The 144,179-nt window shown below is 42.6% G+C and overlaps 5 protein-coding genes and 1 long non-coding RNA gene across 9 annotated transcripts in view; 4 read left to right on the top strand and 2 right to left on the bottom strand.

Moving 5' to 3' along the window:
• Positions 1-14,391, top strand: part of LOC115150816 (cadherin-4) — a 236,020-nt gene extending 221,629 nt beyond the window's left edge. For all 3 annotated transcript variants that reach the window (XM_029694508.1, XM_029694507.1, XM_029694510.1), the window contains 4 exons: positions 13,145-13,378; positions 13,502-13,641; positions 13,841-14,005; positions 14,185-14,391. In XM_029694508.1, coding sequence (XP_029550368.1) covers positions 13,145-13,378; positions 13,502-13,641; positions 13,841-14,005; positions 14,185-14,391 — 746 coding nt within the window. The remainder of the gene's footprint in view (positions 1-13,144; positions 13,379-13,501; positions 13,642-13,840; positions 14,006-14,184) is intronic.
• Positions 14,392-42,082: 27,691 nt separating this feature from the next.
• Positions 42,083-44,547, top strand: LOC115149820 (protein LSM14 homolog B). The gene is made up of 9 exons (XM_029692643.1): positions 42,083-42,218; positions 42,377-42,540; positions 42,668-42,803; positions 43,032-43,220; positions 43,352-43,423; positions 43,611-43,688; positions 43,776-43,937; positions 44,167-44,305; positions 44,391-44,547. Exons 1-9 carry the CDS (start codon positions 42,098-42,100, stop codon positions 44,545-44,547), a joined length of 1,218 nt encoding a protein of 405 aa, XP_029548503.1. The 5' UTR covers positions 42,083-42,097.
• Positions 44,548-49,617: 5,070 nt separating this feature from the next.
• On the bottom strand, positions 49,618-83,494 carry LOC115150813 (dysbindin). 2 transcript variants are annotated; one of them, XM_029694506.1, is made up of 4 exons: positions 83,172-83,494; positions 52,177-52,329; positions 51,056-51,199; positions 49,618-50,882 (listed from the first exon to the last, which is right to left on the bottom strand). In XM_029694506.1, the coding sequence occupies exons 1-4, from the start codon at positions 83,212-83,214 to the stop codon at positions 50,635-50,637; spliced, it is 588 nt and encodes a 195-aa protein (XP_029550366.1). In that variant the 5' UTR covers positions 83,215-83,494; the 3' UTR covers positions 49,618-50,634. The 2 variants fall into 2 exon arrangements, with proteins under 2 accessions (XP_029550366.1, XP_029550365.1); XM_029694505.1 differs by having other exon boundaries at positions 51,050-51,199; positions 83,172-83,490.
• Positions 62,265-65,178, top strand: LOC115150815 (uncharacterized). Its single transcript, XR_003867163.1, has 3 exons — positions 62,265-62,526; positions 63,195-63,288; positions 64,137-65,178. It is a non-coding gene; the product is annotated as an uncharacterized LOC115150815 (long non-coding RNA).
• A 12,295-nt stretch (positions 83,495-95,789) lies between the features above and the next one.
• LOC115149819 (ataxin-1-like) lies at positions 95,790-97,479 on the top strand. The gene is made up of 2 exons (XM_029692642.1): positions 95,790-96,808; positions 97,144-97,479. Exons 1-2 carry the CDS (start codon positions 96,140-96,142, stop codon positions 97,477-97,479), a joined length of 1,005 nt encoding a protein of 334 aa, XP_029548502.1. The 5' UTR covers positions 95,790-96,139.
• A 1,466-nt stretch (positions 97,480-98,945) lies between these two features.
• On the bottom strand, positions 98,946-117,812 carry LOC115150812 (bone morphogenetic protein 7). The gene is made up of 7 exons (XM_029694504.1): positions 117,228-117,812; positions 102,479-102,668; positions 101,388-101,539; positions 100,666-100,872; positions 100,337-100,413; positions 100,046-100,156; positions 98,946-99,765 (listed from the first exon to the last, which is right to left on the bottom strand). The coding sequence occupies exons 1-7, from the start codon at positions 117,637-117,639 to the stop codon at positions 99,616-99,618; spliced, it is 1,299 nt and encodes a 432-aa protein (XP_029550364.1). The 5' UTR covers positions 117,640-117,812; the 3' UTR covers positions 98,946-99,615.
• Between the last annotated feature and the right edge of the window lie 26,367 nt (positions 117,813-144,179).

The raw sequence follows: 144,179 nt of genomic DNA, 5'->3' as shown, positions 1-144,179 counted from the left end.
ATCGAACAGGCAGCCCGAGAGAGGACACGAGCAGCAATCCAAGGGGCATCATCACAAAGTTCCTTAACTATAGGGTCAAAGATAAAGTTGTACGGCTGACCATCCAAGCCAAAAAGTGGAGTAGTCGGACCTTTATCAACGCCGACATGAGCAGAGACCTCTACATGAAACGCTGAGAATTTCACCCTCTAAAGAAAAGCTATGGGGAAAACGATTACCCCGCACAACTACGGGTAAAACAGAAGGAAAGAGACATCACACTGAAATCAGCAAAATAAGCTACCTGATTCCTGGATAACCTGGACAAGGAGAACAGTGGAAATGGCAATGAATGAAATGTATAGACTACAGGACAGCCTCTACAACAGATGATGTATGACAGACGGGGCACTGGACTATTGAACTTTTTAGGCTACTGAAAGGAGGTGAACGATGGACTTTTACACCCCACCACATCAAAGACACAAAAGAGAACAGTGTGTGTTAAGGCCTTCACTCACATGCCTATTGGAAAGAAAAGCACAGCACCATCTGTCTAAATGAATAACACTTTTATGACTATTGACTGCGCAGCATGAATGGCAAACCATTAATTGGTAGGCTGTAGCCATGATCTATTTGTTTAAATAAGACAACATGATGATTGCTATGATCTGGACACTTATTTTTGAATGGTCCCCAGCCGATAGGCTATAAAAGCCTGAGTGGGTGGGAAGAAATGAAATGTCCCGTATGTGGAAAAAAGACTGTGAGAGATGAAATAACATACAGCCGAAGACACTGAAATTGTAAGCACACAATTATTTTATTTCCATTGCTCTCTCCCTTCCTTCTTTTTAACACGTTTAATTTACTTTCGCCCAAATGTAGGCATCATAACGGGGAAGTTGATATGTGAAATGGAAAATGTCTTATCAATGTGGGCAACATGATATCATCACATGTCGATTATCCTTTTCTTTTCCCATAGAAAGTGCAATGAATAATGTTAATGAATTGGTTGAATGAATGTTGAAGAAACATGGACAATTGCTGAGTTTATAAAAGAGAAGTGACAAACAAGCAGGCTATGTGCACCAAGCCCACAATTATGCACCTTTCAATCATTTTTTCCAGCTCTTTGTTGGACAATTATATCAAAATGAATTCATTAACTGAATCCCAAGGTGGAATGTACAAGAAATGTAGCTAGGCCAACTGAACATGTAGCTGATAAACTCTGAAAAAACAAGTGAATAAATGGCACTCGCTTTGCCTCTACCAGTGCCCAGAGCGCTGTCCCCCGGTGGGTCAAGACAAGCGAGCCCCACATGTGGTTGTGTGCAGTACAACGGAACTGTAGGCTACTCCAGTGGTTATAGGCCTGCATTTGTTTGCATTTATTTAATTGGAGTTTAACACATTTTTCTATTAAATATACTATAATGATGCAAGTGCTTTTTATGTTGTTTTTCTCTTGTTATTGACCCTGCGGGGATAACTTACTCCTTAGCTTTGGAAAACAAGAGCTAAGCCTATCACTCTGGCCAGAAAAAATGATGTATACTTTGGATGGGTCTGATCTATCTCAGAAGGTAGAACCCGACAGGACTCCTTAATAGTAAACACTATATTTGTTTCACAAACACTAATTACAGTGCATTCGGAAAGTATTCAGACCCCTTGACTTTTTCCACATTTTGTTACTTTACAGCATTATTCTAAAATTGATAAATTGTCACACAATACCCCATAATAACAGAGCAAAAACAGGTTATTAGAACTTTTTGCAAATATATTGAAAATAAAAACTGAAATGTTAAATTTACATAAGTATTCAGACCCTTTAGTCAGTACTTTGTTGAAGCACCTTTGACAGCGATTACAGCCTTGAGTCTTCTTGGTTATGACGCTACAAGCTTGGTACACCTGTATTTGGGGAGTTTCTCCCATTCTTCTCTGCAGATCCTCTCAAGCTCTGTCAGGTTGGATGGGGAGCGTTTATATTTTTGACTACTTTTACTTTTACTTCACTACATTCCTAAAGAAAAGAATGTACTTTTTACTCCATGCATTTTACCTGACACCCAAAATGACTTGTTACGTTTTGAATGCTTAGCAGGCCCGGAAAATGGTCCAGTTCACTCAGTTATCAAGACAACACATGGTCATCCCTTTTGCTTCTGATCTGGCGAACTCACTAAACACAAATGCATCTTTTGCAAAGTATGTCTTAGTGTGGGAGTGTGCCCCTGGCTATCCATCCATTTTAAAACAAGAAAATTATGCCGCCTGCTTTGCTTAATAAAAGGAATTTGAAATTATCTATACTTTTACTTTTACTGTTGATACTTAAGTATATTTTAGCAATTACATTTACTTTTGATACTTAAGTATATGTAGAACTGATGGATTCTGGGTACTAACTCCTAAACTTGGGATAGGGTTAATTATCACGTATCCTATTGAAATATTGAGTGCTTTGGTTTAGAGGGTCTACACCAGAAGTTAATGGTTATCTGTAGGAGGAAGGTATATGGTTGGTGCAATTAACTTGGAATGTACTGAGTGCAGGGAAAGCGATCACATATGGCAGGCACTGATAAGGGGAGAGATCCATGGATTAGTGATGAAAGGGGTCGAGGTCAGGTCACTTAAAGGGAGAAAGAAAAGTTTATGGCCGTATCACTTAGTTTCCTGCCTAGCGGTAAAGATACAATGTTTGTTCAGATGTGTAGGAGGAGACTCAGCCTAGGAGAAAGGGTTAAATATCAGTGCTTGTGTGAACAATGTCTTTGTCTAATGCAGCTGTATTGATCCTCTGGGAAGAATAAACGTGGTTTAAGCTTTCATAGTGTCCGTCGAGTTTTTACTCTGAGAAATTAGAACCTAACACAACCAAATACTTTTAGACTTTACTCAAGTAGTATTTTACTGGGTAACTTTTACTTTTACTTGAGTAACTTTCCATTAAGGTATCTATACTTTAACTCAATTATGACAATTGAGTACTTTTTCCACCACTGCTTAGGGTTATTGTCCTGTTGGAAGGTGGACCTTCGCTCCAGTCTGAGCTCCTGAGCGCTCTGGAGCAGGTTTTCATCAATAATCTCTCTGTACTTTGCGCCATTCATCTTTCCCGTGATCCTGATGAGACTCCTAGTCCCTGCAGCTGAAAAACATTCCCACAGGAGCTCTGTCAGAGTGACAATGGGGTTCTTAGTTCACCTCCCTGACCAAGGTACTTCTCCGCCGATTGCTCAGTTTGGCCAGGCGGCCAGCTCTAGGAAGAGTCTTGGTGGTTCCAAACTATGTCCATTTAAGAATGATGGGGGCCACTGTATTCTTGGAGACCTTTAATGCTACAGGTTTTGGTACCCTTCCCCAGATCTGTGCCTCGACGCAATCCTGTCTCTGAGCTCTACGGACAATTTCTTCGACCTCATAGCTTGTTTTTTGCTCTGACACACACTGTCAACTGTAGGACCTTATATAGACAGGCGTGTGCCTTTCCAAATCATGTCAAATCAATTGAATTTTCCAAAGGTGGACTCCAATCAAGTTGTAGAAACATCTCAAGAATGATCAGTGGAAACAGAATGCACCTGAGCTCAATTTCAAGTCTCATAGTAAAGGGTCTGAATACTTAGTTGAAGTCATAAGTTTACATACACTAAGTTGACTGTGCCTTTAAACAGCTTGGAAAATTCCAGAAAATGATGTCATGGCTTTAGAAGCTTCTGATAGGCTAATTGACATCATTTGAGTCAATTGGAGGTGGACCTGTGGATGTATTTCAAGGCCTACCTTCAAACTCAATGCCTCTTTGCTTGACATCATGGGAAAATCAAAAGAAATCAGCTAAGACCTCAGAAAACAAATTGTAGACCTCCACAAGTCTAGTTTATCCTTGGGAGCAATTTCCAAACGCATGAAGGTACCACGTTAATCTGTACAAACAATAGTACGCAAGTATAGACACCATGGGACTACGCAGCCGTCATACCGCACAGGAAGGAGACTCGTTCTATGTCCTAGAAATGAACGTACTTTGGTGCAAAAAAAAAAACCGCAAAGGACCTTGTGAAGATGCTGGAGGAAACGGGTACAAAAGTATCTATATTCACAGTAAAACGAGTCCTATATCGACATAGCCTGAAAGGCCGCTCAGCAAGGAAGAAGCCACTGCTCCAAAACTGCCATAAAAAATCCAGACTACGGCTTGCAACTGCACAAGGGGACAAAGATCGTACTTTTTGGAGAAATGTCCTCTGGTCTGATGAAAAAAAAATAGAACTGTTTGGCTATAATGACCATTGTTATTTTGGGAGGAAAAAGGGGGAGGCTTGCAAGCCGAAAAACACCAGGGACTGGTGCACTTCACAAAATAGATGGCATCATGAGGATGGAAAATTATGTGGATATATTGAAGCAACATTTTAAGACATCAGTCAGGAAGTTAAAGCTTGGTCGCAAATGGGCCTTCCTGGTCGAATTGCTGCGATGGAACCACTTCTAAAGGACAACAATAATAAGTAGAAACTTGCTTGGGCCAAGAAACATGATCAATGGACATTAGACCGGTGGAAATTTGTCCTTTGGTCTGGAGTCCAAATTGGAGATTTTTGGTCCCAACCACTGTGTCTTTGTGAGACGCGGTGTGGGTGAACGGATGATTTCCGCATGTGTATTTCCCACTGTAAAGCATAGAGGAGGAGGTGTTATGGTGTGGGGGTGTGGGGATGCTTTGCTGGTGACACTGTCTGTGATTTATGTAGAATTCAAGGCACAATTAACCAGCATGGCTACCACAGCATTCTGCAGCGATATGCCATCCCATCTGGTTTGGGCTTAGTGGGACTATCATTTGTTTTTAAACAGGACAATGACCCAACACACCTCCAGGCTATTTAAGGTCTATTTTACCAAGAAGGAGAGTGATGTAGTGCTGCATCAGATGACCTGGCCTCCACAGTCCCCCGACCTCAACCAAATTGAGATGGTTTGGGATGAGTCGGACCGCAGAGTGAAGGAAAAGCAGCCAACAAGTGCTCAGCATATGTGGGAACTCCTTCAAGACTGTTGGAAAAGCATTCCAGGTGAAGCTGGTTGAGAGAATGCCAAGAGTGTGCAAAGCTGTCATCAAGACAAAGGGTGGCTATTTGAAGAATCTCAAATCTCAAATACATTTTGATTTGTTTAACACTGTTTTGGTTACTACATGATTCCATGTTTTATTTCATAGTTTTGATGTCTTCACTATTATTCTTCAATGTAGAAAATAGTTCAATTAAAGAAAAACCCTGAATGAGCAGGTGTAATAAAACCTTTGACCGTTTTTAAGAAATGTTATTTAAATGTTATATATAAAAAATAAAAATAAATTAATTTAGTACTAGTTGGGCAGTGGACATTTTTAAACACTGAGAAAAAATATAAACATAATATGCAACAATCTCACTGAGTTAGAGTTCATATAAGGAAATCAGTCAGTTGAAATAAATTCATTAGGCCCTAATCTATGGATTTCACATGACTGGGAATACAGATGGTCTGTATCTGTTGGTCACAGATACCTTTTAAAAAAGGTAGGGGCGTGGTCTGCGGTTGTGAGGCCGATTGGACGTACTGCCAAATTCTCTAAAATAATGTTGGAGGCTGCTTATGGTGGAGAAATGAACATTACATTCTCTGGCAGGAGCTCTGGTGGACATTCCTGCAGTCAGCATGCCAACTGCACACTCCCTCAACTTGAGACACCTGTGACGTTGTGTTGTGTGACAAACTGCACATTTTAGAGCAACCTTTTATTGTTCCCAGCACAAGGTGCACCTGTGTAATGATCATGCTGTTTAATCAGCTTCTTGATATGCCACACCTGTCAGTTGGATGGATTATCTTGGCAAAGGAGAAATGCTCACTAACAGGAATGTAAATACATTTCTGAGCAAAATTTGAGAGATAGAACATCTGTGTATAGAACATTTCTGGGATCTTTTATTTCAGCTCATGAAACATGGGACCAACACATATATTGCGTTTATATTTTTGTTCAGTAGATAAATATTGTCCTTCGTAACGCACCTTACTTACTTAAAATAGGGCATTTGTGGTTGACTAGAGCGCTCCCGAGTGGTGCAGTGGTCTAAGGCACTACATCTCAGTGCAAGAAGCATTACTACAGTCACTGTTTTGAATCCAGGCTGTATCACATCTGGCCGTGATTGGGAGTCCCATAGAGCGGTGCACAATTGGACCGGGTTTGGCCGGTGTAGGCCGGCATTGTAAATAATAATTTGTTCCTAACTGACTTGCCTAGTTAAATAATGGTAAAAAAATGTATCTGGCCAAGACTATATAAATACAGTAGCATGTGTTGGGAAATCAAGCCAGAAAAAAAAGTGCATTGTTTAACCTATAACCTGTTAGTTCATTTGCCTTGCCACCTTGATTTAGGCCTAAGGCTGAGACAATAAAAAGACACAGTGGCAGAATAAATTCAACCACACCTTTGTTTCATCACAAAACCGAAGAGCAACATCTGTCCAGTGGAGTCCACAAAGCATATTGCAAATAATAAACAGTTGCTGGTCAATCAAGTTTATGTTTCTGACATTTTCGGACTACTAAACAACTATTGATTTAGAACACCGGCGAGTTACAGCAAGTCGCAAAGAAAACAGGAGCTGGCTCCACTATTCCAGCACCATTTCAACTTCAACATTTCAACATTATTAAATCACCTATGCTTAGTCTAGTACAGTGTGCACTAAAAGATACAAAAAAAACCGATTTAGTCCAATCAATGTAAGCTAAATATGATTAGGTTGTAACTGGTACTGATATCTGTGCGTAAGTAGAAAAAACATGTTGACTCACCCTACTTGTAGAGAAACGCCAATGCCATCCTCCTCTCTTTCATGTTGCCAAAACAGTCTATGACTGTCATACAGTACACACTTTTAGTTTTTGTTGTCCTAGGCTACCTGGCTAAAATACTTGCTCACTAGCCTAACTTCCTTTCATGTGCAACGATGAGCCAGTTAGTTAATATTAGCCTACTACATCTAGCTACATATTGAACTTCAGGCCAGGGACACAATGAATTACTTCATGATTGGATCATAATCACCGTCATAATCATTGGCCAGTACGGAGAATGAAGTCCAAATCCCTATCTCCATCCATGGCTAATTTTGGAAAGGAACAATTTTAGCTAGCTAGCTAACCACCGGAGGACAACAACACAACGAGATGCAACAATTCAAGTATTTTTCTGTCAATAACGTTTAGCTTTTGATGTGATGTGATTGGTATGAAGCCAAATCCAAACTGACTTTCCTTGACACTTTTTTTTTTGGACCACGAGGACCATTCACAGTTGAGCGCACTCGGTGTAGCTCAACGTGGATTGGCAATTATTTGATACTTCTCTTATCAAGGGAGGCCAAATGCTCACTTCCTTCCTACTACGGGTGGCAAAAATGTAATTCTCTTTTGGACCAGACAGCATCAGATAGATGGGCTACACATACAAAGAAAGAGGGGCGCTATTTTGCTCGCTCAGATGCTTTCTCTGATGAGATACATTCAGCCCCTTGCGTATTGAAGGAAAATTATGAAACACAGAGATAAGAAAGATACATTATTTATTTATTTCTTGATCAATATTTTTGGGTAAACGTGGCTTACCTTGGCATCCATGAATACATGCCACTGTATTATCAATTGTCAAAGACTCCAGCCACCCAAGTCATAGACTTCTCACACGGCAAGCGGTACCAGAGCGCCAAGTCTAGGTCCAAAAGGCTCCTTAACAAGTTCTACCCCCAAGCCGTAAGACTGCTGAAAAATTAATCAAATGACTACCCAAACTATTTGCATTGACCCCCCCCCCTCTTGTTTTTTTTTACACTGCCGCTACTCGCTGTTTATTATCAATGCATTGTCACTTTACCTCTATCTACCTGTACATATTACCTCAAGTACCTCAACTAACTTGTACCCCCACACATTGACTCTGTACCGGTTCCCCCTGTATATAGTCTCGTTAATGTTATTTTATTGTGTTACTTTTTTTTACTTCAGTTTAACTCTTATTTTCTTAAAACTGCAGTGTTGGTTAAGGGCTTGTAAGAAAGTATTTCATGGTAAGGTTGTTATATGTTGTACCTGTTGTATTTGACGTGTGTGACAAATAGAATTTGATTTGACGTGATTTTATATATTTCCTTTGTAATGTGTAGAGACATAGTCACTGACCAATAACCTGCATTAAAGGAAATGGCCACTACGGCAGCACCAATAAGGTCGCTCTCTCACCTGAGCAACAGTACAGGACAGATTCATGTGGGAAGCATCAACGGGGTAAGGGGAGGAGGGGGAAAAGGATCATGTGGAATTTATTGTAAAAAATAACAAAAAAATGATGTCTTGTGAATACATGCCCATTAAGAAGCTTGAGGATTGATCAACAATATTATCATTGTAGCTGTTTATGTAGTGTATCAACACCTTACATAATGTATGGAGTCACTATGAGACCAAAAATATGTAAAGACCCATCTCAATATCACGTGTTGTGGATAATACTTAACATGTGTGACATGGAATGTCAATGGAATTGTGCAGCCAGCCAAAATAATGAAGTTATTTTCATATTTGAAAAAGAATAATGCCAACATATGTTTTTTTACAAGAAACTCGCCTATCAGCAAAAGGAAGTGAAAGGTTTGTGCGAGCTTGGGATGGGTTGGCATTCTCCTCCACCTACTTCGCAAGATCCAGAGGAGTATCAATTCTCATTGCTAAAAAAAGTCCCATTTAAGTCTACAGAAATTATTTCAGACCAGATGGATGTTTTATAATGGTAAAAGGAAATTCACTTTACTGAATTGTTATTGCCCACATGAAGACGACCCAAAGTTCATTAATGAACTTATACTAAAACTATTTCAATGTCATCAACTAAACTATTGTCACGTCCTGACCAGTTAAGGGTTATTTGTTGTTGGAGTTTGGTCAGGATGTGGCAGAGGGTATTTGTTTTATATGGTTTGGGGTGGTGGTGTCGGTAGTAGGTTGTTTTATTTATGTATTCCGGCGGTTTTGGGCACTGCTCTGTGTTTATGTATTTCTAGGGTTAGTTAGTTGTGGGTATAGGTTCTAGGTTTGTTTTCTATGTAGAGTTAATTGGGATTGGACTCCCAATTGAAGGCAGGTGTGTTGAGTTGCCTTTGATTGGGAGTCCTATATTAGTAGGGTGTGTTTGTCTGTGTGTTTGTGGGTAATTGTTTGTGAGCACTGCTTGTTTAGCCTGCCACACTGGTTGGTCGTGAGTATCGTTTATTGTTTGGTTTTTCCTGTGAATGCTTTGTGTTTTTTCATTAAAAGAATGAGTATCCACATACCCGCTGCAGTTTGGACAATTCAACACGGCACTTTTTGTGACAACTATATCCTCTTCCTAACATGTGTAAGGTAATTGTTTGTGAGCCACAATATCAAAGAGCTGGGTCTATGTGAACTGTGGAGATGTAAACATCCAACTGAAAGAGAATACTCCTATTACTCTCACATCCACAACTCATATTCAAGAATTGACTTTTTTATAGTTTACTTTAATTGCATGTGTTTCTGGACGTAAATACCTTCCTAGAATAATTACGGACCACAGCTCATTGTCCTTCACGTTAAAGCTCAAACCTCCTATGCCAATAGCAAAGACATGGCAATTCAACACAATGTTACTTGGAGATAAGAAGTTTACCTCATAGCTCAACACACAGATATACATGTTTTTGGAAATATATTTAAATAATGAAGTATCCCCAACTGTTGTCTGGGAAGATCTTAAAGCATATACGAGAGGTTGTATCATGTATTACTCTTCACATAAGAAAAATAATGCCCATAAAGAATTAGAAATACGAGAACAGAAACATTTTAACACAAAATTTGAACACCCTTCAACAGTTGAACACTGAAGCTCGAATGTAACACAATAAACACCCGATCTGCAGAGATTGCTGCCATGAAATCCAGGCAACAATATGTTGAGCAAGGTGAAAGTGCAAGGAAAATACTTGATTGGTAAATTAAGAAAGAGGAAGAGAAACATGCAGTATCAAATCAAAGTTTATTTGTCACGTACACCGAATACAACAGGTGTAGACCTTACAGTGAAATGCTTACTTACAGGCTTTAACCAATAGCGCAAAAAAGTTATTAGGTGAACAATAGGTAAGTAAAGAAATAAAACAACAGTAAAAAGACAGGCTATATACAGTAGCGAGGCTACATACATACACCGGTTAGTCAGGCTGATTGAGGTAGTATGTACATGCAGATATGGTTAAAGTGACTTTGCATATATGATGAACAGAGAGTAGCAGCAGTGTAAAAGAGGGGTTGGCGGGTGGTGGGTGGCGGGACACAATGCAGATAGCCCGCTTAGCCAATGTGCGGGAGCACTGTTGGTCGGATCAATTGAGGTAGTATGTACATGAATGTATAGTTAAAGTGACTATGCATATATGATAAACTGAGAGTAGCAGCAGCGTAAAAAGAGGGGTTGGGGGGGGCACACAATGCAAATAGTCCGGGTAGCCATTTGATTACCTGTACAGGAGTCTTATGGCTTGGAGGTAAAAACTGTTGAGAAGCCTTTTTGTCCTAGACTTGACACTCCGGTACCGCTTGCCATGCGTTAGTAGAGAGAACAGTCTATGACTGGGGTGGCTGGGGTCTTTGACAATTTGTAGGGCCTTCCTCTGACACCGCCTGGTGTAGAGGTCCTGGATGGCAGACAGCTTAGCCCCAGTGATGTACTGGGCCGTACGCACTACCCTCTGTAGTGCCTTGCAGTCAGAGGCCGAGCAATTGCCGTATCAGGCAGTGATGCAACCAGTCAGGATGCTCTCGATGTTGCAACTTTAGAACCTTTTGAGGATCTCAGGATCCATGCCAAATCTTTTTAGTTTCCTGAGGGGGAATAGGCTTCATCCATAACATTGAAACTCCAGGTAGCATAACAATGGATCCTTCTGAAATCCACTCAGTCTTTAAAACATTTGATCACAAACTGTATCAATCCTAAAACAAAAGTTAAGAGGATATAGACAATGTCCTTAATAAGGCCATTTTACCAATTATAAGTGAATCAGAGAAAATGAATATGGATAGAAACATTACCCCAGGGGAATTGTTGGAGTCCATCAATAATCTAAAAAATAGGAAATCTTCTGGTAATGATGGATTCCCGGTGAAATATATCGACACTTCCGTTCCAAATGACTAAATCCTATATTACTTATGCTCACAGCAGATCTAGAGAAAAACATACTTCCCCAGTCTTTGTTTGGCTACAATCATGCTATTTAAACAGAAAGATAAGGATCCATTGTCATGCGGATCTGTCTGCCTATTATCACTCATGAATGTGGATCACAAAATCATTGCTAAAGTATTGGCTTTTCGCATAGAAACAGTAACACACAAGTTGATTTACTCAGGGTTTATACAGAACAGGATTTCTTCAGACAATCTCCAATATTTTTTCAATATAATTCATCATACCAAGAACTTGAACGCTCCAAAAGTGGCAGTATCAATAGATGCTGAAAAAGCATTCGATAGGGTGGAATGGGCATATTTGGTGACTGTCTTTAAAAAAGTTTGATTTTGATCTGTTATTTATTTCCTGGATTGAGCTATTGTTCAAATCCCCCAAAGCATCTATATGAACAAATTGACAGATCTATGAATCATTTCTGTTATCAAGAGGGACAAGACAGGGATGCCCTTGGTCTAGTTATTTATTTTCTTTAGTCACAGAACCCCTAGCATCAGTAATTAGAACTCATGGCTCAATCTGGGGCATAGAGATTGGTGGAGATCAACATGTAATGTCATTGTATGTGGATTACATTTTACTTTATTAATCTGTCTTTTCTTTTACTACTGTTGGACACATGGTGCTGTATTTAAAGTGAATTGGGAGAAAACTGAAATAATGCCCATTTCTAATTATACTTCTCAAGCTTAGAAAGTACATTTAAGTGGAAATAGACAAAGACACATATGAAATACCTGGGTGTACTGATACCATGCAATCTGGAGGAGGCATATAAAATCAATTACTTTCCTTTAATAGATAAGATTGAATTCAATGTTCAGTATGGAGATTTCTCCCAATATCTATGTTACATGTAGGTAGAGTCAACACAATAAAAATGTATATATTACCAGGATTGATGTATTTATTCCAGGCCCTGCCAGTTTCAATTTCATCCAACCTTTTTAATAAATTAAATGGCCTGGGGGTTTTGGACTACCTCATATGAAAATGTATTACTGTGCTACACATCTGCATTCACTTTAACAATGGACAGCAGACTATCCTTGTGCATGGAGGAGTATTGAAACAAAAATGTAATACCTTATGATTATTTAAGATAATTCATATGACTGCACCCATGTAATGTCACATTTTGGTTGGAGATGCAAAAAGCACAAAGAAACCCTATTACATATGCTGTGGTTCTGTGATAAACTGACACCATTTTGAGATAATGTATGTGCTATCATTTCCATTGTGTCTAGGAATTTATATACATTTCTGTCTGTTGGGAAATGTATATATTGGTGATCAATATCAGAGAGAGTTTTGTAATCTAGGTCTAATTGCTGCAAAAAAAATGTATAGGCATGAATTAGTAAGCCTTATATTCACCCTCAATAAGAAACTGGAGGACTGAACTATCTGGCTATACTGTTGGATGTTGTATATTATAAAGCCAAATAAAAACCAGAAGTGTTTGACGAAATTTGGAAACCATATGTTGATCACCTCGTGGAATGTGTTGTATAGGGTGCGTTTTTGTTTTTGTGTTGTGACGTGCTGTAAAAAAAAAAATTATACTCTGGTTTTAGGTTGAATGGATATGCTGTGCTGTAGCTGCATGTCTATTTAGCTACAGTAACTGCCTGTGTATTATTCAGTATGCATTTGCATGTATTTTATCTCTGCAGTACTGCTCATATGGCCATAGATGACTACAGTAAAACTCCAGAATGGTCAACTGTTTATATTTTACACCACTGCTATCGGATACTGGGAGCTTCACGCAGTGACGGGACATTGTGTCTGTGTGATTATGTGCAGGTGACTATGCCCAGCTGAGACTGAGGATTCCCTACCTGGATGCAGGGGTGTATGATGTTCCCATCATAGTGTCGGACTCTGGGAACCCGCCCCTCTCTAACAGGTCTATGATAAAGGTCAAGGTGTGTCCGTGTGATGACAACGGAGACTGTACTACCACCGGAGCTGTAGCTGCCGCCGGACTGGGGACCGGAGCGATCATAGCCATACTCATCTGTATCATCATACTGCTTAGTGAGTATAATACACACTTATACACACACACACACACCTGTGCTGTAGGTGTCATTGTCTGTGTCAACATACTACTCCCAGCCCTCCTCTGTCTACCCTGCTGATGTGCTGTGTGTGTTGCAGCAATGGTACTGGTGTTTGTGATGTGGATGAAGCGGAGGGAGAAGGAGCGTCAGGCCAAGCCCCTGCTGATCGACCCAGAGGACGACGTCAGAGACAACATCCTGAAATACGATGAGGAGGGAGGAGGAGAGGAGGACCAGGTCAGTGATATACACATTACACATGCACTAGGACTTCGTTTAACAGCGCAGCCATACTTATAGCCTGTTGATGACCACACCGAGGATGATGAAGCCGATGATGATGATGTAATGTTTAAAAATACTGTGATTGGACTCAAACACTTTCTCCGCCATTCTTACACTTACACTGAGTCCCCTTCCTTGTCTGGTGTTGCAGGACTATGACCTAAGCCAGCTGCAGCAGCCCGAAGCTCTGGACCACATCATCTGTAAACCAACGGGAGTGCGCAGGGTGGACGAGAGGCCTGTCATCGCTGAGTCCCAGTACCCCGTCAGACCCAGCCTGCCTCATCCCGGAGATATCGGAGACTTCATCAACGACGTATGTTAACTATTAGACATTGTTCATCTCGAAAGATCATACAAGTGTGTTAATGTTCACGTCCCTGTACTTAACAGTGATAGCTTTTCAAAAGTTTTCAAACACAGTAGCAAGGCACAGTAGAAGTGTTTTGCCTTCCTCTCCTCAGTGTTAACTTACCCTCTGTCTTTCTCTCTCAGGGTCTGAGGGCAGCAGACAACGACCCCACAGCCCCGCCCTATGACTCCCTGCTGGTGTTTGACTACGAGGGCAGCGGCTCCACAGCCGGCTCTGTCAGCTCCCTCAACTCCTCAAGCTCAGGGGACCAAGACTACGACTACCTCAACGACTGGGGCCCCCGCTTCAAGAAGCTGGCTGACCTCTACGGCGGAGGAGACGACGACTGAGAAAGGGGTGGGGTACGGAGGGGGTCCGGGGGGAGGGTTTGGGGTTGGGGTCAGATGCTCCTCGAAACCACAGGCAGGGCCCAAGCAGTACCACATTAGATATTTCCATAGTAGACCAGTGAGGACAGAACGGACGTTAGAGACTGTTCTAGAACACGGCCTGTGACCTCACTAGGTTCTGCTGCTACTCTATTCTGGCTTTTTTAGTGGCAAGTTTTTAGTGTGTTTTGTTTCTCACTCTACTGAACCTCAAGCTATCTGGGGACACAAGGCACTTCTGAGAGACAGGAGTGATGACGCTCGTTTGGCTTGGATGATAAAAAGGAACAGGACAAACCCGTCTCTTTTTGGCTTAACGCTGAACAGAGTGTACAGAAAGACACTTTCTCTCTCAACTTGAATTTCCTTAGAACAGAAGCACTGTCGTTTTATAAAGTGCCTTTTGTGGTGTGTTTTGTATTGGACTCCTGCTATCTCAGGGTTGTTTGCCATTGGAGTGGTTTCGAGCGGCACACTCCCTTGTAACCCCCATGCCCCCAACCTTCATATGTCTCCCTCTCCTCTTCTCTCTGGTGTAGAAAGAACTACTGTACCCAGCAGCAACACAGAGAAGTGAACCTCACAACGAGGGCTGGCTGCAGGTTAAGATCGGTTGAACTCTGACCTTTTGGAGCATTTTGGGGAAGTACTACTAAAGCAACCCTCTGTCAGTGAGACCTGATACACACTAGGGTGATCGAAGACTTTCCCAAGCATCATCCGGTCAACACAACAACACACTGACATTGGGTGTGTGAGTGTATGTGGTTGTTTTTATAAATGTGGGGGTTTTCTAACAAACAGAGAATGCCTGCCTTTCCTCTGTGAACTCAGTCTAGGAGCATTTACGTTTGGACGCTTGCCTGCCCTGTACGGTTTTGTGTTGCTTTCCACACTGTAAAACTTATATAGGCATGATCTGAGTAGTGGGACAGTATGAGACAGTAAGACTTTAAATGGCTTGGAAAGAAGGCACTGAAAAAGAAGCGTTATAAGGATTTTTTTGCCTTGAACATTCCCATTTTTTAGGTCAACTATTAAAAGGTGCATGATTTTTTCCCCAAAATGTTTTACTCAACGCACTTGTTCTTATGTGGTGAGAATGTAAAAAATAGTAAGCTGAAAATATATGAATATACTCTGTAAAAAGACATTCAAAAAAGAAAATGCTGTAAGATACCTATTTTTTGAAGTATTAACAACAAAAAAGTTGATGCTCTAGCTCTTCAATGGGCTGAATGACATTTTGGCCCGGCCATTTTCAATGTGTGCGTGTGTTTCTTTTCTAATTTTGGTCAAGATGCTGTAGGTTTCTTTCAGTTTATCTTTTTCACACAAAAAATTGTTGGTTCTTTTTTAAGAATTAAGAAAGCTTTGTTATAGTTCAATTTTTTTAATATGTCAAATGCAGCCCTCCCTCTTCTCATGTGTCTTTGACGAAGGCATTTCTGTCGGCCTCTGAAGTTGGAACTGTTCAAGGGTTAAACAGCCATGCCTGCTGATAGTTGTTCTATTATTCAGTGTATCTGAATTATTTTCTTCATTGATCTGGATATGTGCTTTAGAAAATAAATGAGACATGTTTTAAAAATGTGGCACCTTACTTATTTCTACCCTGTTCAACCATCAGTGTTCTTCACTCCAACTTTCTGAGATTACACCCTCCTGGAATATATGCTCTTGATACTATTTTTATCTTAAACTTGGCCATTGGTTATTTTACACCCTCGCTGAATGACTGACTGTACTATTCTCTGTTTGTGTTTTTGCTGGATGTCAAGGCCTGACGGTTCTAACTCCCTGTACACTGCAGAGCTGGGTCACAACGTGTATTTGTGTCCATCCCTGTGATTTCAATTAGTCAGCTGAGGCCCCAAAAAGCGGCGGGGGAATGGAAGGATTTTAATCCTCCCCGGCTGTGTGTCTATCAATTAGCCACACCATTAATCCCCAGGACCTAATCTCATTAGATAGAGAGCCTTTAATGAGACACCCAGAGAGAGAAATTATATATTTTTTTTTAACCTGTTTTAGACCCAGGTCCACACAGACCCAACCCTGGAGAGAGAGAGGGAGAGCGAAAGAGATAGAGAGAAATTTAATAAGGAATCCTGCCATTCATACGGTGAAGCACAGCAACCATACTAACAAGAAGATTCCATCACGTGTGAATGGCATTGCTTTTGCACAAGTAACTATTAAAAAGTAATAACTGTCTTCAGATGATGATGCAAATGGAGAGTTACTTCGGTTTCTTCAAGGGTTAGGCTACTTTGATATATTGGCAAGCAGTTCCTGTGGCCCTGGCCTGCACACTTTGAGTCCCACAATCACACCGGCGTGATTTAGTGCTTCCAACCCCTTAAACAGTGTGTGTTTGAGCTACAGACTTTTTTTGCATTGGTTTTGTCTATTTGTGTTCTTCTGCTTCAGCTGATACCAACCATTAGTATGTGATTAGCAGGGGGTGAGCTAGAGCGGATTGTGAGATAAGGCCGGATCCCGAAAACGGTTCTTCTCACAAAAACGTCTGTAAAATCCATACGGTTTGAGCTACATACTATTATGAGCCCACTATGAATAGCGGAGACTCTCTCAAATGCGCATGTTTGCTCAATGACGTTCACAAGTCAAACAGGTCATTAGAAGGTAAGGTTTCTTCTATATAGAATATCATAGGAAATCCCAGGACATAGTGTCTACAATACTGACGTAGTTGCTGTCACAAACTCCACACAGTTGTCACTAACTAGTTGGATATTCATTTTCTACTGAGCAAACAATTTCTGTACTTACAGCATTGTTATAAATTCATTTTCTATTAGGTTTTTGCTTGACATTTGTGACTCGTTTCAAGAAACTACGTGTATGTCGCAGGTCACTACTTCACAGGAGAGCTGTTTTTTATAAAAATGCATGTGACCTTTCATGTGCCTTAATAACAAACTAGTATGCCATATGTAAATACTAATACAATTGTTAAATTACGAGCCTAGTTGGTTTAGCCACAGAAAAGTTAGCAACCTTCCCCCTAGCCATGATTGGCTGAGATAATGAGTGGGCTGGACATGCCGAGAGATGAGTTCGGATTGGTCTGCCATATAGCATGCTTCTGTCTATTTGAGCTGGTCAGTATGTGTAGGTAATCCTGTTTAACGTGGCTTTTTATAAAAATGTATCGCGTAGTAAAACTGCATAAGTGTTGCTCTCCACTTTCTGGAGGACCGAGTTTTGAAATCAGTGGAATTTGTGTATCATAGCTAAGGAGATGGAGAAAACACTGGTCTCTGGATTACATCTTCAAACTAAGGGCAACCATGGCGTCCGTGACAGGGAGATGCATCCATCCTTGATGTATATGTGTAAGATAGTCTAGCTAGCTACATTTTTAGATATTACACGTTTCTAATTTTGACAGAAAGTGGTTTCATTTCAAGTTAAAATGTACTGTTAGTTAGCTAACGTTAGCTGGCTGGCTCGCTAGTTAACGTTACGTGTATGATCTTATTATTTATATCTCAGAGCCATTTGCATTGCTAGTTATAGTCTAATGTTAGCTAGCTAACAATGAACCTGGTTGGTTAGCTACCTGCCGATTCATGCAGGGTAGTAACATCATGAGTTGGGATTATGGTTCATTGTTTACCTAGCTAGTTAGCTACATGTCGTAACAAAAGACTCCACTATGCAAGTAACCATTTCGGGTTTGTTTGTAAATTCAGTCTGGCCATCTACTCCGATTTTAGAGCTTTCTCATCTGAGTGTGCCAGAGTGCAGAATAACTGATGAATTTACGAATGCTCAACACCCGTTGAATATGGCCGGTGTCAGTAAACGCCGGCAAAAAAGCGTAATTAAATTGTTGCCAGCAGCACAGTTAGCCACCAACGCTAGGGCGAGTAAAATGGTCAGAGTTTGGGTGGGGGCTAAAGCTTAAGAGGGTGTGAACAATGCTGAATGGGTGTGGGCAAAGAGCTCTCCAGTAGGTACCAAAAATTCAAATGCCATTTTCTCGAAAGTGAGGTTACAAGTTTATCAACTTTCAAAGCAGAATTACTTTCCCATTGTTCCTCAAATGCAGTGTATGATATACCATTTTCTAGCTCTGTCTCTATCCAAAGTAAAAAACACAATTTCAAATTTTGCTACATAAGACCAAATCAAGGCAGTCAGTCACATTTGTCAATAAAACTCATGAATGCCACTGTTAATGTCAAATTGTTTTGTGTTCTACTTGTAGCCCTGGTTGTCCTGAAAAGAAAATGGTAAAACACTTAATTGTGAGGCTAAATATAAGGGCTAGACATGCAGATAAATTAATGTAGTGAAAAAAAACTGATTTTTTTGTTGGGAGTCCCTAGGACTGATAAGTTTTAAAGAGTTAGAGAGAGAAAAGCAAACTTGACGTGGCTTATTGATAAATGGTGTATAGGCTACTGAGCAATAGTTTAGTAGTTGGCCAGTGGCCAGCCCCTTATGTGTTGTAAATAAAGTTCTCCTTTTCAAATGCGCTCAGCCCAGCTCTTTAATTTCCTCCCCATAAATGCCTAGTCTCTTGGGCCGGCAGAGGGAACAATCCAATCTGAGAAAGACTTGGACCGCCGGGTGTTGGTGGTGCCTGGGTAACTGACTGTTTACAATTTAGTGCTAATGGGGCTGCTTCAGTGTTGTCAGCGCCCTGGGAGGGACTTGTATACCGGGTTTGTTGTGCTGACACTGTGGGGCACTCCTGCTATTTTAAGATCAGGTCGTGAATGAGATCAAGGCTGCGATTCAATCAGATTAAGCATTAACCGACAATAGCCGACACCCGCATAGCTGGTGTTTTGGTGGTGTCGGAGGTGTAACTGCATTAAGAGCTGTCAAATCGGTGAGCGGCTGCTCGTGTGTTTATCACGAAGCTACACCAAACCCACTCGTGTTAGAAGTTCGAGACAAGAAAGTGTAGGCTGTATAGCCTATTGAAATAATGACAGTCAAATTTAAAATCATTAAACGAAGAAATAAAGATTTTTTTTCAGTTATGGAGGTGTAGAGGCTGTATGGGATTATTACTAATGCGACTCGCTGCATCCAATGGCAGTGTCCGCAATAGCCTACTGCACAGGGCTGCTTGTGGACTTGACAACTCTAATGCAGTTCCACTTCTGACATCGCCAAAACAACCGCTATACAGATTTTGGCAAAAGCGGATCTGATTGAATTGGGCACCAAAGCAGGAGAATCAATTTGATGTGAATGCTCAGAGTAGAGAGTAAGTCCAGTCTAGTAAGTCCAGTCTAGTTCTGTCCGCATCCCAGTCTACCTCTGGCTGCTCATCTGAAAAGTTGAGTCATGCAGCAGTGGGGAGAGAGATGGAGCTGAGACCAGATGGGTCTCAACCTGTCAAACTCTGTATTTATGTAAATAACATCTTTCAGATATTAGTTTAACCATCACATACCAAACTACCATAGAATTTGCAAACTTTCCACCAGAATGTGGTTGTGTATCTGTTAGTAGGTCTATCTCTACAAAGGACCACTGCGTTTTACTAAAATACCTTGTTGAACAACTGACTTGCAGCATCTACCCTTTCCAATGTGGTGTTAGTGCCTTATCTGGTCCTGTCAGAGTGCAGTGATTGTGAGCAAGCTCACTTTGAAGGGTTTGGAAGCCTTCATCCATGGCTAATGCAGACTGGGGCGTAGAGTATGGTTAGTCTGAGAGACTCGTGCTCTGTTTTCTATTTCCATTCAATCCCATTTCCATTCGTCAGCATCAGTACAGGCATGCAGACCAGTGCTTTACATGAATAATAGATTGGAAGCAGAGTGATTAGTATAAATAAGTCATCAGCCACCATGTGTACTAGCATTAACTGTGTATGTGTAATGATATTACAGTAACATGATGAAGAGTAATGCCAACCTATCTGACTATGTACCTGCTGAACCAGTTTTCTCGATGTATTGTAGTGTCTGTCGACAAAATTCAAATTAAAGGTACATCGTTTTTAAAGGGATGGCTTAAGATAAATGTACTGAAACCCCTATTGAATGAAAACTCCATGAGAAAATCTGTTGGCCATCAAGTAGAAGGGATTTCAGCTGTTAATTTTATTCAGTGCGCGCAAGGTAGCCACACATTAATCAAATCAAATCAAATCAAATCAAATTTATTTATATAGCCCTTCGTACATCAGCTGAAATCTCAAAGTGCTGTACAGAAACCCAGCCTAAAACCCCAAACAGCAAGCAATGCATGTGAAAGAAGCACGGTGGCTGGGAAAAACTCCCTAGGAAAAACTCCTGGAAAGGCCAAAAACCTAGGAAGAAACCTAGAGAGGAACCAGGCTATGAGGGGTGGCCAGTCCTCTTCTGGCTGTGCCGGGTGGATATTATAACAGAACATGGTCAAGATGTTAAAATGTTCGTAAATGACCAGCATGGTCAAATAATAATAATCATAGTAATTGTCGAGGGTGCAACAAGCACGTCCGGTGAACAGGTCAGGGTTCCGTAGCCGCAGGCAGAACAGTTGAAACTGGAGCAGCAGCATGGCCAGGTGGACTGGGGACAGCAAGGAGTCATCATGCCAGGTAGTCCTAGGGCTCAGGTCCTCCGAGAGAAAGAAAGAAAGAAAGAAAGAGAGAATTAGAGAGAGCATATTTACATTCACACAGGACACTGGATAAGACAAGAGAATACTCCAGATGTAACAGACTGACCCTAGCCCCCCGACACATAAACTACTGCAGCATAAATACTGGAGGCTGAGACAGGAGGGATCAGAAGACACTGTGGCCCCATCCGATGATACCCCCGGACAGGGCCAAACAGGCAGGATTACGCGCTTGCATTAGGTTAGTCTGAAAACCAACTACTGAGAAGTGCGCAGGAAAGGTGTACTTTTCCTAAGTCTGAATCGGCCTCCAGGTGATGAACCTGAGAGACACTGCCTAAGGGACTAGTCAGCAGCATGACACTGTGATGTGTGTGTGTGTGTGTGTGTGTGTGTGTGTGTGTGTGTGTGTGTGTGTGTGTGTGTGTGTGTGTGTGTGTGTGTGTGTGTGGCCTGCAGCAGTCGGCTGGTCTGAATGAAGCCCATTAAAGAGGCCAACAGGCTATTAACCCCAGATTCAATACTTCACAGGTTCAGCCGCGGTTATGAACCCATTCCAGCGGCAGTCATAAACACTGGGCTCATTTCCAGGGCAGAGCAGACCGCTTCACTCGACCCCAATACTCATTAACCCACTCTGGAACAGTAAAAGACATGAACGGGAAAAGACCCCAATAAGTTAGTGTAAATAAAGGATAAGGGCTCTATTCAATATGTATCGAGGAAATTCAGCGCTAAAGCCCAATAGAAATTTAAAGGCAATGTTTAGCGTTGGCGGAGGCTGCACTCACGGTAAATGCTGTATATGTCGGCTCAATCAGAAATTACCTTTACATTTCGATCGCGAAATCTGTAACGGTTAGGCGATACAGATTGAATAGAGCCCTAGGTGTTTTTCCTCTTCATGGAGATCAAGGCCAGCTGCTAGATGATCTCTGACTTGTTACTTCAAACAGTAAAGACTCCTCTTAACCTCCCCCTGTCCTCTGGTCCTCTAGGACTGAGCCTCCCCTTGATTTGAGCCATGTTTAACCTTTAACCATCATGGTCCTTCAAGAGCATATCCATCTGAAAAGGTAAACAAGGGGAAGGCACTTTGGCTTGATCTCTTCCTTTCACCACCAGGTTTTGCAAAGGTACCGACTTCGGACTTCCTACTGAAGTACTATCAGAACTTCTCAATCCATATTTAGAATCCTTCATGTGCTGCCTCAACAATAGACACACCCGCACGCATACACACACACACAATGTTGTACTGTCGTTGTGGGGACCCAAAACCCTATTTTCCCTAACCCTTACCATAACCCTAAACCTAATCATAATTCCTTACCCTAAACCTAAACCCCAATTCTAACCCTAACCTGAACCACAAAGCCTAAAATATCTTTTGTCCTTTTGGGGACCTGGCAAATGTCCCCACGAGGGAGAATTTTCCAAGTCCCCACTATCCTTGTGGGGACTTGGGGATTTCCGGTATACACGAGTATAGTAATACAAACACACACACACACATCACCCACCTCTCCACCCACAGTGTCATGCTGCTGACTCCAGTCCCCACTTGGGGGCTGATTCAGACTTAGGAAATGTACACCTTTCCTACACACTTCTCAGTAGTTGGTATTCAGACTTACCTAATGTAGGCACGTAAATGCGCTCTACAGGTGTGGCTACAGTTGAAGTCGTAAGTTTACGTACACTTAGGTTGGAGTCATTAAAACTCATTTTTTCTTGTTAACAAACTATAGTTTTGACAAGTCTGTTAGGACATCTACTTTGTGCATGACACAAGTAATTTTTCCAACAATTGTTTACAGATTAGTTGACCTATAATTCACTGTATCACAATTCCAGTGGGTCAAAAGTTTACATACACTAAGTTGACTGTGCCTTTAAACAGCTTTGAAAATTCCAGAAAATGATGTCATGGCGTTGGAAGCTTCTGATAGGCTAATTGACATAATTTGAGTCAATTGGAGGTGTACCTGTGGATGTATTTCAAGGCCTACCTTCAAACTCAGTGCCTCTTTGCTTGACATCATGGGAAAATCAAAATAAATCAGCCAAAAAATTGTAGACCTCCACAGGTATGGTTCATCCTTGGGAGCAATTTCCAAACGCCTGAAGGTACCACGTTCATCTGTACAAACAATAGTACGCAAGTATAAACACCATGGGACGACGCAGCCGTCATTCCGCTCAGGAAGGAGATGCGTTCTGTCTCCTAGAGATGAACGTACTTTGGTGTGAAAAGTGCAAATCAATCCCAGAACAACAACAAAGGACCTTGTGAAGATGCTAGAGGAAACAGGTACAAAAGTATCTATATCCACAGTAAAACGAGTCCTATACTGACATAACCTGAAAGGCCGCTCAGCAAGGAAGAAGCCACAGCTCCAAAACCACCATAAAAAGCCAGACTACGGTTTGCAACTGCACATGGGGACAAAGATCGTACTTTTTGGAGAAATGTTCTCTGGTCTGATGAAACAAAAATAGAACTGTTTGGCCATAATGACTATCATTATGTTTGGAGGAAAAAGGGGGATGCTTGCAAGCCGAAGAACACCATCCCAACCGTGAAGCATTGGGGTGTCAGCATCATGTTGTGGGTGTGCTTTGCTGCAGGAGGGACTGGTGCACTTCAGAAAATAGATGGCATCAGGAGGCAGGAAAATTACATGGATATATTGAAGCAACATCTCAAGACATCAGTCAGGATGTTAAAGCTTGGTCGCAAATGGGTCTTCCAAATGGACAATGACCCCAAGCATACTTCCAAAGTTGGCAAAATGGCTTAAGGACAACAAAGTCAAGGTATTGGAGTGGCCATCACAAAGCCCACACCTCAATCCTATAGAAAATGTATGGGCAGAACTGAAAAAGTGTGTGAGAGCAAGGAGGCCTACAAACCTGACTCAGTTACACCAGATCTGTCAGGAGGAATGGGCCAAAATTCACCCAACTTATTGTGGGAAGCTTGTGGAAGGCTACCCGAAACGTTTGACCCAAGTTAAACAATTTAAAGGCAATGCTACCAAATACTAATTGAGTGTATGTACACTAAAAGTAAGTAAACCGCTGAAAACCCTCCCACTTGCTGGCCAACAGATTTTCTCATGGAGTTTTCATTCACTAGGGTTTTCAGTACATTTATCTTAAGCCATCCCTATAAATACGATGTACCTTTCATTCGAATTTTGTCGACATACTAGAATACATAGAGAAAACGGGTTCAGAATATAGGGCTCAATAAGAAACAGCCATCTAAGTATATGCATATTCATCTCGGTTTCAGCACCAACTGGTAGATTTTAGGGTTAGGAAAGTATGAATCATAAAAAACAGGTTTGAAGGGCCTTTACGCACTAAATAAATGGACTAATCAAAAATACAGTGGTATATATACAATATACAAGTTCAGTCCATGAAACATTGGAAGTTGAAGTATGTGTAAAATAGTCCTATAAATGTTGCCAAATTCTCACTAATCATGGAACTGTATGCCAACGGTCCAGTCGTCGTGAAACTGGCTACGTGTGGTTCCATAATGATTCAAATAGGCTACATGCCCCAAATTAACATTAGCCTTATATGATCCACTAATGCTAGCAACCCTCAGGAACAACTACATGTGCATGACAGAGGAAAGAAAGGTAAACAATTAAGGAAACTAACACTTCATTGACAGTTATGAATGTATGTGGGTATTACTGACCGTGGCTCCCGATGGTGGCTAATATTTAACATGATACAAATTGTCAAATAAAACTGAGAAAAGCCTGGGCATATAATTAAAACGTCCTACAGAAGATGCCTATAGCCTGGGTCTCCAAATTAAATCCCCGCAAATTATGAGGGCCTACAATAAAAATTCTAAATAAAGGCACAGCTATTTATAGCCTACTTCACTGTTGAAAAAGGGCCGCAATGCATGTTGATATGATTTTCACTTGACTTCCATATGACTGGTTTCACATTCGTCACTAGGGATCAGAAGGAAAAATAATTGTAAAAATTGCTATGTGTATTTACAACCGCTTTTCCAAACGGATTACTCATTTACCTAGCTCTTATCTATTTATAAATTACAGTGTGTGGAGAATGCTGTTATTTCTATCTGAAAAAAATAGGCTTTTCCACTTGGAACCGACAGGTTCCTCTCGCGTGGTGGTGGAAAAGGTGGTGGAATAGACACACCCTCCGCCACACCTTCATTTCTTTGATCTCCACCTCAAACGCATACCTTGCTGGCAATGGCAATTTCCCCATGCTTAAATTCAAGGTCAGAATACGGGTAGAGAGATAAGCGCATAAAAAGGGAATAAAGTTCCATTTAGGAACGCATAACTCAGGTCAGAATTTCCATGTAGGAGAACAGCAGTATGACATCAATTAAAATGTAACAAATAAGAGATGGAAACAAACATGTTATATGACACCTATCACAGGAAACAGAGTGATGTCACTTCTCCCCCTGGAAGGCTCAAAGTGTTTACCCACCACCTCTAGGTGCACTCACTGAGATGTCGCTAGGCAACCACAGTCATCGTTCTGCTTCTGACACTCAAGTGGGAGCTTATGTGGACTTAACTCTGAAAGAGCAGCCATGTCGTGAAGTAGAGGGGGAATTACCAAGGAAAATATTGGATTGGGCCAAAGCACAAAGGGCAGGTGAGCCTGACTCACCAGAGCTGTATTCAGATGCCCTGTGTGTCTGGCACGAAGGAAGCAACTAACGCTAGCCTGGTCTATATCTGGAGCTAACATGCGACCTTTGTCCTGATCTTGTCCACTTTCTGATTGTGCCCACATGGAAGTTATGGATACTGTAAACATCACTATTCAATGAAAATCTAGCAAAATGCACAGCAAGGGCATCCATGATATTATGCTTTTGAGTGACAGACAGTGACCACTAACCCCACCCTCAGGCTGTTTTAGATTGGAGATTGAACTGAGTAAACTGCACTATTTGAGTTGAGAGGACAAAGGATTAATCAAATCAGAGCGCCATGTAGGCCTACATTTCATAATGAAGTCCATATTGAGAAGATCTTGCTCTGCTGAGGTTAGCTGAAAACATGTACCTGTCAATAGCACAAGTTCTACTGCCATCTTGTGGAAATCAACAGCATGACCACTGAACAGAGTGGAAATGGAAAGAGAATAGATTAGTATTGAAAGCTGCAACTGTCCATTATATGAATTGTTCTGCATGCATGTTGACGCTGGTCACAATAAATGGAACATCAGGCCTATGTCCCAACAGGCATGCAGAATGGTGCTATTGCCCCACAGTTAGCATCTGATGTAGCATCTGTTTCCAATACGTCAGGCACACTGTGCAGCCCATTCCTGTCTTTTGATGATAATAGTGGATGACTGAACCGAGCCGGCCCGACATAGAACAGAGGACAGACGGTTAGCAGACGGACACAGTAGCCTAGCTGATGATGATGCACCCAATGTGTTTGGTGTGCTGCTGCTGTATGTTCATGTGGAGATGTCTGTCTGTCTGTTCTGTTGAGAAAAGAGCTCAGGGACAGATGTTGATGATGATGACAGATGTTGGGTATACATTTGCTAGTAGACAGCGCCACCGTGTGCATGTCCATTATGGTGGCAAGATTGCAAGATTGTTATAATACTGTTATTGCATCAAATGGTTGCTTTATTTAACAGATTAGAGTATTCTAAAACTATTGTGTGTGTGTTCTACTGAGGATGGGCCTCTGGTAGATAACACTGACAGGAGGTTTACGATGTCTTTAGGATGATAAAACCTAAAGAGCATTCCATGCAATGAGTTAATGTTTCTGTTCTATACTGTACCAGGGAGAGATGGTTCCAGTTTGGAGTCGGAGGGACAGACACTGGTCTATACAATGAAAACTGTTGACACAGCAGATACTGTCTGCTATGTATTATAGGTATCTTTCATACAAATCTTAACCTTGTGACACATTCTATGTATCTGTTGTTCGTCATGTAGGTTGAAAGGGGTGTATCTTGGCTATAAAAGACCTTTGTACTTTTGTCTTGCTGCTCTCTGGATCATCAGAAACGGTGATTCGTCGACCAGCCATTGCTATTGCAAAGCTCTCACTATTAAAGATTTAGTTTAAGTATAACTCTGACTTGTGTGATAAATTTGTCTCTCCTCATTTGATAGTAAAGAAATCAACCACCACACCATCAACAGGAAATGGATCAGGGGAACGAGATAATATCTCAATTCTATTGGTTCAACCAGACGATAGGACTACCTAAATGTCTGTTAGGACATTTTATAAAAATGTGCTACTATGTTAATTCAGTACAGCATATTGCCATTGACAGCTCTACTATAGCATTGGTCATGCAAGACCTGCAATAACCAAATCTATATTACAATACGCTAAGCAATCTAAGCTGCGGGAGGATCTCGGTTTTCTTCATTTTAGGCTCAAAAGACCCCAGGAAGAGTAGCGTATACCTTCGCAACATCTAATGGGGATCTTAATAAAATACTGAAATACTAAAAGAAGCGCGTTGTCCACTGGCCAATAACCTATTTTTGTTTATTTTTTTACCATTTTAATTGAAAACAGGCAATTAATTGTTACCCAGAAATGATTTGATATTGAGATTTTAAAAAAAACTGCTTCATTGGACATTTAAAGCTGCAATATCTAACTTTTTGGGTGACCAGACCAAATTCACAATGAAATGGAATTTATAGATCTGTCATTCGCATTGAAAGGAAGTCAAAGAAGTGGTAGATCTGTTCTATGTGTGTTATTTCCATGCTTCCTGTTCTTAAGTTTCGTTTTTGTAGACCAGCTTCAAAAAGCTGACAAAATATTTTTGTTTATTTAAAATACATTTCACGGTGGTTTAGATCATACAATGATTCTCTTCACTATGCTTGTTTTGTCACCTGAAATAATGCAAACTATTAGAATTTTAGAAAGCAGGAAATGACAGAGCGATTTCTGAATATTACAGCTTTATACAAGCACCATTTGCCCAAAGATTGTCTATTATATTGATAAGATAGTCAAGTGACCACTCTAACAATGGAAATACGTGTGGTCAAAGATAGAAGGCAGGCAGGCAGGGAGGTGGAGGCGAGATCAGGTAGGACCATTCTAGCCAATGAGGGGCAGATACAGACACGAAAAGGCCATAGCTATATAGCTATATAGAGGACTCATCTTTGTATCTGTGCCATCATATGCCATTATAGTGTCTACATTTTAAAGTAGTCAATTTTCTCCCAACTCATAGGTATCCCCACCCAGTTGAACACGTATGTTCCAGATCAGTAGATCTACTACAGTTGTCAGTCATTTCATACAATGCCATTCAGCACCATAACTCCTGGCTCCATTCAGTGTCTTATATAGGCACTATATAAGTCTTGTCTGTACATACAGTACATTCAGAGGTATTCAGACCCTTTGATTTTTTCCACATTTAGTTACGTTATACCCTTATTCTAAAATGGATTAAATCGTTTTTTCCCCCCTTATTCAATCTACACACAATACCCCATAACAACAAAGCAAAAACGGGATTATAGATTTCTTTGCAAAAAAATAAATAAATGAAATGCAACATTTACATAAGTATTCAGACCCTTTAATCAGTACTTTGTTGTAGCACCTTTGGCAGCGATTACATCTTCGAGTCTTCTTGGGTATGACGCTACAAGCTTGGCACACCTGTATTTGAGGAGATTCTCTCATTCTTCTCTGTAGATCCTTTTAAGCTCTGTCAGATTGTGTGGGGAGCGTCGCTGCAAAGCTATTTTCAGGTCGCTCCAGAGACTTTCGATCGGGTTCAAGTCTGGGCTCTGGCTGGGCCACTCAAGGACATTCAGAGACTTGTCCCAAAGCCACTCCTGCGTTGTCTTGGCTATGTGCTTAGGGTCGTTGTCCTGTTGGAAGGTAAACTTTTGCCCCAGTCTGAGGTCCTGAGCGCTTTAGAGCAGGTTTTCATCAAGGATCTCTCTGTACTTTGCTCCGTTAATCTTTCTCTGGATCCTGACTAGTCTCCCAGTACCTGATGCTGAAAAACATCCCCACAGCATGATGCTGCCACTATTTAATTTTTTTTACATTTATTTTTTTAATTTCACCTTTATTTAACCAGGTAGGATAGTTGAGAACAAGTTCTCATTTGCAACTGCGACCTGGCCAAGATAAAGCATAGCAATTCGACACATACAACAACACAGAGTTACACATGGAATAAACAAAACATACAGTAGAACAAAAGAAAACAAAAAGTCTATATACAGTGAGTGCAAATGAGGTAAGTTAAGGCAATAAATAGGCCATGGTGGCGAAGTAATTACAATATAGCAATTAAACACTGGAATGGTAGATGTGCAGAAGATGAATGTGCAAGTAGAGATACTGGGGTGCAAAGGAGCAAGATAAATAAATATATACAGTATGGGGATGAGGTAGGTAGATAGATGGGCTGTTTACAGATGAGCTATGTACAGGTGCAGTGATCTATGAGCTGCTCTGACAGCTGGTGCTTAAAGCTAGTGAGGGAGATATGAGTCTCCAGCTTCACCGTAGGGATGGTGCCAGCTTTCCTCCAGACGTTTCCTCCAGGTTTCCTCCAAAGAGTTCAATCTTGGTTTCATCAGACCAGAGAATATCTTTTCGAATGGTGTGAGTCCTTTAGGTGCCTTTTGGCAAATTCCAAGTGGCCTGTCATGTGCCTTTTACTGAGGAGTGGCTTCCGTCTGGCCACTCTACCATAAAGGCCTGATTGGTGGAGTGCTTCAGAGATGGTTGTCCTTCGGGAAGGTTCTCCCATTTCCAGAGGAACTCTGGAGCTCTGTCAGAGTGACAATGGGATTCTTGGAAACAGAGATGCTTGTTCTAGGTCCCAAGAAACAAAGAGATCTTCTGTTAAATCTGACAATTAATCTTGATGGTTGTACAGTCGTCTCAAATAAAACTGTGAAGGACCTCGGCGTTACTCTGGACCCTGATCTCTCGTTTTAAGAACATATCAAGACTGTTTCAAGGGCAGCTTTTTTCCATCTACGTAACATTGCAAAAATCAGAAACTTTCTGTCCACAAATGATGCAGAAAAATTAATCCATGCTTTTGTTACTTCTAGGTTGGACTACTGCAATGCTCTACTTTGCTAAATACGGCTGCTAGAATCCTGACTAGAACCAAAAAATGTGATCATATTACTCCAGTGTTAGCCTCCCTACACTGGCTTCCTGTTAAGGCAAGGGCTGATTTCAAGGTTTTACTGCTAACATACAAAGCATTTTACATGGGCTTGCTCCTACCTATCTTTCCGATTTGGTCCTGCCGTACACGTACGCTACGGTCACAAGACGCGGGCCTCCTAATTGTCCGTAGAATTTCTAAGCAAACAGCTGGAGGCAGGGCTTTCTCCTATAGAGCTCCATTTTTATGGAATAGTCTGCCTACCCATGTGAGAGATGCAGACTCGGTCTCAACCTTTAAGTCTTTACTGAAGACTCATCTCTTCAGTGGGTCCTATGATTGAGTGTAGTCTGGCCCAGGAGTGTGAAGGTGAACGGAAAGGCTCTGGAGCAACGAACCGCCCTTGCTGTCTCTGCCTGGCCGGTTCCCCTCTCTCCACTGGGATTCTCTGCCTCTAACCCTATTATAGGGGCTGAGTCACTGGCTTATTTGTGTTCTTCCATGCCGTCCCTAGGAGGGGTGCGTCACTTGAGTGGGTTGAGTCACTGACGTGGTCTTCCTGTCTGGGTTGGCGCCCCCCCTTGGGTTGTACCGTGGCGGAGATCTTTGTGGGCTATACTCGGCCTTGTCTCAGGATGGTAAGTTGGTGGTTGAAGGTATCCCTCTAGTGGTGTGGGGGCTGTGCTTTGGCAAAGTGGGTGGGGTTATATCCTTCCTGTTTGGCCCTGTCCGGGGGTATCGTCAGATGGGGCCACAGTGTCTCCTGACCCCTCCTGTCTCAGCCGCCAGTATTTATGCTGCAGTAGTTTATGTGTCGGGGGGCTAGGGTCAGTCTGTAATATCTGGAGTATTTCTCCTGTCTTACCCGGTGTCCTGTGTGAATTTAAGTATGCTCTCTCTAATTCTCTCTTTCTTTCTTTCTTTCTTTCTTTCTCTCTCTCGGAGGACCTGAGCCCTAGGACCATGCCTCAGGACTACCTGACATGATGACTCCTTGCTGTCCCCAGTCCATCTGGCCGTGCTGCTGCTCCAGTTTCAACTGTTCTGCCTGCGGCTATGGAACCTTGACCTGTTCACCGGACGTGCTACCTGTCCCAGACCTGCTGTTTTCAACTCTCTAGAGACAGCAGGAGCGGTAGAGATACTCTCAGTGATCGGCTATGAAAAGCCAACTGACATTTACTCTTGAGGTGCTGACTTGTTACACCCTCGACAACTGTGATTATTATTATTTGAACATGCTGGTCATTTATGAACATTTGAACATCTTGGCCATGTTCTGTTATAATCTCTACCCAGCACAGGCAAAAGAGGACTAGCCACCCCTCATAGCCTGGTTCCTGTCTTGGTTTCTTCCTAGGTTTTGGCCTTTCTATGGAGTTTTTCCTAGCCACCATGCTTCTACACCTGCATTGCTTGCTGTTTGGGGTTTTAGGCTGGGTTTCTGTACAGCACTTTGAGATATCAGCTGATGTAAGAAGGGCTATATAAATACATTTGATCTGATTTGATTTGGTCTCCTCCCTGACCAAGGCCCTTCTCCCCCGATTGCTCAGTTTGGCCAGGCGGACAGCCCTAGGAAGTGTCTTGGTGGTTCCAAACTTCCATGCTGCAGACATTTTTTGGTACCCTTCCCTAGATCTGTGCCTCGACACAATCCTGCTCAATTGTGGGACCTTATATACACAGGCGTGTGCCTTTCCAAATCATGTCCAATCAATTGAATTTACCACAGGTGGACTCCAATCAAGTTGTAGAAACATCTCAAGGATGATCAATGGAAACAGGATGCACCTGAGCTCAATTTTGAGTCTCATAGCAAAGGGTCTGAATACTAATGCAAATAAGGTATTTCCATATTTATTTATTTTTTTAATCTGTCTTTGCTTTGTCATTATGAGGTATTGGGTGTAGATTGATGAGGAAATGTTTTTATTTAATACATTTTAGAATAAGGCTTTAACGTAACAAAATTTGGAAAATGGGAAGGTGGGAAGGTTTCCAAATGCATTGTATATAGGTATTATATGTACATAGGTAGGGAGCTCCTGTACATTTAGTAAATATTTGTATAATTAATACATTTTTATGGCTTTTTTGTTTTAAGGATGAACAGTTAATGTCATGGAGTCCACCATTTAAAGACTAAAGCTGGCAAGTAATTTGTTTTTTTGGGGGGGGTTGCAAAAACAGTGTGTAGTTCCAGTAGTTAGCTGCACCGCTACATGGCAAAAAAGTTATTAAACTACTGAAAACACAAGCAATAATTTAATTTAGTTCAACTACCACCAAACTACTGCAAACTGTAGTTTAATTAATGGTTGAACTACATGTAATTCACTACTACCCAACACTGTTTATTATATAAATTGCATTTCTATGGTTGAATTTGCATTGAATCAGATCAATCATTTGCCGGGTTGCTGCTAGTAATTATATAATTTCCTAAACTGAACATGTAGACATCAGTGATGTAGCATTGCCCTCTAGTGCATGAATATGGATCTTAAGATATTTTTTATTTTATTTATTAATTTAACCTAGATTTAACTAGGCAAGTCTTAAGAACAAATTCTTATTTACATTGACGGCCTACCAAAAGGCCTCCTGTGGGGACTGGGGCCTGGGATAAAAAATATATAAAAATACTATATAAATATAGGACAAAACACACATCACAACAAGGGAGACAACACAACACAAAGCAAGACCTAAGACAACAACATAGCAAGGCAGCAACAAATGACAACACAGGATGGTAGCAACCCAACATGGTAGCAGCACAAAACATGGTACAAACATTATTGGGCACAGTCAACAGCACAAAGGTCAAGAAGGTAGAGACAACAATACATCACACAAAGCAGCCACAACTGTCAGTAAGAGTGTCCGTGATGGAGTCTTTGAATGAAGAGATTGAAATAAAACTGTCCAGTTTGAGTGTTTGTTGCAGCTCGTTCCAGTCGCTAGCTGCAGCGAACTGAAAAGAGGAGCGACCCAGGGATGTGTGTGCTTTGGGGACCTTTAACAGAATGTGACTGGCAGAACGGGTGTTGTATGTGGAGGATGAGGCTGCAGTAGATATCTCAGATAGGGGGGAGTGAGGCCTAAGAGGGTTTTATAAATAAGCATAAACCAGTGCATCTTGCGACGGGTATACAGAGACGACCAGTTTACAGAGGAGTATAGAGTGCAGTGATGTGTCCTATAAGGAGCATTGGTGGCAAATCTGATGGCCGAATAGTAAAGAACATCTAGCCGCTCGAGAGCACCCTTACATGCCGATCTATAAATTAGGTCTTTGTAATCTAGCATGGGTAGGATGGTCATCTGAATCAGAGTTAGTTTGGCAGCTGGGGTAAAAGAGGAGGGATTACGATAGAGGAAACCAAGTCTAGATTTAACTTTAGCCTGCAGCTTGGATATGTGCTGAGAGAAGGACAGTGCACTGTCTAGCCATACTCCCAAGTACTTGTATGAGGTGGCTACCTCAGATATGGCAAGGAATAAATATTTTTCCCACTTTTATTGAAGGGGTTTATTCTCTTTCAATCCTAAACAAAACCATTGCAGTTAAAAACTTTAGGTAAAATATTTACATATGAACAAGTGTCTGTGCAAAATGTACACAAACTAAGGGAGACATGCTATGCTTCCAATACCCCCCTTACTTTTATTTATTTTTAAAAGACAAATATGAAAAGGTATCGAAAAATCTGCATCTAAAATCAAAGTGATCTGGGAAAGAAATACTACAGAGCTCTAGCTAGGGCTGTCCAATGGGGCATTGGAACAGAAATACAGAGCTCTAGCTCTAGCTAGGGCTATCCAATGGGGCATTGGAACAGAAATACTACAGAGCTCTAGCTAGGGCTGTCCAATGGGGCATTGGAACAGAAATACTACAGAGCTCTAGCTCTAGCTAGGGCTGTCCAATGGAGCATTGGAACAGAAATACTACAGAGCTCTAGCTCTAGCTAGGGCTGTCCAATGGGGCATTGGAACAGAAATCCTACAGAGCTCTAGCTAGGGCTGTCCAATGGGGCATTGGAACAGAAATACTACAGAGCTCTAGCTAGGGCTGTCCAATGGGGTATTGGAACAGAAATAGTACAGAGCTCTAGCTAGGGCTGTCCAATGGGGCATTGGAACAGAAATACTACAGAGCTCTAGCTAGGGCTGTCCAATGGGGCATTGGCACAGAAGCACAGATTATTGAGCAGATAGGAAAGCTTTAAATAGCATAACAGCCTCGTTCATACTGATATTAAATATCATCAAAATCAGAATCTCACTAGAAAAAGGTACAACGTTTGCATGTTTTGAGGTTTAGAATTGAACATTATCCCTACTAATAAGTTAATTGAGGAAAGGGTAGAAGAATACATGCAATCCTTAAAGACGTCCTCTTGCGATTTTTGAACTTTTCCTGTTGAACAGCGATATCCCATTAGTGTAAATGCAGTAAAAGTACACACATTAAAGGGGAAAAAAATGTTAAGTAAAATAGTGTTGTTTAGACACGACTGCACACTTGAAGGAGCTGCTCTGATGGTGACTTTGTGATGTCATCGGCCTCTGTCCTTATTTGAGGAGCAATAGAAAACAAGAGAGGCCACCCCCCTCACTTGACCCATGTCATGAGGATACCTGGACCACCTATTGAGATGTGCCTTTTGTTAAGTAAATCAGGTGTTAAATGAATTCAAGATAAGCTCAAACAGATAAAACTGATGAGACAAAAATCTACTGCTTCAGATTCAGCAGGAATCACTAGATTAACTGTGGTGCTGTTCAAGATCAGATACAAATATATGGCTTATTTTGTCAGGAAGGAAACTCAGTAGACAAGTGGTTCCGAACAACCACCAACTGCCTTAAGTACCCCTGAAGTACCCCCTCATGTGCATTTTACCAGTAGGCCTATGGTCTCATGAGTCTTCTCAAGTACCCCCTGTGGATAGACCAAGTACACCCTGTGGATAGACCAAGTACCCCCAGGGGTCCCAGTACCCCTGGTTGGGAACCACTGCAGTAGACAAACAGAAATCAGAAAGTTCAAACTAATTCAGAGGCCAATAGAATAACTATCACAAAACAAAGATAATGTTCTTAACAACCATTAGAAACACAGCTGATTAATTCTTTAAAACATGTTTTCATATAAACAGACGTATAAAATTACTTGAAATGTGTACCAACTGTCATTTGGTCCCGTGTGGCTCAGTTGGTAGAGCATGGCGTTTGCAACGCCAGGATTGTGGGTTCGATTCCAACGGGGGACCAGTACGGAGAAAATGTTTTTATGAAATGTATGCATTCACTACTGTAAGTCGCTCTGGATAAGAGCGTCTGCTAAATGACTAAAATGTAAAATGTAAAAATGTGCACACTACAAAATGGCCTTCCAAGTAAAATGTATAATAATATAATGCAAATATTTACTTCTTTACAGTTTAATTAAAAGGGGTCTCTAAAAAACAAAGTCACTAAAACATTTATAAAAACCTAGAACATGTGAGAGAGTCCCAGGAATGCTCTGGGGGAAGATGGAGTGTAGAGGGAGCAGTCAGGCATAGAACTAGATGGAGAACGAAAGGACAACCAGAATATACAGTGGAGACAAACGTTCCATTCACTGTGACCTGGAGAAGCATGACATCCTTTTATCACTGTCCCATCCCTCTTATCCAATTCTAGGGTAGATACCTTTTTGTCTGGGCTCTCTATTTGAGGGAGTTGCTATAGTGGAGGCGAGAGTGACAGCTCTCCGGGCTGTCTCTATGGGGTGTCTATTTAAGGAAGCTTCTGTAGATGAGGTGGGAGTGACTGGTGTCTCTCTCAATCTCCAGACAGAAGAGCATGTCCCTGGGGTTGACATGAGTGATGCTCTGGTGGGTAAATTTTCTGGATGCTCCTGAACTAGCACTACCAGACGCAGAGGGACTTGACCCCGAGCCCTGAGAGAGATAGGGGAGGGAGAGCGACAGTCAGAGGACAATAGAGGTAGTTTGAGGGGGGAAAGAGACAAAGGGACAGAGAGGTGAGAGGGAGTTTGAGGGTGAAATTGAAATAAAAACAAAGCGAGACAAAGAAGAGATTGTGTAAGGTAGCATGTAAGTGAGCGAGCGAGAATGAAAGACAGCTAATAATGTGAACTAAATACAGAAAGAAACCTCATCACACTGTGGGAAGGAGGATACCATGTTACCTCAGCTCCAGCTGCAGTGGCTGCAGCCTCCATTTTCCTCATCTTCCTGGGGCCGACGGTTGCCAGTGCCATCAGGTTAGCTTCCTTCGATCTCAACTGAAACAGCTCCTGCATCTGGAGAAACACGGGTGAGATACACACACACCCCCCTACTATGGACACTCCAGTCACACACACAGTATTTTGTTATGCCAAGTTCTCATATCCATCGCTAACCTCTTTGGCTTTCTGTTTCAACCGCAGCTGCTCAGGGTCTTCCTGACGAGATCGAGACTGAAAGGACACACAACAGAAAAGAGGTCAGAGTGGATCAAGTGGGTCTCCAGAATAAACTCATTCATTTTCGCATCTCCCCACTAGTGGCCCTGAAAGTCAAATATAAAAGGGAGTGATAGTGGAATTGGTCTGTGCTTCTGATACAAGTCCAGTACCTTCGCTGCCTTTATCAGAATCTCTCGCTCCTGCTCCTATTTCTCCATCTGACCCATCTGCTCAAAGAACTTGAGCTGGGCAGACACGTCACTGGTCTGCTGGTACCGACTGTCCTCCTGTCAACATATACATTAAAGCATCACATAGTACCAGACCATAGGAAAAGATGGTAGACACCAAATGCTTACTTGGCAATTTCTCACATGAAATAACCTTTATTTCACAGAACAAGAATAGACTGACAAGTTTTAGAAGAAAATTCTTTGTTTCTGGCCATTTTAAGCCTGTAATCAAACCCACAAATGCTGACGCTCCAGATACTCAACTAGTCTAAAGGCCAGTTTTATTGCATCTTTAATCAGGACAACAGTTTTCAGCTGTGCTAAAATAATTGCAAAAGGGTTTTCTAATGATCATTTTAAAATGATAAACTTGGATTAGCTAACACAACGTGCCTTTGGAACACAGGAGTGATGGTTGCTGATAATGGGCCTCTGTACGTCTATGCAGATATTCCAATAAAAAAGAAAATCTGCCGTTTCCAGCTACAAGTCATTTACAACATTAACAATGTCTACACTGTATTTCTGATCAATTTGATGTTATTTTAATGGAAAAAATTGATAAAATAAGTGCTTTTCTTTCAAAAACAAGGACATTTCTAAGTGACCCCAAACTTCTGAAAGGTAGTGTTTATTCTTTTTTTCTCTGCATTATCATTACTATCTGCTAGTTGGAATCATTTTTCTATGGTACATTTCTGTACATTAGTGGAAAAATCCAAAGTAACAAAACAACATAAAAAGGTAGAACAAAAACACACAAGAAATAAAACAACACATGAAAGTAATGTACAGGGTCAGTCAGTTCCAGTAGCATATTCACAATGTGCAGGGATACTGGAGTGATAGAGGTAGATCTGTGTAGGGGTAAGGTGCTTAGGCATCAGAATATACAGTGCATTCGGAAAATATTCAGACCCCTTGACTTTTTTCACATTTTGTTACGTTACAGACTTATTCTAAAATTGATTAAATTGTTTTTCTTTCACTAATCAATCTACACATAATTCCCCTATAATGACAAAGCAAAAAATAGGTTGTACGGCATTTTTGCAAATTCATTAAAAAAAACGGAAATATCACATTTACATAAGTATTCAGACCCTTTCCTCAGTACTTTGTTGAAGCACCTTTGGCAGCGATTACAGCCTTGAGTCTTCTTGGGTATGAGGCCACTGTGTTCTTGGGGACCTTCAATACAGCAGAACTTTTTTGGTACCCTTCTCCAGACCTGTGCCTCGACACAATCCTGTCACGGCACTCTACGGACAATGCCTCTACGTCATAACTTGGTTTTTGCTCTGACATTCACTGTCAACTGTGGGACCTTATATAGACAGGTGTGTGCCTTTCATGTCCAATCAATTGAATTTACCGCAGGTGGACTCCAATCAAATTGTAGAAACATCAAGGATGATCAATGGAAACAGGACGCACCAGAGCTCAATTTCGAGTCACATAGTAATGGGTCTGAATACTTATGGAAATAAGGTATCTGATTGTTTTTTATAAAAAAAAAAAAAAAACTGTTTTAGCTTTGTCATTATTGGGTATTGTGTTTAGATTGATGGGGAAAAACATTCATTTAATCCTTTTAAGAATAAGGCTGTAACGTAGCAAAATGTGGGGAAAAAAGTAAAGGGGTCTGAATACTTTCCGAATGCACTGTATGATAAACAGAGTAGCGGCAGTGTATGATGATTGTATGTGAGTGGGTGTGCGTGTGTGTAGAGTCAGTATAAAAGTAGGGGCATATTATGTGAGCAAATTATGGTGTTTGTGTGTGTGAGTGTCAGTGTGTGTGAGTGTGTAGGGCCATGTGAGTATGCATAGAGACAGTGCAAAAATACAAATAAAATACAAAGGTCAACTCAGATATTCCATGCAGCCATTTTGTTAGCTATTTAGTAGTCTTGTGGCTTGGGGATAGAAGCTGTTCAGGAGCCTGTTGGTGTCAGACTTGATGCACCAGTACCGCTTACCATGCGGAAGCAGAGAGAACAGTCTATGGCTTGGGTGGCTGGAGTCTTTCATTATTTTCTGGGCTTTCCTTTCACACCGCCTGATGTAGAGATCCTGGGTGGCAGGGAGCTCGACCCCAGTGATGTACTGGGCTGTCTGCAGTACCCTCTGTAGTAGCATGCGATCGAGGGTGGTGCTATTGTCATACCAAGCAAGGATGCAGCCAGTCAAGATGCTCTCAATAGAACAGCTGTAGATCTTAGAGGATTTGATTAGGGCAGGTTCCCCAACTGGCGGCCCATGGGCCAAAGGTGATTTTATTTATTTTGTGTGTGTGTTTGAGGGACTGTAAAAACACCAGCAAATCAGCTCCAAAGTATTCCCACACATAACAGAGATACATGTGATCGTATACAAATGTAAAGTTTGACATTTTGGTTTTAGTCAAATATTACATCTGTTTGGGCTTCTTGCTGTCATTTTGCAGTCTACAAATGATTTGTAGTTATGTTCCGGCCCCCTTACCATCCACTCAATGGATTTTTTTATATATTTTTTAATCTTGATGATGATCCCTGGACTAAGGTCTGGTAGATATGACAGACTCTTTTGGTAACTTCAAAGAGGGTTTTAGTGAAGGTAGTTGATGCAAACTAGCCACTTTAGAAATTCATCCATGAAAAAGAACCTCCATGATCACCATCTTGCTAGCTGCTATTATGTTTCAAGAGGATGTGGGCAAGAAGCTAATACAGCAGAGACGTAGGCAGTGATGAGCCTATGCTCCGGGAGAAAAAAAGTGTTCTGATTGTATAACATTTTAAAATCCAGTTGCAGGGAGAACGCTGCTATCCCATTGTCACAGTTGGAGAGAGGAGATTATCAGCTTTCTGTAGATATACCTTTTATTTCTCAGCTTTCAATTTTGAGCTCAATAGAAACTATTTTACAAACTAGATATTTTATATGGCTATAATCCTTTACAATTGTGTACATAGTTTGTGTTAAATCCACTTCAAATAAGTGGAGAAGACAGGTTAAAGAAGGATTTTTAAGCCTTGGGACAACTGAGACATGGATTGTGTATGTGTGCCATTCAGAGATGTAAGTGCCTTTAAACGGGGTATGGCGGTAGGTGCCATACCCTCCATCAACTGCTGTTTTCAGCTCTAGCCATAGGTTATGGATGTGATTCAGATCTAGACTCGTCGCTGGCGTTTCTTCTTAAACCATTCCAGGTTGCTTTTGGGTTGTCCTGCTGGAAGATCCATAACCTTCAACAGAGACACAGTTCTTGGACACTGGGTTGAACATTGCATTCCAAAATACCTTGATAATCTGCTGATTGCATGATGTCTGGCACACATTCCAGGCTCCCCCAGTACCAGAGGCAGCAAAGCAACCCCACAACATTATCAAACCTCTCCCATGTTTGACTGTAGGGAGGGTGTTATTTTCTTTGAATGCTTCATTTGGTCATTGGTAAACATAGGAAGACCCCACTGCTGAAGGAGACACAAGAGACTGATTTAACTTAAACCCACATAAACGTGCCTAAATCATGGGGGAAATGTTCTGTGGACCAATGAAACAAAATGCCTATCTTTGGCAATACCGATCAGTGCTGCGGTTACCTTTGACTTAATTAATAATTCATTGAAAATACCCCCCCCCCCCCCCCCCTTGAATCAAAGATGCAGAGGTTTGATAAAGCTGCAGGTTTACTTTGATGCCTCTGGTACTTGAACGTGCGCAAAATATGAAATCAACAGATTATCAGGTGTTTTGGAGTCCAATGTTCAACTCAAAAACTGAGTCTCCATTGAAGGCTGTGGGTTTTACAGCAGGACAACAACTCTGAACACACATCAAAAAGCACCCATAAATAGTCAAGAAGAGATGCTGGACTGTTCTGGTGTGACCAGCTTAGAGTCCAGACCTGAATCCCATCCAAAACCTATGGCAAGAGCTGAAAACAGCTGGGTTGGAACTTCACCCCACAGGGATCTCGGGAATGCAGCGATTGCTGTTTCCTGATAATAAAGGGCAGAACAAATGCCTCCGAATATCATGACAAGGATGTACTGGGTGGAACTACAGAGAATAAAGAGAGTTGGGGAAATGGTGGAATGAACTGGATAGTACACATTGTATTTAGCGTATTTCCATTCATATTCTAGATTTGCTCTATGCTACTGTATATATTCGATTATGAAATTATGGTTAGCGACAGAATTTGGACCATACATTTATGCAAATTCCCCGTTGTTGCGCATCTGGGCCTCGAGCTTCAACAGCTTCCGCTGTTTTTGTTCAGGAAGTTTGGAGCGACACTTTAGAAATGCATTTGAGGGCGCCATTGCCAAACCTTCTCTGCCAACAACATTTTAGAATGACGTCAAAACCACATGGGGACTGTCAACATATAGGAAAAGTTGTATTCGGTGTGAAATACATTTATGGAATTGATAAATGATAAACTATTTACAGAATGTTCTGTTTTTCATGGCATAGGCTTGTGTAGGTTTATAGCCTATCCTTTTTTTCAGATTGGCCTACTGCCGAAAAATAAAAACGCTTTTAGACGATGGAGAAAAATGTGCTAAATGTATGCCTCAAATAAAAAAATACATTAATACAACAATTGAAACAAATAAAAGCACAAATACTATAACAATAGGGCCAGTTTCCCATACAAATATGAAGATTTTTAGTTAATCGTTTTTTATTTTTACACACAAATAGACTATTCAAACATTTTTTGAAAAATGCACACAAAAAAACTTAAAAGATTGGTTTGGTTTTTGCCTAACATTACATGGTGCATCGGACACTAGACGCATGATCCCCATCAATGATAGGCCTATGCAATATGGATAGCCTAAATGTGTAGGTCAATCGAGAAATCAGTTTCGAGTTGTCAGAAAACGTTTAGGCTATTCCCCTGAATCCAACTAAAACATTGCTCTATTAAAGGGACTTGTTGTAGTGACACGATAATAATTTCATTTCACTCAAGCAGCAGGCTTGGCTAATGGAGGCTTGTCGCCAATTGGTTTTGTAATATAACGCACCTGTTTTCACAAATTGTGCACCTGCAGATACATTATAAATTCGAGTTTGGTGTCAGCCTTCGGGGAATGCGGAAACAACGGTGGCTTGTTTTGAGAATTCGAAATAAAATACTACTGTAACAGCAACAATGAGCACCGGAACACCTTATATTGGAAGTAAAATAAGTCTTATCTCCAAGGCCGGGATTCGTTATGAGGGCATTTTGTATACAATCGACACGGATAACGCAACGGTGGCTTTGGCAAAGGGTGAGCTTTCCTTCAATTGAGGAGTTTTAAGCATTAGGTTTAGCCCCGACGTTTGATGCTCCACGTTTGGAATGAATAACTGGCACGCTGCGTTTGGGTCTACATGCTTTGGGTAACAATCCTACTTCCAAAGGTACAATCTTGTCATTTTTTTTCAGTTAAATCATTCGGGACAGAACGACGGCCTACAGACAGACCAGTGCCACCCAAAGATGACATTTATGAATACATAATTTTCAGAGGGAGTGACATCAAGGACATAACGGTGTGTGAGCCGCTGAAACCACACCACGGTTTACCTCAGGACCCTGCCATTGTACAGGTAGGAGACAAGGGCCAGTACATCAACTTCGTTAAGAAAAAAAACATCACAGAATCGGCTTCCATGCATATGATAAAGCACACATAACCATCAGCTCTAAGCATTCGTTTGCTTTTCCTTTTTGTAGTCGTCCATTGGGAGCTCCTTGTCCACATACCCATCCCAGGCCCCATACAGTCCCTACCGGAGTATGGTGCCTTCCTATAACCAACTAGCTGCCAGCTCTCTACTCAACCAGCAGTATGCTGCTTCTCTGGGTCTGGGTGAGTGAAACGGTCGTGGAGACCCTTGTAAACACACAGCCACCTTCATGATGTACTGTATTTCCAGATTGTTTTAATAGCCCCTGAACTGCTGAGGCCCTTATGCCTAACTGCTATTTAGCACATTTTCTTGAACTTTGTCTCCATGTAGTGTCTTATCTCAAGAATTCTGGGAAACTCTCCAAATCTCTTAATGTCTTTCTCCATGTATTCTTGGGCCTTCCTTAGGATCAGGACTTCACAGCCTTCCAGCAAGAAGAGGCCCGATGGTAGAACAGGCTGTCCAGACTGTACCAGCTGAGAATGCTGCTGAAAAAAGGGCCCAGTCAGCCCCCCAGCAGCAAGGCAGAGAGTCTGGTCGGCTTTCCCAGCACTCTGGCAGAGATGGCCTTCCGTCTCAGAGGACTGCTTCCAGTGGTAAGCTCAGACAACTGGGATCAGGGCTTGTACAGCGTGGGACGTAGTTGGAGTACTCAACAGGAACTCCTTTGTATTCATTAGTTGGATTCTGTTGCGAAACAGTTAATCTCTTGTGAAACATTTTGCAGTGGAAACTGTTTACTATATGGAGCAAACAGAAAATAACCAGCGGGACCTACCTGAATTTGTCATAGAAACAGGTTAGCAACGGTACTCAACTAATGCATACACGTTTTTACTCCTGCTTTATGCATTCTCATCAATTGAGGGAGCAAGAGAACTTTAACTTGCACTTGTCTTGTGTCATGCTGTCACATTACTCATAGTTGGCAATGCTGTCATGATCTTAAAAGATGTTGTGATGCCCCCCCATCCCTTGTCCATTAGGTCAAATACTGCGTGGCACAGCCCAGGAACAAAGGCAAGGCAATGATGAGAACCGCAGACCACAGAGACGAAGACAAGGTCATTAGCAATGTCAATGTCTATTGTAGAGATTTGCTTTTATATTTGTTAATGTCTTAATGTCTCAATGTATCAATATAATCACAGGCAATCGTAGGGCAAGGAACCGTGGGAGAGGTCAGCTTCTTGTAGGAAACTCAAAAGCCAGAACCTTACAATTTGAGTCTGACTTTGATTTTGAAACTGCCAATGCTCAGTTCAACAAAGATGAACTCGAGAAGGAGCTTCAGGAAAAGTTGACCATTAAAGGTACCTGCATACAAAGGGAATTCTCAACTATTCCAAAGTTGAAACCCAACTGATGCTCAGTGAAGTACTGCATGTATAACATTGGTTGTCAACCTCAACACTAAGTTGCTTAACTGCAGAGATGGAAATATAATTTCAATTTAACCACACCTAAAATGATTATAGGATTTGGTAGCCTTTCTCTTTTAATCCCTGTATAAGAATGTGACCCTTTGTTGTTCTCATTCAGACCCAGAGGAGAAGGTGGAGTCTGGGGATAGTGAGGGCCAGAACACTGAGGGCACAGTGGAGGATCCTCCTGTGGAGAAGTTCTATTATGACAAAACAAAGTGCTTCTTTGACAATGTCTCATCTGAGATGACGTCTAGGTAAAAAATATGTACCTTATTAAAAATGTGAAATGGTAGTGAATGAACAGGCTGTCTGATTCTGTCCCACCCTGTCTCTCAGTAGGACCACCTGGGCAGAGGAGCGCAAGCTGAATGTGGAGACGTTTGGCGTTCCAGGCCGATTCCTGAGGGGCAGAGGATTCCGAGGGGACAATCGTGGGAGACGAGCTGGGAGGGCCAACCAGCGCCCCATGCCCAAAGTAGACAGTGCAAGGGTGTGAACAGGTGTGCAGTTACCTACCTCTTACTGTAATGTTAGCTTTTATTTGCGTTTTAGTTTCCTAGATGCTTTCCTACTACCATCACTTGGCATCAGTCTATTTTTGTTTTATCTTTTACTGGTATTTGTGAGTTGATACTGAAGTGTTCTATGATTGTTCCCTTCCTCTTGAAAGACGTTGTTGGCCCTGGAGCCCTTCAATCCAAAATGGCAGTTAAGATTTTAAGTTGCAGTTTCTTTTCATTTCTCATTTGTGCCTTGTCAAAGTTGTGTACGGAACTTCACTATTTGAGCAGGAATTGCAATTGTGTACATAGTTTGTGTTCAGAATCCATTGTCATTCATGGTAATGTAGTGCAATATCTGTACATATTAAACATTTTTGATTTTGCCTTGTAAAAAAATAAAATAATCTTCAGGCATAATTCTTTAGAAAATGTTTACTTAGATTGGACCAAGGCGATGTACTTAAATTATTTTCTATTATTTCTTGTAAATAAACTGAGTTGGCATGTCTGACTGGCCAAATATGTACACATGGCCCTTAAAGGGTGATTTTCCCACATGTTCAAATTATGAACATTGGTTAGTTGTACAAAAGCAAATCTTTTTTTTTCTCTCTCTGTACTGAACATGTAATTGCAACTGTGGGAAACTTGTATAGTTACTAATCCAGTAATAATAAACTACATGAGAAGTTGCTTGTGGCCTGATTCAGCGTAATCTACAAATGGTAGACTCAACATTAATCTTTAATTGACATATTTTGATATGCTGTTCCAACTACTGTTGTAGAATTAACCCTTAAAATGGATCAGAACCAGTCAGTATCTGCTGTGACAACCATTTTCCTGGTGCAGTGTGACATGTCCTTCACAGAGTTGATCAGGCTGATTGTGGTCTGTGGAATGTTCTACTCTTCAATGGCTGTGCGAAGTTTCTGGATATTGGCGGGCCACATTGTCATACACGTCAATCCAGAGCATCCCAAGCATGTTCAATGGGTGACATGTCTGGTCAGTATGCGGGTAATGGAACAACTGGGACATTTTCAGCTTTCAGGAATTGTGTACAGATCCTTGCGACACGGGGCCGTGCATTATCATGCTGAAACATGAAGTGATGACGGCGGATGAATAGCATGACAATGGGCATCAGGATCTCAAGGTATCTCTGTGCATTCAAATTGCCTTCAGTAAAATGCAATGTTTGTTGCCCATAGTTTGTCTGCCTATACCATAAACCCGTCAGCAAGCCGCATACCCACACAATGCCATACACGTGGTCTGCGGTTGTGAGGCCGGTTTGACGTAGTGCAAAACTTTCTAAAATGATGGAGGCAGTTTATGGTAGAGAAATTCACATTCAATGCTCTGGTGGACATTCCAGCAGTCAGCATGCCAATTGCATGCCCCCTCAAACTTGAGATGTCTGTGGCATTTGTGACACAACTGCACATTTTAGAGTGGAAAATCATTGTCCCCGGCACAAGGTGCACCTGTGTACTGTTCATGCAGTTTAATCAGCTTATTGAGATGCCACACCTGTCAGGTGGATGGCTTATCTTTGCAAAGGAGAAATGCTCATTAAAAGGGATGTAAACACATTTCTGCACAACATCTGAGAGATTGTGTATGAAACATTTGAGATTTTATTTCAGCTCATGAAACCAACTCTTTTACATGTTTATATACAGTTGAAGTTAGTTTACATTCACTTAGGTTGGAGTCATTAAAACATTTTTCAACCACTCCACAAATTTCTTGTTAACAAACTATAGTTTTGGCAAGTTGGATAGGACATCTATTTTGTGCATGACAAGTCATTTTTCCAACAATTGTTTAGACAGATTATTTCACTTAAATTGCTTGATATGGTAAAATCAAAAGAAATCAGCCAAGACATCAGTAAAAAATGTAGACCACAAGTCTGGTTCATCCTTGGATCAAAAATAGTATACAAGTATAAACACCATGGGACCATGCAGCCATCATAATGCTCAGGAAGGAGATGCGTTCTGTCTCCTAGAGATGAACGTACTTTGGTGCGAGAAGTGCAAATCAAACCATGAACAACAGCAAAGGACCTTGTGAAGATGCTGGAGGAAACGGGTATAAAAGTATCTATATCCAAAGTAAAACGAGTCCTATATCTACATAACCTGAAAGGCCGCTCAGCAAGAAAGAAGCCATTGCTCCAAAACCAAACTACCATAAAAAAGGACTACGGTTTGCAACTGCACAAGGGGACAAAATTGTACTTCTTGGAGAAATATCCTCTGGTCTGACGAAAGAAAAATAGAACTGTTTGGCCATAATGACCATCGTTATGTTTGGTGGAAAAAGGGGGATGCTTGCAAGCTGAAGAACACCATCCCAACCGTGAAGCACAGGGGTGGCAGCATGATGTTGTAGGGGTGCTTTGCTGCAGGAGGGACTGGTGCACTTCACAAAATAGATGGCATCATGAGGCAGGAAAATTATCTGGATATATTGAAGCAACATCTCAAGACATCAGTCAGGAAATTAAAGCTTGGTGACAAATGGGTCTTCCAAATGGACAATGACCCGAAGCATACTTCCAAAGTTGTGGCAAAATTGCTTAAGGACAACAAAGTCAAGGTATTGGAGTGGCCATCACAAAGACCTGATCTCAATCCTATAGAAAATGTGTGGGCAGAACTGAAAAAGCGCGTGCGAGCTAGGAGGCCTACAAATCTGACTCAGTTACACCAGCTCTGTCAGGAGGAATGGGCTAAAATTCACCCAACTTATTGTGGGAAGCTTGTGGAAGGCTACCCGAAACATTTGACCCAAGTTAAACAATTTAAAGGCAATGCTACCAAATACTAATTGAGTGTAAACTTCTGACCCACTGGGAATGTTATGAAGGAAATAAAAGCTGAAATAAATAATAAATAATTTGCTCTACCTAAGACAGGGAATTTTTACTCTGATTAAATGTCTGGAATTGTGAAAAACTGAGTTTAAATGTATTTGGCTAAGGTGTATGTACATTTCCGACTTCAACTGTATATATATACATATATATACGGTACACACACAGTGCATTTGGAAAGTATTCAGACCCCTTGACTTTTTCCACATTTTGTTACATTACAGCCTTATTCTAAAATGGGTTAAATCGTTTTTTTCCCCTCATCAATCTACACACAATGCCCCATAATGACAAAGCAAAAATATCTTTAAATACATTTTTGCAAAAACAAAAAAACTGAAATATCACATTTACATATGTTTTCAGAGCCTCTACTCAGTACTTTGTTGAAGCACCTTTTGCAGCAAATACATCCTTGAATCTTCTTGGCAGTGGTGGAAAAAGTACTCAATTGTCATATTTGAGTAAAAGTAAAGATACCTTAATAGAAAATGACTCAAGTAAAAGTGAAAGTCACCTAGTAAAATAACAAAGTAACCCAGTAAAATACTACTTGAGTAAATGTCTAAAAGTATTTGGTTTGAAGTATACTTAACTATCAAAAGTAAAAGTAATAACCTTTTCAAATTCCTTATTTTAAGCAAACCAGCCGGGACAATGTTCTTTTCTTTTTTTATTGACGGATAGCCAGGGGCACACTCTAACACTCAGACATCATTTACAAACAAATCATTTGTTTAGTGAATCCACCAGATCAGAGGCAGTAGGGATGACCAGGGATGTTCTCAGCGCAAACTACCTCTAACCAGAATAGAAAGAGGAGTGGGAGGCCCCGGTGCACAACTGAGCAAGAGGACAAGTACATTAGAGTGTCTAATTTGAGAAACAGACGCCTCACAAGTCCTCAACTGGCAGCTTCATTAAATAGTACCAGCAAGTCACAAGTCTCAACGTCAACAGTGAAGAGGCGACTCCGGGATGCTAGCCTTCAAGGCAGCGTTCCTCTGTCCAGGGTCTGTGTTCTTTTTCCCATCTTAATCTTTTCTTTTTATTGGCCATTCTGAGATATGGCTTTTTCTTTGCAACTCTGCCTAAATGACCAGCATCCCGGAGTCGCCTCTTCATTGTTGACATTGAGACTGGTGTTTCCAGCTACAATAGTCATTTACAACATTAACAATGTATACACTGTATTTCTGTTCAGTTTGATGTTTTATTTTAATGGACAAAAAAAATGTGCTTTTCTTTCAAAAACAAGGACATTTCTAAGTGACCCCAAACTTTTGAACGGTAGTGTATATTTTTGCATTCATTGAAAGCAGTAAATGAATTCCACTCAATATACTCTGAACATTTCATGACTCATGGACCAAGAATATTTTCTGAAGTTTCATAATTCTATTTGTTTGTTAATGGGAAAATATAGTATTTTCTTTTATTTCTTGAAAAGTTTCTGTTTTGGAGATAATGTGTTTGGGGATGGATGTGTGCTCATGTCAGTTCAGTGTGGTAGTGTGGTGAAAGAAGTTGAACTGCATTCCTTCTTATACATACATTTTTCAGATAAAATCTGCCTAAGGTAATGCATGTGTGGTGAACAATTAAACTAGCATGTCAAGCGGTCTCACATTCAATGAGTTTGTTTTGTATATGCACATTTGCATTAATTAATGTTTTGTGTGAAAAAGAATGCTTAAAATAAAAAGAGGTAGAAGTATTAAGTCTAACAGGTCCTGGTGGTAGGATGACCTGTGAACAGTGCACATCTAGCCTACAAGCAAGCCCAGTAGCAGGGTTCATAAATTACTTTGCCTGCCAAAGTGTCTAGATTCACAGGGGAGCCACTGGAACAAACAGTAAAAATACTTTTGCACAACATTTTCACACAATACTGTAACGTCTGCTTCCAACTCACACCCTCAAACACGTAGATCCCCTGAATGCAGCTCACTTCCAGCTCACACTCTCAAACACATAGATCCCCTGAACGCAGCTCACTCTCCAGATCCCAATCACCTGAATTCTGATCACCTGTTCACACACCTGTATGTCATTATCACACACTATTTAGTTCAGTGCTTTGCACCCCATCACTGTGAGGTATTGTTTGATTTGTGACACACGTCTTTTGGAGTGCTGGGTTTCCTGTGATGTTATGTCTCACTAATGATGCTTTTTGCCTATTCCCTGCCGGTACTTTAGCCTATCAGGTTTCCTGTTATCTTCCTATTGCCTGATCTCCCAGACTAGCTTTTTCCTTGCCTGTACTGTTGCCTTTTTAGACCCCCTGTGTATGACCTTCCGCCTGCACCGGACCCAGCTAGCCTCCTCCTCCTGTGGTCCTTTGCAATAAACACCTGCAGCGCCCTGTGCTTGAAACCAGTTCTCTGTCTCCCCTCGTGTTCATTACAAATGCCTCCACACACACTCAAAAAAGGAACAAAAATAGTTGTTTGCAGGGAAACAAATGTTATTTTTTTATTCCTATTTATAGTTAAAATAAATAAACCTTATGTCAGAGAATAACAGGAGACTAAGAGAAAGATAAAACAAATTAAAGCACCACTAAGCACTATGTACAATATGTCCTTATTTGTGGCAGGTGTTTTGGGTTGGTTGAACATTTTAGGGAATATGGGAACTAAGGGCCAGATTTACAAAGCATGGCAAAGTTGTGCAAAGTTTATATGTTTCTCTCTAAAGAAAAAAAAGGTTAACCTGTCTTTATTTACATCTTACATTAAAAAAAATATTAATTCTATACATCTTTATTTTATAAATTATTCAACCTTTATTTCAACCTGGTTAATACAGAATCGTACTTTTTACTAACACTCAGTTGTTCTGATCTGTAGTATAGTAAAGCATGCTTACACACAAAAATGTCCTTCCCAAAAGAGTACCACACATTGCCAGATCGTAATAGGATGCTAAATGAGGAAATAAAAAGAAATGTCCTGTCGTCTACATGCCAGAAGTATAAATGGAGATAAGCAAGCTTGGAGAAGATTTGGCTTTTAATGTACAGTTCAGGCAAAACAAAATGAAGAGTAAAGAAAAGGCTGTGGAAAGTGTCAGTTGCCTTGCCAGTCGATGGAAGACATCTGTGTGTGAATGTCCAGTTTAAGTGATACTTGTAAGAATCAGTAAGTCCAAAATGTTACTGAATATTGAAAGTGAAGGAAGGCGCCTAAGAAGAGAGGATAGACTGATCCTTCTCATCTTTCCCTGGGGGTGATCCCATCAGCAAGACTGTGTCGGCATGCACATCTTCATCATCTGATTGGACGACTTGGGTGTCCCGTCTGTCCTCATTGGTGTTCTGGCTGTTAGTGGAGGAGGTGGAGGACATTCGGAACTTCCCATCACAACCGTCAGTGTAGAGGAGAGAGCGTCCCTGGTTGATTACCTTATCGTTGTTGTTGTTGCCATGAACTACTGTAGGTGAAATGAAGGGGATATTAGACAAAAGATTCTCAGTGCTGCACTCAGTATTGCAGTTAGTGTTGCCAGCTAGTATAGGGAGGGTAAAAGCCTCGACTCTCTGCCAAATACTACATTATCAACATAGGACATCCTCAGACTGGCGTCTCCCTTCCACTCACCTTTACCTGGCAGAGGGGAGGCCAGCAGCCCCTCATCCCCTCCAGAGCCGAGGAAGACATCCAGTGCTTCCTGGTCAGAGATGTCCATGAGGTCCATCTGCTCCAGCATGTCCACATTAACCTCCATGGACGAGACACTGCCAATGGGAGCTAACAACAACCCAGGAGACAACCATGAGGTTGATTAGAGGCATATAATGTCAGCTTCACATTTCAAAGGAAATGTTTAGCAACATTTAGAAACGTTCACGTGTGTGTATTGAAAAAATATATAAATGCAACATGCAACAAAGATTTTACTGAATTACAGTTCATATAAGCAGATCAGTCAATTGAAATTGATAAGGCCCCAATCTATGGATTTCACATGGCTGGGCAGGTGTACAGGCCCAGCGAATCAGAATGAGTTTTGCCAGACAAAATGGCTTTATTACAGACAGAAATACCACCCCCCTCCCCTCAGACGATCACGCAGGTGAAGAAGACAGATGTGGAGGTCCTGAGCTGGCGTGGTTACATGCAGTTGTGAGGCCGGTTGGACGTACTGCCAAATTCTCTAAAACAACATTGGAGGCAGATTATGGTAGAGAAATAAACATTAAATTATCTTGCATCTGTATGCCAATTGCACACTCCCTCAAAACTTGAGACAGCTGCAGCATTGTGTTGTGTAACAAAGATGCACATTTTAGAGTGGCCTTTTATTGTCCCCAGCACAAGGTGCACCTGTGTAATTATCATGCTCTTTAATCAGCTTCTTTTTAGGCCACACCTGTCAGGTAAGGATGGATTATCTTGGCTAAAGAGAAATGCTCACTAACAGGGATGTTAACAATTTGTGCACAGAATTTGAGAGAAATAAGCTTTTTGTGCGTATGGAACATTTCTGGGATACTTATTTATTTTTGTTCAGTGTAATATGGCGAGTGATAGAGAGCGAGTACTTGAATTGTGCGGACTTGGATATAAGGTTATGGATAGGGTTTGGGTTGAGCTATGGTTTGGACATGAATCTAGTGTTAGTGTTGGGGTTTAGCCAGGGTGTGGACATGAATCTAGGGTTAGGGTAATGGCTAAGGTAAATGTAGAGCTTGGGTATAGACATGTGTGATGTTGACTGCACTCACGTCTCTTATAGTCATGAATCTGCAAGTGGGCAGAGGACAGGTAGACATCCACATCGTGCTGAAAGACCTCCTCAAAGAAGCGCTGTCGCTCTCTCAGTTTCATCTGCTGGGCTACGTCCATTCCTGGGACCCTCTGAGCATGCTCGGTCTCCGCTGGCACAGAGAACAACAGAACATATCTGTCAGAAACTCTGGTCAAACAGGTCTGCAAGATCAACACTGCCCAAAGCTGCAACAAACAATGTGATGGCCAGAAAGGGGTAACACTGAACCATAGGAACAAGAAATGACAGGAAAAACTCAGCCTGTACTGTAATCTCAGGTTTTGGGGCTGTGAATTTTTGGCTTTTCATATCCTCTTGAAGACTTGGTTTCCTTGGTACCACTCAGAAGCAGACACTTTTAGCATAATGTAGACAGAGCATGCATGTGCAACATTTCTTACTAATGCTATACGGTGAAATATAATTGCATGATTGATCCTGTAAAACATATCATACATTCTCTCCTTTGTTTTATTCATGAAACAACAAGTTTTAGGAACTCAGTTGGGGTATCAACTTACTGTTGAGAGTAAGAATAGTAGAATAAACCGGGTGCAATTTAGAAATGTGGTTTTGCATCAGCAGTTGTGCATTTTCTCATGTTATGTCAGTCACTGACAGTCAATCAATTAGCCATGTCAGCTAACAACCTTTAGATTGGTAAATTAGTCTAGCCAGCCATCTAAACTTGTAGTTATCATGGCCGAATCCCGACCAAGAACACGAGAAGTAGGCAAGCTACAGTGCATTCGGAAAGTATTCAGACCCCTTCCCTTTTTCCACATTTTGTTACGTTACAGCCTTGTTCTAAAATGAATTAAATAAAATGTTTCCTCGTCAATCTACACACTATAACCCATAATTACAAAGCAAAAAAATTATTTTCTTTTCAAATGTATTAAAAATAAAAAACTGAAATACGTTATTTACATGAAGACCCTTTGCTATGAGACTCGAAATTGAGCTCAGGTGCATCCTGTTTCCATTGATCAACCTTGAGATGTTTCTACATGTCACGTCCTGACCATAGTAAGATGTTATTTTCTATGGTAGAGTAGGTCAGGGCGTGACAGGGGGTGTTTTTGTTTTTCTATGTTTGTATATCTATGTTTAGGATCTAGTTTTCTATTTCTATGTTGTTTTTTGGGGATGATCTCCAATTAGAGGCAGCTGGTCCTCGTTGTCTCTAATTGGCGATCATACTTAAGTAGTTTTTTTTCCCACCTGTGTTTGTGGGTAGTTGTCTTCTGTTTAGTTTTCTGTACATGACAGAAATGTGTGCTTTCGGTTTCCCTTTGTTATTTTCTTTAGTGTTCTGAGTTAAAATAAATATTCATCATGAGCACTCAACACGCTGTGCTTTGGTCCCCTCTCTAAGACAGCCGTTACACTACAACTTGATTGGAGTCCACCTGTGGTAAATTAAATTGACTGGACATGATTTGGAAAGGCACACACCTGTCTATATAAGGTCCCACAGTTGACAGTGCATGTCAGAGCAAAAACCAAGGCATGAGGTAGAAGGAATTGTCCGTAGAGCGCCGAGACAGGATTTTGTCGAGGTACAGATCTGAGGAAGGGTACCAAAGAATGTCTGCAAAATTGAAGGTCCCCAAGAACACAGTGGCCTCCATCATTCTTAAATGGAAGAAGTTTGGAACCAACAAGACACTTCCTAGAGCTGGCCGCCCAGCCAAACTGAGTAATCATGGAAGAAAGGCCTTGGTCAGGGAGGTGACAAAGAATCTGATTGTCACTCTGACAGAGCTCTAGAATTCCTCTGTGGGGATGGGAGAACCTTCCAGAAGGACCACCATATCTGCAGAACTCCACCAGTCAGGCCTTTACAAAAATGTCCAAAATGCGCAACTTCATTTTTATGCTGATGATACTGTTATTTACTGTTGTGCCTCGTCTCTTACAAAAGCTTTCCAGAACTTGCTAAATGCTTTTTATACTGTTCAACATGTCAAATGAAGCTTATCCTCAATACTGACTAAACTAAACTAATGGTGTTTTCTAAAGCAAGAAATAGACCTCTGAACTTTTCACCTATTATTACCTGTCAGGGCATTGAGATTGAGACTGTAACCTCATATAAATATATTTTAATTGATGACGGCCTCTCTTTTATATTGCATATTCAACAACTTACAAAAAAATTGAAGCTGAAATTGGGATTTTATTTTAGGAATAAGGCCTGTTTTTCTTTTGAAGCCAGAAGGAGGCTAGTATCAGCTACATTTATGCCTTTATTAGACTATGGGGATATTTTATATATGAATGCTTCCGCTCAGTGTTTGAGATCAATTGACACCCTTTACCATGGCACTCTGAGATTTATTTTAAACTGCAAAACCCTTACGCACCACTGCACTTTGTATACCAGGATTGGCTGGCCTTCTCTAGTCACTCGTAGGCTCAGTCACTGGTATACTTTTTTTTACAAAGCCATTTTGGGTTTACTACCTTTTTATTTGGGCATTTTTATTGTTCAGAAATGTGGTGGGTACTCTGTTCAGAGAGAGGTTTACTTAAGGTTTAGGGTAGGGCTGTTATGGTGACGGTAATATGTGACCTTTTAGTCACGGTAACTAGGCTTCTCCAAAACTGCTCTCTGATGGTGCTTATGGTCATTAGTCGAGTACCAAACTTGCTAACTGCCAGTTGCTAATGTTCTGGTACTCAGCACTCTCTCTAATCACACTGACATCAATGCAAATGTAATTAAAAATTGAATCAAAGACTTCATGAGTGCCCATGAGCTCATGTTGCGCAACATTTCTATAGGCGTGATAAAACTGTTTTTATGGCCTCTTTTAAAAAGAGGATCCAATCAGCTTTCTATAGGCTAGGCCTACTATGTTTATTTCACAACTTTCCAAATATTAAGCACATTGCTTCAATTTACAACAGGAGTATAGCCTACCTGGCTGGTATGAAAAGGAACCATGGGAAAAGCTCACCTATTCCGACAGGTGCATGAAAATGGTCCATTCTAAATCATAACACATTTCCCACATATATTATTTAGTATATGTAAAGACAAGATTAAAATAGTCTGATGAGTGACAATATTACCACTTGTGAATGATGTATTATCACTTAATGATGCCCTGCATGTGCAGTAAGGTTCACCTTCCAACAGGACAATGACCCTAAGCACACAGCCAAGACAACGCAGAAATCTCAATGTCCTTGAGTGGTCCAGCCAGAGCCTGGACTTGAACCCAATCGAACATCTCTGGAGAGACTTGAAAATAGCTATGCAGCAACGCTCCACATCCAACCTGACAGAGCTTGAGAGGATCTGCAGAGAAGAATGGGAGAAACTCCCCAAATACAGGTGTGCCAAGCTTGTAGCAGCAACCATTTCTAAAAACCTGTTTTTGCTTTGTCTTTATGCAATTTTGTGTGTAGATTGATGAGGGGAAAAACCAATTTAATCAATTTCAGAATAAGGCTGTAACCTAACAAAATGTGGAAAAAGTGAAGGGGTTTGAATTCTTTCCGAAGGCACTGTATATACAGGGTCAGTTCGAACAGCATATTTACAATGTGCAGGGATACTGGAGTGATAGAGGTAGATATGAATAGGGGTAAACAGAGTAGCAGCAGCGTATTTGATGATTATATGTGAGTGTGTGTGTAGAGTTATTATAAATGTGTGTGCATGTTGTGTGAGAGCAAATAAAGTGTGTGTGTGTGTGTGTGTGTGTGTGTGTGGGTGGGTGGGTGGGTGGGTGTGTGTGTGTGTGTTGGAGTATCAGTGTGTTTGAGTGTGTAGAGTCTTGTGAGTGTGCATAGAGAGTGCAAAAATAAAATACAACAGTCAACTCAGATAACCAGTGTAGCCATTTTGTTAATCTATTTAGCAGTCTTGTGGCTTGGGGATAGAAGCTGTTCAGGAGCCTGTTGGTGTCAGACTTGATGCACCGGTAGAGCTTGTTGTGTGGAACCAGAGGGAATACTCTATGGCTTGGGTTTCTGGGGTCTTTAACAAATTTCACAGGCCTTCCTTTCACACTGTCTGATAGAGGTCCTGGATGGCATGGAGCTCGGCCCAAGTGATGTACTGGGCTGTCCGCACCACCCTCTGTAGCACCATACGATCGAGGGCAGTGCTGTTGCCATACCAAACAGTGCTACAGCCAGTCAAGATGCTCTCATTGGTGCAGCTGTACTTTGAGGATTTGAGGGCCTATGCCAAACATTTTCAACCTCCTGAGGGGGAAGAGGTCACGCCTTCTTCACGCCTGTGCGGGAGTGTGTGGATCGTTTTAAGTTCTTGGTGATTTGAACACTGGGGAACCTGTAGCTCTCGGCTCCACTGCAGCCCAGTTGATGTGGATGGGGGCGTGCTCACCCCTCCGTTTCCTGTACTCCATGATCAGCTCTTTTGTTTTACTGACATTGAGGAGAGATTGTTGTCCTGGCACTAAGCATACACCCCTGTGGAGTCCCCGTGTTGAGGATCAGCTTTGCAGAGGTAATGTTGCCTACCCTCACCACCTGGGGTCGATCCGTCAGAAAGTCCAGGAACCAGTTGCAGAGGGAGGTGTTCAATCCCAGGGTCCTAAGCTTGGTGATGTGCTTGGAGGGGACAATGGTGTTGAATGCTAAGCTGTAGTCAATGAACAGCCTTCTCACATACAGTTGAAGTCGGAAGTTTACATACACTTAGGTTGGAGTCATTAAAACACTTTTTTCTACCACTCCACAAATTTCTTGTTAACAAACTATAGTTTTGGCAAGTCGGTTAGGACATCTACTTTATGCATGACACAAGTCATTTTTCCAACAGTTTACAGACAGATTATTTCACTTATAATTCACTGTATCACAATTCCAGTGGGTCAAAAGTTTACATACACTAAGTTGACTGTGCCTTTAAACAGCTTGGAAAATTCCAGAAAATGATGTCATGGCTTTAGCAGCTTCTGATAGGCTAATTGACATAATTTGAGTCAATTGGAGGTGTACCTGCAGATGTATTTCAAGGCCTACCTTCAGACTCAATGCCTCTTGGTTGACATCATGGGAAAATCAGAAGAAATCAGCCAAGTCCACAGAAAAAAATTGTAGACCTTCACAAGTCTGGTTCATCCTTGGGAGCAATTTCCAAAAGCCTGAAGGTACCACGTTCATCTGTACAAACAATAGTGCGCAAGTATAAACACCATGGGACCACGCAGCCGCCAAACTGCTCAGGAAAGAGACGCGTTCTGTCTCCTAGAGATGAACGTACTTTGGTGCGAAAAGTGCAAATCAATCCCAGAACAACAGCAAAGGAACTTGTGAAGATGCTGGAGGAAACAGGTACAAAAGTATCTATATCCAAAGTAAAATGAGTCCTATATCGACATAACCTGGCCATAATGACCATTATCATGTTAGGAGGAAAAAGGGGGAGGCTTGCAAGCCAAAGAACACCATCCCAACCGTGAAGCAAGGGGGTGGCAGCATCATGTTGTGGGAGTGCTTTGCTGAAGGAGGGACTGGTGCACTTCACAAAATAGATGGCATCATGAGGGAGGAAAATTATGTGGATATATTGAAGCAACATCTCAAGATATCAGTCAGGAAGTTAAGGCTTGGTCACAAATGGGTCTTCCAAATGGACAATGACCCCAAGCATATTTCCAAAGTTGTGGCAAGGACAACAAAGTCAAGGTATTGGAGTGGCCATCACAAAGCCCTGACCTCAATCCTATAGAAAATTTGTGGGCAGAACTGAAAAAGAATGTGCGAGCAAGGAGCCCTACAAACCTGATTCAGTTACACCAGCTCTGTATGGAGGAATGGGCCAAAATTCACCCAACTTATTGTGGGAAGCTTGTGGAAGGCTACCTGAAATGTTTGACCCAAGCTAAACAATTTAAAGGCAATGCTACCAAATACTAATTGAGTGTATGTAAACTTCTGACCCACTGGGAATGTGATGAAAGAAATAAAAGCTGAAATAAATCACTCTCCACTATTATTCTGACATTTCACAGTCTTAAAATAAAGTGGTGATCCTAACTGACCTAAGACTGGGACTTTTTACTACTATTTGGCTAAGGTGTATGTAAACTTCCGACTTCAACTGTAGGTATTCCTCTTATCTAGGTGGGTGAGGGCAGTGTGGAGTGCAATTGAGATTGTATATGGATCTGTTGGGGTGGCAAATTGGAGTGGGTCTAGGGTGTCTGGTATGATGGAGTTGATGGGTATCATAGCCAGCCTTTCAGAGCACTTCATGATTACAGATGTGTGCTACAGGGCGCTAGTTATAGTGGCATAAAGCCTTAGAGTTCTCGGGAACAGGAATGATTGTGGTCAGCTAAAGACGTGGGGATTACAGACCCGGACAAATAGAGGTTCAAAATGACTGTGAATATGCCTGCCAGCTGTTCTGCGCATTCTCTGAGAACGCGGACCTGTATACCATCCAGCCCTGCTGCCTTGCGAGTGTTGACCTAATTAAAGACCTTACTCATGTCGGCCTCTGAGAGCGAGATCACTCAGTCCTCTGGCTTGGTGGGGGCTCTCACGCATGGCATGGTGTTGTTATTGTTGAATCATGCATACAATGCATTGAGTTCCTCTGGTAGAGAGACATCATTGGGCAGATCCCCACCGTAGGCAGATCTCCACCGTCAATCGGGGGGGCCACTAAAATGTTTTTCTGCGAGGTGTTGGGCCACCCAACCAAATCTCGCACAGGGCCCCCAAAATGCTAGAGCCGGCCCATTCAACATAAAGCTAATGCTTTTACTGTTGCAGACCCATAAATTACCTGACCAGTGTGGATGAGTTGAGAAATCAAAACATACAATATTCACACAGTACCACAGTGTACTGTATTAATCACTCAACACCCACCAATTGCTTTGCAAATGCCAACTGTCAATTCCCTAAGTTAATCTTGTTTGGGATACAATGCAATCACATTTCCCACCTCATCAGCACCATTGTAATAAAGCAAAGTGCTGCTAGAGCCAGAGGAGGGGACAGCACACAAGTGTGATACACAGGAGACAGGAAAGAGAAATGCAGGAACCCAGAATAACCTGAGGAATGCCAGTGTGTTCATTGCTCAGAGTAATTCAGGTTACATCACCTTTTATGGTGGGCTCCCTTCCTGAACACATCACGTATACAGACTGACAAGACATCTTCTTCCACTGTCAACATAAAACTCAATCTGTAAACACAGTCACTAATGGATTAGCGATGGAATATCGACATCATAAAGTGACATGTACACACATGTGAGCAGACAGCAGATTGATATACATTGGAGACTTCAACACAGCCCTGTAAAAGTGTTGACCTCGCTCTCTCCTCTCACCACATCCATATATTGACCCCCTACTCTGAAAAAAAGTGTCTGGGGATTTAAGCATAATGAGAAGCTACAGGCAGGGATTGGGCTAATTGGATGAGGTTTTTACGCCTGGTCTAAATTGGGAATAATGTAAATATTATCTGGCTTGTGCTGTGAGCACTGATCACACACAGGCAGTGGTGCTATTAGCAGCACAGTACTTAGGCTCTGAGCAGCTGAGGACAGCGAGGGATCAGGATAGAAACAATAACAAGGGAAAGAGGAACTAGGCCTCCGACCACAGGGCTGCAAGCTCCAAATGGGTGTCTGATTGTATTTTCACATCGTCTTCATAAAATGTTTTTTTTTATCCTTGCTGAGTCGTGACAAGGAATCACAAGAAACAGTGTTGTTTCTGTTTGTGTATGCCCATGCTTCTCAGTAAGAAAACGGTACAGTACAATGATAATACCAATGGTGTTCCTGGTTTTCCTTTGTATGCAAAATGATTCAAGGCCATCTGAAAAGGGCAGCAGGCTCCCCACAGTCCAGTCTGCTGTGTCAGCCCCAACCTCCCTGTGGGTCCTGTGGAGTCCTCTGTCTAGTGATAGCAGGAGGCAGGCCTGTCACAGCAACTTCCTGTCTCCTTCAGTCTGACAGCCCTGTCCTGGGGCTTCGAGTCAGCCGGGGAGGAGAGGGGAGACGCCTCACTCACCCCCTGGGCCTGTCTGTCTGTCTGTCTGTCTGTCTGTCTGCACCACTGGGCATCCGTGGGTAAACACTAAGACACTGAGCCGTGTGATGGAGAGCCTCTGACACCAGCCCAAGAAAACTCTCAGAGCTCCAGAGGCACAAAACCAAAATGACACAGCAAAAATACAGAGCTGGTGAGATGTCTGCTGTGTCCTGCCAAACATTAAATGAGTTATGGTGCTTCATAACATTGGTATTCTGTGTGCTCTGTGGGTTACACGTTTGCAGTCATGGAATTAGGCCACAACTGTGCTTCATCTTAGATTCTATTGCCCCTGATTTGGTTTCACTTTCTTTGAACCCACCCTCATTTACCCAAAACATATCAGATCTCATTAGCTGTCACAACCGCTATGTGTATGTACATGATGTAACTCGTTACATTGAGCAACATAATTTCATCTGTCACTTCTATTTTCTAACATAACTTGCAATGGTGTGCAGGCTAACAGCTATCTGACCAACTAAGCTAAACTGAGGCATGTAACAAGCTGATATAATTAGAGATATGTCTTTCACTCCTGAAGCAGTCTCTACTCTCCTCTCTTGTCTTCTCTTATCATCCCCTTTTCTCTCCCCTCGTGGTCATTGTTAACATCAAGTGATGAAAAATCATTACCCAGCCTTTATAACTTTTTTCATTGTCATTTCCAACTCTGTATTTTCTAAAGGTCAAGTCTCCCAGAGCTGCTTTTTATGGAACCAACAGAGAGAGAAGGATAGTGTCACTCTTTTTACTCCCCCACAGAAAGCAAAGCATGGTGTGAGTGATGGAGTTACGATTACGTCATGAAGTCGTACGACTGAGCCCACTGAAACACTCTCGCCATGCAGGCTGCTCTTTTTCAGCCTCAATCTGGGAGATCATGTGAACTCATGGTCTGGGTCTACAGACATTAACAATAGAAAACTCAATGGAAATCTAATGCATGATCGGATTTCTCAATTTTATCAATGCTAGGCTGAAAAATAAGCCTATTGTGATGTTTACTGCATCACTAGTGTGTACGGAACCCAACGCATCACAATGTGATGTCATAAAGTTATTGCCTGTAATGCATCATTGGTTTCTATGGAGACCTACAGATGTCGGATCTTAACTTGATCACTCTTTTGTCGCTCGTTGGGATCAAGGCTTGCAATCAAAATCATTTTCTCTCTCACTTGCTCAAATGCTAGGCCTAGGTCCTATTACTGCAATATTCAAATGTACAAAAATGTATCTGAAATGCAGCCATACACATCGACAACCGTAATTTTATATAGCTTAATAACACAAGATAAACATTGGTCTTCACAACATAAAAGTATCTAGTGGATCCTAAGGGTTTGAATGGAGTTTAATTGGGTTGTCTAGCGGTTAAGGCCAGCACGCACATATAGGCCTACTGTATCAGTGTGGGTTTGATCCTGGCCCACGCCTTTCTGGCACAAATAACTCAATCCCCGATTGACTTGATGTAGTTACACATCTCAAATATGGACAGTCCAGGGTTATTGTACCCCCGAGCTTGATAAGAGATGCCCATACCGAACACTTTTGGATAACATAAATAATAACAATCAGTAGGTTACACCAACATTAGTTCTCATTCAAACAAAGCGTCGGGTAAATTGCAATCGTAGATTTGCCACGATAAACAAGAAAATACTTTATTTCTACTGTACGGAATGCTTGTCAAACAGATAAAAAGCCCTTAGTCTGTTGAAAAAGGACCAATATGTTGAGATGACAATACCAATTAGAGGGCGAACATATCTTGAAAGACTTTGGTTGCAAGTAGGACACCGACATAGGCGGTGTTCGAGAGGATCAAAACCATAATGTACCATGGGTAAATTATGACTGACTGATTGACCTACAAATAATAATATCAATAATAATGTCCAGTTATTTGTGATGCAAGGTTCTTTATAGATCAGTCAGTCGGCAGTTGCCTGCACTGTCGGCTGCAATGTCGAACAAGTCCATCATCTTTTAGGAAGCGATAATGAGGTGAACACTAATGGTTGCAACAGCTGTACGGGTGAATTTAGCGCAATACGGTTTAACGAGACATCAGCTGGCAATAATAAGGGGCAGAATTTGTAGGACGTCAAAATTGGCATGTCCCAAACCCGTGTCCCAATCCTCCTTTGCCGGAGAGGCTATCCCATAACACCTTGCGGTGAATTAATGGTTGACAGAAGTCCCCGCTTGGGATAGAATTTTCCAGAACAATAAGGAATAACGTTTGAAATGTAAGTATAACATTTATTTACCAAATGATGTTCAATAAATTGCTTTCATATAAATTTGGAATTCAAATGTTGAGTAACTGTCGTTTTGCCAAGCAAACTAACTAGCTAACACGTCGGACATGATAGCTAGCTAGCAGGCGATCTCATCCTGCCTGTTGGCTGTTTTAGAGATGAACAACTAAACTAACTCATTGTAGCATCAGCAATGTGTCAATTGTGAAGACCCAGACCGTTTTTAAATTATGAATTGGTGAACTTGCTAGTCAGTTAGACTTGTAGGAAATTCGTTTTTTCCCCCATTTGTTCTCAGGGACTAAAGTGGGCAACTGATCGCATTTCACTCCATTCCATTGGCAGGAAAAAACAGTCCTGCCCAATTCTTTTGGAGGCAAGACATTTTATCGGCTGATGAAAAACGTAGGAAATACAGCCAGCGGCGTTCGGTTCAATCTAGGCTTGTTAGCCAGCTGATGAGTCTGTTTTGCTAGCTAGCTGCATGCCGTGTCTGTCTACCCAGCTGGAAGCAACTTAACCATGACAAAAAATATACAGCACTGTTGACAAAACGATTGCATATTAATAAAGGTAGTTGTGCCTTCAGCAACTTGAATCAGCACTGAAATGTGAGTAGTGAGGTTAATTTCTTCCCCCTTGTCTGCTTGTACCAGGTGGAAGGACATGACACCCTGCAGATGTAAAGAACTTGTGAACCTCCCAGCCACCATGACAGTCACCAATGGATGTAGCTTACATTAAGATGAAGTAGCCTAGGCCTTCTAATCTAGTTTGCATCATATCACCTTTCAATATTACTTACCAACGAATATAATAGCATATCTTCAACATCGGTCTAATTGAATAATATACATGGGTGTGATAGTTGTATGAATTCATCCCAGTGCAAGCCTACTCATTAGAAATAAAACATTATTAGCTCTAATGCAATATTAGCTTCACAGTGAAACACTACTATTCTGGCTATTAATCATTCTTAAACAGTCAGTAAAATAGATTATTTAGCCATCACAAAAAAATTGTAGCCTGTATGATATGCATGCAAGTTTACCTGTCATGTCTACAACGATGCAGCAGTAGACCAAGCAATATGCTAGAGGACCCTATACTGTAGGATAATTATTCTGGTAGGTGTCAACATTCATTCATTAGGTACTGAGGAGATCGATATTGTTACTTGTTATTCATGTCAGATATTTCCATTTTGGGATAGTTGTTCACTGAATTGCTCATCCTGCTACAGTGGCTACAGCATGGCTACAAACAATGTGTATGGAGAAGGAAATGCATTGTCAATGACCAAGGTGTACCCTTTCCATGCATACTAAATGTTTGGGGGGGGGGGGGATTCTTATGACTTTGCCAGCAGTAAGATTTGAGTTCAATATCCAAAAATACAAGGGCTGTCACTTTCTATTTTCTGACAACACAAAATAGCTGTGCCCAAAACAAGTCCTCAGGCTTTAACAGGGATCCAACATCACTACTAAGATAGGTCAATCCCAGAGTGACCCGACTGCCCCTGAAGGGCAAACTGATCAGGAAAAAGATGGGGTAAAATGAAATAATAAGACCAGTTTATTCATGTCTTCCAGTCTACTGCTGACCTGCTGTGGGGTTGGCTCTGGCAAGAAGGGAAAAACAACCAGGATCAAACTCCTCTGAACATAGAAATCTAAATGACAACCACAGTAGACCAACATCGTCTGTTTCACATGGTAGGTCTATATTTGCCTCAGGAAGATGAAACAGAAAAAAGCCACCCAACCAGACCTCAAGACCCCAGAACCTGACCATGGAAAAAGAAGGAAAGATGCTAAGGACCAAGAATGCTGACCAAACTCCTACAAATCAACCAGATCTGCCTTATCCAGAGGAAGCGGGAAAAGAAAGATCCAGATCAAGCCTCTACAACCTGCACACCAGACCTTGACTATGACACAGCCAATAACAAAAATCTATGGACTGAAAATCTGCCAGATCTCTGACATCAGATCCTCAAAGTCTCAGCAGATCAAAGACTCCCATCGAGGAGATCAGGAGAATTTCAGACTGGTCTCCTTGTCCCGTGGTCACTGTCCTCACTATCCTCACTGCCATATGCCAAAGTAACCCAGATTCTTCCAGAGTCAACTACAACTCCAACCTCCTCACGGTCATGGCCTCACAACTGCCAATCCTGCTCCTCACCATCATTCCTGAGGAACAGCAAAGGTCCCCAGGAATCTCTATTGGGCTGGCAGCTGCTTGGTGTGCCATCTCCATCACATACCCTTTCGGATGAAAAAAGAACCAAGACCACTGAGGAGAAACCATCTGGCAGCCCTGACAGTGTACATGAAGTGGAGAGAGTTTCTTCAGCGAGAAGTTCCATGATGCCTGACATCACAACCAGGGCTGAGACACCTGCGCTTAACAGCAATACAGACAACTGCATCTCTACGGCAACATAAACTCATGATCAGACCCCAATCTCTGTTACGCCTAGTAATTTTAACCTTTGTAATTTATAAATAAATGCATATTATCATAACAATATAAGATAAGTGTAAGAAAATAGGCACAACAATACAAACTGTATGTTAGCTCAAGCTCTTAACATTTGTCAAAAAAAGAAAATAAAAAAACCTCAATGGATCAGGGTCTCTTTACTATGTCCACCGTCAGGTATAGATGGCATTCAACTAGGTCACTGGAGAGGTCTGCATGCTCAGACCAGAGCTGTTCAGTGTAGGCATGGGGAAAGAGAGAGACTCCTTTTTCTCTTCTCACAGTCTTACACAACCAGATATGCCACTGTGTTCTCTCATAAGGGCACAGTGGAAGCCATGCTGACAAAGCAAGATGCCAGACAAAATTGAGGCCAGGCATCTGAGGAGGATGTCCAACATTAACTTTAATTCGTTTTGATTTCTGGAATATCAAAACATGCCAGGGTGCATCTCAAAATTCTGGTGAAATGTCTGAGGGCTCTTTTTTAAAATGTCTTAGATGTAAAGTCCCCTGTTTTGGGGACCTGCGTGGTTATGGTTCCGGTTCCAACCGAAATTTCACTTATATATTGATTTGTGGTCATCATAGATCAAAATGGCTTGCAATGAGCGGTAACCCTAATTCTCACAGGAGTATGTTTCTTCTGCCTTGTGTGAAGGCCATCAACTCCTGGCTGAACTCTACATCACAGCATATGCCTGGAATCCTTACATTGTAATATGGTTTCGCCACTGTAGCACATTCAGAGATCGATTTATAGCCAGTAATCTAAAAAATGTATGGATTTTAAACAAAAAACACTTTCTGTTTGTCATAGACGAACATGATTAATATGAGATGAAAGGCAAGTTCCTAACAAGTTCAGGAAGCCAAGTTCTGTGAGACGTTCACAGCGATGGGGGCAGATGTTTTGATCAAGAGACCTTTAGAAAATATGTCTATTTTCTCTCAAACTAAATATACGAGGTGTAATCTAATAGTTAGTAATTTTATGAATTGATTATATTATATTTAGAAGTAATTTTAAGCCTTATTCATAAACTCAGCAAAAAAAGAAACGTCCTCTCACTGTCAACTGTGCTTATTTTCAGCAAACTTAACGTGTAAATATTTGTATGAACATAACAAGATTCAACAACTGAGACATACACTGATCATTGGGTTTGCAGGTTCCACAGACATGTGACTAACAGAAATGGAATAATGTGTCCCTGAACAAAGGGGAGGTCAAAATCGAAAGTAACAGTCAGTATCTGGTGTGGCCACCAGCTGCATTAAGTACTGCAGTGCATCTCCTCCTCATGGACTGCACCAGATTTGCCAGTTCTTGCTGTGAGATGTTACCCCACTATTCCACCAAGGCACCTGCAAGTTCCCAGACATTTCTGGGGGGGGGGGGGCCCTAGCCCTCACCCTCCGATCCAACAGGTCCCAGATGTGCTCAATGGGATTGAGATCTGGGCTCTTCGCTGGCCATGGCAGAACACTGGCATTCCTGTCTTGCAGGAAATCACGCACAGAATGAGCTGACATTGTCATGCTGGAAGGTCATGTCAGGATGGGCCTGAAGGAAGGGTACCACATGAGGGAGGAAGATGTCTTCCCTGTAACGCACAGCGTTGAGATTGCCTGCAATGACAACAAGCTCAGTCCGATGATGCTGTGACACACCTCCCCAGACCATGACGGACCCTCCACCTCCAAATTGATCCCGCTCCAGAATACAGGCCTCGGTGTAACGCTCATTCCTTCGACAATAAATGCGAATCCGACCATCACCCCTGGTGAGACAAAACCACAACTCGTCAGTGAAGAGCACTTTTTGCCAGTCCTGTCTGGTCCAGCGACGGTGGGTTTGTGCCCATAGGCGACGTTGTTGCCGGTGATGTCTGGTGAGGACCTGCCTTACAACATGCCTACAAGCCCTCAGTCCAGCCTCTCTCAGCCTATTGCGGACAGTCTGAGCACTGATGGAGGGATTGTGCATTCCTGGTGTAACTCGGGAAGTTGTTGTTGCCATGCTGTACCTGTCCCGCAGGTGTGATGTTCGGAAGTACTGATCCTGTGCAGGTGTTACATGTAGTCTGCCACTGCGAGGACGATCAGCTGTCCATCCTGTCTACCTGTAGTGCTGTCTTAGGCACGTTCAAGCAGATGAGCAGGGACCCTGGGAATCTTTCTTTTGGTGTTTTTCAGAGTCAGTAGAAAGGCCTCTTTAGTGTCCTAAGTTTTCATAACTGTGACCTTAATTGCCTACCGTCTGTAAGCTGCCACTGTCTTAACGACCGTTCCACAGGTGCATGTTCATTAATTGTTTATGGTTCATTGAACAAGCATGGGAAACGGTGTTTAAACCCTTTACAATGAAGATCTGTTAAATTATTTGGATTTTTACGAATTATCTTTGAAAGACAGGGTCCTGAAAAGGGACGTTTCTTTTTTTGCTGAGTTTAGTTTGTTGAATAGGAAATACATAATATAAAATTTAATATTCTCATATTTATCATATTTGTACTGTGTACAAAAGTGACCACCTCAGCCATTTATAAATATTTTTACCAGAAAGTGAGATTTTAACTTTGGAGTATGCAGAATTACTAGGTATTGTTTATGGCCCTCTCATCATAAATAATTACTTTTGGGGATTAAATAGGTGACATTTTTGATTACATGTATTTAAATTGAATAGGTTAAAGGTCCAAGGTTAATCACAATATCAAATAATTTCTGGGTAACAATTAAGTACCTTACTGCAAGGATTTTGCTAGGACTGTCTGGGAGTAGTCGGAGTGGGGAAAATATGCTGTTATTGGCGGAGAGGTTTGGAAAAAAAATTATTGGTCTATTTAGCTAATTTACAGCCTGGTGATGTCACCAGGCAGACAAACTCCATCCCACCAAAACAGGCAGAAATTTCAGGCAATCTTTTCAAACAGCTTTTACACTAAAAGTGCATTATCATAATTTTCTAAATGTCTGAGTATTGTTCCTACCTCATAGCGTGGAAGATATATAAAACAAATGAAAATCAAATATTTGACTGCATAGGCCTTTAAAAAACCTAATGCAATGGAAAATCTTAGCGCTGGCAATAGCGCTATAGGTCTGGGTGTGTCAAAAATATTTTGGGTAATTTCACAGTGGGAATTATGGGCGCAATAGCTGATAGCCCAAAAGGGCTGGTTTCTGATGAATAAATAAGTTGTAGGTGTGTTGATGCTTGGCCCTTCACTGGTCAATCAGAACATGCTCCATGGCTAAATATGTGCTTGCTTGAAATTGTGTATTTACAGTCTTTTGTTATCAACTCCAATTCTAATGTTTATCTGTTCTACACTGAGTATACAAAACATTAGAAACACCTTCCTAATATTGAGTTGCACCCCCTTTTGCCCTCAGAACAGCCTAAATTTGTCGGGGGAGGAACTCTACAAGTTGTCGAAAGTGTGCCACAGGGATGCTGGCCCATGTTGACTCCAATGCTTCCCACAGTTGTCAAGTTGGCTGGATTGCCTTTGGGTGGTGGACCATTCTTTATACACACGGGAAACTGTTTAGCTTGAACCCAGCAGAGTTGCAATTCTTGCCACACTCAAACCAGTGCACCAGGCACTTACTACCATACGTCTTTCAAAGGCACTTACATCTGTGTCTTGCCCATTCACACTCTAAATGGCACACATACACAATCCATGTCTCAATTGTCTTAAATCTTTCTTTAACCTGTCTCCTCCCCTTCATCTACGCTGATTGAAGTGGATTTAACAGGTGACATCAATAAAGGACTATAGCCTTCATAGCTTATGTCATGGAAAGAGCTGTTGTTCCTAATGTTTTGTACACTCAGTGGAAATAGCCAACAGAAACAAAATAACAAAATGTAGGCCTATCCCATGTTTGCTAAACATGTTGCAGTCCACATTGTTATAAGGAAAAAAATATTTTTAAAACACAGCATTAGCACTGATATAGGCCTACTGTACTCTAAATTGCAATTATGTCTGACATGGAACCCAAACCGGCTGTGCGCGTGCGCCATCGTGCATAAATGTATTTTGTCCCCCCACACCAAACGCGATCACGACACGCAGGTTAAAATATCAAAACAAACTCTGAACCAATCATATTAATTTGTGGACATGTCGAAAAGCATTAAACATGTATGGCAATTTAGTTAGCTAGTTTGCACTTGCTAGCTAATTTGTTCCATTTAGCTAGTTTGCTGTTACTAGCTAATTTGTCCTGGGATATAAACATTGAGTTGTTATTTTACCTGAAATGCACAAGGTCCTCTACTCCACCAATTAATCCACACATAAACGGTCAACCGAATCGTTTATAGTCATCTCTCCTCCTTCCAGGCTTTTTCTTCTCTTGACTTTATATTGCGATTGGCAACTTTCATAAATTACGTGCATTACCGCCACCGACCTATTTCGTCTTTCAGTCACCCATGTGGGTATAACCAATGAGGAGATGGCACGTGGGTACCTACTTCTAAAAACCAATGAGATGGGAGAGGCAGGACTTGCAGCGCAATCTGCGTCAGAAATAGAACTGACTTTTATTTTAGCCCTTGGCAATGCAGACGCTCGTTGGCACGTGCAATAATTGAATAATATAGATTTCTAAATTTATTTTGCAACGCTCGTGCACGCGACGTGAGCGGTGTAGTCAGCCTGTGAGCCATGGACATGCAAAGCGTTGACATTAAGCATAATTAATTTCACTTATGACAAGACCTAAAAAGATGATGAATAATTATAATAAAATGCAACTTGTTTTAAATAAGCTATATCTAAATACGGTGACAGGCACCATTGTTCGGATTTTCGTTATTTAGCCCTCCGAAAAGGCTCACCAGGAAGCACACAATGTCATGACTCGTGTTTTGTCCTTCATTTTATTTTAAATCAAATGACCACAGGTCATAAACCTGAAATAAAACAAACAAGTAATGACAATATATTATTCAGATATATTATTTAGTATATTCTTCAAGTAATATAATAAATCAAATAATCCTGCAACACCATCAAAGATGTGGCGAATCTGGCTTAAAACAGCACCGACTACATCACCCAGAATGCCCAGCGCCAGAGGAGCATGCGCACAGTGACTCTGCCGTCACAGGTTGCTATGGACGCTGTCACAGGACACAGAACCCATGCCACCACATGCCTCGTCCAAAGGATTTACACACAAACGCAACAATGCGGCACTCCACCATGGATCACCGAACCAAACCACCGCTATCACCACCGCCACCAGAAACCAGCAGAGTGCTCCGAACAATCAGCACAATGCAAATGGCTGATAATAATAGCCTAATGCTATATAGCATCTGGTTCGCTGAGCTACCGCACCCAGCGAGCTACAAGTTACTCCCGGCCAACTAACACCGACACAGTGAGGTAAACGTTCAGTGCACAAACATATAAGTGACTTAAACATCAATGCTAGACTGAGTAGTTCGCAGTTACATACAAACGGGCTGTGTGCTCCTGATGATTGTCTACGGTGAAGTGATTACCAGGTGCTGTAATTTAAGTCTCTAGTGAAGCTGCGCATGCGCACATAACGTAAATATCTGAGCATCTAAGAAACTTAAAGAAATCACTCGTTCCCCATTTAATTGAACACATCAGACCCATTTGCTTCTCTTTTATCTATTTATATATATATTTTTTTTCTTTAAAAAAATTTTTTTTTCCTGAGTGAGCTAGAAATCTCAACACCTCCCACTTGGCCGACTGATCGAAGATCCAAGGAGGGCACAGTCTCTTGAGTCTCTCAGTGAGAATTTCAAACTAAAGTCCAGTCTTTGTAGGCATTTACAAACATGTATTAACTAAGGAGGTAGGCTCCACCACCTTTCCTCCTACTGAGTGTAGGTTTGCCCTCGAAGCACTCAGTTGCCTCCCAGGGTTACCCGCTAGCTAAGCAAAGAACACCGAGTCACAGTCTTTGGGTACCCATGGCGAGGACTTATCTTACCTCCTCTTGGTCTTCAGCAGGAATCAAGATCACCAACCTCCTCACATCCCTGCGAATTACGATTTTCGTGTGCATGATAGAGTACTTTCTCCGGGCCCTGGGAACCATGGGAGCAGGAAGACCCATGCAGGTTGTTATGTCCGCATCCCGGACAACCCCCTTCTCGTCTGGATATGTTGTAGCAACCCGGCCGAGCCGGAACTGCCCCCTCAGAGCGTTCTGGTCTGCAATCCAGACTACGTCTCCAACCTTGATAATTCTCTCTGCTCGGTGCCACTTGTGTCTTATGAACAAGTTTGGTCCTGCCAGTTCGCTCCATTTCTTCCAGAACCTGTCGCCTTCTGGATCTCTCCGATGCGGTTAGCGAAGAAAGTTTGGTAGCCATAGCTATCCTTGTGAGTTGCTCCCAGGATTGTTTGGCTATCCACGAAGTGGATCCAGCGTTCGACCTTGATGCGGCAGTGCTTTACAAGGTATTTTCTCAGGCGGATCGAAAAGACAGCACCACATACCTCTGCCTTAATCACGTCTCCTTTCTGGTTGAGAGGGGTAAGCTTTACTTTTGACTCAACCAGCCTCACTACGACCCCATTCTGCGTCTCCCAACGGAGATAGAGCACCACGCCGTAGGAAGCCTCACTCCCATCTGAAAACGTGACTCCCATTGGATGGCCTATGGCTCCAGTTGGTGTGAGGCTTCTTTCGAACCTGATCTGGGCAAGTCTCACATTCTTCGAGGAGTCTTATGGAAGCCTCCCGTAGTTTTGGTGAGAGTGGGTCATCCCAAGTGTCCTTAACTGGACTGCTTATACTCGCTTCTTGGTAAGCTTCTCTCACAAGCATAACCCCTTTCTGCTTTGCGGGTGTGGCAAGACCAATGGGGTCGTAGAATCCAGCGATCTGGCTTAGCAGCATCCGACGGGTCAATGGGTTTGGAGTTTTACCTCTGACTTCCTCTTCGCGCAAATCGACTCCTGTTCTCATCTTTCCTCTCTTCTTTGAGAAATTTACAGAGGTCATCACACGAAGTTTGTCGGTCTCTGGTTCATAGCCGACTCCAAGTGCTTTGCTCTCTTCGTCCCGCATCTGGTTGGGTAACACCAGCGTTTTGGGCACACTCACAGTTGTCTTACTGATACTGGCATCAGTTGTGGTTGCTGACCTCCCACTTTGGCCTGATAAGACCCATGGCTTAAGGGAGAAGCCTCCAGCCTTTAAGATCTTTTCCACTCCTTTGGTGATCCTCTGCAAGTCATTGTGGGACGTCAAGATGTCATCCACATAACTATCTTCTACCACAACTCGGCGCTCCTCAACCATGGCTGCAAACTGGGGCAGGTTGGCTGTTTCTCTCATTGCCACCTGGGCGACACAACCAGCAGGTTTATCGCCAATGTTGACCCTGACGACAGCAGACTTTGATCACCTCCTCAGGATTGTCTCTCCAGAGGAATCGATGGAGGTGTACTTCTTTGTCTTCTAGCCAGACAGAGTTGTACATTTTTTTCACATCACCCAGTGCGGCGTACAACCCAGTCCTGAATCTCAGAAGCACGCCCCTTATCTGATTTAGGACATCAGGACCCTTGTACAGTAGGTCATTTAAACTTATTCCCATGAATTCTTGGCTACTGTTCCAGACAATTCTTACAGGGGTAGTGGTTGAGTGAGGATTAGGAGCAACTAAATGACTGATATACCACTTAGGTCCCTTCCAGCTATCGATTTCCTCCTGGGTGACTTTAACGGCAGCCCCTCTTGAGACCATAGCGTGGATTTGCTCTCTGTACGCAGCCTTCCATTCCGGCTCCCTCTCCAGTCGTTTCTCAGTGTTTAAAAAGGTCGCTTCCACTGCACGTCGATTGTCAGGCAGCGTTGTGGGGTCTCCTTTCCACGGGTAAGCTGCGTCCCAGTGAGGGGATTCGCTGTGCTTGTCAGCTTGCACGTAGGTCAGACATTCCTTTATTTTCTCCAAGTCTCTTTCCTCTCCTAGGGTTGTTTCCTTCCCTCCAGGGGGGCACCTACCGCATCTGCAGCCACCACACTGAGGATCACAGGCGGCGCCAATACTGTCCCACTTGAACCATTCAAAAACTTCTTTGTTGGTAGTTGCAGTGTTTCGGAGGATTGTGTCTTCTTCCACCGAAACTCCACTGGGTCCTCCCGTCTTCACGAGAATCTCTTTGTACGCCCTTGAAGCTGTTCTCATTGACCTAGCGAAATGTGTTTCAGACCTGTGCACTGCTAGGTCTATCACTTCAAAGAGGTCAGGATGCGTTCCACCAACAGCCTTCCCAAGGGGACCATCCCAGAGGACGAGGTCTCCAACTACTCTGACTGGCTGTGGGACAAGGCGACCCTCTCTGTGGCTAATCAGCAGGTCGATCTTTTCGGGCCGGACCAAGTCCTTGAGTTGAACATTTGGAAAGAACTTCTGCAGTTGCTGTGGCGTGACAGCTTGGTTCACCTTCGCAACATCTTCCAAGCCTTAACAGAGGAGTTTGTGCTCTGCTATTGTACCTCTGGGAGTTTTTACTCTCAGCCTCAGGGTATACTTCATGGTAGTAATGGTTTTCTCCATCCCTCCAACACCTTGGACAATCAACTTAATGTTCTCACCATTTAGCTTGAGACGCTCTGCTGCTTTATTAGAGATATAATTAGTATCTGAAGCGAGATCAATCAACGTACCGACGAGCTGGCCAGAGTTTGTCGTCACATCCAACAGCATCATTATGACAGGGCACTCTTTCGGCTCACAACCAATGCTAGCACACACTTTTGTCGTGATCTTATTTGAAAAGGCTTCTTTGAACTCTGCTCGCAGCTCTGGAGAAAGTTTAGCAAGGAGCTCCTCCTGTTTGTTGTTTAGTACAAGCCCCCTTTTCCCCAATTTTGCATCGCTCTGCTCTCCGCTCTTTTCCTCTTTCTTCTTGATCTGTGACTTCGGACAGAGCAAGTAATTGTGGTCTGAAGAGCCCTCTTTCTGACAGTCATCCTTTGAGCATAGATACTTTTGTGTGCAGCCGCCATCGTCACCATGAAGGCGCAAGCACTTAAAGCAAGCTCCTGCTCTCCTAAGCTGAGCCTTCTTACCTGTCAGATTGAGCTTCTTGAAGACCTTGCAGGCGAACAGCCTACCTCCGTGCTCGTTGTCTCCACATGTGATGCATGAGCTTGGTTGAGCGCCCTTTAGAGTGTTTCCTGATGTGGCTCTGGTGAATGCCCTCCTTTCTTTTTCCTTCTTGCTCGACCTCTCAGTATTGTCCGCCGGGCTAGGCTGTAGCTGGTCTAGCTCCTCGAATGTCCTCCTGCTTCTTCAAGTATTGCAGTAGACAGTCAAAGTGGTTGCGTGGTGAAAACCCGCTTCCAGGGTCATTTTTGTGTATATCCACTTTTCTTTCAGGGAGTCAGGAAGCTTACTTTCAATCGACTGCACAACCACTCGGTTCTTTACAGCATCTTCCTCCCCTAAGACTTGTAGGTCACGAAGAGCTCTCTCCACGGCTAGAATCAGTTCGATTGTCTTCCTCGGATGGTTTCCTTTGATGGGGCAAAGTCCTTGCACTTCTTGTGTAATCAGCAGCACTATTTTTGGCTTATTTCCGTACTTGTTGTCCAGGAGCCTGAACACGTCGTTGGCGGATCCACAGCTGGACAATACGAGGTCCCTCTTGACTTTTTCATCTAGGCTTCCCAAGAGATGGAATTTTCTCACATTTTCCAATCCATGAGGGTTTCCCAGACGTTGCAAGTCCTCCCATTCAGCTTTCCAGCGGCTGATCTGGGGCCTGTAGTTGTAAGTCCCAACTGGCTCCTCCTGCTCCACAAATTTCACTTTTCCCAGTTTCCCTTCGTCGTCGGATTGAGAACCGCCTTTCCATGCCCACTCATCCCACAGTTTTTCACGCCTTTTCTTCAACTTCCGGATCTGGTCTTTTGACTCTGTTGCCTTGGACCGAGGGATCAAATCTTTCCACTCATCCAATCCTCGTTCGAAGTTGTTGACCTCCCGTTCCAGGTTCCTATGAATCAATTCACATTCCCTCCTGGTCATATGGTGGTGATCCGTGTCCTCGGCCTGGTCCATGGATGATCCAGCCTCTTCAGTGAGGGTGGTAATTTCCGCCTCAGCGAACCTTGTCCAGAAGCTGATCAGGATGATTTGTTCAGTTTCATCAAACTTAGTCACATTCTGCTGTTTTTCCGTCAATGTTTTCCGCCTTCTTTTTGGCTTCATGATCGTCCACTTCTCTCAGGGCCGTGGCATACTCAAACCCTGCATCTCTGACTCTGGAGTGATCCACTTTAAAGTTCCTCCACTCACTTCTCATTTCACTTTCCCCCAGTGCACTAGCTCTGGAGGTGAGGTAATTGGCTCTTCTAGTGAATGCAGTCTGGGCTGCTGACCGCTTCTGTTTTAGCCTCTCCAGCTCCTCCTCTGATGCTGCCATCTTTCCAACTTTTCTAGCGTTTAACTCGAGCTCAAGTGTTTTCTGACAACTGGGTTTTAAGTAGTCCTTTAACTGTAGACTCTATCCTCTTCTTGGCTTTCACTCAGTAATGATTTGCCTAGTAAGTCAACAGATGAGAAGACAGCTTTATGGGTGGACTGTTTGCTTATCAGAAGTTAGTCTCGTGACGAATGTTCTAGCACTTGCATTATCCATGTAAAGGAGAACCGTGGTTTATGACTGTTCGCATTTTCGTTATTTAGCCCTCCGAAAAGGTTCACCAGGAAGCACACAATGTCATGACATTGTGTGCTTCCTGGTGAGCCTTTTCGGGAGGGCTAAATAACGAAAATCCGAACAACCCTAATTGCTCCCCATGGGCATATGATATTGAGACAATGTAGGCTATGGAGGGTTTTAAGAATATCTAAAAGCTGGAAAAAAGCCAATATAAAGGGCAAAGGGGAAAGTCCACTCACTGTTCGATTGCTTCCAATGGTTTCTGTCGTGGAGACTGCATTCACGGTAAATGCTGCATATGTCGGCTCAATCGTAAATTACCATTCATTTCAATCGCTTCAGCTATACAAATTGAATATGACCCGTCACGTTAGTGCAATAGATCCTACAACCTGGTTGACATTGATGCATTGTATTTTTCTTAGAGGCCTGGGACCTGGCTTATTCATGAGCTAAAGGGAGAGTAGTTAAAGATGCTTTTCTTCCTATTCCATTTTGTCACCATCTAGTCACCTTAATCAATAAGGTCTGGGAAACTCACAACTGACCTTTTTACCTCTGATCAGTTCCCTAGGTCACACAATGATGTGATCACAAATGTCTTGGCCTGATGAGATCACTTTTCCGGTCAGTCATTCTCCATTCCCCCCCCCCAGTTCACACCACAAGCGATCCAGTGTGACAGCCTGCAGGCAACAGAGTGGCTATTCAGGAGGGAGGAAGAGGAGGGAGGGCAATGAGAGAGGACTGGGACAAAAGAAGGAAGGCAGATTGTCTGACTTTCTTACAGAAAGGTTTTTTCACAGTTTTTACTCACTCCCTCCCTCCCTCTCAGTGAATGTTGTGGGAGGGACAGGGTGTAGGATTAGGGCTCAGTACCAGCTGGATGTGTGAAATGGGTCGGATTCAGACAGAGCCGGACATGTCAGAGTGCCCACTCTACCTTCCCACACAAAGACAAACACAGATCTGACAGTAAAAACAGAGAGCCCTTTCAGAAATACAAAAGCAGGGATGTGAGGGAGTGGGCCTGGGCCTGATTCTGAAGACCTGATGCGAGTGAGAGGAAGTTATTTTACTCCATGGGCATGTAGGGAAGGGTAGGAAGGGGTATCCCATTACATAAACAACGCACTGTCCCTCCCTGTATTCATCCTCACCTTAGTGCTAGCCAGATACTAAGACGGTGATGACCGGAAGAGCCCCAGAACAACAAACAGTGTTTGGGAACAAAACATGGATGATTAGCTTTCCAGATGATCCAGATGCTTTTGGGTTTTAGATCTTCACTCGGGCTGCTGGTTTGTGGCCCTGCAAGAGCAGCTCTGAAACTAAAACCCCTATGGGAATGGCCACTTCCTTCTGTGCAAACTGATTATAGACTAGTTTGCTAAACTCTCATTTTGAGGGAATTCTCTGCCATACAGCAAAATTAAACCAGTGTTAAACCACAGGCATCATTCTCATATTTCCCAGCATGCTCTATTGCAGGTAGATTTCTTTAATTGTTTGTTTCAATAACCATATTTTTGATTAATTAATCTTATGCTACTTATGTATAACATACATTTTGCTAAACTAATCCAATCTGTTACTTGGATTTATTGCACCCGTTACTGAAATGGTTGTTCCAGTTTACATGCTTTAGGTAATCTCATATCTTACTCTTTCCAACCCGGCAGTCATTCTCAATTTGGAAAGAAAATTCAAAATATTGGAATTACACATCACTTTGCAAGTCTCTCACCCTCTCTCTTTCTCTTTCCCTCTTGCCCTCCCTCCCTTCACCAGGCAGTGACTCCTGACCAGATGCATCAGGACCAACAAGACCTGATGTAATGCTGTTTGGGGAGATGACTGACCTTTTAATGTTGCTGAGGGTGTGGGAGGGTGACAGGAAACATTTTATTTTAACATGGACCATTTCATCACTTGTTCTGGAGTTTGAGAGGAGTGAAGTCAGGAGGGAAAGTGGACAAAACACAGAGAGGAGTGAGAAAAGTCAGCTAAAGAGTAGATGTTTCAATAGAAATACAAAGAAGGTGGGAGAAAGAAGGAATTGTCACGTCCTGACCAGCAGAGGGAGTAATTGTATTAGTTTTGGTCAGGACGTGGCAGAGGTTTTGTGTTGTGTGTAGGTTGGGTTGCTGGACTCTCAATTGGAGGCAGGTGTTTCTAGTTGCCTCTGATTGGGAGTCCTATAAACAGGTGTGTTTTTTTCTTTGTGGTTGTGGGTAGTTGTTTGTGAGCACTGCTTTGTTTAGCCTACCACACTGTTCGTGTCGTGAGTATTGTTTTTTTTTTCCTGTGGATGCTTTACTCATGTTTTATGAAAAAAAGATGAGTATCCACATTCCCGCTGCGTATTGGTCTTCTCTCCACTACGACAAATGTGACAGGAATATAATTTTTTATTTTACCAGGTAAGTTGACTGAGAACTGGGGATGATTAGGTGGCCATGATGGTATGAGGGCCAGATTGGGAATTTAGCCAAGACACCAGAGTTAACAGCCCTACGCTTACGGTAAGTGCCATGGAATCTTTAGTGACCACAGAGAGTCAGGACACCCGTTTAACATCCCATCTGAAAGACGGCACCCCACACAGGGTAATGTCCCCAATCACTGCCCTGGGGCATTAAGATATTTTTGGGGGGACCAGAGGAAACAGTGCCTCCTACTGGCCATCCAACACCACTTCCAGCAGCTTCTGATCTCCCATCCAGGGACCGAACAGGACCAACCCAGCTAAGCAGAGGAGCCAGCAGTAGGATTTTAAAGCGAAGGAAAAGGATTGGGTGTGGAATAGACAGGGAGAGCCGAGAGAAAAAATGTGACAACTCTGATTGGGGCTCATTAGCTGAGGATGTCTTGCTGTTTTCACAGAATGTATTTTCTGCTGCTCTCATCATCACATTCTACTCTCAGCAGTCTAGTAGCTGGCTAAAGCTGGCACTATGGAGATCACCAGCTGGCCATGACTGCCTGTAACTGGAAATTCACTGGATAAACTGCTGCGAATCAGGGGGCAACATTTAAACAGCTTCAGAAAAACTAGCTTTATCATCCGATTATATGAAGCCCTGTGCAATTACTTAGTTCATAGAAGAGGTTTGGTAGGTGGTAAACTGACCTCAGTGGCAGGCAGCAGCCTCCCTTTCATAATACAGAAGATGCCTCATCGTTTTTTCTTTACACTGCTTATTTTGGGTAATTTTTTGGTGTCTTCCTGCTCTCTCTCCTGAATCTCCTATTTGGGCTTGGTTCCAATTGCAAAGAGAGTGAATTATTGAGGGTGAGAGTTGAGCAGTGTGTGTGTTTGTTTGGATTGTGTGTGTGGGGGAAGCTTTTTGCAATGGGATAAATCACAGCCTGGCACCACCACATACCCCACTCTGTAAACACCACAATGACTTTATGAACCCCCTCCTTCCCCCAGCACAAACACACACCCCGAACAGACAATAGGGTCGTTTATGTGTCAGTCAGCCTCAGTCTCCTGTCCTAGTGCCCTCTATATGGTCCATGAGCAGACTACTGGTCCACAATGGACCCAAGCAGGTGACATCTGAGAAATGTCTCCATTGGACTATACTCACTCACCATGAATGTGCAGGTTTTGCCAGGAGTGTTGTGAGGGAGTGGATGTATGTCTCGGTCAACTGAACTCCCTCCATCGTGAGTTGAAGACTCCTAGTCATAATCACATGATAACTCATTACCAGCCCTTTGGCAACACATAAACTATCCCATTGTTCATCTTCCCTGGTGTCCCTGGAACCTATTTGTTGTGGATCCTCTTTTTGTGGAATAGTTTACATTGCTATTTTCTTATCATTGGGGAGTGTCACTGAAATGTTTGGCTAAACGCAATATAATAGTTCTGGCCTTGCACTGATCTATTCTGCTGTTAGCATTTCTCAAATCTTGTGCTGTCATGAGCCTGCCCAGCTAGCACATAATGTTCTGAGAACCATATGTTTCTTATAACTTGTTGAGAGCTTGGTTGTCCTATGGTTATTTTGCATACAACTATTTCACAATGTTCTGGGAATGGTGCAGGATACCCAGCTAGCACATAATGTTCTGAGAACCATATGTAGGAATTTAGGTACTTCAGCCTAATGTTTTCTACAGGTTTCCTCATGGTTCTATTTAAAGTCATGTTCTTTGAACATTAAGAAAACTTTCCATGAAAACCACAAGAAAACATTACTAATGTTCAAATAATAATATTATTTTAAAACATACACTACCGTTAAAAAGTTTGGGGTCACTTAGAAATGTCCTTGTTTTTGAAAGAAAAACAATTTTTTTTGTCCATTAAAATAACATCAAATTGATCAGAAATACAGTGTAGATATTGTTAATGTTGTAAATGACTGTTGTAGCTGGAAATGGCAGATTTTTTAATGGAATATTTACATAGGTGTACAGCGGCCCATTATCAGCAACCATCACTCCTGCGTTCCAATGGCACATTGTGTTAGCTAATCCAAGTTTATAATTTTAAAAGACTAATTGATCATAAGAAATCCCCTTTGCAATTATGTTAGCACAGCTGAAAACTGTTTTTCTGATTAAAGAAGCAATAAAACTGGCCTTCTTTAGACTATTTGAGTATCTGGAGCATCAGCATTTGTGGGTTTGATTACAGGCTCAAAATGGCAAGAAACAAAGATCTTTCTTCTGAAACTCGTCAGTCTACTCTTGTTTGGAGAAATGAAGGCTATTTCATGCGAGAAATTGCCAAGAAACTGAAGAACTCGTACAATGCTGTGTACAACTCCCTTCACAGAACAGAAACTTGCTCTAACCAAGTTTGCACTGATTTATGAATAATGAATAATAACTGTATTGTTGTATTTAATTAGCTGAAGGCCATGAGGCCGATACGTAAAGCTTATTAAATATCAGTGATACTATCAAGAGCAGTGTGCGGTTTCCTTTTTCCTTCATCTTGTTCAACTGTTACCATGCACCTGCAAAAAGATTGCTCAGATGTGCGAGTGCCTTTTGAATTTTGTATTTAATTAGCTACAATATGCCTATAGGCATTAATATGTACCTGGTCTGAATCCAGGGTTGTTTTTCACCAAGCAGAGGGTGGGACCTTTAAATATTTTTTATTACACCTTTATTTCACCATTTAGGCCAGTTGAGAACAAGTTCTCATTTACAACTGTGACCTGGCCAAGATAAAGCAAAAGCAGTGCAACAAAAACAACAACAACAGAGTTACACATGGGATAAACAAACAGTCAATAACACAATAGAAAAATGTGTATACAGTGTGTGCAAATGAAGTAAGGAGGTAAGGCAATAAATAGGCCATATTGGCGAAGTGATTACAGTTTAGCAATTAACACTGGAGTGATAGATATGCAGATGAGGATGTGCAAGTAGAAATACTGGGGTGCAAAAGAGCAGAAAAACAAAAACAAATATGGGCTGAGGTAGGTAGTTGGTTGGATGGGCTATTTACAGATGGGCTGTGTACAGGTGCAGCGATCGGTAAGCTGCTCTGACAGCTGATGCTTAAAGCTAGTGAGGGAGATATAAGACTCCAGCTTCAGTGATTTTTGCAATTCATTCCAGTCATTGGCAGCAGAGAACTGGAAGGAAAGGCGGCCAAAGTAGGTGTTGGCTTTGGGGATGACCAGTAAAATATACCTGCTGGAGCGTGTGCTACGGGTGGGTGTTGCTATGGTGACCAGTGAGCTGAGGTAAGGTGGAGCTTTACCTAGCAAAGACTTATAGATGACCTGGAGCCAGTGGGTTTGGCAACGAATATGTAGCAAGGACCAGCCAACGAGAGCATACAGGTCACAGTGGTGGGTAGTACATGGGGCTTTGGTGACAAAACGGATGGCACTGTGATAGACTGCATCCAATTTGCTGAGTAGAGTGTTGGAGGCTATTTTGTAAATGACATCGCCAAAGTCAAGGATCGGTAGGATAGTCAGTTTGACAGATGATGGAAGATTTGTTCAAAACTAATTAGGAGGACTTGGTCTTTGATCTGAGGGCTGCATAGATTAAAGGATCTGAGTGGAAATACACATGTGCACGTACATTAATACATATAGATACACTCCCCCCCCATACCAATCAAGTTGTTCTCTCGCCTAACCTCGTCCCCAGGCTAATTGCTACCGAATAGTATTAGAAAGATAAATATCTGGCTGATCAAGTTGTTGGTCAGGTATGCTTGGGGGAAAACTACAGTATCTACACTGCAGCTGTAGCAGTCAAAGTTAAATGAGTACAGGTGAACTAAAAACACAGACTTGTGTTGTGACCATCTCTCCATCCTACAGTGGGCTTTGTCTGCCTCGGTGGGAGGCTGGCTCCGTTTTAAAGGAGCACTCTGGCAGCAACCATCCTGTCTGTGACCATTCAATACCAACTGCTCACTCACTTCAATAATTCTCAGCCCGTCATCTAACTTTTCAACAGTGTGACAACAGCTGTTCAGTCCTCCAAGCCAACCCAAACCACTGTGCCTCCAAACATAACATGCAGTGCATACAGGCAGGGCACTGGGAACCGGGACTGGTCAACGCAACAGATGGAAGATGTCTTCTCTCACAGTCATGTTCTGATCCAATTTAGCCCCAGACGCCACTGACCTACTGACAAATTAAATTACCCCTGTCTGGGTTTCTCTGTGAGAGCACCGTCTGTAGGACAGTCTGTAGCCCTATGTCACTGCAGTCAATCTGTTCCCATAGGAGATAGACACACAATCTCATTAGGAGTTAGAGATTTACATCAGTGAAACCAATGGATGCCTTTGTGGCCCCAAACCAAAATTAGAATATATCCCTTTAAGAACCCTCAGCGGCTTGTGTAGAGTCCCGCTGATTACAACGGGACAGTATATATGGTGATGATTCAATATTCTTGTCTTTATTTGGTCAGGAAAGCATGTATAGTATGCCAGCCTTAGTAACATCAAAATCTGCAGGTCCTTACCACATCGGCTGAACATTCAAAGCAGCCAACACAGACACTGACACACACACACATTCTTTGCTTTAAATGCTCAAACATCACCACCACCAACAACAACAACAACAACAACATCAACCACAACAACAGGAATCAGTATTTCACCCATAATTACTTCAACAGGTTCTGTTGATTGTGGCTTGATTTATGTTTCTCTTCCCTAAGTATTGAATGTGTTTGTCTGTCTGTAAAAGCTAAAGCAGATAACCAAATATGGACAGGAATTTATTCTATGTATCTTTCTGCTCAGCAATAGGGGGATTACAGTAAATTAACCTATGTAGAAAGTTAATAAAAACAGTACAGTACAGAATAAATTACAAAAATGATCTGTAATAACTTATGGCATATTCACACAGTGACACAGTCTTTCCAACTCCTACACATTCAAGCAGTTGTTGAGAGAGCTAAAGAAGCTGTAAAGTTACTCACAGGGTAGACGCTTGTTGTGGAGGTTTGCCCCAGATGAGCTCATGGTGCTGGCACCTTCAGACAGAGAGCTGCAGAATCAGATAAGATGTTCTGTTGAGGAAGACTGGAGGGTCAGTTCGCACAGTCAGGCACAGAGATTCGATGAGGTGGGGAACAATCAGCCCTCCAGAGCTTTAGCAGGACAGCTCATCGCCCTCCTCCTCTCCTGGGACAGAGAGACAGAGTCAAAGCACTCCCAAGAAAGTCACTGGCTCTCTCAAGCACACGCAGGACCCTTCTCCCTTAGTGTACTCACTCAGTCAACTAAAGTATTTGGATGAGGACAGCAGGTTATGGCTTGTGGAGCATACCAAGTGGTCATTCACAGAGGGAGGAGCTTGGTGTGAGAGGGGTGGATAGGCTATAGCGCAGGGTCTTTTATGTAACAGTGGAAAATACCAAGTCAGTAGACAGACACTTGCTTTTATTTTTGTCGTCCTCGCCCTCTCTCGCTCTTCTTTCTCCTCTGTGTCCTTCTCACTTCAAGGGTCAATTGATGTGCACCAAATGTAACGCGGCAGGATACGAGATCTTCTTGCCATTAATGGAATAGCATTGATGTTATTGAACAAATCAAAGGCTTGCCCTTTTGACAGAGCACACACTGTTCTTCAGAGGAGTAGTTGATTTCAGAGGCTTTATGTATAATTTAGTTCATGGCATAGGTTCCATTTTTTTCAAAAAAAATAGAATTAGAAGCTAACACCTCTAAAATATCCTATTGTGTTTAGCTAGACTGCAAAATATTTATTATAGGAATATATTTTAATTAAATCTTTGTAGCCGTAAAAGAATACAATTACACTGAGTGTACAAAACATTAGGAAGACCTTCCTAATATTGAGTTGCACCCCCTTATGCCCTCAGAACAGCCTCAATTGAAAGTGTTACACAGGGATGCTGGCCCATGTTGAATCCAATGATTCCCACATTTGTGTCAGGTTTTCTGGATGTCCTTTGGGTGGTGGACCATTCTTGATACACACGGGAAACTGTTGAGTGTGAAAAACCCAGCAGAGTTGCAGTTCTTGACACAAACTGGTGTGCCTGGTATCTACTACCATACCCTATTCAAAGGCACTTAAATCTTTCATCTTGCCCATTCACCCTCCGAATTGCACATGTAGACAATCAATGTCTCAATTGTCTCAAGGCTTAAAAGTCCTTCATTAACCTGTCTTCTTCCCTTTATTTACACTGTGACATCAGTAAGGGATCATAGCTTTCCCCTGGATTCACCTGGTCAGTCTATGTCATGGAAAGAGCAGGTGTTGCTAATGTTAATTGCAATGCAGTTTTGATACTGTACTATATACTGATAATGCTAAAAGTATCATGTAAAAGTAGGTATTTTTGATGTAAGGGTAGTACAGTCCCAGCAAATGTATATGTTGCCTCGGACAATGTTAATGGTAATTCATGATTGCCTGCAAGTACATAAATAATGATCACTCAGAAAAACAGCATTATGTGAATATCAAAGTTATTGACACCATCTAGTGGTGAAAATATATATAGGCTTTCTTTTCCTTGCAACCTGAGCTGTTGGAAATAGATCATTATTATTCCAGCATCCAAATAGCTCATATGAAATGTTTTATTAGCTTGACGTGAATAGGCCTTATATATGGTATATAAACGGTAATGTCAATGGGGTTTCATTGTATACAATGTTTTCCTGTAAGGTAGCTTTCAACTGAAAGCACACACACACACGATAACACCCAGAGAGAGACATCAAGAGAAAGAAATGGAGAGAGGGGAAGGACATATGAATAACTGTCCTTGTATACAGTGGAAACCTTAACAATAACAAGTCTTGGCATCCATGCATGGGTGCAGATGTAAGCTACTGACTGCAGATGCATGCATAACGCTAATGGCATGTCCTGTACTGTCTGAGAAAGTGTGTGTGGGAAGAGGAAGCATGATGTGACTCAAAATGAGAAGCTCTTGTCACCTCTCTCGAATGTGTTTGTGGGATTCATCATGATTGGGGTTTCACCCTGCAGAGAATAAAGCATTTGCAGCTAAATATGAATCAGATCAGGCCACCATCACTTTCTAGTCTGTAGAATGAGAGTGTAGGGCTGAATAGAATGTAATATCAGAATATAAAGAAAGGAGAACGAAGGAGAGTAAAAGAAGGAACATATATTTTAGTGTCACGAGTTCAAAATAATGTTTGTTCTGAATGTATCTAGGTCTAAATGCTGATCTTTTTATCTGTTGAATAGAAAGTAATTATGGCTGATCATTTTCTAACTTTACTGGCATTACTGACTGGCGTTCTGTTCATTGGATCGGATGTATTGGGTGTCTCTCAAAGGTATGCAGCAGTGAGAGAATTAAGAAAAGACTGTTGGTGTTCATAGTAATAGAGTGATAGACATGTGGGAAGTGAGAATTGGCTGTGGGAATTTTCAACAACTGAGAATTGCAATAACTGTGAAGCCAACGGATGCACACGACATGACCAAAAGTATGTGGACACCTGCTCGTCGAACATCTCATTCCAAAATCATGGGAATTAATATGGAGCTGGTCCCCCCTTTTCTGCTATAACAGCCTCAACCCTTCTGGGAAGGCTTTCCACTAGATGTTGGAACATTGCTGCAGGGACTTGCTTCCATTCAGCCATAAGAGTATTAGTGAGGTCGGGCACTGATGTTGGGCGAATACGCCTGAGTCGCAGTCTGTGTTCCAATTCATCCCAAAGGTGTTCGATGGGGTTGAGGTCAGGGCTCTGTGCAGGCCAGTCAAGTTCTTCCACACCGATCTTGACAAACCATTTCTTTATGGACCTCGCTTTGTGCACTTGGGCATTGTCATGCTGGAACAGGAAAGGGCCTAACTCAAACTGTTGCCACAAAGTTGGAAGCACAGAATCATCTAGAATGTCTTTATATGCTGTAGAGTTAAGATTTTCCTTCACTGGAACTAAGGGGCCGAGCCCAAACCATGAAAAACAGCCCTAGACCATTATTCCTCCTCCACCAGACTTTACAGTTGGCACTATGTATTGGGGCAGGTAGCGTTCTCCTGGCATCTGCCAAACCCAGGTTTGTCTGTCGGACAACCTGTCTCCTCCCCTTTAGCTACACTGATTGATGTGGATTTAACAAGTGACATCAATAAGGGATCATAGCTTTCATCTGGATTCACCTGGTCAGTCTATGTCATGGAAAGAGCCGGTGTTCCTAATGTTTTGTACACTCAGTGTATAGTCCATAGGAAAGTTTTGCATTCCACCTGGTTGAACACTCAAGAAAGCTAAAGGTGTGTAATGCCCGGAACATTCGAAGGTATAGTTTCCCGCCTTTACCATGACCGAGCAGAGTGCCACGCCCATCAGGTAGCTATACCCCAACTATCAGCTGACGAGTCTGAGAGAGAGAGAGAGAGAGAGAGAGAGAGAGAGAGAGAGAGAAAGAGAAATAGGGAAAGAGTCGGAAACCAGAGAGAAGATAGGGCGGGAGAAAGAAGAGTTGTTAAAGGGAAAGAAGAACGGGGGAGATATAGTGAAGACATAGCTAGAAACATAGAGAGAGAGAGACAGAGCCAGAGAGAGGGAAAGTGGGAAATATGTTAGAGAGGTTGAGAGGGCTAGAGATGGTGGCCCAGCTTACACATAACGTTCTGACAATATGTTTCTTAGTGCTTGGTGAGAGCGTGGTTGTCCTGAGGTTATTTTGTATACAACCTTCCCACAACATTCTATGAAGGTGCAGGATACCCAGCTATCACATAACGTTCTGCACAGGGTGCACCTGTATAATGAGCATTCTGTTTAATCAGCTTCTTGATATGCCACACCTGTCAGGTGGACGGATTATCTTGGCAAAGGATAAACGCTCACTAACAGGGATGTAAATACATTTATTGATAAGATTTGAGAGAAATAAGCTTTTTGTGCGTATGGAGCATTTCTGGGATCTTTTATTTCAGCTCATGAAATATGGGACTAACACTTTACATGTTGCGTTTATGTTTGTTCAGTGTATTTAAAGTGTATTTATTCTCAGAACATTAAGAAAACTTTCCATAAAAACCTCAAGAAAACCTTAGTAACGTTCAAAGAACGTTCTAAGAATGTTATTTAAAAACATATACATTCTGTTCTCAGCGCAAACAAAACTCTCTCTAGCCTCTATCTTGTTAAGTGTGTTCAGGTGTGTTGGCTGAACTCACTAATTGGCCACACCTGATATTAATGACAGCTTGTTTCCTTTGAAATGGAGTCTGTTTGAATATAATGAAAATAAACAGCTTTGTATGAGTTTAAAAAACAACATTATATGCTAGCTCCATCCTGGTGTGCAGTGGACTAATTCCATGGTTAAAGAACATAGGTTTGAATCTCACTGACACCGTGCCACAATTAAAAATAAATGTGTTTGCATGATTAATACCAAAGCAATAATCAAAAATTATTTTGAACGTTATTTAATTACCTTCAAGTAATCTAGAATTTCCATTCTCAGAATGTTAATTTAACCTCCCAAGAAAATGTTTAGGGAACCATAATAAAACGTTCTCAGGTGCATGCTCTATAGAGGTCACGCCCCTCTATAAGAAAACCTTCTCAGATGCATGCTCTATTTTTCCTCCCACTCTCTTCTACCGAGGGGTTAAAGCGGGTGGGAGGAAAAATAGAGCATGCATCTGTCTGATAGACATAGTGATGCTGTCTGGATGTTCATTCACTCTGCAACATGCTTTACTAAGGACTCATACCTTTACCAGAAGAGAGAGGTAAGGCATCAAGTATTCACATGTGTATCTGATAATAATCATGTGTGTATGTGTGTGGGAGGAAGGTATTCATGTTAACAGCCCTTGTAGTCATTAGATATACATGCTATTTATTTTATGTTTTGCCTGAAGTGTTACATTTACACCAAGTGGCAAAAACTCAACAGTGATACTGTATTGCATCAGTGATGAAATGCATCTACTGTAACTCATCTAGATCATTAGGTTTCACATCAATCAGAATTTACGTATTGTGATATATGTTTTGTGGTGTAACTTTAGTAGCTTGGCAATGTTTTGTTTGTGACAAAAGATCTCTGCACATATATAATGATAACCATTAAACATTATATGTCAGGACTTTCATACCAATTACTATTCCACTAATAGTAACACAGTTGAGTACATACAGCACAGTTGTCCCCCACGATGAAATCGGGGAAGGAACTGTGGATGTCTCCATCCATTCGTACGTTTGTATATTAGTCACACGCAATATCTCAGACAGCACTGGCCCGATTTGCATTAAACTTGTGTGAATGATGCTTCTTGCCATAGAGATCCGGCATTTACAAAATGACGCTGATTGGCCAGATTGTGGCGCTATGACAAGAGACTGAAAATACAAACTTTGAAAGGTCACGCCCCTCACCCCGTTTGACTTTAAGCAATGAAATGATGTACATAGGTCCCTCTCCTCACGAGGAACTAATTTGCCTCAGTGACCCGTAAGGTCCACCATGATAGATTTCCCGCCATTTAGAATTTTATGAAAAACACTTCAAACGCTGCTCTTCTGGCACCGAATGACCGATCTTCATGAAACTTGATATGTGGCATCTTTGGACAAAGGTCTGTATTACCGCCAAAACAGGGGTCACCGTATTACCGCCAAAACAGGGGTCACGAGTCATGAAGGCGGTCAAATTACACGTTACCGTTTAGTCAGGGTAATTAGACTTCTCCAAGATCTGATGCTGTTGATGGTCATAAGTAGCCTGGTACTCAGCACACTATTGTCCCTCTAATCAAATCAAATAAAATGTTATTTTATTAGTCACATGCGCCGAATTACAGTGAAATGCTTACTTACGAGCCCCTAAGCAACAATGCAGTTTCAAAAAATACGGATAGTAATTAAGAGCAGCAGTAAAATAACAATAGGGAGACTAAATAAAGGGCTCTGACTATATAATCACTCTGACATCAGTGCAAATGTAATAGAAAATCTAATCAAACACTTCATGAGAGCCCATGAACTCATGTTGAGCATAATTTCTATAAGCTATGCAATTGCTTGAGAAAAGAGAGTGATGGCCTCTATTAAAAAGAGGAGGATCCCATTATCTTTCTATATGCTAGGTCTAATATGTTTATTTCTAACCTTTTTCTAATATTTAGCACATTGCTTATCTTTAAAACAAAAGTATAACCTACCTGGCTGGCATGAAAATGAACCATGGGAAAAGCATCCTCCGTTCGCTATTTAATAGCATAGATGACATGTATTTTTTCCTGCTGTCCTTGTTTCGAGACAGATGCATGATAATGGTCCATTCTAAATCAAAGCAAATTTCACACGTATATTATTTAGTATATGTAAAGACAAGATTAAATCAAGGATAGTCTGATGATTGATAATATTAGCCTATCACTTGTGAATTATACACTGCTCAAAAAAATAAAGGGAACACTAAAATAACACATCCTAGATCTGAATGAATGAAATAATTGTATTAAAAAAAAAAAATCTTTACATAGTTGAATGTGCGGACAACAAAATCACACAAAAATAATCAATGGAAATCCAATTTATCAACCCATGGAGGTCTGGATTTGGAATCACACTCAAAATTAAAGTGGAAAACCACACTACAGGCTGATCCAACTTTGATGTAATGTCCTTAAAACAAGTCAAAATGAGGCTCAATAGTGTGTGTGGCCTCCACGTGCCTGTATGACCTCCCTACAACGCCTGGGCATGCTCCTGATGAGGTGGCAGATGGTTCCTGAGGGATCTCCTCCCAGACCTGGACTAAAGCATCCGCCAACTCCTGGACAGTCTGTGGTGCAACGTGGTGTTGGTGGATGGAGCGAGACATGATGTCCCAGATGTGCTCAATTGGATTCAGGTCTGGGGAACGGGCGGGCCAGTCAATAGCATCAATGCCTTCCTCTTGCAGGAACTGCTGACACACTCCAGCCACATGAGGTCTAGCATTGTCTTGCATTAGGAGGAACCCAGGGCCAACCGCACCAGCATATGGTCTCACAAGGAGTCTGAGGATCTCATCTTGGTACCTAATGGCAGTCAGGCCAAACCGGTCATGCTGGAGGATGTTGCAGGCAGCAGAACGTTCTCCACGGCGTCTCCAGACTCTGTCACCTCTGTCACATGTGCTCATTGTGAACCTGCGTTCATCTGTGAAGAGCACAGGGAGCCAGTGGCGAATATGCCACCCTTGGTGTTCTCTGGCAAATGCTAAACGTCCTGCACGGTGTTGGGCTGTAAGCACAACCCCCACCTGTGGACGTCGGGCCCTCATACCACCCTCATGGAGTCTGTTTCTGACCGTTTGAGCAGACACATGCACATTTGTGGCCTGCTGGAGGTCATTTTGCAGGGCTCTGGCAGTGCTCCTCTTGCCCCTCCTTGCACAAAGGCAGAGGTAGCGGTCCTGCTGCTGGGTTGTTGCCCTCCTACGGCCTCCTCCACGTCTCCTGATGTACTGGCCTGTCTCCTGGTAGTGCCTCCATGCTCTGGACACTACGCTGACAGACACAGCAAACCTTCTTGCCACAGCTTGCATTGATGTGCCATCCTGGATGAGCTGCACTACCTGAGCCACTTGTGTGGGTTGTAGACTCCGTCTCATGCTACCACTAGAGTGAAAGCACCGCCAGTGACCAAAAGTGACCAAAACATCAGCCAGGAAGCATAGGAACTGAGAAGTGGTCTGTGGTCACCACCTGCAGAACCACTCCTTTATTGGGGGTGTCTTGCTAATTGCCTATAATTTCCACCTGTTGTCTATTCCATTTGCACAACAGCATGTGAAATGTATTGTCAATCAGTGTTGCTTCCTAAGTGGACAGTTTGATTTCACAGAAGGGTGATTGACTTGGAGTTACATTGTGTTGTATAAGTGTTCCCTTTATTTTTTTGAGCAGTGTATATTGTCACTTGTGAATGATGCCCAGCATGAGGCAAGAAACAATGCTTTTGTTTTTGCACACCTCATGTAGCCTAGCCCATAGGCCTATATGTTTTGATAAGGTTTGCGTCACAACTTAAGTGGCCAAAAAACGTCTTAAAATTAAGCACATTAATCCGCTTTACAATGGGTGTAGAGCCTACATAAGCAGCACGTGAGTTTCAAGTTTGGGGAAGATAATTTTCACCATAGAAATGCACCTTAATAATAAATGCATTATATGCATAATCCCATTTGTGGTCACTTTTGAGAATGGTGTTTTCCCGCTAATGGAACATGCGCACTTATAGCCTACTACCGTGTGCGCATTCCTTCCCTTATAATGTGAAGAAATAGATTAATAGTTTAGCAACATTTTAAGATAAACATTCTAATCTGTTGAGTCAACCACATTGCTTAAAAAAGTTTTTTTAAACTAGTGGTTGTATTCATTTGGGTTCTATCGTATCCCCAACTGTCCCAGACTATGTTTGGAATATTAATTTCTCACACAGAATAGAATAGGTCAACTTTTGTACTATGGGGGATAGTGGATTGACATAAGCTAGTGCTTTTGATGTTCGTTAGGCCTACTCATCTTGTTGGCTGACAAAAAGTAAATGTGGACAATAGCTTCAATATGCACCTTGGAATTGGATAAGGACGCAGACAGTTGCGTCCCCGATGTGTCTGTCTTCACTTGTAGCCTGTGAGAAAGACCTGATCGCGTGATGGAGGACCATGTGAGTGAGAGGTGTGATGGAGAGCCATGTGAGTGAGAGATGCTTTGGAACGCGCAGCACTCAGGGAGAAGGGGACAACGCAGCACTCCGGGCCAAAGGCACATGGCCACTGGCCGTAGAAGGCATGGATTTTTTCTAGGTGCATTACGGCCACACAAAGGGGATGCTGCCGTGAAATTCAAGACATTATCAAGTGCTTGTCAAATTGTGAATGCGAGACTGATGAAGTGTGTACAGCCTGGAACAAAAAACTAAGCAGAGCTCATGCCTTTCAAGCAACTTTTTTCAAATCATCATTAGAGTCTCATCATGCAACCTTACAATATATTAAAAATCAAAACATATACCCTAACGTTTGTTGAACAACTAAAGTTACATTAATAACTCTAAATTAGGCATATAGGAATACCTATTTCTTTGTTAACCGCTCAACACAGAATAGCCGTGCACACTCCCTCAAATCGTTTGGAGAAAATATTGTTTCTATTTTATTCAGCTTTGTTCAATTGTATTATTCATACTATAAAATAATACCACGGAATTCTAAGCAAATCTTGTCTGCTAAATTAACTAATGCAGCCCACAGCCATTTGGCATAGCCAGACCAGGAAGTAACACCTTGGAATTGGATGAGGACGTGCGCAGTTGGTTATTCTGTTCTTCTGAAATATACTATATTTAATTAATTTAATGTAGCTTAAGACCTGTCTAAAATAAATAATGGATTATTGTGAAGGTGTAGGCTATATTACATGGATTTATTAAACTTTTTAAAATGTAGATGTTCCTAAGGTCAGCATCAGTGGCTTGTGTGGAAGCCAGGAGATGCTAAATGTGTTTATGTTAATTAACGGTTAATTACCGTGAGAATGACAGGTATTTGCTTGACAATCACCGGCTGACAAAATTTTGTGACCGCCACGGCCCTACTCTCAATGCAATATTTTCCAGACTAATACCTAAAACAACATGGTTGATGGGTTGGTTGTTTAGCAACAAAAGCAACACGTATGGAACTATGGGGCAAAACAGACAGGGTTGGCTTAGATTGTTGACAACATGTAAACTATATTTAGTTACCAATATTTATTCAAAACATACATTTGCACAATGAGCACTCGTCTCTTAAATTCATTGTTACAGTTGTTGGTTGGCTAGCTAGCGAATTTTTGCCATATTAGCATTGACATGAAATCAGTCAAAACACCTCAAAACTAGACCTGGTATCAAGAACAACATGAAACTAGCTGAAACAATTCACTTACAATTCCCCACATGAGAAGTATAATAGCTTTACCTGCATGTATTTTGTTCAGGGTCACATTAATAAATTGTTTGTTGCTGTGCTGCATTCTAGGTCAGCTACAGAAGAATTAATAACTCCTGTTGACGTTAAAATCTATTCCATGTATGTTGATCATTGGGTAGGAATGAAAGATATTACTCGAAGTGGATACATTTTATCAGATTATCTAATTGAAGCATGATGTTTTCATGACAATTATATGTATCACCCAGCTAGCACATAAAATTCTGAGAACCATATGTTTCTTAGTGCTTGGTGAGAGAGCATGGTTGTCCTATGGTTATTTTGCATACAACCTTCCCACAATGTTCTGGGAATTGGTGAGGGATAGTTACTTGGCTTTGGAACATTTTCAGCACATTTAAGGAACTTGTTCTAGGAACGTTCTCCAACTGGTTTGACATAAAAACCACAAGAAAGCCGTAACGTTCAAAGAACGTTCTAAGAATGTTATTTAAAAACATATACATTCTGTTCTCAGCTTCAACAAAACTCTCTCTATCCTCTATCTTGTTAAGTGTGTTCAGGTGTGCTGGCCACGCCCACTAATTGGCCACACCCGATCTTAATGAGTGCTTGTTTCCTTTGAAATGTGGTCTGTTAGAATAGACTAAAATGAACGGCTATGTATGAGTTAAAAAAAACATGTCATACTAGCTCCTAATGGCGCAGTGGACTAATTCCATGGAGAGGGAATAGAAGACCATAGGTTTGAATCTCACAGACGCCATGGCACAATAAAAAAAGAAATGTGTTTGCATGATTAATGCCTTAGCAAAATTATTTCCATGTGTCTTATCTGTGCTTGGAGTTCCAAACAGTTAAACTAAGCTAGCAGTCTGACAGTCTTAACATTCATTGAAAGTTATTCAAAAACTTCCACATAACCTATAATTTCAGAACTTTAAAACCTCCCAGGAAAACGTTCAGAGAACCATAGTAAAACGTTCTCAGAATCAAATCAAATCACATTTTATTAGTCACATGCGCCGAATATAACAAGTGTAGACCTTACAGTGAAGTGCTTAATTACGAGCCTCTAACCAACTGTGCTGTGTCAAAAAATACGGATAAGAATAAGAAATAAAAGTAACGGATAATTAAGAACAGCAGTAAAAAAGAACGATATATACAGGGGGGTGCCGGTACAGAGTCAATGTGCGGGGGCACCGGTTAGTTGAGGTAGTATGCACATGTAGGTAGAGTTAATTAAAGTGACTATGCATAGATGACAACAGAGAGCGGCAGTGATGAGGGGAGGGGAGGGGGTGCAATGCAAATAGTCTGGGTAGCCATTTAACTAGATGTTCAGGAGTCCTATGGCTTGGGGGTAGAAGCTGTTTAGAAGCCTCGTGGATCTAAACTTGGAGCTCCGGTACCGCTTGCCGTGTGGTAACAGAGAGAACAGTCTATGACTAGGGTGGCTGGAGTCTTTGGCAATTTTTAGGGCCTTCCTCTGACACAGCCTGGTATAGAGGTCCTGGATGGCATGAAGCTTGGCCCCAGTGATGTACTGGGCCGTTCGCACTACCCTCTGTAGTGCCTTGCGGTCGAAGGCAGAGCAGTTGCCATACCAGGCAGTGATGCAACCAGTCAGGATGCTCTCGATGGTGCAGCTGTAGAACCTTTTGAGGATCTGAGGATAATCAACCTTCCTGCAACCTAAAACCTCCCTGCAACCTAAAAATGTACGTTTCCAGAACAGGCACATTTTTCACTTCCGTTCTTAGAACATTTCAAAAACGTTCAATTTTACTTGTCAGGAAATGTATGGCTTCATGCCCAGAACCGAATGTCCAGGCTGGGCAGTGTTGGAAAGTACAGCACCCCTGTGCAACACCTCCCCTTATCTACCCTTTTCTCACAGTATGCACATGTACAGTAATACACTGAGGGAGATCTGGTCAAATTTAAGTGTTCTACTGATCCAGACTTCAGCTGTCAATCACACTCTCAATGCAGCAGTCTATGATTTGAAAGGCTCCAATTTCGAGGCAATGGAGAAATTAGTGATGAGACTTCAAGGTTCATAGTTACAATCTGTTACTCCACATGGGGTCTAAGAGAGCGAGGGAGAAAGGGCAGAGAAAGTCTCTGTCTATCACTAATGAAGTAGAATTTAGAGGGAGGGAGAGAGAGAGAAAGAGGGATAAGAGAGGTGTTATGAGTACATAGTGAAGTATGGTTTATGAAATCATCAAAAGCCATGTGACTAGAAGCTGAAAATCCTGTAATATGAGGCTATAAAATGTATAAAATTATCTTAGTGCTTTTGACATAAGGATCATGGTTAAATTATAACATATGTCAAACAAATACCTTCCTGTCTTTTTTCAGACTGGAGCATTGAGACTGAGACCCCTTGTGACCTCTCTGTCAGTGATGCTTCACCAGGGAGTGACAGGACCCCTTAGCCGGCCTCTTTCACAGGAGGCTTATTTGACTTAACCTTTCCACAACAACCTGTAGGCCGGAGAACAGAAGTAACAGTATATGTGACGACTGGGTGAACCAATGAGCACCACACCAACCCCAGACCTAGACAGAGAGAGCCTCGCGCCCAAAATTAGGGACCCCAGACCAGGCCTCTCAGAGCAGCTTGCTGCTGTCACATTCAAGGTCCCCTTCCCCTACAAGAGCCATAATGTAGTCAAGCCCTACAATGCATCCCACTCAAACCTGCTCCCACCTACACATGCATCTGTTCCCCCCCTATACCAACCCTGGACCCAGTCCCCCACCACAGCCTCCACCACTAGAGCCAACCATCTCTCCTCTCCTATCAGGGATAGCCATGGCTGGGCTGAGTGGAGGGAGCACTATTACAGAGGTTGGGCTGCAGTGCCGCCAGGCTGGCATATTCCCTACATTTTCAATCACCGCTCCACATATCCCTCAGAACACCCACGCCGCCACTCTATCTGCAGAAATATGGCCCAGCCTACAGAGGAGCCCAGTGGGGAGGATGGAGGGTTCAGTTGGCACTTTAATAAAAAAATGAGGGAGAAGTTAAGTCTACACACCGAACAGCAAAACAGACAGAGGGGTCCGTATATGAGAAGAGAGAAACAGGGGGTACACCAGCCACAGAGCCACGGCTCAGAGGCAGGTTCTGTCCCTCTTAACACTGCTCTTTCTCCTACTGCCTCCAAGGACCTACACCACCACCCTGAACTGGTCTTCACACACCACTCCACAGCCCCCAAGTATCCTGATTCAGGGCAAAGTCCTTTGGCGTTTGCAGAACAATCTCCCATAAGACCATCACTTACTGTTCAGTCAACAGAGAAAAACTGGACTGTGGGAGTAACAGAAAAAGTAGCCGTGTCTCCCCCTCTCTCCACCTATCACTCTTCTTACCCCTCCACCTCTTCCGACCAGCTGCCCTGGTTGCTCCCTCACTTTGCGGCAGGCTCTCTAATCGAGCTCAGAGACGGGCGACTGAGGAGGGTGGAGGATTTGCAGACAGAAGACTTCCTGATCGGCGCAGAGGCCTGTCCAGCGCTACATCTGAGCTGCTGCACTGTGCAGCACATCTCCCCCTCCACAGACCCCTCCCTCTCCCGCCTCCTCATCCTCCTACATGAGGAACACTCTCAGGTGAGCTGGTCCTGATCCTGCTGAGTCTACTACATCATTACATCACACAAGCTCATAACAGGGTCAGTGTGTTTTTGGCTTCTCACATTTCCATAATTTACAACATGGAATTCAATATACAAGATATCATACATATTTGCAAATAGTACACTTCTTGATCAGTCTACATCATAAAGTAAGGTAAATAAAATGCTAATGATTAACATTCCTAAAGTATCCCTCATCGTGACATGATGGATGTATTGATGCCAATCCCCAATTGCAGAACCCTAACACCACTTAGAGGACAAAGAGAGGTACTGCATTGTCATGACTAACAGTATCTCTCATCACAGGAGTTTCTGGATGTGTATGTGGAGTACCCGTTCTTTGTGTGCGGACGTGGCTGGTCCTCTTGCTGCCCCCCGAGAACAGCCCGTCTGTGTGGCCTCCGCTGCCATCAGCTCAGTGTTGGTGATGTCTGCCTGGCTCTTATACCTACATCACCCTCTGCCCCCCTAGCCACCCAGCCCCAGGAGCCTGGCACCCCAGCCCGAGGGAGACATGGAGGGCCTAAGACCCTACAAACATCCTGTCCACATTCTCCCCTTCCCGCTGCTCCAGACAGGCCAATAAAAGGGCAGGGAGGGGTGGCTGGGCCCAGCACGGAAGAGGCATTGGTCAGCCCCTGAGCTGCGTGGCCCAGGCACCCCTCCCTGCCCTTACTGATAAAGATACACACCGTTACCATTATGGAGAGGGAGCCAACAAAGCCAAGCCTAACTTTTGTTTTATTATCTTTATCTCAACCTCACATTCTTTCCATCCCTTTCTCCGCCCGTCTCTGTTTTGTATAAAGAATAATTACGATAAAGGAGGAAAGAAATATACATTTGACTCTCAGGATTCTGTAGGGATAGTAAGCAAAGGACAATTGCAGGTCCTGGTGTAAAAGCCATGGATTATCAGAGATGTGAGAGACAGAATATGTCAGACACAACATATTACCTTTAGCCAACGTTAGAATTTGATCAATTAGATCATTCAGGGGGAATATGTTTTATTCTTCGCTACCTCCTATATAAACCATTTTAATTGACTGTTTTTTGTATGTAGAACAGTGAATGTTGTAGTATGTCTCAGTGAGTATGTCTCTCTGTGTGCTGTATAGTTGACAGTTGTTGGCATTACATTATACACTGGTGGTTTTTCTTTGGTGTTTGTCTGTTCTTACTTCTTGCTGCAGTATGACAATATTTTTGTTCTGAAATGATAACTCAATCAATCAATCAAATGTATTAACAAAGCCCTTTTTACGTCAGCCAATGTTACAAAGTGCTACACAGAAACCCAGCCTAAAACCCCAAACAGCAAGCAATGCTGATGTAGAAGCATTGTAAGGTAAATAACTGCATCTGATTTAGGAAATGTTTGTGTTGATTAAGAATAGTAAATGTTTAAAGTATATTTTCTATGCTTTACCTCACCAGATGATGTTTACAATAAGTATATCATTGGCTCATGGAGCCTATGATATATCATGCATAATGCCATCAGCATTTTCAGTTACCATGTTTTGGCTGTCACTGTGTGAGAAAATGCTTTTCTGGCCAAATGATATAAATGTATTGCATCTGCTATGTCTGACAGTTCTGGTATATTTTGTTGCTGTATTCTGACATTTAGTTTTGACAGAAAATACAGCCTCGATTCGCCCACCTGCAGATCTGGAAGGACATCAAAAGGCAGCTGAAACTGAATGATAGCTCAGAGTTCTCTCGATCTGTCTCTTGTGGGCAAAAACCTTGGCATCTCTGGGACCACATGCCTCTGTTGTGTTGTGCAGCGCTTAGTGATGCACAGTATGTCTGTGCCCCCTCCTCCAGGAAACTGAACCCAACAGGGCCTGCTCTATTAATCCCACGCAGTCTCGTATTTAACGTCAGCCCTGTCATCCCTCACAGCAGCAGCCTCTCAATCTGCATACAGACAGCCACATGTCTTACACCTGACCTCTGCTCTGCAAACTACACCATCACCTACCTGTTGTTCAAAGGAAAAATACACCGCCATTTTGTTCTCATTGAAATCTAAGTAAACCCAGCTGCTTGTGAAAAAAATGTATGCTGTAAAATAAATAGTCATGTGTCAAAGTAAACACATTTTTATAGACCGTTTAATGCAATCATATGCAATGTTTTTACAGAGACGCTGAGTGCACACAGCAGAACTTATCTTTTTAAAAGACACTGTAAAATGTCTGCTCATGGACAAACAAACAATTGCTCAATTCTAAATTTGTATCAGTTAATTGAGCATCTCTAACATTTCATTTGAGTCTCATGCCTCTGTCCTCGGGGCTGACTTTTTGTATTCATCAACACTTTCCTTACTTTGATCACTGAAGTAAAATGAGCTTATAAATAAATAGATGACAGTTCAGTGTCTGATGTTTCATTCCTCCATGGTATTGACTGGGAATTCTATTATGGTCTCTAGATGAGCATTCTTGATCCTGTGTGTCATGCACCATGTAGTGTATACAGTCCAGATGCCAAAGATCCTCTTTGCAGTTGCACTAAGGCAATATGGCTCTACTTGTTTCAATGCGCCAAGACAATAAAGTAGAACATCTTTGCCAGTACTTTATGTACTTGTCTGTTTGCAGCCAATAATAAAGGGAGTTGGTCTTCCTGCAACTCCTGAAGCAACAGGTCCTTATAGATCAGGCAGTAAATTAGTTTCCCTGCACCGTCCCCTCTTCCCCTTCTTCCTTATGTTCCTCTACTAGCCCCCGTGTATCCTGGGAAGGGGAGGTCTGATGGTGGTCAGTGACAGCCGCAGGTTCTGACCACCATGTTGCGGTACTTCTTCAGGATGACGTTGGAGCTGTCATCAAAGTAGAGGACTGAGATGCCATGGAGCTGGGTGGGGGCACAACAGGGTTTGGGCACTGTCTCTGGGTTTATGAAGTGGACCTGGGGGGATAGAATATAACACCAGTATCAGGGAAACCATGCACAATTAGAAAGATTCAAGTGTGTGGGAAAATGTGTGTTGATACTTCAGCAGTTTTTCTCACAGGATGTGGGACATCAAAGAGCGCTTTGATTTCACAAAATGAATATACGAATTTCAATCAGCTGCTGAATGGTTAAATTTACAATGAAGCCAGAGACCCTGCAGTGAAACCCTGAGTGAAACCCCCTCAGAAATGTACATGATGATATGATTCATGAAAACCATGAATATTCTTACCAGAGTCTGCACAATGGCATGATTGGTGGCGTTCATGTAGGAGTTCAGAGGAAAGGCACATTCGCCCTGGCAGTAGTACGCTGCGTAGCCCTCTGGTGCAATGATCCAGTCCTGAGAGGACAAGTGATATGACTCATATAACAATAGTACATCCAACCAACGGAGACGCAGATGTCATTGAATCTAGTCAAGTCAAACACCTATCTAAGTGGGTGAACAGAGAAAGAGGAGGACGTGCTCAGATCAGTACAGAACAGAACTGGTGTGATAGAAGGAGTCGTAGTACTGTACCTGCCATCCCAGATCTCTGAAGCTGACATACAGCTCATGCTTCTTACAGCCCTGTTTCGGGTCTGTGCTGAGGTTCTCTGAAAGACAAAGGGTCAAATGAACAACATACAGATGAATCAAAACAATCAACTGTGAGCACTGTATCTTGGTATATGCTATCTATTATCCATAGCCTGAATGCTTTTATCAACACAAAGTACTCTAACATGTCAAAGGAGCAGCCATTTTTCTATCATTATATTACAAGTTTATCAGATGATGTCTGTGTATAGATCTAGTGGCTAGATGACTGATTAATTGTTCTCCAAGTGAGTGCTCCATTTGTGTACCTGCTGCAGCCTCAGCAACCTTCAGTGCATCCTGGGGAGTCTTGGGTTTTTTGGAGCGGTTGGGGTTGCGCCCCTTGTGGCCGTGGGCAGAACGGACGCTGCGGAGGCGAACCTCGGTTGCCTTGAAGAAGGCCACCATGAAGGGCTGCTTGTCCTGGGGCCCACTGCCCTCCAGCAGCCCCACTAGCCTGGGGTTCATACTCTGACCTTTAGGGGGAGACAGAAAGACATGCACACTTCAGTCCAGGGTACATATTGGCAGAGAGAGAGAGGTGAAGCCAGAGGATTTACTCCGGCCAAAATCTGTCCGTGTTTGATAAGCCCTTTTTTTAATGGAGGTCTATGAGAGAGTGTCGAATTACCTGAGGCTTATTTGATCCAATAGCAGTTTAGGCTGTTACAAATGTACTGATACAAGTGGATGCACGTGGCATTCCGGCAACTTTGAGAGAAACAACTTAGTCGCGCCTGTTGTTCACACGCATATCTGCCCTCTCATTGGATAGAATGGTTCCATCTGATCTCGCCTGCCTTCCATCGTTGAGGACATATATTTCCATTGTTAGAACGGTCACTTGAATATCTTGTCAATATAATACATCGTCTTTGATATTGGTATGCTTCAGTTCAATCTTATGTGGTGGGTGTGTACCAGCCATAGAGCTCTATCTCTGTTGGACCAGTGGCCATACAGCACCCTTATAACTCTGACAGTGACTCACCGTCCATGCTCTCCAAAGCCAGCTGCAGGCCCAGGTTCTGGTCCGGGTTCACCACCCACTGGTTACTGGTGGCCGTGATGTCAAACACAAGCCAGCCCTCCTCTGCAGCCCACACCACCCGCGTGTCCAGAAGGAACAGGTAGTCGTCTCTACTACGGGGCACGCAGACTACTAACATTAGATACACAGCACATGCAGTCTAACAGTTAGATACACAACAAAGAGTTTCCGACCTAGGAAGTGTGCTCTAAATTCTAACATTGGTTGACCAAAATCTGCATAAATGTATAGCCTTGCCACTTCACATTGCAATTCAAACCCTTCTCCTCAGTAGCAGGTGTGATGCTATCTAGTGCAGTATGTAAAAGTAAAGCAGTTATATAAAAGTTGATCTAGATGGTAGATTCATATTCTAAAAACAGTAAAGATTAACCACCCAGAGAGAACACAGGAAACATGAAATCCAAAACAAGAGACAACACGCAGTGTCGATCAAACCCTACCGATAGCTCTTTTAATAATGGCTCTCTCTTTATCACAGATGAAAATTCCCAGACTGATTGGGGCATATCTCACAGACAATGGCTTTGTTTACAGATTGAGTTTCAGGCCCCCGGGCTTACTCCTCAGACTGTCTCTTTGTCTTGCTGCCTTGTCTGTATGAAAGGCAAACGTGTCTCTGAATAACAATGCTTTTGTTCTCAGCACCTTCATAGCCTCACCGTCACCGCTGTGGGTCAGGCCATGCCTACACATGACTGGGCTCTGATGTCACCGAGCATGACAAGCTGTGTGTATGTGTGTGTTGCAGAGAAGGGGGTGTTTTTACTAGTTGGAGAAATCCACCTATTGTTCACTACAATCAAAACGCCTAGTGTGGTCTGTTCTCCAAGAAGAGAGGGGTTGGGTTAAGGGAGGGGTGTTAGGTAATGGAGAAGGGGGATTAAGTGAATGGTGGAGGTGTGGGCATTGAGGGTGGTGCTTGTGGGGGTGCTCTATTTGTTCAAGGTGGCGTCTCTGCTGTTTCAGGGAGTAGTATATCATTTTATAAGGCCACACACACACACAAAGATTAATGGAAGAGGCGTCACCTGTCAGAGGGCTCCTGTAGCACCTGGTACACGCTCACGTGGAAGGTCTCATTCTCAGCGCGTTCTCTGATGTAGTCCTTATAGATTCGGAACTCTGCAGCGGAGACAGCTTCTCCCTCTGGGATCCGGGACAAGTCAAAGCGGAATTCCCTCTTGTGCTGAGAAGACAGGACATCCTGATCCAGCTTAGCTGATGAAAGGAGATGGGGAAGAGAAAAGGTTACTCACTACTGATACCAACTCATCCCGGATCAACTTTTTCCAATGGCTAACCTCACCCATTATGAGCTGTACAACTAACACAGACGCTGGATGGTAAAGGCACCTCCCTTTTCTCGCCACATCCCCTGGTCTTTTGAAACAGTGGGGGTGCATGTGTGCCAACACACTCACTGCTGTGAATACAATCAGATCGGAATCCACTCCTTGGTTTAATTCTGTCAAAACTGTCGCTGAATCAAAGTCTTCTGATCCACATTGCTCAGCCCACATATAGGAAGCACTGTATCAAAAATAGGAAACTCCTGCTTCCATGAGAGAGCTGATTGATCTAAACATCAGTCTGCATAATGTGCCAATGTGGGAGGAAAACCACACTCAAGGCTCAATTTGGCTCTATGTTTAAATTGCACACATGTGCTGACCACAAGAAAAGCACTGACTGGAAAACCACAGCAGCCAATCCAATGCACATGCACATGCAGACCTACACCCTGCAGAAACACTATGGTCATAATGTCATCATCTTCAATACACTGATAATACAAGACATGCTCTTTCCATGACATAGACTGACCAGATGAATTCAGGTGAAAGCTATGATCCCTTATTGATGTCACCTTGATGTCAATACACTTCAATTAGTGTAGATGAAGGATTAAAGAAGGATTTATAAGCCTTGAGACAATTGAGACATGGATTGTGTACGTGTGCCATTCAGAGGGTGAATGGGAAAGACAAAATAATTGAGTGCCTTTGAACGGGGTATGGTAGTAGGTGCGAGGCACACCAATTTGTGTGTCAAGAACTGCAACGCTTCCGGTTTCCCGTGTGTATCAACAATGGTCCACCACCCAAAGGACATCCAGCCAACTTGACACAACTGTGGGAAGCATTGGAGTCAACGTGGGCCAGCACCCCAGTAGAACGCTTTCGACACCTTGTAGAGTCCATGCCCCGACAAATTGAGGCTGTTCTGAGGGCAAAAGGGGGCGCAACTCAATATTAGGAAAGTGTTGCTAATGTGTTGTACACTCAGTGTACAGTATGTTTTCCATAATCCACCTTACTATAGGAGAATACATTTAACCATTATACGTAAAGTATTATACTCTGGAGGTAATGATAAAGCTATAAAATAGCATTTATATGAATCAGCTTTCTGAGAGTATGCTTGATAAATCCCAACAGTTGAAATGAACCTTTTGAAGGGTCACCACTGAGATCCACGATATCCCACCCTGCCCTGAAACAGCTGAGCTACTCTCAGAGTTTCCAGAATAATGGTGGTGGGACAGAGCCAAAGATTTCCTGGAGGTTTCCAACGCCGTGTTTTTACAGTGTTACCCAATGTGTTTGTCCTTGGAAAGCTTGGTGGAGGTCTCCGGAGCAACGGGGGACTTCCCACACTGGAGGTGTGCAGGGTGGAGCGATGATTACCCACCTTAAACACATCCTGCCCACTGGCAGCCACCATGACATCATACGTCTGTCTCACTCATGCCTTGGTATTGTTTCAGTGCCGGATAACACACACACACACAGACACAGACACACACAGACACAGACACACACACACACAGACACACACACACACACACACACACACACAATAGCATAAACCCTCTTACAGCAGACACACAACTTAATGCAGCACACATGCCTCAAAATGCTTTAAACCCCTTAAAACGACTTCTAACCACACACACATGCACACACACACATACGCCATAAAGAAGAGCATTCTGAACCCTGCTAGTCATTTGTTTGACCGCAATTAAATGCTGGAAAGAAACCAGGGGCGTTTTTATGAAGGCAATAATTGCTTGTAAGGACTTGGTGTGTTTACGTTAGGGACCATTAGCTCCAGAGATCAGCCCTCAGATATGCAAACTTCTCTTTGTGAGGCATTTCAACACTTTTGTTTGCTCATGACGAAGGGTTCAACTTGCCGTGCTGGCGTTAATAATTTTCAGCTGCCAATCAAAAGATATGGGTGAAGTTTATGAATATCCTTCATCAGAGGCACAACTAAACCCTAGAAAATCTACTTGGTATAAAATAAAGTAAGCTGAAACACAGACTGACTGTCAGACAGCCAGCTGTGTAATGTACTTAAGTAAAAATACTTGAAAGTACTACTTCAAGAGTTTTTGGGGGTATCTGTACTTTAAGATTTATATTTTTTACAACTTTCACTTTTACTTGACTACATTCTTAAAGAAAATAATGTACTTTTTACTCAATACATTTTCCCTGACACCCAAAAGTACTCGTTACATTTTCAATGCTTAGCAGGACAGGAAAATGGTCAAATTCAACACTTACCAAGAGAACATCCCTGGTCATCCCTACTGCCTCTGATCTGGTAGACTCACTAAACAGAGAACATCCCTGGTCATCCCTACTGCCTCTGATCTGGCAGACTCACTAAACACACATGCTTAGTTCGTAAATGATGTCTGAGTGTTGGAGAGTCCCCTTGGCTCTCCGTAAATAAATACAAAAACAAGAACATTGTGCAGTCTGGTTTGCTTAATATAAGCCATTTGAAATGATTTATACTTTCACTTTTGATACTTATGTATCTTTAAAACCAAATACTTTTAGACTTTTACTCAAGTAGTATTTTACTGGGTTACTTTCACTTTTACTTGAGTTATTTTCCATTTAACTATGACAATTGGGTACTTCCACCAATGCTGACAGCATGCCTGTTGTCTAATGAAAAACACTTGCTTAAAACCCCCTAGAGTCTGTTGATGCACCGGTGTGTCAATCGAAGAAAGAATAAAAAAATCTCCATCAAAATCCCTCAGTTAAAGCTAGAGATATTTATTTTTACAATAGCTGAATCTCAATCCGCCGCATTCACCTAAGACGCCCTGCGTCTGCGTCCGCATCTGCGGTGGAAAGTGGCAGAGTTACAGCGCTGTCTGTCAGACCAGGAGACATCCCGAAAATCTGTCTTCTCACAAAAACATCTGTAGCATCCGAACAGTTTGGCCACAATCCCCATGGCCTCGTCTAAAAGTAACCCATACAAATGAATGGAAGAAATAAATCAAAAATTGCCACAAAAATACAAGGGGCTAAATGTGTGAACAAAATATATATATTTCCTGAGCTTTCTTATATCTCTTAGATAAAGGACAGACACTTCAAAATCTTATTCCTTATGATACATTTTTTGGACTGTCTTATTTGACATTTATGAATGTGTTATTCAATGCATTTCTACATAGAAGTAAAGGCCAAATTCTATATTTTATCAAATAATAAAAAATACAAAGAAATTGGATACCTAAATCAAATTTCTAAATGATCCATGGTATGACCTTGAAACAATTCCATATGGCACCTGAAACAGGGGTAAACATGAATTTGTCCAATAGAAACTTTTGTTTGCAACTGTTTGGACTAATGATTCCACCCTAGATCAGCTAGATGAAGGCAAGAGTGTGCAAGACTGTGTCACTGGATGTGTCACTGTCTGTCACCTTGATTACTCAAATTTGTTTCTTGACATGTGCACCTACATACATGCAACCTCATGGGTATCGGGAAAATTTGCGTATTATGTACAACGCTACATCGAGCTGGATGAATGGAATATGAATGACAGTCATCCAATATGCTATAATAGAAATAAGGCCATGCTAAAAATATATATATATTGTCCTCCCTAATCATAAACAGCACCGAACGCCACTGGTGGAAGTTTGACAAAATTCAGTGGTTTATGTTCGAAAACCCTATTTCTTGGATCAGATTATTTTATCCAACAAAACAACCTTACACCTTGCTTGGCATTTCAGCTAAAACCGTGTCCAATGGAAAAAGAAAGCAATCTTTCAAAAAGGGATGAACAAATAATTGGAGGAATTATAGTATTTTGAGAATAGAGAATAAATCCCTGGTGTAATCTCCTTATTCTCCCCCCCCCCCCAAAAAAAAAATCTGATTACCATGATAAACAGTCGGCTTTCAATTTAGCCTGTTGGGTTCACACACTGGCGGATTTACCATTAGGCAGAAGAGGCAATTGCCTCACAACATCAAGGGGCCTCATGAGCTTTTCTTTTTCTCGCCCTCCTGGTTTTGACCCGCCTGTCCCATCTCTGTACCCTCCTGCCTGACCACTCTGCCTGCCACTGACCCTGCCTGCCGACCTGTACCCTTGCCCCTTCTCTGGATTATTGACCCTTGCCTACCTTGTCCTGTCTCTTGCCTCTTGCCTGCCCCTTGGACTATTAAACCATTGTTTATTCAACGTGTCTGCATCTGGGTCTTACCTTGATTTCTGATAGTATGAACTGGCCATGACTGACCCAGCAGACACGGCCCAGCTGCACAACGCCATCTCCACCCTCGGTAGGCATGAGGAATTGCTTCGTGGCCTTGGAGAGGGGGTCCAAACGTTGGCTGATCACTATGACCGGGCGTTGGCCAGTTTGCTGGAGAAATTCCACGGATTGTCGGGAGGCCGCCTAGCACGGTGGTAACCCTACAGTTCCACAGCTACTAGCAGTGCCGGCTCATCAGTAACTCCACCTTCTCGTGAGCCCCGCATACCTCCTCCGGAACACTTCAATGGAGAGCCGAGCACCTGTCGGGCGTTCATAGCTCAGTGTACCCTCGTCTTCGAGCTTCAGCCCTCCTCCTTCCCCTCGGATCGCTCCAAGATAGCCTACCTCATCACACTGATGTCCAGGAGGGCCCTTACCTGGGCTACCGCCATGTGGGAACAACAGCCGGCCATATGCGCTAGTCTGGAGAGGTTCGTGGGAGAAGTGAGGAAGGTCTTTGATGCCCTGTTCCCCGGGCGAGAGGCCACCCGGAAGCTAATCCAGCTTCGGCAGGACTCCTGCAGTGTAGCTGATTATGCGGTGGATTTCCGCACATTGGCAGCAGAGAGTTCTTGGAATCAAGAGGCACTGTTCGATATGTTCTTGCACGGCACCTCAGAGGAGGTCAAGGACGAGCTCTTGTTGCTGAGGCTTCAAGACCTGCCACGATGGCTGCTGAAGACAGCCGAGTCATCACTTCCTGAACCTATGCCACTAGGCAGAGCTGGAATGGCAATACAGGATCGACACAAAGAGTTTTCTGTATTGCGGGATTCTTGGTCATTTTGTGTCCTCTTGTCCTTTAAAGAAGCCAGACTCACCGGTAGGAGAAAGTAGAGAACGTTCCTGCTTCCCCTGCTCGCACCCCCTTTCATGACATTCTACTGTGGGGAGACCAGTCCAAATCCCTCCGGGTTCTCATTGACTCTGAGGCCAACAAGTTTTTGGGACACTACCCTGGCATCCGAGTTGAACATCCACACTCAGCCCCTCTCCATTCCCATGGGAGTTAGAGTGCTGGATGGGCACTCTATAGGCAGAGTCACCCACAACACCACTCCCATCCACCTACGGGTGTCAGGGAACCACATCGAGGCTATCCAGTTCCTGCACATCAAGTCCCTTCTGATTCCCGTGGTATTGGGATTCTCCTGGCTTTAACGACACAATCTCCTCATTAACTGGTCTACTGGTGCCATCATGGCTGGAGCCTGTTGTGTCACGCCCATTGCCTGAAGTCAGCACGACCTGCCCCGGGACATCTTCCTGGGGGCTTGAAAGGTGCCCCGGACCCCTCCGCCATTCCCGCGGAGTACCAGGACCTCCGGGAGGTGTTCAGCAAGGCCCGGGCCACGTCGCTTCCACCACACCGACCCTATGACTGCAGGATTGACCTTCTCCCTTGCACCACGCCACTCCCTAGCTGCTGGATTTATCCGTCCCTCTTCCTCCCCCGCCGGCGCAGGTTTCTTCTTCATGTAGAAAAAGAACAAGACCATGCGCCCGTGCATTGACTACCGGGGTCTCAACAACATTATGGTTAAGAACTGTTACCCGCTACCACTCATCTCCTCGGCCTTCGAGCCACTCCATGGGGCCACTGTGCTTTCCAAACTGGATCTACGGAATGCCTACCACCTGGTGCGGATACGAGAGGGGGACGAGTTGAAGATTGCCTTCAACACGGCCAGTGGCCACTATGAGTATCTAGTCATGCCCTTTGGCCTCACCAACGCTCCTGCTGTGTTCCAGGCTCTGGTGAATGATGCTCTCCGCGACATGTTGAACCGGTTCATCTTCGTCTACATTGATGACATCCTCGTCTTCTCCCGCTCCCCTCAAGAACACGTGCTCCACGTCCGGCAGGTCCTTCAACGCCTTCTGGAGAATCAGCTGTTTGTGAAGGCGGAGAAGTGCAAGTTCCATCGCTCCACTATCCCCTTTCTGGGTTACATCATCTCTGCTGGGAGTGTCCAGATGGATCCCGGGAAGGTGATAGCTGTGATGGATTGGCCTCAGCCTACGTCCAGGGTGCAGCTCCAATGTTTTCTGGGGTTCTCCAATTTCTATTGCCACTTTATCCGAGGTTACAGCACCCTGGCTTCCCCCCTGTCAGCACTCGCCTCGCCCAAGGTTCCCTTCACGTGGTCCCCAGCTGCTGACCGGGCATTTCGGGATCTCAAACATCGCTTCACCACAGCTCCCATCTGGTTCATCTGGACCCATCTCGTCAGTTCGTGGTGGAGGCCGATTCTTCGGACGTCGGAGTGGGGGCTGTCCTGTCCCAGCATTCTGCCCTTGACCTCAAGCAACATCCTTGCGCCTTCTTCTCCCATCGCCTCAACACCACTGAAAGGAACTACGATGTGGGGAATCGGGAGCTTCTCGCGGTGAAGATGGCATTGGAGGAATGGAGGCACTGGCTGGAGGGTGGACTGACCACAAGAACCTGGAGTATCTCCGCTCAACTCCAGGCAAGCCAGATGGGCCCTGCTGTTCACAGTTCAACTTCTCCCTCTCGTACCGTCCGGGATCCAAGAATGTCAAGCCGGATGCATTGTCCTGCCGCTATAGCCCCACGACTACTACCCCGGAACCCGAGACCATCCTTCCCACCTCATGCCTGGTGATGGATCTCAGCTGGGGGATAGGAAAGCAGGTCCGTGAGGCACTGTTTCCAGCCAAACTCCTGGGGGGCCCTGAAAACTGGATGTTTGTTCCTGACACTGTCCGCTCTGCGGTCCTGGAGTGGGCCCACTCTTCCAGGCTGGTCTGCCACACTGGCGCCCATCGGACCCTGGCCTTTGGTGGCCTACTATGGTCCAGGACGTGTCCGCATTCGTTGCCGCTTGCTCAGTTTGAGCGCAGAACAAGACTCCTCGGCAAGCTCCGGCTGGTCTCCTCCAACCTGTGCCTGTCCCCCACCATCCCTGGTCCCACATCTCCATGGACTTTGTCACGGGACTTCCCAAGTCTGATGGCAACACCGCCATCCTGACCGTGGTGGATCGATTCTCCAAAGCCACCCACGTCATTTCTCTCCCCAAACTACCCTCTGCCAAGGAGATGGCCAGCTCATGGTACAGCACGTCTTCCAGATCCATGGACTGCCCGTGGACATGGTCTCCATCCGAGGTCCTCAGTTCTCGTCCCAGTTCTGGAAGGCGTTCTGAAGGCGTTCTGAACCTTGAGACGACCCTGCGCTGCCTGGGCTCCGTCAACCCCACCACCTGGAGCCAGCAGCTTGTGTGGGTCGAATTTGCCCGCAACACCCTTCCCTGCTCTGCCACGGGCCTATCTCCCTTCGAGTGTTCCCTGGGGTATAAGCCCCCGCTCTTCCCTGAGCAAGAAGAGGAGGTCGGCATACCTTCTGCCCAGATGTTTGTTTGCTGCTGTCGTCGATACCTGGAGCCCGGTCGGCCCTCCTCAAGACCACCTCCAGGTATCGACGACAAGCGGATCGCCATCGGACCACGGCGCCCCAGTATCGTCTCGAGCAGAAGGTATGGCTGTCCATCCTGGATCTGCCCATCCGGGTGGAGTCTCGCAAATTGTCCCCCCGGTTCATCGGCCCTTTCCCCATCTCCAAGGTCATTAGCCCCTCTGCTGTTCATCTTCTGTTGCCCCGTACCCTTCGTACCCCATACCCCACCTTTCATAGGTCCCATATTAAGCCTGTGTCTCACAGTCCTTTGTCTTCCTTTTCCAGGCCCACCCCTCCTCCCCGTGTCATCGATGGCCATCCGGCGTACACGGTGAGACGCCTTCTGAGGGTTTGACCAGAGGTGCTGGGTCCCCGCTAGAGACATCCTGGACCCAGCTCTCATCGACGACTTCCACCGCCGGCACCCCGTTCAATCTGGTATGCGCCCAGATAGGACGCCAGGTGGCGCCCCTAGAGGGGGGGTACAGTCATGCCCTGATCTGTTTCACTTGTCTTTGTGATTGTCTTCACCCCCTCCAGTTGTCGCCCAACTTCCCCATTATCCTCTGTGTATAAATACTTGTGTTCTCTGTTTGTCTGTTGCCAGCTCATCTTGTTTGTCAAGCTTACCAGCGTTTGTCCTGTCAGCTCCTGTTTTATCCCAGCCTCTCTTTTTCTCGTCCTCCTGGTTTTGACCCTCGCCTCTTCCCATCTCTGTACCTGTCTGCCAGACCACTCTGCTTGCCACTGACCCTGCCTGCTGACCTGTACTGTTGCCCCTTCTCTGGATTATTTACCCTTGCCTGCATTGACCTGTCTCTTGCCTGTCCCTTGGTCTAATAAACCATTGTTTATTCAACGTGTCTGCATCTGGGTCTTACTTTGATTTCTGATACAACTAGTCTAAAGAGGGCCAGTTTTATTGCTTCTTTAATCAGAACAACAGCTTTCAGCTGTGCTAACATAATTACAAAAGGGTTTCCAAATGATCAATTAGCCTTTTAAAATGATAAACTTGGATTAGCTAACACAACGTGCCATTGGAACACAGGAGTGATGGTTGCTGATAATGGGCCTCTGTACGCCTATGTAGACGTTTCCAGCTACAATAGTCCTTTACAACATTAACAATGTCTACACTGTATTTCTGATCAATTTGAAGTTATTTTAATGGACAAAAATGCGCTTATCTTTCAAAAACAAGGACATTTCTATGAGACCCCAAACTTTTCAACGGTAGTGTATATTCTATATCCTATCCTATTCTACTGTATCTTATTCTATGCCACTCTGACATTGCTCGTCCAAATATTTATATATTCTTAATTCCATTCCTTTACTTTAGATTTGTGTGTATTGTGTGTATTGTGTGTATTGTTGTGAAATTGTTAGATATTACTTGTTAGATATTACTGCGCCGTTGGAGCAAGAAACACAAGCATTTCAATCGCACTCCACACTGCCCTTTCCCACCTGGACAAAAGGAACAACTATGTGAGAATGCTGTTCATTGACTACAGTTTAGCATTCAACACCATAGTGCCCAAAGCTCATCACTAAGCTAAGGACCCTGGGACTAAACACCTCCCTCTGCAACTGTATCCTGGACTTCCTGACGGGCCGCCCCCAGGTGGCAAGGGTAGGCAACAACACATCTGCCACGCTGATCCTCAACATGGGGGCTCCTGAAGTGTGTGTGCTTAGTTGCCTCCTGTACTCCCTGTTCACCCACGACTGCGTGGCCAAGCATGACTCCAATACCACCACTAAGTTCGCTGACGACAAAACGGTCGTAGGCCTGATCACTGACAACGATGAGACAGGCAGTAGGGAGGAGGTCAGAGACCTGGCAGTGTTGTGCCTGGACAACAACCTCTCCCTCAACGTGAGCAAGACAAAGGAGATGATCGTGGACAACAGGAAAAGGAAGGCCGAACACGCCCACATTCACATCGACAGGGCTGTAGTGGAGTGGGTTAAGAGATTCAAGTTCCTTGGTGTCCACATCACCAACAAACTATCATGGTCCAAACACATCAAGAAAGTCGTGAAGAGGGCACGACAATGCCTTTTCTCCCTCAGGAGAGTGAAAAGATTTGGCATGGGTCCGCAGATCCTCAAAAAGTTCTACAGCTACACCATCGAGAGCATCCTGACCGGTTGTATCACCACCAGGCATGGCAACTGCTCGGCATCCGACCGATAGGCGCTACAGAGGGTAGTGCGTACGGCCCAATACATCACTGGGGCCAAGCTTTCTGCCATCCAGGACCTATATACTAGGTGGTGTCAGAGGAAGAACCCAGATATTGTCAAAGACTCCAGTCACCGAAGTCATAGACTGTTCTCTCTGCTACCGCACGGCAAGCGGTACCGGAGCGCCATGCCTAGGTCCAAAAGTTTGCTTAACAACAATTAATCAAATGGCCACCCGTACTGTTTGCCTTGACCCCCCTCCCCCTTTGTTTTTACACTGCTGCTACTCGCTGTCTATTATCTATGCATAGTCACTTACCCCTACCTACATGTACAAATTACCTTGACTAATCTATAACCCCGCAAATTGACTCAGTACCGGTTCCCCATGTACATGGCCTCATTATTGTTATTTTATCGTGTTACTTTTCTTTTTTCTTTTTTTTTAACTTTAGTTTATTTACTCAATATTTTCTTAACTCTATTTTCTTAAAACTGCATTGTTGGGCTTGTAAGTGAGCATTTTGCGGTTGTATTTGGCGCATGTGAGAAATACAATTTGATTTGATACAAAACGCATTTCTTTAGTAAAAAGACAGGTGCTGCAGATAATACTGCCATTGTCGTTGAGGCAGAGGACATGCATGTGTAGCCCATGTATCTGATGCTGTCTGGCCAAAAACAGTATGGCATTTTTTGCAGCATCAGATACATATAGTAAGACAGAGGGGCACTGTTTTGCTTGCTCGGATCCTTTCTCCAGTGAGATAGTTTCAACCTCTTGCGAATTGAAGGAAAGTTGGCGGGTGCACAACACACTGTTCAGATGCTGGAATTATTTTGGATGAATGTGTGAAGGTAACCTACTTTTTGAAGTGATTTGTTTGACAATCAGATGAAAACACCATGAATGGTTGTATTCATGCCACATTTAAAGGTAATACATTTTTAAAGTTACATTATGTCTATACTATAAAACCCTTTTTTTATCCCAAAACTGTTATAAGTCAAACTTTAACTATACAGCATCATCTTCTTTATTTCGTTTCACATGGAGAGCTGTGAAAGATAACAGATAGGCCTGTCTACTATTCCCATATGCTGCAGGTGTGTTCTCATGGGAACAAGAACATCCCAGAGACATCTGTATCAGCCTATGGCAGACTCCCAGCAAGAAGCACTAGCAGTGCAGGAATGCAGGTCAAATCAGTCCAACCAGGAACCATGCAGTCAGAATATAGTCAGACTGCTAAAGCAGGCCTGAGCTCTGTATTCAGTATCGCTATAGCTCTATTATAATCACACAGATGGGCAGGCAAGCTACAGATGCGTGCAGTCAAACTGCATCTGTATGGTCAGATGTGTTGCATGGACATGAGATTAATACATATTGGTAGTGGGCAGACTGGATGGTGGTTGGAGATTCTAACACCCATGAGTCTGTGGGTGTGTGCATACACTCCATGGCCAAAAGTATGTGGACACTTCCTCGTCAAGCGTCTCATTCCAAAATAATGGGCATTGGAAGCCAAAGCTTTTTCCAACCGTTAATTTGTTTAGAAAATGAAAGGCGCAAAACAAATAAAACTGAACAGATTCCATAATTTCCAAGAAGCGTCAATGTTGGCCACCTATATACCTGCACATACAGTAGAGAGAGGGGGGAAGAGTAGCACTCTTTCCCTCAACGGAAGCTGTGGTTTGTCGAGGGGAAATGCCTTAATCCAGTTTGGCTTTAAGCGATCACTCCAGAGACCACCATGACTGGCTCTTTACAAAATGGTGGGAAAACAGACTGCCAATCAACAGGAGAGTGGCCATTGGTTCATGAGAGGATTGGGGCACTGTGTTTCCTTCTCTTTCTTTCTATTTTCTCTGCACTTCATATGTAAACTCAGCAAAAAAAGAAACGTCCTCTCACTGTCAACTACGTTTATTTTCAGCAAACTTAACATGTGTAAATATTTGTATGAACGTAACAAGATTCAACAACTGAGACATGAACTGAAAAAGTTCCAAATCACACACAGAACGAGCTGTATGGCTGGTGGCATTGTCATGCTGGAGGGTCATGTCAGGATGAGCCTGCAGGAAGGGTACCACATGAGGGAGGAGGATGTCTTCCCTGTAAAGCACAGTGTTGAGATTGCCTGCAATAACAACAAGCTCAGTCCGATGATGCTGTGACACACAACCCCAGACCATGACGGGCCCTCCACCTCCAAATCGATCCCACTCCAGAGTACAGGCCTTTTTGTCATTTGTATAATCATTAAGTCTAGTTGTCAAAATTATAGTAACAGTTGGCCGTTTTAGTTCCTTCGACCATAAACGCAAATCCGACCATCACCCCTAGTGAGACAAAACCGCGACTCGTCAGTGAAGAGCACTTTTTGCCAGTCCTGTCTGGTCCTGCGACGGTGGGTTTGTGCCCATAGGCGACGTTGTTGCCGGTGATGTCTGGTGAGGACCTGCCTTACAACAGGCCTACAAGCCCTCAGTCCAGCCTCTCTCAGCCTATTGTGGACAGTCTGAGCACTGATGGAGGAATTGTGCGTTCCTGGTGTAACTCGGGCAGTTGTTGTTGCCATCCTGTACCTGTCCCGCAGGTGTGATATTCGGACGTACCGATCTGTGCAGGTGTTGTTACACGTGGTCTGCCACTGTGAGGATGATCAGCTGTCCGTCTGGTCTCCCTTTAGCACTGTCTTATGCGTCTCACAGTACGGACATTGCCATTTATTGCCCTGGCCACATCTGCAGTCCTCATGCCTCCTTGCAGCATGCCTAAGGCACGTTCACGCAGATGAGCAGGGACCCTGGGCATCTTTCTTTTGGTGTTTTTCAGAGTCAGTAGAAAGGCCTCTTTAGTGTCCTAAGTTTTCATAACTGTGACCTTAATTGCCTACCATCTGTAAGCTGTTACTGTCTTAACGACCATTCCACAGGTGCATGTTCATTTATTGTTTATGGTGGGAAACAGTGTTTAAACTCTTTACAATGAAGATCTGTGAAATTATTTGGATTTTTACGAATTATCTTTGAAAGACAGGGTCCAGAAAAAGGGACGTTTCTTTTTTTGCTGAGTTTATGCACTTACTTCTTCCCCTTCTCTCTAACAAGGTCACTCCGTACATTCTCACAGACACATGAACGGGAATAAAAGTGTAAAAGTGCCAAATCTATTCCTGATGATAAACTGCCATCCTAACACATACAGTGGTCCTGTGTGGCTCAGCTGGTAGAGCATGGTGCTTGCAATGCCAGGTTTGTAGGTTTGATTCCCACGGGGGACCAGTATGAAACTATATGCTCTCACTACTGTGTTGCTCCGGATAAGAGCGTCTGCTAAATGACTGAAATGTAAAGCAGGCCATGAAGCCCAACCTGTAAGCCCTGAGCCAGGACAATGAAGGGGAAATGGTTGTCTTTGGAAGAAAAGCCACATCCGGGTGGGAGTCACAGGCACCATTCCGTCTACTGTTTCACTTTAGTGATATCAGACCCGTAGTGAGATCTCCAAAGGAAACAAAAGCAGGATTTCAGTTTTAGAAACTCACTAATGTCCAAGGAAGAACCCCCCCCCCCTGATTTACACACACACTGCCAGCTGTCTCCAGTAAAGAGTATTTAGATGCAGTACCTGAGTCTTTATCTCCCTGTCAACTTGTCCTGCCCTCCCCAGGGTACTGAAATGCCTGTTCAAATCCTAGTCATGCGAAACAAAGCCTTGCTGAAGCTGGTCTCCCAGAGCTTTAACAGGATTCAGGGGAAATCGGATACAGCTATGTTGTCATAACATTTACAACTGGGAATGCAGAACAGTCTTAGAGCAGTCTTATCTGAAGCACAGAGAAAGTTACCTTAAAGCCTCCCCATTAGGAGCCGTACACAAATCGAACGTCATACACACAGACAAACACTTAGCTAATGCACTCGGGTTCAACAGTACTGTCCTTTCTGCAAAGTGCCTTCAGACAACAAAAAGGCATTGAAGAAAGCTTTCACTCTTTAATCCTTATGCCAACAGGTAAACTTGAAGTAAGCCTGCTTTTTCAGTCAACTCCTGTGCTATAAGGCCAGGTTAACCACAGAGAGACTCTTGTCTGGAGCACCACTGGATCCTCAGCAGTGCTCTGTCTGAGCTGTAAACCACACCCACACTTCACCTTGCCTGACCTCTGCTCTCCTAGTCAGCAGACCTACAGACCAGACAGGTCCACAGAGAACCCCAGGTGAGTAGGCTACCCTAGCGATGAGACTCTGTCACTGAATGAGTCAAAGCAAGCATTAAGAGTGTTTTGTAAACTATCAGCATGACAGTGCCAGTATCAGATATCACAAAGTAAACATAAACAGCTGTTTAGGTAATGTCTAGGTAATGTTGCGCAAAGGTGAACAAAAATTAATTTTGCTTTAAAAAAATAAAGTAAGATATATGGTGAAAGCGGTTTTATGCTACAGCATTAATGAGATCATGTAGACTAAACAATAACTTCTCAATTCATATCCATCGAAATGAATTGATACATCTCTGGATAGGGTGATGATAAGGACATACCGATATTGACAAAACTCATCACCATATCCGCGTCATTGAGGAAACTGCTGTCTTGGGGGGTCACCATCGGGGGTCCCTGGGTCGTGAAGACGGGTTTATAATATGAGAAGCCGGTGGGCTGTTGTCCATACGTGGAAATAGCGTTGTACAAATCCAGCATGAACATCGGGGCAGCGTTTTGTTTGGTGTAGATGTACGGCCGTGGCCGGTGGGGCAGCCCCAGGATGGAGAGGATTTCTCGCTGCATCTCCCGGCGCTCCTGGTTCCGCAGACGGCGCTGGATGAAGCTGGAATGAACTTCGTTATCCAGAGTGAAGTTAGAAAAAGTTGTCTCGCCCAAAATACAAAATCCCCATGCAAGAACCATCGCCGACGCACGTAGATGCAATAAAACCACCATTATCAAATTCATCCGTGTAATTGATTCATATAAGGGTAGAGATAGGCTATCTAAAAGTAGTGTCTCAAATCCGCATGCATTGGAGGACGAGTTTAGACCCTGATCTTACTTTAGAAACTGAATCAAATATCAGCCACACATCATCTGCATTGGTGCACACCACTCGGGATTGCTGTTGGAGTGTGCTCGCGCTGCTGCGATGTCAAGCAGCTCCCCTGCCATCCCACTTTATTGAGTTGCAGTATCTGAGGGGAGGGGTCAGTGGGCTTTGGGATGGGATGTCCCCATGGGGGAACAGGGTGGGGGGGGGTGAATCAGGGTGGTGGTGGTGGGGGGGATCAGGGTGGTGGGGGGGTGAATCAGGTTGGTGGTGGGGGGGGGATCAGGGTGGTGGTGGGAGGGATCAGGGTGGTGGGGGGGATCAGGGTGGTGGTGGTGGGGGATCAGGGTGGTGGTGGGGGGATCAGGGTGGTAGGGGGGATCAGGGTGGTGGTGGGGGGGATCAGGGTGGGGGGGGGATCAGGGTGGTGGTGGGGGGGATCAGGGTGGTGGGGGGGATCAGGGTGGTGGGGGGGGGGGGGAATCAGGGTGGTGGGGGGGGTCAATATCGTCGCTGGTTTAAAACCTAATTGTCCTGTCCTATCAATCCTTTGTTTGGACATGATTGCAACTAGTGCATCAGTTGATAAACTGGTGCCATATAGTTACTAAGTAACTTAGACAAGAATTCAGTAGATTTTGCTAAATTGTGCACCTGATAAACTTGCAGGTGTGCAAATAGTTTAACCACCACAAGTTTATCATTATCACAGTTTAACTCATTTGAGCTTTTCCCATAGGGACAACATTTACGCATATAGTTTTTACTGGCTTGCATGCTGGCATGTGTGCACACACACACACACACAAAATACCAATATAAATGACAAGAGCTGAAAGCACCTGTTTCCAATAGGTCTGTCCAGACTCAAAGGTTCCACTCCAGCCTAATTTTGAACCGCAAGTGAAGCATGTGACAGTTAGGGACAGTTGATTACTTCTTGGCACAGCATTGACTCCTGCTGTGTCAGTGCCTCCCTTTCCCATTACTGTAACTACAGAGGCTTCAGGCCTGGCATTCCTCCCGCTGTGTGGCCATCCCAGGATTCCTCACTCCTCTGCTCCTTAGCTCAAAGGTCAAATACATCCCAACACAGCTCCTCAGCTGAAAGGTTAAATTGCTATCTGACCAACATCTCGTTTCCATACCCCTCTGGAAAGTTTAGAACATGCTTTTCAGCCTATGATGTCAATAAATCCCAAATTCCAATAGTGTTTTGCTAGGGCACAAGCAAACCTGTTCTACATTACCGATTGTTGCATGAGTGTTCCCACTACTCCCCTGTGGTCAATCAAAAGGTAATGGGTAATGAGAGATAATCCTCTAAGCCCTCTTTCACACCAGCAGACACCTTTGGACCTAAACAATGAGTCAGGGTTTCACCCTTGTTGTGTGTGAATGATCAACAGCAGCCCTGTGGTGACACATAACAAGGGAGGTGCTAATGTAGCCACTGAATTACAGGACAAGGTGCGAAGGTCCCCACGGCCAGGGTGCTTCTTTTTGTGTGAGAGGAGGGTGGGGAGGGGCCCAGAATCTTTGGCATCACCCACACACAACACACAACACACAGCCTACTCCTGTGGATGTTTTCTATTGTTCAGAAGAAGAAAAAAAAGAGATAGGACCACACTACAGAGCACTAAGAATGTAGTGGGCCTATAAATAACTTCTGAAAATCCTCACCTGAAAGGTAAAATACCCACTAAGCACCGAATGACGACGATGTCTTTTGGACGTCTTTTTTTGTAGTGTATAGACCGGCCTTGACTATGGTTCAGTTTGGACAGCACAGTACAGTACAGAAGCGTACAGTACAGTAAAGAAAAATAGTGTATAGTACAGTGCAGTATAGTTCAGTACAGTAAAGTACAGTACAGAGTATTAAACTCTACTGTACTCTTCTGAATTAAACTTTACTGTCCTGTACCATACTGTACTCTACTCAACTGTGCCATACTTTACTGGGATTTTCAAACTTGTGAAAAATAGCCTAGACGTCAATGATTCATTCAGATTCTGTCTGGTCTGGAATGACCAAATTTTTCCTCGTTTGGGGGTTGAGCTCATTAGTATAATACCCAGTATGCTTTGCAAGTGTTTGTTTTATATTTAGAATTTGGTCATTCGGCAGACTCTATTATCTAGAGCGACTTTCGGTCATTGCATTCAACTACGGTAGACAAACAATAACACATCACAGTCATAGTAAGAACAATAATTCTGTAACCTTTGGTGAGAATGTTATGGTAGTTTAAGTGTTCTGTTGATTTCTTATGTTGGTTGGCCTACTATGAACATCATTGCTTTTGTTAATTTTATTCATCTTTTTTAGTATTTTTTTAGTGTATTTTTTTTATTTTGAAATAGCTAACATAAGTGAATGTGACAGATGGGAGCAATAATAAATATTCTATGTTGACTCCACTTTTTTTATATTAAATGGATTTAAAGGTTAGTATTGTGATACAATGTTAACTTCATTGAGAATATATGTGCAGTTGAAATTTGGCCATTGAGTAAATTACCAAAAAATATGTATTTTCAACACTCATTCAGAACTGAAAATGAACCTGATTTCAACCCATAAAATACTTTTTTTCAACATGTTTAAAATTCTAATTTTAAACATCTGGAAAATACGTCTTTTCGTTGTCTTTTCAACGTCATTTTACTCACTGGGTACCTACATTTGCTGTCCTTGAGCCACCAAACCGAAATATTCTCCTGGCTATAAATTTGGTGTTATTATAATGAAGATCTATTTAAGTAACATGCATACACACTTTCATATCCCTTTATTTATTTTTTGTCAATCCACTCAAAGGTGTGTGTGCAGTGTGTGTGTGTGGGGGGGGGGGAGACCTCATGCCAAGAACAAAGCCAGTTGTTTAACCCACATCAAACTGCCTCAGTCAAAACCATGTCCCACTCAGAAATTGTGTCTCGGTGGGTTTGGGGTGGAAATAATCCCTTCTTCATACTGCTGGATTCATCTAAAGGAAACTATGAAAGGACATGGTTTTCACATGTGGGCAACCTCACATCTTACCCTATAACAAACCAAAATTAACTTTAATATTAACTACACATAAAAGATGTAACTAAAAATGACAACATTATAATGAGTACAACATCATTTTCTTCAGCTTAGTCATTTTAATGGGGGGCAGAATTCAACCACTTTTTGTTGGGGAAGAAGATGCTGTGGAAGTTATATATTTTATAGCTGTTGAGAACAACCATGGAAAAACAACAAAATCCCCTAAACCCTTACATCTGCAGCTTTCTACTGTTGCGTACACAGTCACATGCTGCCCTCTTGTGTATCATTGTGGTAATGGACCACGTGAACAGAGACATCAGCATATAGTATAGTAGGGTACCTTTCCTCCTCAATTATGACCTAATCAAAAAGTAGTATTATGCTCAATAAATAGGTTTTTGCAATAAACTCCCTATGTGAGTAAACTAGTCAGTAGGCATATATAAACTATTCAAATTAATTGGTTAATTTACAACCATTAACATTTGTTGAATAAAATACAAAACACTACCCCTTGAAAAGTCTAGTTGGACAATTCCACAGCATGATTGCAAAGTTAAACAAACCATAAATCTTCATGCACAAGGACTACTTTGAACAATAACAAAGTACATGTTGTGCATAGAGTTGTATGGTTTGCAATCATTGGTTTTAGTTTGTCATACATTTTAAAGTGAAAAATCTGAGTTCCGAGACACCAAAACTTCTCCATGGTTATTCTAAATATTACAAAGTTCCCATAAAGGAGTCGAATAATGGAACACCCAATACTACCCACAGTAGGGATTGTAATAAAACAATATATATCGGAAAACAATGAAATACAACAATTGATGAAGAAATAAACCACAACTAAACTATACCATTCAAGATAGGGAATGTTGTAAAATCATTAGTATTCGACTTTCTATATATAGTAGTTTATAAATAGATAAGTCAGCGTTAGAAGAAAGGATAATTAGCAAAATAATACATCTTTAAATATTACAAATTGGAACACAAAAGTACTCAAAATCAACATGGTAGAGATAAAAACACAGCAGAACACAGAAGACATAGAAAGCACTTTATGTGGGTATGTGCGGGTGTATTGTTTGGAAGGTGGGGTGTGTGTTTTTGTGTTTGGAAAAAAGTGTGGAGTTTATTTTTTATTAAAAAAAAATGTTCACCTTTATTTAACTAGGTAGGCTAGTTGAGAACAAGTTCTCATTTACAACTGCGACCTGGCCAAGATAAAGCAAAGCAGTGCGACACAAAGAACAACACAGAGTTACACATGGGATAAACAAACATACAGTCAATAACACAATACAGAAAAAAGTCTATATACAGTGTGTACAAATTAGGTAAGATAATGGAGGTAAGGCAATAAATAGGCCATAGTGACTAAATAATTACAATTCAGCAATTAAACACTGTAGTGATAGATGTGCAGAAGATGGATGTGCAAGTAGAGATACTGGGGTGCAAAGTAGCAAAAAAATAAATAACAGTATGGGGATGAGGTAGCTGGATGGTGTAATACGTGTATATGGGAGGCGAAGTCAAGTGCTGGAGAGCGGACTATAATAAACACACACTTTAATACCGGTTACCAAATGACAGCACATAACACATACAAGTGCCAAAACACGGTCTAAAACAAAAGTGCAACGCCTGACAATCATCCACGTAACAAATAACAATCACTCACAAATGCAACATGGAGAACAGAGGGTTAAATAATAAACAAGTGATTGATGAGTGAAGCCAGGTGTGATAAGACAAAGACAGAACAAATGGAAAATGAAAAGTGGATCAGCGGTGGCTAGAAAGCCGGCGACGTCGACCGCCGAACGCCGCCCGAACAAGGAGAGGGACCGACTTCGGCGGAAGTCGTGACAGATGGGGTATGTACAGGTGCAGTGATCTGTGAGCTGCTCTGACAGCTGGTGCTTAAAGTTAGTGAGGGAGATATGGGTCTCCAGCTTCAGTGATTTTTGCAATTCGTTCCAGTCATTGGCAGCAGAGAACTGGAAGGAAAGGCGGCCAACAGAGGAATTGGCTTTGGGGATGACCAGTGAAATATACCTGCTGGAGCGCGTGCTACGGGTGGGTGCTGCTATGGTGACCAGTGAGCTGAGATAAGGCGGAGCTTTACCTAGCAAAGACTTATAGATGACCTGGAGCCAGTGGGCCTGGCAACGAATATGAAGCGAGGGCCAGCCAACGACAACATACAGGTCGCAGTGGTGGGTAGTATATGGGGCTTTGGTGACAAAACTGAGTTAAGTCAATGAAAAAGGAAAATGGTTGCGAATACAAGAGCCCATGTATGTCTGTGAGCAGGGGTTGTGAGAGAGAGCTTTCAATTTTGTGCAGATATGGGATAAACATTTCAAAATAAATAATAAATATAGTTTAGTTATTTATTGTCCTATCATGATGGAACGGTCCCCAACCCTATACCCTAGACACCCACCTGTGCGACCCATACACTAAGGATAAGTCCTTATCTGTTTAATGGACTACTGTAAGTAGCCTATACGCAGCCAAAACAGAAAGATAAATGAGGTCAGAAACCCACTAAAGCAGCACTGCCCCCTCTAGATTCTGAGCCTGCCTGGCTGGGTTGGTCCTACAAAGCCAAAGCACCCCGATTAGGTGAGCATAATGTGCAAGGAATTTCTTAAAGCTGTTTATGAGAACCTTGATGACCTTATACCTAGCCGGTGGGGATTCCATTGGGGTGCCCCCACCCAGTTTGTGGCGGTGCTGGCAACACTAGCTGCAGTAACCCATTGGGGAGGGGGTCACACTCGGACATTCAGAGAGGGGGCAAATTACTGTGACCCTAGTGGCACGGAATGATCAAATGTCTGACTGCACAGAGATGCTTGAGAAAATGGTCACAACGGGGGACCAGCGTGTGTGTGTTTCCAACAGCTATGACTTGACATTAGTTAATCAAGTTTCCCAATTTAAAAAAAAAAAATTGCAACATTTTGCATGCCTTCTCATACAGCTGCAACTGTATATGCATTCGCACATCAAGTCCTTTCTTGAGTTGGGCTCGGGTATGGAACAACTGTTGAACATCTGAGCTTGTGGTTGTTTGTGGGGGAAATGGGTCGAGTGTCTATGAGTATGTGTGTGTGTGTGTGTGAATGTATACCACATCTGTTGCTATGGGGTCATGATGTTAGGGACAATATAGGATGAATGACAATAATTGTTTGCTAAAATAATAGTTGCTTGCAAAAAATGTAATCTTTGTAATGGCAATACCGGTTATAAGTAACAATCCTTCACATAAACTGCCTACAGTACATACGCATATTTTTCGTGAATTGTGGAAATTAAGATATGCAAGATTTTATATACAGTATATGTATGTTTTGATAACTATATATAATACAAGTCTAAGTCTAAGTGGAAATGGAAATGGTTTTGGGGGTTGATCTGCTTCTGTTCTGTGGGTGGCACTATGTGCTCTTTTCGAAAGATGGGACCCGGTCTCTCAGGGTCCCTGTGATCTGAGGGGACAGAGGTGGTCTGCCAGTCACTGGAATGACAACTCAACTTGGGATCGGGGGTGGGTGGGGGGGGGGGGGGGGGGCAATTGGAGGTTTACTCAGTAGCAATGCAAATATCATAGTACAGCTATATGGACACTCAATTACTATAGCAATTTTGAATGGTATGTTTACAAACATATATTATGATTAATATAATTGAAACTTGTATCTCATTATGGTAAATGGTGAAATAAGTATAGCCAACTATAATTGCAATGGCTTAGTAGATAATAAGAAATGACAATCAGTATTTACCTGGCTAAAAGAGAAGGAATATAATATCTATTGTTAACAGGAAACTCAGTCAACAATGTTAGATGAAGTTGTGTGGAAAAAGGCTTGGTATATAAGTTATGTGGAAAAAGGCGAAATATACTTCTCCCATGGGCAAAGAAACTCAAAAGGGGTGATGATATTAATTAACAATCATTTTGATCCAAATGTGCAAATTGTCCAAACAGATCCGCAAGTTAGATGGATGATTTTAAGTATGTTATTAAACAGATATGGCTCATTAATATATACGGTCCAAATAATGATGATCCATGCTTATTTGAAAATATATATAATAATTTATCAAACATACAAGCAATACAAGACTCTATTATTATGGTGGGAGATTATAATTGTCACATGCTGATCAGTTTCACCTGTCCTCTTTATTGTCTCCACCCCCTCCAGGTGTCGCTTGTTTTCTCCAGTGTTTTCCCCAGTGTATTTATGTTTCCTGTCTCTCTGTGTCAGTTCGTCTTTTATGTTTCCAAATCAACCAGCGTTTTTCCCGTTCTCCTGCTTTTTGCATTCTCCTTTTTCTAGTCCTCCTGGTTTTGACCCTTGCCTGTTTCTGGACTTTGTACCTGTCTGCCTGACCATTCTGCCTGCCTTGACCATGAGCCTGTCTGCCACTGTCACGGCTGTCGAAAGGAGCAGACCAAAGTGCAGCACGGTTGTAGTTCCACATTTTATTAAATCCGTGAAACTTTGCAAATACATAAACTGAATTAACAAAATAACAAACCATGATGCAGAGAGACACAAAAACTACTCAAAAGATAATAACCCACAAAAACCCAGGAAGAAAAACCCCTACTTAAATATGATCTCCAATTAGAGACAACGAGGACCAGCTGCCTCTAATTGGAGATCAACCCCCCAAAAAACATAGAAATAGAAAAACTAGAACTTAAACATAGAAATAGAAAACATAGAAAGAAAGAAAAACACCCCCTGTCACGCCCTGGCCACTCTACCATAGAAAATCACATCTTACTATGGTCAGGACGTGACAGCCACTCTGTAACTCCTGGACTCTGATCTGGTTTTGACCAGATCAGAGTCTGTCCACGACCATTCTCTTGCCTACCCCTTTGGATTAATAAACATTGTAAGACTCCAAGCATCTGTGTCTGCATTGGGTCTCGCTTTGTGCCTTGATAATAATACGGTTTTAAATACCTCAATGGACCATAAAGAAAATCCCACTACAAACTATCACCCTCATACACTTAAGGAAATCACAAATGTCATGGATATTGGAACTAGTGGATATATAGAGGCTTAAATATCCTGACCTAGTGAGATATACATGAAGGAGGTTCAATCAAACTAGTAAAACTTAAATGTAAATGTAGTAGTCTTGACTACTTTCTTATGCCAATCTTGCTGGCACCAAAGCAAAAAAAGTGTTGATAGCGGACAGAATGTGGTTCAACCATCAATTCATTGGCATATATATTACTCATACAGAATTTTTACGTGGGCGAGGATATTGGACATTTAATAAAATCCTATTGAATGATAACTTAACTAGGACAGAAGAATTTCTAAAGGACTTTTTCTGACATAACATAGGTAAAGCAGATCTCCATATTGTATGGGACACTTTGTGCCTTTAGAGGCCATGCAATTCACTACTAGTCTCTAAAACAAAAGCAATTTAGGTCAAAAGAGTCCATATTAACAAAGGAAATGGAAGGACTAATACAGATCGATAGCAATTAAAACTGTTCCATAGAGGCACAGAATAAATGAGAGGGAAAACAAAAAGAAACGGAGGAACTTTTCTATTTATAATGTACAATGAACAGCTGTAAAGAAAGACTCATGTGAAGGCCAAATTACAGAGGAACTTCTTGATTCAATTAAAACCAGTGGAGATATACTATACCTTTTTTGATATACTCGGAAAACCGTTATTAGCATGTTTTAATCACTCTTACACAAATGGTAGATTATCGGATACTCAATAAGAAAGTCTGACTTCATTATTGCTGAAACAGGATAGAAGTGATGAATAAAAGATCCAGTCCATTTGGCTCCCGAGTGGTGCAGCGGTCTAAGGCACTGCATCTTAGTGCTTGAGGCATTACTACAGACACCCTGGTTCGATTCCAGGCTGTATCACAACCAGCCATGATTGGGAGTCCCACAGGGTAGCGCACAATTGGCCCAGCGTCGTCCGGGTTTGTCCGGTGTAGGCTGTCATTGTAAATAAGAATTTGTTCTTAACTGACTTGGCTAGGTAAAAAAAGTTAATAATTCAATTTAAAAAATATGAGGCCCCTTACACTTCAGTGTTGGAATGCAAAAATTCTAGCAAAATGCATAGCCCATAAAGGCATTAATAATTCATAATAATAATAATAATTCATCCTAATCAGAGAGATTTTTTTACATGGATGATACATTGCAGATAATATAAGTCAAGTACTGGAAACAATAGAACACTATGAAAAATCTGGGAAACCAGGCCTGGTATTCATAGCTGGCTTTGAAAAGGCTTTTGATAAAGTACGACTGGAATTTATATATAAATGCCTGGAATATTTCAATTTTGGAGAATCTCTTATAAAATGGGTTAAAGTTATGTATAGTAACCCTAGTTGTGAAATTGTAAATAATGATTATTTCTCAGAAAGTCTTAAACTGTCAAGAGGAGTAAAACAAGGTTGTCCACCATCGGCATATCTATTTATTATCGCCATCGAAATGTTAGCTGTTAAAATCAGATCCAACAATAATATCAAGGGGTTAGAAATCAAGGGCTTAAAAACATAGGTGTCATTGTACGCTGATGATTCATGCTTTCTTTAAAATCCACAATTTGGATCCCTCCACAGCGTTGTAAAGGATCTAGATATCTTCTCTAACCTCTCTGGATTGGATTGGTATTGTAACACAAAAAAATACACATTTTACATAACTGCAGTTTACCAATGAAATGTTCTGATGGTGATGTGGACATACTTGGTGTACATATCATAAGAAAGACATTATCTTACAATACATTTTAATAGAAAATTAGCAAAAATAGATACGATTAGCTACCATGGACAGGAACACATCTGTCTATTTGTGGAAAAATCACCCTGATGTACTCTTTAGTCATATCCCAGTTTACTTATTTGCTTATGTTCTTGCCTACACCTAGCGACCTGTTTTTTAAAATTATATGAGCAAAACAAATTCAATTTTTTTGGAATGGCAAGCCAGACAAAATTAAACGGATCTATTAATATAATGAATAGTAATTTGGAGGGCTGCATTATTAAATATTAAAGCATTAGACCTCTCACTAAAGGCTACAGTCATGCAAAAGTTATATTTAAATCCAAACTGGTTCTCTAACAGATTAGTAAGAATGTCTCACCCCGTGTTCAAGAATGGCCTTTTTCTCTTTATTCAGATTTCAACCTCTCACTTTCGGTTATTTGAAAATGAAATAATCTCAAATATTGCTATTTTAAAAACAAGCCATAGAAAGTTGGTTGCAATTTCAGTTTAATCCACAAGAAAAGACAGAACAAATAATACAACAAATATTGTGGTTAAACTCGAATATAGTATATTTTGTAAATGTTAGGTTTTTTAAAATCTTTGTATATGATATCATAATGTCACGTTCTTGGAAAGGAGCGTACCAAGGTGCATCGTGAGTATAGTTCCACATATTTATTTAAGTGAAACTAAACCTCCATCGCCGGAGGTTCCGGACTGTGGACCGTTGCCGGAGGTTCCGGACTGTGGACCGTTGCCAGAGGTTCCGGACTGTGGACCGTTGCCGGAGGTTCCGGACTGTGGACCGTTGCCGGAGGTTCCGGACCGTGAACCGTCGCCGGGAAGCTCCGGACCGGGAACCGTCGCCGGGAAGCTCCGGACCGGGAACCGTCGCCGGGAAGCTCCGGACCGGGAACCGTCGCCGGGAAGCTCCGGACCGGGAACCGTCGCCGGAAAGCTCCGGACCGGGAACCGTCGCCGGAAGCTCCGGACCGGGAACCGTCGCCGGAAGCTCCGGATCGGGAACCTTTGCCGGTAGCTCCGGATTGGGAATCGTCGCCGGAAAGCTCTGGACTGGTAACCGTCGCCGGAAGCTCTGGACTGTGAATGCGCACTGGAGGCCTAGTGCGTGGAGCCGGTACAGGTGGCACCGGACTGGTGACACGCACTTCAGGACGAATGCGAGGAGCAGGCACAGGACGTAACGGACTGGGGACACACACTTCAGGGCGAGTGTGAGGAGCAGGCACAGGATGTACCAGACTGGGGAGGCGCACAGGAGGCCTGATGTGTGGAGCCGGCACAGGTGGCACCGGACTGGTGACACACACTTCAGGGCGAGTGCAAGGAGCAGGCACAGGACGTATCGGACTGGGGAGGCGCACTGGAGGACAGATGCGTGGAGCCGACACAGGTTTCACCAGGCTGCTAACCGGATCTTCTGGTCGAATGTTGAGCAAAACACACTTGCACAACATCTCTCATCTCTCTCTCTCCCTACTTCTCCATTGCCTCCCTGACAGTCTCTGGCTCTTCCCGCGGCTCAGCCGCCAGCTCCATGTGCCCCCCCCCAAAACAATCTTGCCGTTTCTGTGGCCGTGGTGTGATGACACGCTCCTCCAGAGTTTGCCATTCGGGCTCTGGCACTCTCCTCGGCTCGACCGGCCACCCCTTGTGCCCCCCCCCAAAAAAATCTTGGGGTTGTCCTTGGGCTTTCTGTGGCCGCGAACCCTGGCGTTGTTGCTGTCCTCCATTATTACCTTCCGTCTGCCGCCAAGGAAGGGTTTCGCATCCACCCATCACTTCTTCCCATGTCCAAAACTTTACCTGGTGAACACGCTGCTTGGTCCTGGTTTGGATATTCTGTCACGTTCTTGGAAATGAGCGGACCAAGGCGCAGCGGGAGTATAGTTCCACATATTTATTTAAGTAAAACTAACAAAACCAAATAACAAAACGTACAAAGACCATGAGGACGTAGTGCCCAAACACACTAACAAACAATCAATATCCCACAAAACACAGGTGGGGAAATAACTACCTAAATATCATCCCCAATCAGAGGCAACGATAAACTGCTGCCTCTAATTGGGAACCATATTAGCACCAACATAGAAATAAACATACTAGATCACCCCCTAGTCACGCCCTGACCTACTACACCATAGAGAACCAAAGGCTCTCTATGGTCAGGGCGTGATACATAAACAGGACTATGGGGTTATGTCACACATGCAGCTAACGAAAATATATGGAAATGTCTGCTCTACCCAAAATTACAGCCAACTAATTGCAGCATTACCGCAGGAAAAGTGGCAAGTGGAAGGGGAAAAAAGTAAGGAGCTTGTCTGTCGGCCCTGCATTAAAGACCAAAATTGGTTAAAAAAATACCAGTTTAATTTAAGGACCAAAAAATTGATAGCTGTTTGATTTTCGATGTACCGATTCCATGGCACATGGTTTATGAACTGATGCGCAAAACGATGCCGGATTCAAAACTTAGAAATGTTTCAATTTAAATTATTATACAAAAATTCTTGCAAACAATATAATGTTATATATATATATATATATATATATATATATACTGCTAAAAAAAAGGGAACACTAAAATAACACATCCTAGATCTGAATGAATGAAATAATCTTATTAAATAATTGTATCTTTTCATAGTTGAATGTGCTGACAACAAAATCACACAAAAATAATCAATGGAAATCTCTGTATGACCTCCCTACAATGCATGCTCCTGATGAGGTGACGGATGGTCTCCTGAGGGATCTCCTCCCAGACCTGGACTAAAGCATCCGCCATCTCCTGGACAGTCTGTGGTGCAACGTGGCGTTGGTGGATGGAGCGAGACATGATGTCCCAGATGTGCTCAATTGGATTCAGGTCTGGGGAACGGGCGGGCCAGTCCATAGCATCAATGCCTTCCTCTTGCAGGAACTGCTGACACACTCCAGCCACATGAGGTCTAGCATTGTCTTGCATTAGGAAGAACCCAGGGCCAACCGCACCAGCATATGGTCTCACAAGGGGTCTGAGGATCTCATCTCGGTACCTAATGGCAGTCAGGCTACCTCTGGCGAGCACATGGAGGGCTGTGCGGCCCCCCAAAGAAATGCCACCCCACACCATGACTGACCCACCGCCAAACCGGTCATGCTGGAGGATGTTGCAGGCAGCAGAACGTTCTCCACGGCGTCTCCAGACTGTCACATGTGCTCAGTGTGAACTTGCTTTCATCTGTGAAGAGCACAGGGCGCCAGTGGCGAATTTGCAAATCTTGGTGTTCTCTGGCAAATGCCAAACGTCCTGCATGTTGGGCTGTAAGCACAACCGCCACCTGTGGACGTCGGGACCTCATACCACCCTCATGGAGTCTGTTTCTGACCGTTTGAGCAGACACATGCACATTTGTGGCCTGCTGGAGGTCATTTTGCAGGGCTCTGGCAGTGCTCCTCCTTGCACAAAGGCGGAGGTAGCGGTCCTGCTGCTGGGTTGTTTCCCTCCTACGGCCTCCTCCACATCTCCTGATGTACTGGCCTGTCTCCTGGTAGCGCCTCCATGCTCTGGACACTACGCTGACAGACACAGCAAACCTTCTTGCCACAGCTCGCATTGATGTGCCATCCTGGATGAGCTGCACTACCTGAGCCACTTGTGTGGGTTGTAGACTCCGTCTCATGCTACCACTAGAGTGAAAGCACCGCCAGCATTCAAAAGGGACCAAAACATCAGCCAGGAAGCATAGGAACTGAGAAGTGGTCTGTGGTTACCACCTGCAGAACCACTCCTTTATTGGGGGTGTCTTGCTAATTGCCTATAATTTCCACCTGTTGTCTATTCCATTTGCACAACAGCATGTGAAATTTATTGTCAATCAGTGTTGCTTCCTAAGTGGACAGTTTGATTTCACAGAAGTGTGATTGACTTGGAGTTACATTGTGTTGTTTAAGTGTCCCTTTACTTTTTTGAGCAGTATATATATATATATATATATATATATATATATATATATATATATATATATATATATATATGGGGGATACAATCTTCCCAGCTTTGCATACTTTGCTGTAAAGACACAGAATAATTAGATAATTTGTTTTGGTACTGTCCATACTGTATGTAGCTTGTTTTTGGTCACAGGTCCAGGAATGGCTGAAGAATTGCAACATTTACCTGGAGCTAACGCTGCTGAGACCAATACTGGGTGATTTGAAAAGTCATAGTCAATCGATCAATAATATCATAATACTTTAAGCAAAAAATTGTATTTACAATTTGAAACTATGAAACTGTGAGAATAGAAAGGTTCAGAAATGTTTGAAGCATCACAGCACAGTTAAATATATATTTGGCAAATAGAGATAGATGGGAGGAGTTGAATGGAGCTGAAGGGTGGGACTAAAAACAACAAGGAAACAAATGTAAAATATTCTGTGTCTGTAAAATGTAAATAGGTTCAGAACTTTTGTGAAACAGCACCAAAAATGTATGGCAAAATAGAAATCAAACTGGATGGGCTTCACTATTATTCTACAATGTAGAAAATGCTCAAAATAAAGAAAAACGCTTGAATGAGTAGGTGTGTCCAAATTTTGACTGGTGCTGTACTGTACATATAGATCTTTTTAAAATATATTTATTTTATTATTTTCCACTAACCCTACCACCCCTCCCCTAATTGGAGTAAGACATGAAGGTCAGTGCAAAGCTGTCATCAAGGCAAAGGGTGGCTACTTTGAAGAATCAAACATCAAAAATATATTTGTACTTGTTTAACACTTTTTCGGTTACGACATGATTCCATATGTGTTATTTCATAGTTTTGATGTCTTCACGATTATTCTACAATATAGAAAATAGTAAAAGAAATCTAGGAAAACCCTTGACTGAGTAGGTGTGTCCAAACTTTTGACTGGTACTGTATATATACAGTTGAAGCCAGGAGTTTACATACACCTTAGCCAAATACATTTAAACTCGGTTTTTCACAATCACATTCCCAGTGGGTCAGAAGTTTACATACAATCAATTTTTCACAATTCCTGACATTTAATCCTAGTTGAAATTCCCTGTCTTAGGTCAGTTAGGATCACCATTTTATGTCAGAGAAATGTCAGAATAATTGTAGAGAGAATGATTTATTTCAGCTTTCATTTCTTTCATCACATTCACAGTGGGTCAGAAGTTTACATACACTCAATTAGTATTTCGTAGCATTGCCTTGAAATTGTTTAACTTGGGTCAAACGTTTCAAGTAGCCTTCCACAAGCTTCCCACAACGCCGCAGAAGGGGCAGACAGAGCGGCCTCCTGGTCAGGCTCCGTAGACGTGCACATCGCCCACCGCTCCCGAGTATACTACTCGCCAATGTCCAGTCTCTTGACAACAAGGTAGACAAAATTCGAGCAAGGGTGGCCTTCCAGAGAGACATCAGAGATTGTAACATCCTCTGTTTCACAGAAACATGGCTCTCTCGGGATATGTTGTCAGAATCAGGTTCAGCCACCGGGCTTCTCCATGCATCGCGCCGACAGAGATAAACACCTCTCTGGGAAGAGGAAGGGTGGGGGTGTATGCTTCATGATTAATGACTCATGGTGTAATCATAACAACATACAGGAACTAAAGTCCTTCTGCTCACCCAACCTAGAATTCCTTACAATCAAATGCCGGCCATATTACCATCACAGCTGTGTACATCCCCCCTCAAGCAGACACCAAGACGGCCATCTAGGAACTTCACTGGACTCTATGTAAACTGAAAACCATATATCCTGAGGCTGCATTTATTCTAGCTGTGGATTTTAACAAAGCAAATTTGAAAACAAGGCTACCTAAATTCTTTCAGCATATTGATTGCAGTACTCGGGGGGTAATACACTCGATCATTGCTACTCTAACTTCCGCGATGCATACAAAGCCCTCCCCCGACCTCCCTTCAGCAAATCCGACCATGACGCCATCTTGCTCCTACAGTCCTATAGGCAGAAACTCAAACAGGATGTACCAGTGACTAGAACCATTCAACGCTGGTCTGACCAATCGGAATCCACGCTTCAAGATTGTTTTGATCACGCGGACTGGGATATGTTCCGGTCAGCCTCAGAACAACATCAATCTATACGCTGACTCGGTGAATGAGTTTATAAGGAAGTGCATTGGAGATGTTGTACCCACTGTGACTATTAAAACCTAACCAGAAACCGTGGATGGATGGCGTCATTCACACAAAACTGAATGCGCGAACCACTGCATTTAACCATGGAAAGAGGTCTGGGAATATGGCTGAATATAAACGGTGTAGTTATTCCCTCCGCAAGGCAATCAAACAAGCAAAATGCCGGGACAGGGACTAAGTGGAGTCACAATTCAACGGCTCAAACACGAGATGTATGTGGCAGGGTCTACAGGAAATCACGGACTACAAAAAGATAACCAGCCATGTCACGGACACCGACGTCACGCTTCCAGACAAACTAAACACCTTCTTTGCCCGCTTTGGGGATAATACAGTGCCACCATCGCGGCTCGCTAACAAGAACTGCGCCCCCTCTCCTTCTCCATGGCCGACGTAAGTAAAACATTTAAACGTGTTAACCCTCACAAGGCTGCTGGCCCAGACGGCATCCCTAGCCGCATCCTCAGAGCATGCGCAGACCTGCTAGCTGGTGTGTTTACGGACATATTCAATTGCTCCCTATCCTAGGCTGCTGTTCCCACATGCTTCAAGATGGCCACCATTGTTGCTGTACCCAAGAAGGCAAAGATAACGGAACTAAATGACTACCGCCCCGTAGCACTCACTTCTGTCATCATGAAGTGCTTTGAGAGACTAGTCAAGGATCATATCACCTCCACCTTACCTGCCACCCTAGACCCACTTCAGTTTGCATACCACCCCAACAGGTCCACAGACGATGCAATCGCCATCACACTGCACACTGCCCCATCCCATCTGAACAAGAGGAATACCTATGTAAGAATGCTGTTCATTGACTACAGCTCAGCATTCAACACCATAGTACAGTGGCTTGCGAAAGTATTCACCCCCCATGGCATTTTTCATGTTTTGTTGCCTTACAACCTGGAATTAAAATGGATTTTTGGGGGGTTTGTATCATTTGATTTACACAACATGCCTACCACATTGAAGAAGAAATAAGACAAAAAAAAACAGAAAACTTGAGTGTACATAACTATTCACCCCCTCAAAGTCAATACTTTGTAGAGACACATTTTGCAGCAATTACAGATGCAAGTCTCTTGGGGTATGTCTCTATAAGCTTGGCACATCTAGCCACTGGGTTTTTTACCCATTCATCAAGGCAAAACTGCTCCAGCTCCTTCATGTTGGATGGGTTCCGCTGGTGTACAGCAATCTTTAAGTCATACCACAGATTCTCAATTGGATTGAGGTCTGGGCTTTGACTAGGCTTTCCAAGACATTTAAATGTTTCCCCTTAAACCACTCAAGTGTTGCTTTAGTAGTATGCTTAGGGTTATTGTCCTGCTGGAAGGTGAACCTCAGTCCCAGTCTCAAATCTCTGGAAGACTGAGACAGGTTTCCCTCAAGAATTTCCCTTTTGACCAGTTTCCCAGTCCCTGCCGATGGAAAAACATCCCCACAGCATGATGCTGCCACCACCATGCTTCCCTGGGGATGGTGTTCTCAGGGTGATGGGAGGTGTTGGGTTTGCGCCAGACATAGCGTTTTCCTTGATGGCCAAAAAGCTACATTTTAGTCTCATCTGACCAGAGTACCTTCTTACATATGTTTGGGGAGTCTCCCACGTGCCTTTTGGCAAACACCAAACTTGTTTGCTTATTTTTTTCTTTAAGCAATGGCTTTTTTTCTGGCCACTCTTCCGTAAAGCCCAGCTCGGCTTAAAGTGGTCCTATGGACAGATACTCCAATCTCCTCTGTGGAGCTTTGCAGCTCCTTCAGGGTTATCTTTGGTCTCTTTGTTCCCTCTTTGATTAATGCCCTCCTTGCCTGGTCCCTGGTGGGCGGCCTTCTCTTGGTAGGTTTGTTGTGGTACCATATTCTTAAACATTTTTAATAATGGATTAAATGGTGCTCCGTAGGATGTTCGTAGGATTTTTTTATAACCCAACCCTGATCTGCACTTCTCCACAACTTTGTCCCTGACCTGTTTGGAGAGCTCCTTGGTCTTCATAGTGCTGCTTGCTTGGTGGAGCCCCTTGCTTAGTGGTGTTGCAGACTCTGGGGCCTTTCAGAACAGGTGTAAATATACTGAGATCATGTGACAGATCATGTGATACTTAGATTGCACACCGGTGGCCTTTATTTAACTAATTATGTGACTTCTGAAGGTAATTGGTTGCACCAGATTTTATTTAGGGGCTTCATAGCAAAGGGGGTGAATACATATGCACGCACCACTTTTCCATTTATTTATTTTTTGAAACAAGTCTTTTTTTTTCATTTTACTTCACCAACTTGGACTATTTTGTGTAGTCTATTACATGAAATCCAAATAAAAATCGATTTAAAATTACAGGTTGTAATGCAACAAAATAGGAAAAATGCCAAGGAGGGTGAATACTTTTGCAAGGCACTGTACTCTCCAAGCTCATCATCAAGCTGGAGGCCCTGGGTTTCAACCCCGTCCTGTGCAATTGGGTCCTGGACTTTCTGACGGGCCGTCCCCAGGTGGTGAAGTTAGGAAACAACATCTCCACTTTGCTGACCCTCAACACTGGGGCCCCACAAGGGTGAGTGCTCAGTCCCCTCTTGTACTCCTTGTTCATCCAGGAATGCGTGGCCATGCACACCTCCAACTCAATAGTGAGCTTGATTACCAACAACAACGAGACAGCCTACAGGGAGGAGGTGAGGGCTCTCGGAGTGTCGTGTCATGAAAACAACCTCTCACTCAACATCAACAAAACAAAGGAGATGATCGTGGACTTCAGGAAACAGCAGAGGGAGCATACCCTATCCACATCAAAAGGGACAGCAGTGGAGAAGGTGGAAAGTTCCTCGGCGTACACATCACAGACAAACTGAAATGGTCCACCCACACAGACGTGTGGTGAAGAAGGCGTAACAGCGCCTCTTCAACCTCAGGAGGCTGAAGAAATTTGGCTTGTCACCCAAAACCCTAACAAACTTTTACAGATGCATAATCGAGAGCATCCTGTCGGGCTGTATCACCGCCTGGTACGCAACTGCACCGCACTCAATGGCAAGGCTCTCCAGATGGTGGTGTGGTCTGCACAACGCATCACCGGGGGCAAACTACCTGCCCTCGATGACACCGACGGCACCCAATGTCACAGGAAGGCCAAAAAGATCATCAAGGACAACATCCCCCGAGCCACTGCTTGTTCACCCCACTACCATCCAGAAAGCTGGGACAGAGAGACTGAAAAACAGCTTCTATCTCAAGGCCATCAGACGGCTAAACAGCAATCACTAACTCAGAGAGGCTGCTGCCTACATTGAGATCCAATCACTGGCCACTTTAATAAATGGATCACTATTCACCTTAAACAATGCCACATTAAATAATGCCACTTTAATAAAGTTTACATATCTTACATTACTCATATCATATGTACATTATATACTGTATTTTATACCATCTATTGCACCTTGCCGCTCGGCCATTGCTCATATATATATATATATATATATATATATATATATATATATATATATATATGTGTGTGTGTGTGTGTGTGTGTGTGTGTGTGTGTGTGTGTGTGTGTGTGTGTGTATTCTCATTCACCCCTTTAGATTTGTGTGTATTAGGTAGTTGTTGGGGAAATGTTAGATTACTTGTTAGATATTACTGCACTGTCGGAACTAGAAGCACAAGCATTTCACTACACTCACATTAACATCTGCTAACCATGTGTATGTGACCAATAAAATGGGATTTTATTTTAATTTGAAGGTAGAGCAACACATTATTATGGACAATATGTTTGGACCATAACAGTTTACAATCCAGGGTTACTCCAAGCAGTTTAGTCACCTCAACTTGCTCAATTTCCACATTATTTATTACAAGATTTAGTTGAGGTTTAGTGAATGATTTGTCCCAAATTCAATCATTTTAGTTTCAGAAATATTTAGGACTAACTTATTCCTTGCCACCCACTCTGAAACTAACTGCAACTCTTTGTTAAGTGTTGCAGTCATTTCAGTCAATGAAATAGCTGACCTTTATAGTATTGAATAATCCGCATACATAGATGTAAAGCCAGTGGCATGTCATTAGTACAGATTTTCAAAAGTAAGGGGCCTAGACAGCTGCCCTGGGAAATTCCTGATTCTACCTGGATTATGTTGGAGAGGCTTGCATTAAAGAACACCCTCTGTGTTCTGTTAGACAGGTAACTCTTTATCCATAATATAGCAGGGAGTGTAAAGCCATAACACAAGTTTTTCCAGCGGCAGACTATGATCGATAATGTCAAAGCCCCACTGAAGTCTAACAAAACAGCCCCCGCAATCTTTTTATCATCAATTTCTCTCAGCCAATCATCAGTCATTTGTGTAAGTGCTGTGCTTGTTGAATGTCCTTCCCTATAATCATGCTGAAAGTTTGTTGTCAATTTGTTTACTATAAAATAGAATTGAATCTGGTCAAACACAATTTTTTCCAAAAGTTTACTAATGGTTGGTAACAGGCTGATTGGTCGGCTATTTGAGCCACTAAAGGGGGCTTTACTATTCTTAGGTAGCGGAATGACTTTTGCTTCCCTCCAGGCCTGAGGGCACACACTTTCTAGTAGGCTTAAATTGAAAATATGGCAAATAGGAGTGGCAATATCATCCGCTATTATCCTCAGGAATTTGTAGTTGGCAATATCAGTTAGTTTTGTGATGAATGAGCCATCTGATTCAATGAATCATGGAGCTGAGTTTGCCTTTTTTCCCAAAATGTAATTTAAGGTCCCCAAATCTTTTAACTATCAATTCTTTATGTCATTTATCTTTGTTTCATAGTGTAGTTTCTTTTTAATTAAGTTTAGTCACTTGATTTCTCATTTTGCAACACATTTGTCAATCGGTTGTGCAGCCAGACTTATTTGCCATTCCTTTTGCCTCATCCCTCTCAACCATACAATTTTTCCAATTCCTCATCGAACAACAGAGATTTAACAGTTTTTACAGTCATTTTCTTAATGGGTGCATGCTTATTAGTAACTGGAATAAGCAATTTCATAAATGTATCTAGTGCAGTGTCTGGTTGCTCCTCATTACACACCACGAACCAACAAATACTCTTTACATCAACAACATAGGAATCACTACAAAACGTATTGTATAACCTCTTAAACACTATATTAGGCCCAGCCTTTGGAGCTTCGGTTTTCCTAGATATGGCTACTATATTGTGATCACTACTTCCAATGGATCTGGATACTGCTTTCAAGCTAATTTATGCAGCATTAGTAAAGATGTGATCAATACATGTTGATGATTTCATTTCTGTGCTGTTTGTAACTACCCTGGTAGGTTGACTGATAACCTGAACCAGATTGCAGGCACTGGTTACAGTTTTAAGCTTTTTCTTGAGTGGACAGCTTGATGAAAGCCAGTCAATATTTAAATCACCCAGAAAATATACCTCTCTGTTGATATCACATACATTATCAAGCATTTCACATATGTTATCCAGATACTGACTGTTAGCACTTAATGTTCTATAGCAGCTTCCCACCAGAATGGGCTTTAGCTGAGGCAAATGAACCTGTAGCCATATTACTTCAACAGTATTGAACATGATCCTCTCTAATCTTTACAGGAATGTGGTTCTGAATTTAAACAGCAACACCTTCACCTTTGGCATTTCTATATTTTATGTAAATATTATAACCTTGTATTGCTACCACTGTATCATAAAATGTATTATCTAAGTGAGTTTCAGAATATGAATGCCATCTGTTACTAGCAAATGATTGATTTCATGAACCTTGTTTCTTAAGCTACATATGGTAAAGTGGGCTATTTTGAGCACTTTTCTTCTGGGATGCTTACTTGTTTTCATTGCTTTACTGGGAAGCTTAGCAGAAGTAGATATGCTCCTGTAATTTATGTTAGTGCAGGGTGAGTTGCACACAGTGGACTTCCTCCTAGGGCACACCACCTCAGTGCTAACAGTACAAATCTGGTTCATAGGCACAATTACTACATACAATAGCTGTAGGATCAGCAGAGGCTGAAAAAGTTCCGAAACCTCATTGGTTTGAGTGGTGTCAGCCATTTTTATCTTGTATTCTTTTAAATTTAACAACATGAATTGGGGTATTGAGAGTACAATATACACTGAGAGAACTGTATACAAGTATAAGGAACACCTGCTCTTTCCATGACATAGACTGACCAGGTGAGTCCAGTTGAAAGCTATGATCCCTTATTGATGTCACTTGTTAAATCCACTTCAGTGTAGATGAAGGGAAGGAGACAGTTTAAAAAATGATTTTTAAGCCTTGAGACAATTGAGACATGTATTGTGTATGTGTGCCATTCAGAGGGTGAATGGGTAAGAAAAAAGATTTAAGTGCCTTTGAATGGGGTATGCTAGTAGGTGCCAGGAGCACCGGTTTGTGTCAAGAACTGCAACACTGCTGGATTTCCCATGTGTATCAAGAATGGTCCACTACCCACAGGACATCCAGCCAACTTGATACAACTATGGGAAGCATTGGAGTCAACATGGGCCAGCATCCCTGTGGAACGCTTTAAACACCTTGTGCAAGTCAATATTAGTAAGGTGTACTCAGTGTTGGTAGAGAACATTGAACAGAACAAAATGCCGATTGAAGCTCATCACTTCCTGGGTACTTTATCAGCATCCCATGATTCTTTGAATGCAGGGATGTGGGCTGTCAGGAGTTTGGCTGTTTTGAGAGTAGTGTGATAGAAGTTTTCAGTGCTGCTGTGTAGCGCTGAGTTTGAGGTTGCAGTTGTACTGACTTGAAGTCAGGCTGTGAGTTTTGGTTTAAACTATGCTATGCTGAGTATATATAGTTGAAGTCGGAAGTTTATATACACTTAGGTTGGAGTCATTAAAACTCGTTTTTCAACCACTCCACAAATTTCTTGTTAACAAACTATAGTTTTGGCAAGTCGGTTAGGACATCTACTTTGTGCATGACACAAGTATTTTTTCCAACAATTGTTTACAGACATTATTTCACTTATAATTCACTGTATCACAATTCCAGTGGGTCAAGAAGTTTACATACACTAAGTTGACTGTGCCTTTAAACAGCTTGGAAAATTCCCCAAAATGATGTCATGGCTTTAGAAGCTTCTGATAGGCTAATTGACATAATTTGAGTCAATTGGAGGTGTACTTGTGGATGTATTTCAAGGTCTACCTTCAAACTCAGTGCCTCTTCACTTGACATCATTGGTAAATCAAATGAAATCAGCCTAGACCTCAGAAAAAAAATTGTAGACCTCCACAAGTCTGGTTCATCATTGGGAGCAATTTCCAAACGCCTGAAGGTACCACGTTCATCTGTACAAACAATAGTACGCAAGTATAAACACCATGGGACCACACAGCCGTCATACCGCTCAGGAAGGAGATGCGTTCTGTCTCCTAGAGATGAATGTACTTTGGTGTGAAAAGTGCAAATCAATCCCAGAACAACAGCAAAGGACCTTGTGAAGATGCTGGAGGAAACAGGTACAAAAGTATCTATAGCCACAGTAAAACGAGTCCTACATCGACATAACCTGAAAGGCAGCTCAGCAAGGAAGAAGCCACTGCTCCAAAACCGGCATAAAAAAGCCAGACTACAGTTTGCAAATGCACATTGGGACAAAGATCGTACTTTTTGGAGAAATGTCCTCTGGTCTGATGAAAGAAAAATAGTACTGTTTGGCAATAATGACCATCGTCATGTTTGAAGGAAAAAGGGGGAGGCTTGCAAACTGAAGAATACCACCCCAACTGTGAAGCACGGTGGTGGCAGCATCATGTTGTGGGGGTGCTTTGCTGCAGGAGGGACTGGTGTACTTCACAAAATAGATGGCATCATGAGGCAGGAAAATTATCTGGATATATTGAAGCAACATCTCAAGACATCAGTCACGAAGTTAAAACTTGGTCGCAAATGGGTCTTCCAAATGGACAATGACCCTAAGCATACTTCCAAAGTTGTGGCAAAATGGCTTAAGGACAACAAAGTCCAGGTATTGGAGTGGCCATCACAAAGCCCTGACCTCAACCCTATAGACAATTTGTGGGCAGAACTGAATAAGCCTATGCGAGCAAGGAGGCCTACAAACTTGACTCAGTTACACCAGCTCTGTCAGGAGGAATGGGCCAAAATTCGCCCAACTTATTGTGGGAAGCTTGTGGAAGGCTACCTGAAATGTTTGACCCAAGTTAAACAATTTCAAGGCAATGCTACCAAATACTAATTGAGTGTATGTAAACTTCTGACCCACTGGGAATGTGATGAAAGAAATAAAAGCTGAAATAGAAAGAATGATTTATCTACTATTATTCTGACATTTCACATTATTAAAATAAAGTGGTGATCCTAACTGACCTAAGACAGGGAGGTTTTACTAGGATTAAATGTCAGGAATTGTGAAAAACGGAGTTTAAATGTATTTGGCTGAGGTATATGTAAACTTCCAACTTCAACTGTATTAACTTCAAACTGGAGCTAACATGACCATAATGCTCTTTAATTGGCCACTAGGTGGTATGTTTTGTCTTTCAGTTGGCCCCTGCGCCTGCGGTGATCCAGACAGACAAGAGAGAATGGTTGGGAGGTCAGTTGAGGATCAACGCAGTGCAGTTTGATTCATCCGGTGAGTCTTGAATTGGAGTGGGAAAGGAGTCTGATATTGGGGATTTATCAGTAGGATATGATGAAGGGGTGGTGGGGAGCTACAAAAGCCATGTGTGAATAGATGCTGGTCATGGAGGAGAAGGTGTGACTGAAATGCCTTATATTGTGGTCATTAGTGTCTCACTGCCAGCCAGGGCCTGGGTACTTAGCGGATGTGCTCCAAAGCACCAGCGATTGGAAGTCAGTGTTCCTGTCCACTGGCTCCTCACAAACTGTTCTGTGCTTTCATCAAAAAGGCCTTGTCAATTTAAACAAACCAATGTTTCCAGCCACACAGGTCACAATCCATCATTTGAAACCCAATGTTTTATTACCTCTACCCTCTCCGCACCATATTTTCATAAATTATGTGGTTGTCAGTGTGTCAAGTTGTTTAATAGTACTCCAGCTAACACTGTACCATGCTGTACCATGCTCCTGTAGTAAGTAGAGTCCTATGAATGTCTTATTCAGGAGTAATGGTGGTGACCCACAATTCTGGTACTTGCCCTGGCATGTTCTCCAGACCCTAGTCAGCCCTAACTGATGTTCCTCCGAACAATTAACCGATCATTTATATACTACTGGAGGTCACTGTGAACATGGCAACCAGTGTAACATTAAGCCATGGCTTTAACCGTTAGTGATAAATTCAGAGGGTAGGTTATTCCAAAAAGAAAGGCTTGACTGTTTGAGCAATAACCCCAAGAACCTTTCTTTTACGGGATAGCTCTACTCCTCTCCCTATCCTCCTGATAATTTTTTGGGGGGATTATTTTAAAAAAAACATTTTTTAGGGAGTTGGCAAAGGTTACCAAGAAAAGAATAGACAAAACATTGTTATTTATCTTTTATTGTAAGTGCAAAATGGTCCACTGTAGTGGTCATTCGGAAGTAAATATGAAAAATGAACATTACAGTTAATAGGTACAGTAGGTGAAAAACAGAGCTGCAGCATCTGGTGTCCACTACAGAGGACATTTCTTGATAAGCTCTTATTTAGCTCTTATTTAATGTGAAAATTATAACACAGTCCTGACAACTCACTTAACTATTCCTGAGATATTCACTTACTAGAAACAATTTGAATATCAAACTCACAAAAATGATGATTAATAATTACACACACTACTTTTTAAATTTCCATCAAATGTGCTAATTTTCATGAAAGACATTTTTGTATGAACCAGGAAGATAAAGTTGTCAAGGTCACACCCCATCAGATGATATCAATGAAAAGCCTGCAGAATGTCCTCTGAAAAGGGACAACAGGATTTAATACAGTGGCTTGTATAGCCTCAGAGATACAGACGAAGAACTGATGTCCACTAGAGGACAAAAATGAATTGCTCAGTCTCAGGATGATATACTTGCATATGGTGCTTTAAAGACAACTGGGAACTATGAAACCATGACGTCAAATCATGATGTCAGTGATCTTCAGGTCGGAAAGTAAGAGCTCTAGAAAGATGCCCAAGTTTCTGACTTGGAATTCCAAGTTGGATAACCATTAAATGTTTTTTTCCAGTCGGAGCTCTTTTTTGTTGTTGTCGAGTTCCCAGTTGTCTTGTGAGCATTGAAGTCGGAAGTCGGAGATTTCCGAGTACCCAGTTATTTTGAACGTGGCATTATAGCCTACAATCTTGTCTGACCGACACACACCATTTACGAGTCTGTGAACTCCCTCGGAATCATATAACGGCAATGTTTAAGTAAACAGAG

Source organism: Salmo trutta, chromosome 16 (genome assembly GCF_901001165.1).
Source record: "Salmo trutta chromosome 16, fSalTru1.1, whole genome shotgun sequence".
NCBI classification, from domain to species: Eukaryota; Metazoa; Chordata; class Actinopteri; order Salmoniformes; family Salmonidae; genus Salmo; species Salmo trutta.
Note: the sequence above shows the minus strand (reverse complement) of the source record. Positions and strands in the feature narration are given on the sequence as shown.

Coding starts and splice junctions, on each gene's coding strand:
- LOC115149820 (XM_029692643.1), top strand. CDS start 42,098: ATGAGCACCGGAACACCTTATATTGGAAGTAAAATAAGTCTTATCTCC. Junction 43,424..43,610: donor TGAATTTGTCATAGAAACAG/GTTAGCAACGGT, acceptor CTTGTCCATTAG/GTCAAATACTGCGTGGCACA. Junction 43,689..43,775: donor ACCACAGAGACGAAGACAAG/GTCATTAGCAAT, acceptor ATATAATCACAG/GCAATCGTAGGGCAAGGAAC.
- LOC115150813 (XM_029694505.1), bottom strand. CDS start 83,214: ATGAGCTCATCTGGGGCAAACCTCCACAACAAGCGTCTACCCT. Junction 52,330..83,171: donor CCACAACAAGCGTCTACCCT/GTGAGTAACTTT, acceptor TCTCTGTGCCAG/CGGAGACCGAGCATGCTCAG. Junction 51,200..52,176: donor GATTCATGACTATAAGAGAC/GTGAGTGCAGTC, acceptor GGTTGTTGTTAG/CTCCCATTGGCAGTGTCTCG.
- LOC115149819 (XM_029692642.1), top strand. CDS start 96,140: ATGGCCCAGCCTACAGAGGAGCCCAGTGGGGAGGATGGAGGGTTCAGT. Junction 96,809..97,143: donor TACATGAGGAACACTCTCAG/GTGAGCTGGTCC, acceptor CTCTCATCACAG/GAGTTTCTGGATGTGTATGT.
- LOC115150812 (XM_029694504.1), bottom strand. CDS start 117,639: ATGAATTTGATAATGGTGGTTTTATTGCATCTACGTGCGTCGGCGATG. Junction 101,540..102,478: donor CTACAGGAGCCCTCTGACAG/GTGACGCCTCTT, acceptor CGTGCCCCGTAG/TAGAGACGACTACCTGTTCC. Junction 100,414..100,665: donor GGTTGCTGAGGCTGCAGCAG/GTACACAAATGG, acceptor TTTGTCTTTCAG/AGAACCTCAGCACAGACCCG.